Consider the following 144,179-nt stretch of genomic DNA (forward strand, 5'->3'; position numbering starts at 1 on the left):
TCCTAGTGTGAAAAATTAGGCATGGTTGAGGCTCACCAAGCAATGTTGACTTAAGTGTGCAAAACAGTTTGTGACAACGCTTGATTGTACATGGTAAAACGGGATGCACGTTGAAATTCCTCCTGGGTGCTTTAACTCATGCATTATATGTGCAGTATTTTCAATTAGCTACAGAAAAAAATACCTTCGGTGTGGGTCTATTTTTACAGCTGGGAATTGCCCTGAAAACACAACTGACTATTTCATACATGTGAGATTTATTTAAATGACTCATGGGGCATTTGCAGTTTAACCAATAATTGAAAATATTATTGCAGTGTGGCAGGTAAAAGTAGGAAGTCATTTTGCATTCCTCCAAGCTCAATAGGCTTATGTTAGTCCAAGGGGCGGGCACTGGACAGCGGGTGAGAGCAGTGTTGAGATTCGATCCTTCCCATTTCATTCCCGGGCTATGCTACACCATGGAAAGAAAGAGACTGCCTGGCCTAAGGACGCTGTGAGAGGGTGTTCTCAGCAAGGACACAAAGCACTAAGGTGTTCTCTTGTCTCTCTCTCCTGTTTTCATGTACCAGACACAGATGGAAGGTCCGATCATATGTGAGGAGCCCCATCCTTCCCCTGATTCTTCGCCAACTACCTGTTTCTTCCCTACCATGCTTCTGCCCCCTGTTTCACATCAGCTGTCACCCAGCTCACCAAGGCAGAAAGCTAGCTTGAGACTCTCAGGATAGACCAACCAGCCCCTCCATGGTGGTTCATAAACATTACTAAGGATTTGGAATACGTGTTCCTGCTGAAAGGATGTTGTAAATGGTAGTTAGGTAATGCTGTATTAAAATGCATTCTTGGGCTTCCCTGGTGGCGCAGTGGTTGAGAGTCCGACTGCCGATGCAGGGGACGTGGGTTTGTGCCCCGGTCTGGGAGGATCCCACATGCCGTGGAGCGGCTGGGCCCGTGAGCCGTGGACACTGGGCCTGCACGTCCGGAGCCTGTGCTCTGCAACGGGAGAGGCCACAACAGTGAGAGGCCCGCGTACTGCAAAAAAAAAAAAAAAAAAAAAAAAAATGCATTCTTGCTCCTGTGATTCAATCAAAGTATGGGTTAATTAGGCATTCTGTGGGCAGAATTAAAATCCTAACCACCAATTTTTAATTTTTCCCTGGATCAACAGTTCTTAGCCAGAGGCTATCCCCCTCTCTTCCAGGAACATTTGTCAATGCCTGCAGACATTTGGTTGTCACAACTGGGTGAGCGGTGCTACTGGCATCTAATGGGGAGGCCAGAGATACAGCTAAGCATCTCACAATACACAGGGCAGCCGCTACAACACAGAACTATCCAGTCCCAAATGTCAATAGTGCCAAGCTGTGAAAGCTTGCTCTAGAAAAAAAGAAATAACTTCCCCAAAGACTTTTCAATCCCAAACTGCTTGTAAGATGGTGGCTTCTGCAACCGACATTAGTACGTGAGGTGAATTCAGGTGCTCGCCAAAGGGCTGGCTCCTTCATCGATGCCCTGGTTACATAGAGAGTCCCTTGGTATCCCTTGTACCGCTCTGGACACTGGGGAAGCTTGGTGAACAGGACAGAATATGTCCCGCCACACCCACAGTCAGAAAGAGCAGGATTATGAAGGCTTGAGTTGGGAAAGAACCTGGCAGCTTCTACAGACTGCCAGGGGGAGAGTGTATCTGTCAAAGGAAGCCAAATCCGAGCAGGCTGGCCAGGTCGTAGGCTGTGGGAGGGTAAGAGTTCAGGGAAGCCACTGCAGGTTTGATGCAGGTCTTGGTGCCAAAAGGCAAGGTCAGCCTTCCCTATCAGCAAGGTCACTGGGCAGTGCAGACGGTGAGTTCAGTGTGGGAGACTGATGTCTTCTTCCAGGAATGTCGGTGGCTTGCTTAGCACAAAGAAGGCAGAGAGAGTAAACCATTCAGGAACCGTCTCAGAGGTGGAGAGATAGAGCTTGTTGATGGTTCAGTGGGGTCGGGGAGAGGCTGGAGGACGACTCCCAGACTTTCCGCTTAGATTCTTGAGTGGGTGGGGAGCTGCACTTACTGAGATGTAGATCCTGGAGGAACAGCAAGTTTAGGGAGGAGGAATAATCTTTCCTCCCATTACAGACTTTCTATGAAAACCAATAAGGGCACTTCTCCATATCTTTCTACACAATGTTTCTTTTGAAAAGAAGCATTGGGCTTTAGAGTCAGCTCTGTTAGCTAAAATCTAAGATATTTCTCCTGGATTACCTCTTCTCTCCAGTTCCCATCATAATAGGCTTTCCAATGTAGCTCAGAGTTATTTCTAAATGGCTTCCTTGGGCAATCATCAAGCATTTTCTGTGTGAGATATTCTCTCCACCTAAGCAAATTAAACAGTAATGAGACTCTGCTCAACATCCAGGCTTCTGAGACACAGCTTGTCTGGCTTTGCCACACTAAAACTTTTTAAAAATTGTGATAGTCTTATCCTGCCCTATTTAATTTTCAGCTGGTAGGAAACACTTTTCCTTATTCATGAGCCTGGCAGTCTCGGAAGAAGCAACAGGAAATCATCAGAGCCTGATGCCCGTTTCCTGGGTCCCTCAGTGACCATTGATCCTTTCCTGATGCCAACACCAGGGCCATTCAAGGAGGCTGCATGGGGCCCAGCTGCTGCCTCGGGAGGACAAGGCCACTCAGGTCACCTTCCCTGAGGACTTGTGACCAGAGGTGAAACTCTGAGAAAGTCACATCGTAGACCTTTGAAGCCCACCTGCAGCAGAAACATGAAGGAAATGGCCCACAGTTGAAAAAAGACCACGAGTAAATAGAAAAGGCAGCTTAAAAATTCCCTTTGACTTTCAGAAATTGGAATTTGGGGAAATTTTTCCTCTGAGGAAACTGTTAGGATGGGCTGGCAAGTCCACCTTCAGAGGCTGAGGAGAGAGACCCCAGGACTCCTCGACCCTCTGTGATAACAGCAGTCATGGCAGAGCCAGCTTGGTTGAGCCCTTGGTGTTCGAGAGCTGTCCAAAGAACCTGAGATGTATCACCCATTTTTATTCCTCACATCAGCCCATAAGTCAGGGACTACTGTTTTACCTGTTGTACAGTGGGCACAGTGAAGTGTAGTGCTTGTCAAAAGTCATGCAGTGAATTGGTGGGGGGCCTCGTCTGAACTTGAGTAGTTTGTCTCAGGAGCCTACAGAGGCCAAGATGCCTAAGAATTGGTGTTCTCTCAAAGAGTTATTAAAAGGCACAATTATGCAAAAACATATTTTTGGTATCTTTTTTAGAATATTGACATTTTTAATGTGCCTGCAGTAATTGGGAAAAGAAAGTAAATAATAAAAAGATCTGTCTTAAGGTGTATTTGTTTGCTGACTAAAAGTTTTAACTAAGGGTTTTTATTTTTTACTTTTTATTTGAAGGTAGTTGTAGATCTTTTTTCCACATCTTTATTGGAGTATAAATGCTTTACAGTGTTGTGTTAGTTTCTGCTGCACAACAAAGTGAATCAGCTATATGTATACATAGTGAAATCGCCAAGTCCTAACCACTGGAACGCCAGGGAATTCCCCAGTATGTTACCTTTTGGAACTGACCTTTTTCACTCAGCATAATTCCCTTGAGACCCATCCCAGTCGATACATGTATCAATAGTTCATCTCTTCTTCTTGCTGAGTGTGTTCCATGTATGGATGTGCTACGGTTTATTTAACCAGTCGCTTGTTGAAGGACATCTGGGTTGTTTCCAGTTTGGGGCTATTACAAACAAAGCTGCTACCAACATTGGTGCAGATTTTCGTGTGAAGATGAGTTTCCATTTCTCTGAAGTAAATATCTAAGATTGCTGGATCATATGGTTAAATGCACGTAAGAGACTGCCAAACTGTATCCTGGAGTGGCTGTACCATTTTACATTCCCACCAGCAATGTGTGAGTGATCCAGTTTCTCTGCATCTTCTCCAGCATTTGGTATTATCACTAGTTTTTATTTTAGCCATTCCAGTAGTTGTGTATTGACAGCCAGTTTTGGTTTTAATTTGCATTTCCCTAATGGCTAATGATGTTGGACATCTTTTCATGGGCATATTTGCCTTCTGTATGTTCTCTTCAATGAAATGTCAGTGTCTTTGACCCATTTTCTGATTGACTGGTTTGGTATTTTTTACTTTATGTTGTGAGAATTGTTTGTATATTCTAGATAGTATATTAGCCTTGTGTTAGATATGTGGTTTGCAAATATTTTTTCCTAATCTGTAGCTTGTCTTATCATCTTTGCAGAGTCCTTTGTAGAGCAAATATTTTTTATTTTGATGAGGTTAATTTATCAGTTTTTCCTTTTGGGGGGTCAGACTTTTAGTATCAAGTCTAAGACAAAGTAGGGTTTTGATTCCTGCCTCTTCTAATGTGCAGTGTCTGATCATGAGAAAGAAGGCAGTGGGGCAGGATGGACACTGGAGTGTGAAGGCTTGTTCTTCCAGCCTCTGTCTAGTTTGGACTCTGGTGTGTGTCCTGATGTGTTGTTGCTCAAGGTTATGGCCCCAGGGTAGACCTGGTCCTACAAAGACTGTAAGATGATGGTGTAAAGCAAAACTTTCAAAATCTCAGTTTCCAGAACCATACGTGGTACCTTCTAACACAAGGCCTTTTTGCACGTGAGATCCTCTGTCTGGATCACTCTCCCCTGCCCACAGTCCCCTCTTGCTTTGTCATATAAAGTTCTTCCTGCAAAGCTGGCCTACCAGGCCCTTCCTCAGAGCACCTCATCAACCCCTGCCTGCCCCCATCCCCCCAGGTGTGTCTCGGCTCCCTTTGTTGTAAAATCCACTTGCTGTCATACCACTTGCAAGCAAATGTGTCAAAATGAATGTAAATATCCATTCAGTATTTGTGATGATTTCATTAAAGTCTGTTTCCCTCTAGACCAAGGTTTCTCAACCTCAACGCTATTGACATTTTGGAGGTGACAGGTCCTTGTGCACGGCTGTCCTGAGCCTCGTAGGGTGTTGAGCAGCATCCTTGGCCTCCATCCACTATATGCCAGTAGCACCCTCCCCCTACGCCCAGTTGTGACAACCGAAAACGTCTCCAGGTGTTGCCGGATGTTCCCCGAGGGACAAACTGCCCAGGTGGAGAACCACGGCCCTAGACTCTCAGCTCTGGGAGACTAGGCGCCAAGCCCATTTGTCCGTGTTCTCTCTCCAGCCCTGTGCCTGACACACTAGTGCTTCATTAATATTTGTGAAATAACTGAATGGACGAACAGTACCTGCTATCGAACAGTCCTTTACATGGCAACCTTGGAAAGACCACCTGGTTCTTGCAAAAGAATCAAGTGGGTTTCATTGTGAATCTGAGCCTCAAAATCTAGAGTTCCTCTCTTCATAGTTGAATACAGTTTCCGTGCCCTCTTCCCCTGCTGCCTGAAATAAAGCTGCAGGAGTCTTCGAGTTCCTGCCTGATTAAAGCCCACGTCCTCTGTTAACACTGCCAGGGCACCTCCATCACTCACAGGGCTGGGAGGCCTCCCACGATCTCTGAAAATCCCTGTTGGCAGAATGGGAACCTCCTGCAGGTGGCATTTTGCAGGCAATTTGGCTCTGCTGGAGACGCAGCTCAGCATTCGTCTGCTGAGTCTCCTTCCCTCTCTGGCCTCTGCTCCCTTTTCATGAGGAAAGGGAGGAAAAGAGAGATTTGGGCTCAGTTTTGCTTAGCTAAGCATGTAACTGAATATAATTAGTTCAGAAAGTTCCCAGGGAGTAAGTATAGCAGTCGTTAAGAATAACTTAGGGATATGTGAGCATTTTAGGTTTTCTCTGTACCTGGCAGTTTTGGTCCCTGAATGATAGAGCTGGCTTTGCTTTAGGGGGGGAAAAAGGGGCTGCTGGGCATGGGGGAGCAGGCAGTGGGTGGGGAGGAGAGGCTGATGGGGGTAACGGCTGGGTATGCCAGCCTCGGCTCCCTACCGCTGCTTTATGGGAGGGGTCTCACCGGTGCTCAGAGGTGCCACAGCAGAGGGAGGCCGGGGCTGGTCCTCCCCCCGACCGTGGAGGAACAACTGGGCCTGCTGTAAACGCCTTCCCTGCCGATCCTTGCAGGAGGCTCAGCATGACGCAGGCATCCTCCACTCCAGCCGCAGAGCATCCGCGGGCTGTAGAAGAGCCTGATTTGATAAGATGGGCTGACAGGCCAAAGCTTTAACTACTGGTACCACAGACCTTCCCTTCTGGGACTCACAAAAGGGATGGGCTGGATCCCTTCCTCTGTCGTGGGTCAAAAGTTCCAGGGAGGACCACTGTGACGGTGTCAGCACAGTTGTTGCTTTGACAAGAAATGGTCTGTGACTTCAGACTGAAGCCTCGATTCTAAGTTAAGGAAAGTCAGTTGTGACGCGCTGGGGAAGAGTGGATATGTGTGCTTTTTTGTGATCTAGAAGAGCCTTCCTTATCCTCAGCACAACTAACGTTTGGGGCTGGATAATTCCTTGAGGTGGTGACCGTCTCCTGTACTGTAGGACGTCTGGCAGCATCCCTGGCCTCAACCCATGAGAAGCCAGTAGCACTCTGTCCCAGGTGTGACAACCCAAAACACCTCTGGACGTTGCCAAATGCCTCTTGGAGGGCAGTGCCACTCCCCCTTCCAGTTGGAACCACTGCAGTAGAGTAACAAGCTTTCTGTTCAATTCCTGTGCCCTGTAGAGCTGTGGTCACTTGTTTACTCCAAGTATTTGATGATTTAAGCACAGGACAGAGAGGTAGAAACAAGGCAGTGTTTCTTTACTTTTTCCTTGGTTGACCCTTTAAACTCCCGCAGAAGAGTCAGCATGATATATTGACTAAAAGTGTTGGTTTTCAGACATCTCTTCACCTTGTATGATCTGGGCAGGGCATTTAATTGGGCCTCAGTTTTCATTATCTGTAAAATAAAAGTACTAATGCCTACTTCTTAACTTGAGGATTCAGCTAGACATTGAATATATAAAGCTCCAGGTACAGAGTCTGGCATATAGTAGGCATTCCATAAATGATGGCTAGTATTCGTGTGCACTTAAGAATGTATTTTACAAGTTTTAAACAAATTGGATTTATTTTTTTTGAGTTAGCAATAGCAGTTGCTGCTGCTACCTAAAATAGTAATGGGAACAGTTAATTTCCATAGAATTACAGCTTATTTCATAAACATTATGGAGTTCCAACTATATAGTAGGTACTATGCTATATTCAGGGATTAAAAAAGTTAACTGTAATCCCTGCCATTAAATATCTAATATGTAGATTTAGCCACATAAATGGGTCAAATCATGTTCATCAAAATAAAGCCATCGCTTACTGAAAAATCTCAACATAAAATGGTCCATGGGTTGTAATGGGGTGTAGCATTCATTTTAGTGTAGATAAAAGGGTCCCACCATATTTCTCAACTCTCTCATTTTCCAATAAGTACCATTTTTTATTCAAGTTTTTATGATCCTGTGATTCAACCACTGTGATTTAATTGTGTTCCATAGCCTTCTCTTCTCCCTCTTAGTACACATCTCAGCTGAGCTATCTGGAATATATTACCATATCTTTAAGTTTTCTTCAAGGATAGTTTCCTAGCTTCTGAATGATACTGTGTTGGATAGATGTCATGAACTGTCCTTTATTGTTGGGTGTCGTAAGTTATGCCCTCCCAGATGTAGTCCCTGAGTCAAGGATAAGGTATAATTGATTCATTGAGGAAGTGCTCCCAGATGAAACAGTAAGGGAATGGAAGAAGTGGGCATTAGAAAGGGAAGCAGCCTATTAAGGGGCAATATCAGGTGAAGTCCTACATCAGCCTAATCCCGCGGGGAGCTCTAGAGAGTCTATTGCACCTTCAGGTGGTCTGTGCCACCTTGAGGCAAAGAAGCTGGGCTTTTGTACTCCTGACCAGTAGTCAGTGGCTGGTGACCTCCCGGATGGCAGAATGCTGCATGTAAACTCCCAGCCACTTAGAACCCACTAAGATCGTGGGCTCTAACTCACAATAGCAAGCCTCTGAAAATAGCAGGTGCAAATGATTAGCAACAAAGCACACAGACGCTAGAGGAGAAGTGCACAAAGCTGATAAGAGGTCACCCACAGTGTCCCTTCATTGGAAATTTAGGTTGCAGTGATGATTGTTATTGCGATTTATCTATTGCAAAGAATATTGCAGTGATTTTGCTACTAGAAATAACTCCACAGTGAACATTTTTAGACTCAAATCTTTTTTATTATTATTACCTTAGAATTGAGAGATAGAAGGAGTATTACTTTTCCAATAGGTATATACATTTTAAAGAATATGCATATGAAAAATTGCCTTTCAGAAATATTTTTATCAATTTACACTTCCAACACTTACTGTTCATTTTCTTTTTTAGCAACAATCTAGAGAGCATTGATTTCTCACCTATGAACTGAAGACTTGTAGACAACATCAGAGTTATGCTCAGGGATCAGAAAAGTCATGTTACTGGTCTAGCTTTGAGTAGAGACTGAATAAATGATATCTCAAAATATGATTGTTTTGAAATGTATCAAGATGCTGTTATGTATAGATAAAAAGCATTTGCATTTTATTAGTGCTTATACATTCATGGTAGCATTTTATCATGTATTTTCACCAGTACTAAAAATATAACTAGCCATGAAGCATCTGTAATACTTTTTTTTAGGTCTCAAAAAGGTGCTACCTTGTTTTAAAGATTGAGAACCACGAGTCAATATCACTATGATGTCTTAGGACATGTCTTGACTATTGATTAGGAAATCACCCATATAAACTGTTTTGTCTTAAAGATTTGTCAGTAAGAAAGTCTATACGACTTGGCACCATACATATAAAGCAGATTTAATGACCAAGTCAACAGACTAAAAAGCACATCTCAGAACCATTAAAGGTTTTTTGGAACATACCTACCTACCTCCACCCCCGCCATAATAGAACCCCTTCTTTCTCTTATAGGGGTAAGGGAACACACCAGTATTGTCTTATTCTGTGTTTTAAATAGTCTAAAGAAATTATAAAGACACAGACTGGGCTATATCAAGGTGGAAGTATTGTTTGACCTGTTTTCTTAGCTTGATACTTGAGGCTTTCTAAATAGCTGTTGAAGTAAAAATCAGAGACTGTTTCGGGTCTTGAGCATTGAGGAAGACAAGGGTAACATTTACTGAGCCCCTACTCTGAGCCAGATACTGTGCTAGTTCCTGTCTGCCTTTCTGTTGTGAATATGGAATTCCCATGACCACCCTTGAAATTTGATTTCTAATACAGTAAAGGAGAAAGCTGAGGTTGATAAAGATCGTGACTTGCCTTGGATCTCTTGGTTAGTAGACGGTAAAATTGGGATTTGAACCTTACATGAATTTCCCCTGACACTTAGAGGAAAATAGAATAAATGTCCCATAATCTTGTATTTTAAAAGATGGACAACTCTCAATTTAAAAAAGACCATTAAAAAAAGATGGGCAAGTAACAAAGCCCCAGTTGCCTTCTTCCTCCTAACCTTCCCCTTTCACCTCAAAAGAGATTTCAGGGTTTCCCTGGTGGTGCAGTGGTTGAGAGTCCTCCTGCTGATGCAGGGGACACGGGTTCGTGCCCCGGTCCGGGAAGATCCCACATGCCACAGAGAGGCTGGGCCCGTGAGCCATGGCCGCTGAGCCTGCGCGTCCGGAGCCTGTGCTCCGCAACGGGAGAGGCCACAACAGTGAGAGACCCGCGTACCACACACACACAAAAAAAAGAGATTTCAGAATGAATGGTATGTGGATGAAAGACACTTGGATGTCAGTTAGAGTGTACTTATATCTCTTTGTTGAAGGAACCTTTTAGACATTGTTGCCATATATTTCAGTAGCTGAACATTTCTTTCCTGGGTATTTTTAGGTTCCTTTCCGGCAAAATTAATTAGTGTCATAGATCAAGCATATACTTTGAAGTCTGATAAAAATGTAAGAAAAAATCCAAAGAGGTCTCTAAGTCTCTCTCCAGTAACCTGAAAGAAGACATTTTAGAACCACCAAGCTACTGTCACTTTGATCAGTTGGCATTTCCTGTTTGTTCTCTTAAGTCTTAAGAATGCTAACTCATTCAGATAATACTCTGTACACTTCCCAAGGGTATCAGGAGGCCCTTTAGTTTTGCTTGTTCATCTCATTTTCTGGCTTCAGAGAATGTGGTAGATATTTGGAAATGAGGACAGGTTCTGGTGGATGTAGTTCAGTGATGTTTGTAGAGGCTAGAGGGACTAGAGTCCTCCTCTCTCCATTATAGGACCAGACCTGAGGCTTAACCACAGTTATTTGTTCATTAGCAACTGCAGTCACTTTGCAGATACAGCCTTCACTTCCATAGGTCAACTCCTGAAGGTCCCCAGAATGCCTATTTCTAAACACCCTTAACAGTTAGGCCTTTGCCTGTTGGCAGAGTGTTGGTGAGAAGCACTTGGCCTGCCTTCTGGGCAGCACAGTCCTACTTAAGGCCACTTAGAAGTCTCAGTTTGGCAGCCTTTCCTTCACATTTACTTCTTTGGGAAGCTCTGTCAAAAAAGCTGTTGGGAGAGGTCATGATTCTAATATAATCTGATGTGCTATTTTTTCTCCTCCTCCTGTAGCCCCCCATCCCCAGAAGAACTGGTTAATCCAGAGGTAGATTAATAAAGGATCTTAGTTTCCAAGAACCAGGATCCTAGGAACACAGAGACCAGAAGGATATCAACAGTTTCCCAGTGCCTGAGAACATATCAGCTTTCATTGATGGGAGGGAACTGGTTGTCACACCTTGCCCCCCACCAAGATAAACTGGGGGTCTGTCCTTGTCATGCTGTGGGCCAGTTCATTCCAGGAGCTTGCATTGTTAGGACCTCACTCAGGATGGGGTTGATCCAGGAGACTCAGTGCCTTCACATGTGGGTGATTCATTTTGATTATCCTAGCCCAACTTTTAATGCCCAGCTCACTCCCCCATTTTTTCATTATCTAGTGTGCCTCCCCTGTGCTATACAGCCCTGGGAGGCAAACCAATTCACAGGGTAGCAGTCTATCTTCCATAACTTGAATTTCGGTATTCGGCTATAGTCCAGAGAGGGATGTAAGTGGATTTTGGATTTTTCTACATGTCTGTTGCCCAGTATCCCCACAGTTAACTTAGGGTTTATTTGGTCAAGATACTCAGATTGTGGTCTCTAAATACTGTCTCCCACTGAAAGGAACCAGAGTTCCCTAGAGAAGTGTCTGATTCCAACTGGGTATGCAAAATGAGCCTGGAACATCTTGCCAAACCAGAAACAAGGAAGCTATTGAGACTACAGGGTCACATAAAAGGTTCAGGAGCCAACCTGAAGAGGCTCGTTCTGAGCATCAATAGAAGTAGTAACATATTAGTAGATCAAAATCCTTAAAATATGTTGAAAAACATGAGTTCATAATTATACTAAGCAAACAAACAAAGAAACCCCCTCTGGTCAACACTAAGAATTCTGGGTAACCAAGTCATTATTTGGAGAATGATACAGGGAATGGATCTTACCTTTGCTATACAAACTGAACCTCAAGACAACCAAATCATTGGTTATGGGAAATTTCTTTTTATAGAAGTATTCCAACCAATAAATGGAGAAAGAAAGAATTTCAAAAGCACCATTTGGCAAGCCATAATAAAACAATACACTTAGGCAATGATCATGAGTAACTGCTAACATCACAAAAAAGAGACAGACAGCCACTGTTTCCTGATTCCAGACCCCTGGGCAGTACCTCGGTGAAATACTCTTGCAAAAAAGAAATTTGAATCTGATCAGCCTCTAGAGCAGAAGTTGGCAAACTTCCTGCGAAGGGCCAGGTAGTAAATGTTTCCTGGCTTTGCAGTCCAACTGGGCAGCTGTCTGTTCAACTCGCTGTAGGAGCCTGAATGCAGCCAGAGACAAAACAAAAAGTGTGGCCAGATCTGGCCCAGGAGTTTGCAGACTGCTGTTCTAGGTCTAACTACCAGTTTACAGGAAGTAAGGAAGACAGATGAGCTTGTTAATCAGCATCTCATGAGAGCAATTAGCAAAATCTAGACTGGGAAACTCTATAGGACAAATAAACTGGTTTCTTCAGTAAAAACGTTCCAAGGAAAAAGTTAAAAATAAAGCAACTAGGGGAAGATTTTTTAAAAGACAAGAGACATATCAACCAGTTGCAATGTTTGGAGCTTATTTAGATCCTGATTCAAATAAACTGTAAAATAGAAGGCAATCAGGAAAATTTGGACACTGACTAGATATTTAACATAATAAAGAGTTATTAATTTTTGAATGGGATAATGATATTATGTGTGTGTGTATTCCTTAGGTTTAGAGTATATACTGAAAATATTTTGAATTATATGCTATCTAGAATTTGCTTCAAAATAATCTTTGATTCTGAAAGAAAGAAAATACGGCACAAGTTGATAATTATTTTTTCTGGATGTTGGGTATTGAGGGTTTATCTTGCATATATTTGAAAACATTTATGACATAAAAAATTTTAAATATATACATTTTACAAAATATATCACTTTAAACATTTTTTAGAGAAGAAGAAGGGATGGAGTCTTTTCTGTTAGGCACTCCTGGGTCCTCCTAAAACTGGTGGGAATTATCTGGCTAAGAGTTGGCGCCAGAAGAGTCTTTCCACTGTTTTTTTCCCCAAAACTGTTTTCATACATCTTATTTGTTATTCTAAATAGACTCGACAGATATCATATTATTTATCATTTGAGCTGACAGATATCATATTATTTATCATTTGCTCATGTGTTATATGTAACAGACATTTTGTTTTGTAAAAAAAGAATTTATAAGGTTGAAAATAATCTTCATCTTTTGTGACCAACTATACTAGGCTCCAATTGTTTAATTGATGAGTGTTTGTTCAGTGCAGGAGTCTGGCCACAAGTGCTTTTCACAGCCTGGGGAGGTAATGTGAGTGATGGCAACTGGTGGGGAGCAGAGGGGACATGTAGGAAAGCAAGCGCTCAGCTCCTGGGGCAGTTGCTATACAGGATGTCTGCCGTGGGAATGAGGGCCCTGTGTTACCAGAACACCCATTCATTTTCCTTTTTCCTGAGAAGAACTCTAAATCTAGATTGTATGTGACATTGTCTAACTTTTAGTTGCTTAAAATATTTCTACAATGCCTTGTCTTCCAAACCAAACACTTGCACAGCTGGATTAGACCTCTGATTTAGGGTCTGCCCAGTGGCTGGGCCCTAAATGAGAGCCTGTGGACACCAGGATTCTAAAGTGCCCTGGCCCTGCTTTCTATGAGCTTCCAGTCTAGTTGGGAGGAAAAAAAAAAGACATACTTGAAAAATAAAATGAGAGGTGTAGATAGGAAATGCTATGGGAATTCAGAGAAGGGGGTGGCTAACCCCATCTGGAGAAATTAGGGAAAGCTTCCCACAGGCCACAGAAGGAGTTGGGGGAAGCCCTGGTGTTCTAGGTGGAGAGCCAGGGAGAGAAGCAATGTCATGGACATGGGCAAGAGCAAGGCCCAGCAACAGGAAACCAACCCTTTAGGAGGAGAGTCAGTGGCCCTCTATAGCCCACCCATGAAGGATGTTTCAAGACAAGATTGTGTTCTGTACAATCAGGTGAAAATAGGCAGCAAACAGTGGAAAGCATGGCACTGAAACTCAGCTGAGGATCTGAGCAGCAGATCAGAGTATCATCTGTCTAGGAGTGATGGTTGAAGTCATGGGGCCTGTAGAGAGTGTGTTTCTTTAATGCCTGCCATTGGCAGGTGGTACATTTATATAGGTGGTAGGGATGCTCTCTGAGTCTGGCATTTCAAAACTACCAACTCATTGTTTATAACACTAAATCTTACTTAAAGCTCAAAGCAGCACCCAAATACTTCAAAAACATTCCCCACACTGGAAAGGAAAGATTTGGAGTAAGAGAAACTAGAAGTCCGTGGGGAAAGAGAAGCCCACATATGGAAGGATATGCCTGTGGTAATGGTTTTATTTATAGGTATATGATCTCCCTCCAAGGATGGCCTAAAGTAGAGACTTTTTCACTGTTAAGAAAAGATTATTCAAGAAATTGAAATATTATATAAATTATGATTGTCCATATTAATGCTATGTAATACATTTGAGCAAGGTCTTTATTCCTTCCCTTATTTGAAAGTTTAAAGTGTAATTTCTCTTAAAAAATAAAACAGGATGTTATTATGTTCTTCCCATAATGAGAATCTCTTCATTCTAGAGAATAAGCATTTCAAAGCCTGATAACTCCAACACTTATTTCATGTAAAAGACTATCTATTTGGACATGAATATGTGTTAATATTAGGAATGTTATCAGCCTATAATAATGTATGGATTAATGCCCACTTTCCTGGCTACTGAACTTTGGAGAGAAGTGAAAGCTTAGTCTTGGACATGTACACAAGCCAGGTGAGTTTAGACCACTGAACATTTAGCCTAGGAGACTGAGACCAAGAAGAAGTTATGCCCAGAACATAAATCAAAAATAGCTCTGATGGGGCTTCCCTGGTGACGCAGTGGTTAAGAGTCCGCCTGCTGATGCAGGGGACGCGGGTTCATGCCCCAGTCCGGGAAGATCCCACATGCCGTGGAGTGGCTGGGCCCATAAGCCATGGCCGCTGAGCCTGCGCTCCACAATGGGAGAGGCCACAACATTGAGAGGCCCGCATACTGCAAAAAAAAAAAAAAAAAAAAAAACCTCTGATGATTCATTCAGAGATTGGTTCAAGATGGTGGAGTGTAAGGACGTGCACTCACTCCCTCTTGCAAGAGCACCAGAATCACAACTAACTTCTGAATGATCATGGACAGGAAGACACTGGAACTCAGCAAAAAAGATACCCCACATCCAAAAACAAAGGAGAGGCTGCAATGAGGCGGTAGGAGGGGCGCAAGCACAATAAAATCAAATCCCATAACTTCTGGGTGGGTGACTCACAAACTGGAGAACAATTATACCACAGAAGTCCACCCACTGGAGTGAAGGTTCTGAGCCCCTCCTGGGGGTCCGGCAACAGGAGGAGGAATTCCCAGAGAATCAGACTTGAAGGCTAGCGGGATTTGATTGCAGGACTTTGATAGGACTGGGGGAAACAGAGACATTCCTGGAGGGCACACTAAAAGTAGTGTGCACATCAGGACCCAGGGGAAGGAGCAGTGACCCCATAGGAGACTGAACCAGACCTACCTACCAGTGTTGGAGGGTCTCCTGCAGAGGTGGGGGGCAGCTGTGGCTCACTGCAGGGACAAGGACATGGGCAGCAGAAGTGCTGGGAAGTACTCCTTGGCATGAGCCCTCCCAGAGTCCACCATTAGCCCCACCAAAGAGCCTGTAGCCTCCAATGTTAGGTTGCCTCAAGCCAAACAACCAACAGGGAGGGAACTCAGCCCCACCCATCAGCAGACAAGCAGATTAAAATTTTACTGAGCTCTGCCCACCAGAGCAATACCCAGCTCTACCCACCACCATTCCCTCCCATCAGGAAGCCTGCACAAGGTAGCCTCATCCACCAGAGGGCAGACAGCAGAAGCAAGAAGAAATACAATCCTGCAGGCTGTGGAATGAAAACCACATTTACAGAAAGATAGACAAAATAAAAAGGCAGAGGACTATGTACCAAATAAAGGAACAAGATAAAACCCCAGAAAAACAACTAAATGAAGTGGAGATAGGCAACCTTCCAGAAAAAGAATTCATAATAATGATAGTGAAGATGATCCAGGACCTCAGGAAAAAAAATGGAGGCAAAGATCGAGAAGATGCAAGAAATGTTTAACAAAGACCTAGAAGAATTAAAGAACAAACACCTAGAAGAATAAAAGAACAAAGAAACAGAGATGAACCATACAATAACTGAAATGAAAAATAAACGAGAAGGAATCAATAGCAGAGTAACTGAGGCAGAAGAACAGATAAGTGACCTGGAAGACAGAATGGTGGAATTCCCTGCCACGGAACAGAATAAAGAAAAAAGAATGAAAAGAAAAGAAGACAGCCTAAGAGATGTCTGGGACAACATTAAATGCACCACCATTTGCATTATAGGGGTCCCAGAAGAAGAGAGAGAAAGGACCCGAGAAAATATTTGAAGAGATTATAGTTGAAAACTTCCTTAACATCAGAAAGGAAGTAGCCACCCAAGTCCAGGAAGCACAGTCCCAGGCAGGATAAACCCAAGGAGAAACATGCTGAGATACATAGTAATCAAATGGACAAAAATTAAAGACAAAGAAAAATTATTGAAAGCAGTAAAGGAAAAATGACAAATAACATACAAGGGAACTCCTGTAAGGTTAACACCTGATTTTTCAGCAGAAGGGAGTGGCATGATATACTTAGAGTGATGAAAGGAAAGAACCTGCAACCAAGATTACTCTACCCAGCAAGGATCTCATTCAGATTTGACATAGAAATAAAAAGCTTTATAGACAAGCAGAATCTAAGAGAATTCAGTACCACCAAACCAGCTCCACAACAAATGCTAAAGGAACTACTCTAAGTGGGAAACACAAGAGAAGAAAAGGACCTACAGAAAAAAACCCAAAACAATTAAGAAAATGGTAATAGGAACATACATATCGATAATTACGTTGAATGTGAATGGATTAAATGCTCCAACCAAAAGACACAGGCTCGCTGAATGGATACAAAAACAAGACCTATATATATGCTGTCTACAAGAGACCCACTTCAGACCAAGGGACAAATACAGACTGAAAGTGAGGGGATGGAAAAAGATATTCCATGCAAACAGAAATCAAAAGAAAGCTGGAGTAGCAATACTCATATCAATAAAATAGACTTTAAAATAAAGAACATTACAACAGAAGGAAGGACACTACATAATGATCAAGGGAACAATCCAAGAAGAAGATATAACAATTATAAATGTATATGTATATATGCACCCAACATAGGAGCACCTCAATACATAAGGCAAATGCTAACAGCTATAAAAGAGGAAATCAACAGTAAGACAGTAATACTGGGGGACTGTAACACCTCACTTACACTAATGGACAGATCATTCAGACAGAAAATTAATAAGGAAACACTAGCTTTAAATGACACAATAGACCAGATAGATTTAATTGATATTTATAGGACATTCCATCTGAAAACAGCAGATTACACTTTCTTCTCAAGTGCACATGGAATATTCTCCAGGATAGACCACATCTTGGGTCACAAATCAAGCCTTGGTAAATTTAAGAAAATTGAAATCATATCAAGCATCTTTTCAGACCACAACACTATGAGATTAGAAATAAGTTACAGGGAAAAAAATGTAAAAAACACAAATACATGGAGACTAAACAATACATTACTAAATAACCAAAAGATCACTGAAGAAATCAAACAGGAAATCAAAAAATACCTGAAGACGAATGACAACGAAAACATGACAATCCAAAACCTATGGGATGCAGCAAAAGCAGTTCTAAGAGGCAAGTTTATAGCAATACAATCCTACCTCAAGAAACAAGAAAAATCTCAAATAAACAATCTAACCTTACACCTAAAGGAACTAGAGAAAGAACAAACAAAACACAAAGTTAGTAGAAGGAAAGAAATCATAAATATCGGAGCAGAAATAAATGAAATAGAAACAAAGAAAACAATAAAAGGTCAACATAACTAAAAGCTGGTTCTTTGAGAAGATAAACAAAATTGATAAACCTTTAACCAGACTCATCACAAAAAAGAGGGAGAGGACTCAAATCAGTAAAATGATAAATGAAAAGGGAGAAGTTACAACAGACACTGCAGAAATACAAAGCATCCTAAGAGACCTACAGCAAGCAACTCTATGCCAATAAAATGGACAACCTGAAAGAAATGGACAAATTATTAGAAAGGTATAACCTTCCAAGACTGAACCAGGAAGAAACAGAAAACATGAACAGACCAATCACAAGTAATGAAATTGAAACTGTGATTAAAAATCTTCCTACAAACAAAAGTCCAGGACCAGATGGCTTCACAGGTGAATACTATCAAACTTTTAGAGAAAAGCTAACACCCATCCTTCTCAAACTCTTCCAAAAAATTGCAGAGGAAGGAACACTCCCAAACACATTCTACGAGGCCACCATCACCCTGATCCCAAAACCAGAAAAAGACACTGCCAAAAAAGAAAATTATAGACCATTATCAATGATGAATATAGTTGCAAAATTCCTCAACAAAATACTAGCAAACAGAATCCAACAACATATTAAAAGGATATACACCATGATCAAGTGGGATTTATCCCAGGGATGTGAGGATTCTTCAATATATGCAAATCAATCAATGTGATGCACCATATGAACAAACTGAAGAATAAAAACCATATGATCGTCTCAATAGACACAGAAAAAGCTTTGGACAAAATTCAACACCCATTTATGATAAAAACTCTCCAGAAAGTGGGCATAGAGGGAACCTACCTTAACATAATAAAGGTTATATATGACAAACAAAGGAAACTATAAACAAGATGAAAAGACAACCCTCAGAAAATATTTGCAAACAAATCAAGGACAAAGGATTAATCTCCAAAATATATAAACAGCTCATGCAGCTCAGTGTTAAAAAAAAAAGAAACCCAATCAAAAAATGGGCAGAAGACCTAAATAGATATTTCTCCCAAGAAAACATACAGATGGCCAAGAGGCACATGAAAAGCTGCTCAACATCACTAATTATTAGAGAAATGCAAATCAAAACTATGAGCTATCACCTCACACCGATTAGAATGGGCATCATCAGAAAATGTACAAACAATAAATGCTGGAGAGGCTGTGGAGAAAAGGAAACCCTCTTGTACTGTTGGTGGGAATGTAAATTGATACTGTCCCTATGGAGAACAGTATGGAGGTTCCTTAAAAAACTAAAAATAGAATTACCAGACTTCCCTGGTGATGCAGTGGTTAAGAATCTGCCTGCCAATGCAGGGGACACGGGTTTGAGCCCTGGTCCGGGAAGATCCCATATGCCGCGGAGCAATCATGCCCGTGTGCCAGAACTACTGAGCCTACACTCTAGAGCCCACGAGCCACAACTACTGAGCCCACGTGCCACAACTACTGAAGCCCATGTGCCTAGAGCCCTTGCTCTGCAACAAGAGAAGCTACTGCAATAAGAAGCCCATGCACCGCAACGAGGAGTAGCCCCTGCTCACCACAACTAGAGAAAGCCCATGTGCAGCAATGAAGACCCAATGGAGCCAAAAATTAAATAAATAAATAAATAATTTTTAAAAGTAAATAAGATAAAAATAGAATTACCATATGACCCAGCAATCCCACTACTGGGCATATACCCAGAGAAAGCCATAATTCAAAAAGACACATGCACCCCAATGTTCATTGCAGCACTATTTACAATAGCCAGGTCATGGAAGCAACGTAAATGCCCATCGATAGATGAATGGATAAAGAAGATGTGGTACATATATACGATGGAATATTACTCAGTCATAAAGAGAACAAAATTAGGTCATTTGCAGAGACGTGGATGGACCTAGAGACTGTTATACAGAGTGACGTAATTCAGAAAGAGAAAAACAAATATCATATATTAACACATATATGGGGAGTTTAGAAAAATGGTACAGATGAACCATTTTGCAGGGCAGAAGTTGAGACACAGATGTAGAGAACAAATGTATGGACACCAAGGGGGGAAAGCCACGGGGGTGGGGGTGGGGGTGGGGATGAACTGGGAGATTGGGATTGACATGTATACACTAATATGTATAAAATAGACAATTAATAAGAACTGCTGTATAAATAAATAAATAAATAAATAAAATTCAAAAAAATTTAAAGAAAGAAAAACTGCTCTGATTTCGAGTTCTGCACAGCCCGTGACACTGTCCCAATGCACTGTTATGAAACTACACACAGACATCTCACAAAAACTTCCCAAATCCAAGGAGCTAAGCAAAAACACCCCTGGCAGCCTTCCCCCACTTTATAATGAAACTGTTCTTTTAGCAAAAAATTTCACAACCGAGAAAAATTCTGCTAAATAAGGTGTGTATTTATTTGGGAGACTGTCTTTGCTGATTCCAAGACCTTGGAACTTAGCTTTCTCTCATTACTGTTGTTTTCTACCCGTTTTACAATCTCTACATAAGTCTATAGTATGTGGGTGAATCAACTTTAAGCTATTAGAGGCAAAAGCAATGAATATGGAGATTCAAACATTTATTGAGTATGCAGATTGAAACATTTATTCAAATATTTGCTGATCCAGGAGGATTTCTTTGGGAAGCTTGGGGAGAATAGCTTATGGCATACTGAAGGCAGATTCCAGAAGCCATGGTAATGCAAGGGTCAACAGTTCAGATTGAAGAAGTTGGTGCCAGTCACCGAATTTGGCCATTTGTGACAAAGAAGGTACAAATTGTTTTACACATATGATGGTTTTGTGGTATATTAAATGTTAAAGAGGAAGTTTATTTCCAGAAAGAAAGAAGCAGGGGAGTGGACACAATGTCTAATTTTTAGACCAAATGAGTAGAACTTCCATTCAGGATTTGGAAGCGCTCCATTATCCAACAGGCTGAAAGTAACTCAGGGGATTGTCGTGATATTAGAGACAGTCCAAGGTGCCAAAGTCAAAACAGGCCACTCTGGCCATAGGAAAGCCCCAAGTGGGAGTGTATGTAGGTCACTTACATGTTTTGCATTTAGACAGGCTGCGTTTATACAATCATTTTACAATTAAGCACTGGATAAGTTCTGAATGTTCTAACTTTTTTGTAATGTGCTTTTTTCCCAACATATAAGAAAATTGCACCATCACCTTGAACGATGGCCTTAATGGTTCACCTTGGGGCCCTGAGTGTTTGGTAGGGCGCCGGCGGGGAGCTCTGCCTCTGCTGACAGGCCTCTTCCCACCCCAGTGAATGTCACTCTGCTTGAGAAGTGTTTGGAGCTAAGAGTGAGGGAGGCTCAGGACTAAATTAGTCACGCTCAGTAAACATTATTTTGATGCAATGAAAAAGAATGAACAAAAATAGAAAGTGTATCAGCCATCAGGTTTAATCCCACACATATTTACTGAACATCTACTTGGGTGGGAAGAGGACAAGTACGTAGAGAGGAAGGCAAGGGAACACACGAGCCGTTTTGCCCGATGCTATCCTGGTGCCCTTTCTTTCCCTGGAGCACATGGACGTTGTTTCCCCTCGCTCCAGGCCTCCTCTCTAAAAGGTTCCCCTCTTTCTTGTTCTCTGCAGACACCCCCAACTTCCCCCATGTAAATGCACATAACAGGAGGACAAATTGTTTCCCGGGGAAACTTGTGCCGATCAGAAGCTCGGGTCTACAAGGGAGGAACCAAATTAGCCACATCTCAAATTCTGCTTTTGTTTTACCAGCTGCTGCTTCTAAGTTCTTATTTAATGAAAGTATTTGCTTTTCCATAAACACATGTAAATTTCCTACCTCTTGCTTGTCACAGCCAAAGAAAGCTCAGTAAGTGGTAATCAAGGAAGAAAGCCTATTTCAAAAAAAAATCACTGTAATTGAGAATATCAGTGTAAACAATGCCATCTTCACAGTTGACAAATTTGCCAATTGTTCTGCCCTCTTGTAGATTTAAGGGTGTCACTTAAGTTTATTTTCATTAACAATTCATTAATTAAGAAAGTTATATATATGGTAAAAAAAAGAAAGCGTGTAGTTATAAGATAATCACAGCAACCCAAGGGATTCACTCCCTTATTTCTAACTCTCCAGTGCCTTCTTTCTTTTTTTTTTTCTTAATTTATTTGTTCGCACTGGGTCTTAGTTGCAGCTCACCAGCTCCTCAGTTGCAGCACATGGACTCCTTAGTTTTGATTCGTGGGCTCCTTAGTTGTGGCTCACCAGCTCCTTAGTTGTGGCACGCAGCCTCCTGAGTTGTGGCATGCGAACTCTTAGTTGGGGCATGCATCTGGGATCTAGTTCCCTGACCAGGGATCTAACCCGGGCCCCCTGCATCGGGAGCGTGAAGTCTTAACCACTGCACCGGCGGGGAGCTCCCTCCAGTGGTTTCTCATGACCCCTAGAATGAAATGCAACAGCCATACCTGGTGTGACAGGCCCTTCAGGATCTGGCCCCTTTTTCTTCTTCACCTCCTCCCCAACCTCTCCCCTTCACGTCCCTTACATCGCTGGCACACCAACCTCCAACAATCCACCTTGGTTCCCACCTCAGGGGCTCCGCCCTGCCGTCCTTCTGCCTGGCACATCCTTCCCCCCGTTCTCGTCACTCAGCTCTCGGCACGCGTGTCCCTCTGCAGAGGTGGCCTCCCTGCCTGTCCTGTCCCATGCTCTCCCACTCCATTCACTCACATCACCGTGTCTTATTGTTGTGGCCTGATCCCTCTCTGAAATGACTTTATTGCCTCCTGGTTTATTTTCTGTCTCCCCTCTAGAATATAAACTCCAGGAGGGCAGGGGTCTTGGCCATCTTACTTACATTTCTATGCTCAGCACTTAGACAAGTGCCTGGCACACAGTAGGCTCTCAGTAAATATTGGTGCGATTGGATGAAGGGTAGTAACAAAGATGAAATAATGATTAGAATTGTGTCTGGCACAGAGTTGGGACCAGCAAGTGGAAGCTTCCTTCCTCTCGCTCCCGATCCCCCTAACAAAATATATATAAAGGAAAACAATCTAATCTACACTGTTGTGTCTTGCATATATTAAAGACATTCAGTTACACTGCGTAGAGTAAATCATATCTAGCTGAGTACAAAGTAGCCTCCAAAAAAAGTATTCATTAAACGTAGAATGTAAATATTTTCTTGATTTCATTTTTCAGGTTGTCCTTGCCAGAAGGAACCATGAATTGGCATTTTCCCTTTTTCCTCGTGGCCACTGTGACATTGCCCTCTGTGTGCTCCCAGTTCAACCCCCTGTCTCTGGAGGAACTAGGTTCAGACACAGGAATCCAGGTGTTCAATCAGATTGTCAAGTCCCGGCCTCATGACAACATCATCGTTTCCCCCCACGGGATTGCGTCCGTCCTGGGGATGCTTCAGCTGGGAGCCGACGGCAGGACCAAGAAGCAGCTCACCACGGTGATGAGATACGGCGTGAATGGTGCGTGTGCCTGGGCCTGGCTGGCGGGCCTTGCAGGAGTCCCAATCTGGAGGGCCCCAGGCTTGGTCTTTGCTTACCACACTGAGGAACAGAGCAGCTGGGAGGGGTCTTGCTGGTGCCCCCTGGGCTTGAGGGCCAGTCTCCTCTAAGGCACAGTGGCAATGCTAGGAGTTAGGAGAGCTGGGTTCTGGTCTCCGTTCGGCAGCTGTGGGGCTTTGGACAGTCACTTGACCCCTTGAATGCCCCTGTTTTCTCATCTCTAACAAGAAAACTTCCCATCTGCCCCCCCTCTACGTTGTACAGGGCTCAGAATGCATCATGGCTATGAACGTACTTTTAAATCCGTAATCTGGGGAGGTGGGTGGGTGTGACCATGGAGGGGAGGTGGGTGGGTGTGACCATGGAGGGCAGCCCGGGGCAGCCTTATGCTGATGGAACCGCTCTGCGTCTCAGTTGAGGTGGCGGACACTCGGATCTCCATGGGGGGTAAAATTGCATAGAGACACACACACACACACACGCACACGCACACGCATACATATGTAAAACAAGTGAATGAGCTCTGGGGACTGCACCAGTGGCAGTTTTCTCGTTGTGAATCTGTACTACCATCATGCAAGGTACTACCATTGGGGAAACTGGGTGAAAAGTGGAAATATACGGGACCACCTTGTATATTGTTTTGCAACTTCCCGTGATTCTATCATTATTTCAAAATAAAAAGCTATAAAGGAAGTTTGTTTAAAAGTAAGGCCCAGGGCTTCCCTGGTGGCACAGTGGTTGAGAGTCTGCCTGCCAATGCAGGGGACACGGGATCGTGCCCCGGTCTGGGAAGATCCCACATGCTGCAGAGCGGCTGGGCCCGTGAGCCATGGCCACCGAGCGTGCGCATCTGGAGCCTGTGCTCCGCAATGGGAGAGGCCACAACAGTGAGAGGCCCGCATACCACACACACACACACACTCAAAAAAGTAAGGCCCAGGGCTTCCCTGGTGGCTCAGTGGTTAAGAATCCTCCTGCCAATGCAGGGGACATGGGTTCCAGCCCTGGTCCGGGAAGATCTCACATGCTGCAGAGCAACTAAGCCCGTGCTCCACAACTACTGAGCCTGCGCTCTAGAGCCCGTGAGCCACAACTACTGAGCCCATGTGCCACAAGTACTGAAGCCCACGCGCCTGGAGCCCGCGCTCTGCAACAGGAGAAGACCCCGCTTGCCGCAAGTAAGAAAACCCGCATGCAGCAAGGAAGCCCCGACACAGCCAAAAATAATAAATAAATTAAATAAATAAATTTTTTTTAAAAAGTAAGGTCCAATAGGAATGGTTTCGTTTTCTTGAAAGAAAGCCCCGTTTTAATTACCTGTTTAAGCTTAAGAGCTTACATCTCCTAGTGCTGTCACTCAGCTTTAGCGCAGGTTTCTCACCCGAGTCCCCTTCCACAGTGCTGGGCATGGGCCAGCGCTAGCCTTGGAGCCCTTCGTTGGCACCAGCCTGCGCCGTGACCTTGACAAGTCACATCTGACGTCCAGGTTTGAGTTGCTTTATTGGGAGGGAGGACGTTTTCCCACCCACATTCCTCCATTCCCACTGGCCATAAAGTTCTAGGAATCTTGACCACGTTGACTCCTTTGCTGGGAGAGGAGGAGAGACGGGGGTTTGCATACTTCAGGGCTCCCCTCGGCACCCCAGTTCGATCCTTCTCAGTGTAGCCCCCGGGGGCTGCCAGCATAAGATGCCCACCCGCCCCGCTTTGTTTACAGGCCATTAAACTTTTGCATGAGTTTGCAGTTTGTTCACCTGTTGGAAGCACTAGGGGACTAAATATTTGGAACACACCATTATGCCCTTGCTTGGAAGCCCACAGAACCTTGGTGATTTATAACTTCATAGTGAATCACCCACGGGGCTCCTGGCCTCTCCCAGCGCCATCCAGGCCCTGTAGGCCAGCACCATTCCAAAAGAGCAATTGGATTGTCGTTGTGTGTCTTCCCGCTGAGCCACATTCATTTTCACTAGTGTTTCTAAAGTTTTAACAATATTGGTCTGTTGGCAACTCCCCCCAACCCCCACCTCTTCTTCCTCCAAAATCACTAGCAGTCGAGTTGTGGAATGACTTCAGTTCACATGACAGACTCATCGAGGGAGCCCGGGTGGGTTTTCAGGCCCTGGTTTGTGCTCAGCCTCTGAGGACTCAAGACAGCGGCACTCTGGTTGAGGGCAGAGGCAGGACAGTCTGGGGCACAGGAGGAGGGTCTTCCCTGATCTTTTCTGGGCAGGAGACTGGGGACCGTGGAGGAGCTGAAAGGGACAAGTGCCGGGATTGGGCTCTGAAGTCTGCTGGTCCCTTCGTTGTACAGCGTGCCTGCCCCCTCCTACTGGGCCTGCCTCCACAGAACCCGTGAGGGGTGTAGTCTCCAGAGGCCTCACAAAGGGCCAAACCTTGGGGCTCTTACTTGCCATTATTTAAGAACGACAGAAATAAAGACACAGACCTACTAGAGAATGGACTTGAGGATGCGGGGAGGGGGAAGGGTAAGCTGGGACAAAGTGAGAGAGAGGCATGGACATATATACACTACCAAATGTAAAATAGATGGCTAGTGGGAAGCAGCCGCATAGCACAGGGAGATCAGCTCGGTGCTTTGTGACCACCTAGAGGGGTGGGATAGGGAGGGTGGGAGGGAGGGAGACACAAGAGGGAGGAGATATGGGAACATATGTATATGTATAACTGATTCACTTTGTTATAAAGCAGAAACTAACACACCATCATTATAAAGCAATTATACTCCAATAAAGATGGAAAAAAAAAAAGAATGACAGGTCAGCTCTCCAAGGGACCGTCAAGGTGACTCTGCCGGTTGTTTTAGGACAGTGTGATTTTGAAAGGACCCCAAGCGAGTAAGACAGATCTGTAATTCGAGCTCTCTGTAGGAACACATTTCATCCTTTACAACTTATTTCCCTCCTTTCCATGCTCTGAAACTAAATGGAGCATGTATGAATAGCCTGTGTAAAATAAAGCTTACATTGCCATAAAACGAATTCCCTTACTTTGTGAGCTTCGTATCAAGTAAAAATCACCTTGTTCTTGGATGGTGGCACATGGCCATTTTTTATAGTCTTTCGGATGCTCAACTTTATACCTTTTTTTCCCCAAAATAGAGAAAAATCGTGTTGTGGAATCTTTGGCAAGAAAGGAAATAGCACTGAAGATTGTTAAGAAAGAGAGACGCATTAGGAAAAGTCCTTTGGTTTATTTCCCCGTGGCTACGTAACTGAAGAGCTTTCTGGTCTCCCTATTGACCTGGTGCCAGGAAAGCCTTCCAGGAGAGCCAGGTCTACTTGGGGAAGTTGTGGAGAAGGCCTGGAAGTTGCCTGCTTTGAGGCTGGAAGTGCAATTGATCTTTAGGGGCTATTAATAGTTATACTTCATTCTACGCCCTCCCTTTTCTTAACAGAAGGCCCCTGAGAAAGCAGATGATTTCGTCTCTTGCTACTCGTACTAGTTTTGTTTATACTGTTCCTATTTGTCATAATATAGAAGATATTTAAAAAAATAATAACCTTCCTACATTCTTATGGAAATATTGCTGCATTTTCTCCTTTCTCCTTCAGGAGTCGGTAAAGTGTTAAAGAAGATCAACAAGGCCATCGTCTCCAAGAAGAATAAAGATATTGTGACGGTGGCCAATGCCGTGTTTGTGAAGAATGGCTTTAAGATGGAAGTGCCTTTCGTCACGAGGAACAAAGACGTGTTTCAGTGTGAAGTCCGGAACGCGAACTTCGAAGACCCCGCCTCCGCCTGTGACTCCATCAACGTGTGGGTTAGGAACGAGACTAGGGGTGAGTGGCCACGGTTCCCGGGAATGAGCGGGCGTCATTTTCCACTTTGTGAATGAAAGCTGAGTTTGGCTCTGAGACCCTCACCGGGGCCTGCATGCCCAGTGGCCCTTGTGTTGTGAAAAGCCTGGACCCACTGACTGTTCTGCCCTTTCTCTCTCAGAGCCCCAGGGCTCAGTCCGCCTTCCTACCCTTTTCCTGCCGCCATCACCTGTGCCCCCTGGGGACTTGTCTCCCTGTGGCTCTCGGGCAGCAGGGCAGAATACCGCTCTGCAGACTCTCTTCTTTCTTCGCAGCATCTCATCTCCGGAGTCCCTGCCCACAGGCCCTTGTTTGTTTCAAAGGTTTTAGTGCTCATTCCTTCCTACTCTGAATCCACATTCCCTTTGCCCAGAATGTGCTTCTCAGCCTTTAAGATTTGGGATTGAGCTCTCCCCACACCTTCCTTGCCACTTTCTTTTTACATTGAAGTATAATTTATGTACAATATTATGTAAGGTACAGGTGTACAATGCAGTGATTCACAATTTTTAAAGGTTATACTCCATTTATAGTTATTAGAGAATACTGGCTATATTCCCTGTGTTATACAATACATTCTTTTTTTTTTTTTTTTTTTTGGCGGTATGTGGGCCTCTCACTGTTGTGGCCTCTCCGCTCCGGACGCGCAGGCTCAGCGGCCATGGCTCACAGGTCCAGCCGCTCCGCGGCATGTGGGATCTTCCCAGACCAGGGCACAAACCCGTGTCCCCTGCATCGGCAGGCGGACTCTCAACCACTGCACCACCAGGGAAGCCCTACAATACATTCTTGTAGCTTGTTTTTTTTCTTTTTTTTTTGCGGTACGCGGGCCTCTCACTGTTGTGGCCTCTCCTATTGCGGAGCACAGGCTCCGGATGTGCAGGCTTAGTGACCATGGCTCACGGGCCCAGCCGTTCTGCAGCATGTGGGATCTTCCCAGACCGGGGCACGAACCCGTGTCCCCTGCATCAGCAGGCAGACTCTCAACCACTGCGCCACCAGGGAAGCCCTTGTAGCATGTTTTATATATAATAGTTTGTTCCTCTTAACCCCCTGCCCCTATGATGCCCTTCCCCCTTCCCTCTCCCCTCCCCTTCCTCGCTTCTTGCTTCTGTCGTCCCAGGAAGTAGGTGCCCCCTCCGGTTATGATGTACATATGCTTATCCATACTGCACCCTTCGTTAGAGCACATCCACACTGTGTGATTACTTGTGTACGTGCATCTCTCCCTCCACGAAACTGAAGAAATGTCTAACATCAGTGTTTTTAGCCTGTTGATTTGTAAACTTCAGGTTCAGGTGGAAACATTCAGAGGGAGAGGTAGGTCCAGAACATCTGAGGAAATTTAAGGCTAGAAATAGAGATTTGGGATCCATTTTTCACCGAAGGGGAGAGTTAAAGTCACAAGAGTGGAAACAAAAGGGACTCAATAAGGAGAGTAAGCCCAAAGACAAAACTTGGGGAAACTCTGGCTTTTTGGGTCATGTCTCTCAAACGTGGTTCCTGGGAGGGGTGTGTGTTTAGAATGCAGATCTCTGGGGAATTCCTTGGTTGTCCAGTGGTTAGGTCTAAGCACTTTCACTGCTGAGGGCCCGCGTTCAATCCCTGGTCAGGGAACTAAGATCCCAAGCAAAAAAAAAAAAAAAAAAGAATGCAGATCTCTGGACCCCAATCTACTGAGGCAAAATCTCTGAGGCAGGGACCTAGCATTCTGCACTGAAGCAAGTCCTCCCCCAGTCTCCCTCCAGACTTGTAGATGTGAATATTTGCAAACCATGTGAGGGGCTAGAGAAGAGCCGGATGGAGAATGCTCTGGAAGGCGGAGGAGAGCCAGCATGTGGTTTTGGTAAACCTGTGACATCCCTTTTCAACAGGATCCTGCACGGTGCAACCTGGGCTCCCTTCCTGAAACCACGAAATGATCAGGTGGACTGAGCCGTGGGGCTCTGAGAGAGAAAGGGCGGAGCAATCAGTGGGTCCAGGCCTTTCACAACAGAAATGCAGGAGACCAGCAAATGGGAGGGGGTCAGTGTGTTTTTCTGAGCCTGTAGGGCTAAGAACAGAGGTAGGAAGCTGATGGCCCTCAGATGCTGGTAGCTGCATGATGTGACGTGTCAGCGCCCACCCAGCCTTCTTCTTTGCTGTGTCCTGGGAGTAGTAAGTCCCTCAGGATGCCACCCGACCGTTTCAAACCACTTGAACACACACTGACTCAATGCATTTCTCACAGCAACCGGGGAAGGGAAAACGATGAGGCTAGAAAAGTGATTTTCAACCCTGCAGACCTAACTCCCGCTGTTAAACAAAGATTTTCACTCTGTTTACTCTCTTGAAATGAAATTCATAGCTCATATAACCTATGCACATGTACACAAATTTTTAAAAAATTAATATAATGCCAAACTGTAATACCAGGAAAAACAAAAGTTATTTATAGATGTAGTTCAGTAGGTAAACCCTTGGGTACAGCCACTCCTGAATACGCAACAGTCAAATTCTTAGAATAAGAATTGACATTCACATTGACTGTGAATTGACAGCCACAAAAGCAGACCGAGACAAGCACACTGCACAGGCGACACAAAAACCACGGGCTGTGTTACCATCGTTGAGGCAGTTTTTTCTAAAACGCTGCAAAACTCTTGGTAAATTTCCGAGCAAAACAAGTACAGGCTCCACTTGGTTTGCGTGGTAGTCACATTCCTGACAAATTCAGCATACATTAAAAGTATGCAAAATAAAAGATACTTTGTGTTTACACCGGAAAAGGAATAAGGTTCTGGGCTCAGATGACAAGCAGCAGGTTTCTCACGGACGTGACTATGCAGCAGGGCGTTTGAAAGCAGGACAGTTCCTTGTTTGGGCTGTTTTGAACACTGCAGGACGTGTAGCATCTCTGGCCACTGTCTTTGCAACGAGAAACACTCCCACAAATTTCCAAACTGCCCGCTCAGAGGCGCTTGTGTATATGCGAGGTGTCAGAAGGACCCTGTTGATCAAACTGTCCACGTGTGGAAGACTGCTGCGTGATGACAGATCCTGCCCGGCGGAGAGTGGGGGAGCCTTTCCAGTGTGCTAGGGATGTGGTGATGGCCTGGCTGGGGCTGCCCTGCCACCTCTCTGCGGTCTCAGCCCCCACCATGCGGGCTTCCTCCCAGCTCTCATACTCACCATCCTCTCTCCAGTCACAGAACCACCCCCCGCCCCCTCCCCCGCCCCGGTGCATCCTGCTATCTGGAATGCTTTCCTTCCCCGTCGCCCTTTGCCTATTCATTTCACACTATCTCATGAATGGCGTAATAGTTACAAGCAGGAGTGCCCAGTTTGAACCTCAGTTCTGCCACCTGCTGGCTGTGTACCATTAGGCAGGTTACTTAACCTCCCTGTGCGTCAGCATCCTCCTCTGTAAAATGGAGATATAGTAGTGGTACCTACTAGAATTGTTAGAATAACATTAAGGTTGTTATGGGACTATAAATAATAAGCATAAGTCATTTAGCAAGGTGGTTGGCACTTTGCAAATGTTCAACGAATGTGAGCTATTTTTATAGCCTTTGGCTCAAGTAATACTTCCTCAAGGAATCCATCCATCCCTGACCTCATCCACCAGACCAGATCCCCCTCTTATTTGCCCTCACATCCTTAAGTACTTTCACTTGAAGATATTTATTACAATTGCATTTCCAAGTCACTTATATCAGCCTCCACTTCCCTCTAATCTATAGCTTTTGGAAGGGCGGGTTTTATTTTTATTTTGTTTTGTTTTCTCAGGTAGACATCAAAGACTGGATACATGGATGGATGGATGAGTAGGTGTGTGGATGGATGGGTGGATGGGTGATGGATGCATGTTTATGGCAGTTATTGATGGCAGGTCCCCCATGTGCCTCCTTGCCTCTAAACCATGCATTTCTTACACTTCTCTTTTATCCTTTCTGTTTATTTCTTTGTGCCCCCTTATTATATCTTAGTTCTACCAGTGGCGACAAGAGGCTTTATTTACCTTAGGAAAAAAGGGCAGAAGAGATTCCTTCAGACTCTCGGTGTGCAACAACAGAATAGTGAACCTAGAATCTTGGTGTGATTTTTAAAAGATGAACGACAAGGTTCTTGCTCTTGTGCAGCTCACAGCTTAGTTGAGGGAGACAGATGCTACATTTGGCTAGAATAAAATACCGCAGTGTAACGGTGGTGCTGAGCATTGGGCTTTATGGAAACTCTAGGAGATAGGGAGGAGTGACAGAGAAGAGATATAAGAAGAGGGGACCACTGAGCTATGTCTCAAAGGCAAGTAGGAATTGGACTGGGTAATGGTCCCAGGAAAGGCAAAACACAGCCTTCGCTATTGGGAAACCAACTCTCAAGAGCTTGCTATCACTGGAGCACAGAGTTCTCACTTCCTTCCCACAGGACAGAGTCTGTTCACAGAAGTCGCTTTGCTTTGAGCGATGGCTATTTATATCGTATGTATTTTCCTTCCAGATCCTGATGTAAGGTGGCGTTGGTGCCCCCTTGTGTAAGTAATGAGCAATGATGACACTGACTTGCTGGGCGCCCTGTGGGTCAGGGAATCCTCCAAGTGTGCTTCTTTACCATGACTGATGTAAACATCTGTTTATTGTACCTCCAAATCTTCTTGAGCTTCATTTCAAAGAACTTAAAGCTCTCTCTGCTGAATCAGATATTCTTGCTTCTTCAGAAGCTGTTGGTTTTATTCTCATCATTTAATGTATTGTAACTTGCATTTATATTATGAACATTTTTAAAAAGTTGGACTAAAAGCTACACTGAACTAATTTTTAATAGCTTTAATGTTAGTGATCTCTCTTAAACCCATACGCACACGCACACACACACGCACACACACAAACACAAACACACAGTTGAATCTTCAAAAACCAAGCAAAAGGAACCTAAATGAAAATTCAAAGCTTCAAGCACAGGTAGCACTTTAGAAGGATCTTTGTGACTTCACAAGAACATCCTGAAATTGCAACAGTTGTGTGTGCCTAATTCCTGCACAAACAAGCTGGACCATACTGATATCTTGTGAAGAGCATCTTCCTTAACAATTAATTATTCTAGGAGAGACCCCATTTCTTTTTATCTCTATAATATGAGCCTAAATGGATCCCTGACCCATAAATATAGATACCAATTTTAGTCTCAACTCTTCTTTAAGTAGCTGTATAATAATCAGGGATTCCAAACTAATGCTCAACATTCCTAAAATCTTAAGAGAAATTAAGCATTTGCCTTTGATAACATTACACAGGCTGAAGTGTTTCTTTATTTTTAACTGGGATTAAATCAACCCAGTGGTTACAACAAAGCAACACGACAACTGTTTATCTTGTGCCGACCAAAAGCCCTCACTGGCAGTCATACATGTCAGTTATTATCAAAAACAGAGAAATTAATTATGAATTAAGTATAGCTTATGCGGATGAGCAAAATGTTCTTAAAATATGGGGTTTATGGGAAATTAGTTATAAAAGAATTTCTTTTTTTTTTTTTTGCGGTACGCGGGCCTCTCACTGTTGTGGCCTCTCCCGTTGCGGAGCACAGGCTCTGGATGCGCAGGCTCAGCGGCCATGGCTCACGGGCCCAGCCGCTCCGCGGCATATGGGATCCTCCCAGACCGGGGCACGAACCCGTATCCCCTGCATCAGCAGGCGGACTCTCAACCACTGCGCCACCAGGGAGGCCCATAAAAGAATTTCTTGATGAAAAGTTTGGTAACCCTAAATAGAGGGTCTCTGAAGTCTTTTCTGGTTCTTTGATTTTTAACTTGTTTTCAGCTTTTAATTTTTAGTGAGGAAAAAAAGTAGAAGGGACAAGAGGATATTGTAAACGTTCTTTTAAAAATCTTTGAAATTTTAAATTTTAAAAATCTTTGAAGTTTTAAATTTTACAAATCTTTGAATCTTAAAATGTCTCAGATTTTTCATTCCCCCCCGATCCTGCAGCTGCCTTTTGCCCCCAAACGGACTGCCAGTCCTGAGTGTCCTCTGTGTCTGTTCTCTGCACAGGTATGATCGACAATCTGCTGTCCCCGGATCTTCTCGACGGTGTCCTCACCAGACTGGTCCTGGTCAATGCAGTGTATTTTAAGGGTTTATGGAAATCACGGTTTCAGCCTGAGAACACAAAGAAGCGCACGTTTGTGGCAGCTGATGGGAAATCCTACCAAGTGCCGATGCTGGCCCAACTCTCCGTGTTCCGGTGCGGTAAGTTCACACTCAGTGAGGCTCTGTCCTAGAATGTGCCAGCCGCAGAAAGGCCCTCGGGTGCTGTCACTTAGTTCAAGAGCAAATCTGCCTTGTTATATTTTATAAAGGGCAGGGGAGGAGAGGGCAGGATTTTTTAAAAGCTCATGGTAGGTCTTTGCATTATTTACAAAGGTTATGTATTAATGTATAACACATGTAACGCTTTTAGGTTGAAATTTAAAGATGACAAGACAGTTCACAAAATGAGAAGTATAAATGGACATGAAACATATTGCATGCATTATCAAGTCATCATTAGCAATCTTACATTACCAAATCAAAAATAAAAGTAAAAATTAGATTTCTTTTCCACTGATCAGATTAGCAAAAATTACGAAGATTGACAAAGCCCAGTCATGGCTCTGGTATGGGGGGCACGTGGCACCCTTGGGTGCTGGTGGTGGTGGGAAGCCATGGTCTGGAGGACTTTCTAGAAGCCCCGCCTCAGCAGTCTCACACCAAGGAATTTATAATATGAAGATAATCATACACTAGCAAATAAATAGAAGCCATATATGTACATGTAGTGGAACACACATGATAATTAGATTTATATAAGTAGAAAGTTATATAATATGTGGTTGATTTCAGAAAACAAGTTACAGAACAGCAGATGCTGTTTCATCTCATTTATGTAAAATACTTTCTATATATTCATACAGACATGTCTTGGAGGATGTTCAATAAAATAAGTGGTAGTATTTCAAATGATTATTTTTCTTTGTTTGAGTTTGAAATTTTTTTTAAGGAACATGTGTTGGGGGAAAAAGAAAATGACCCATCTCTGTAGTCATTACCACACATAGGTAACTAAGGCTGGTGACTGTTTTTTAAACCTACTTTCGTTGAAGTATCAGTGGTCCAGTTTAAGTTAAACTTCTTTTTCTTCTGTAAGTTAGCCTTTATGTCTCCAATCTATATGTGGACGTGTGGGTCCCAAGTATTCCCTTTGCATATACAGTACATGTTAGATCAAGCATTACTCAACATTTCTCCAGCTGCCTAATTCTTTAAAATAAGAAATGACTCATACTAGGGACACAATAAAGTCATTTTCCTTCTCCCATGTCTTTCATCAAACTTCCAGGTAGAACTTTGTCATTCACTTAATAAATTTTTTCAAGATAATATGTATTTAAAAGCCCTGCAGAGGGACTTCCCTGACAGTCCAGTGGTTAAGACTCTGTGCTCCCAATGCAGGGGGCCCCGGTTTTATCCCTGGTCAGGGAACTAGATCCTGCATGCCGCAACTAAGACCTGGTGCAGCCAAATAAATAAATAAATATTAAAAAAAAAAAAAATCCTGTAGAAAGGTAGCATGCTAAGCAACTGAGACCAATGAAAGGCTATTTTTGTCCAGAACTCATTCTCAGATTACGTTGCCCAGGAAGACGTCATGGAATGCTATCATGGCCACCAGCTCCTATCCGAAGCACAGTTATTTTATTTTAGGTCAATCTTTGTACACATTCTAATAAAACAAAACACGAGAAGGCCTCATTTACTGTATGTTTCTGTTGCTGAAAAATAATGAATAAGTCAGTAAAGAATAAATCAGCAGGGCTTCCCTGGTGGCGCAGTGGTTGAGAGTCCACCTGCCGATGCAGGGGACATGGGTTCGTGCCCCGGTCTGGGAAGATCCCACATGCCGCGGAGCGGCTGGGCCCGTGAGCCATGGCCTCTGAGCCTCCGCGTCCGGAGCCTGTGCTCCGCAATGGGAGAGGCCACAACAGTGAGAGGCCCACGTACCGCAAAAAAAAAAAAAAAAAAAAAAAAAAAAAAAAAAAAAAGAATAAATCAGCAAGGCTTCTATAGGTATTCCCATGAAAGATTAAAATGTTTGTATTTGTAGGAATGGAAGATGCTTTTCTTGAGTATATAGGATGTTCCCAGAGAGGGAGTTACATATCCAGGTGGCTTTTCAATTAAGAACTGATTTGTCTAAGAATTTGTGGCGTGCCTTATGGAAAGTAAGACACAAATACATTCTTATGGTCCAAGATTCAAACTCCACAGCTGCACAGTGTGGGAGATCTCTTCCCCCGCCTTCCTTGATTCATGCCCTCCCTTCTCCACCCTCTTCCGCACCCCCAGGAGACTGCATCAGTGGGCTCCCTTTTCCCAGGCTTCCTGTTGGTTGGCTAGTGGGGTGAACCAGCAGGTGATGGGGTAAGGGAGGAGAGCGGGCTTGGACATTGGCTTCCCAGCCCTCTCCTTGCATCGCCAGGGCCGCAGCATCCCTCCACCAAGGTCTCCTGCCATCAGGACCTGCCCAAGGGCCCTTTTTCTCTGGGCCACCAGCCCCTACCCTTGGCCCGCCCAGGCTAAGGCTGGTAATGGTGCCCCACTGTTTGTAGCCCAGGGTACCATCCTTAATGGCTCCTCTGTACCCTATCCTTGCCTTATAAGTGGTCCCTTCATTAAACTCTGCTGAATTGACCCAGTTTGGTGTCCTGTCTGTTAGCTGTCAGACCTTGATTGATCTGCACTGAATTCAGAACAGAACGTGAAAGTCCCCTTGCTCTCATTCCCTGCCAAGTAAACACTGTAAGTGGTCTGGGACCATCCTTCCTGCCCACCCCTTTCTACGGTGTCATGGGTTTTTACTGAGTAACTTGGGACTGGAACCCAGCTCCTTTGTGGCCCAGGAGACAGAGTCCAGTGGGGTCATCTGCTCCCAGGTTTCCCTCTTTGGCCGGCAGAGCAGTTTGTCATGGAAAGACGAGGCAGGTTTGTTTTGTGGAGAAAGCTCAGCAGTCTGTGGTGGCCCCAAGAAGTCATTTGTTTTCATGACCATAGACCACACAGCTGGTCACCCATTTTCGTCCTGTCTCATCTCAGTCTGGCCCACTCGACCAGCCAGGGATGGGAGGCAGGTGGTCCTGATAGCTGAGCCAGGCCAGGCTGCCTGAACTCACTCACTCAGCCTCTGGTGCCACCTGCCCAGCGCCTCGTGAGACCTCAGCCAAGCCTCGCCATCTTTGGTCACTTTGCTGAAACAATGTCCTTCCATTTACCTATTTTTCAGCCTTCCTGACTTTTCCTTCAAGATATCATCAAGGTCTCTGAGAGGATTTCCTTAATAACATTAAGGGAGAGGGTAGAAAATAGGAGGGGAAAACTCTTCTGACTTAAGCCCCATAAAGTGTAAGCACTTTGAGGGCAGAGACATTTCCATTAAAAAAAAAAGCCTTAAAAATTAGTAGAAATGTATTTCATATTCATTGCAAAGTCCTCAAATACAACAGTATATAAGGCAGAAAGTAAATGTTACTCTATATTCCCATTTCCCAGCATAAAAACCCCTATTAAGTGCTAGGCTTTTTGAGGCTTTTTCTATGGATATAATTTGAGGCTTTTTCTATGGATATGTAAAATCTGTCTGTCCAACTTTTTGGATACATAGGATTACACTATAATTTTTTTTTTTTTTTTTTTTTGCGGTACGCGGGCCTCTCACTGTTGTGGCGTCTCCCGTTGCGGAGCACAGGCTCCAGATGCACAGGCTCAGCGGCCATGGCTCACGGGCCCAGCTGCTCCGTGGCATGTGGGATCCTCCCGGACCGGGGCATGAACCCGTGTCCCCTGCATCGGCAGGTGGACTCTCAACCATTGAGTCACCAGGGAAGCCCTACACTATAATTTCTATTCTGTAATCTGTTTATTCATCAGACAGTCTATCTTGGAAAACCTTTTATTGTCAATTCTCGTGGAACTACTTGATCCTTTTATCAGCTGCATAACATTCCATAATGTTATAAACGTATCATAATACCTTAGGGACGGCCATTTACTTTTTTTCCTATAACAACACTACAGTGAGCATTCTTGTGCATAAATCTTTAGATATTTGTGTCAGAACTTCTAAAGGTAATGTCCTTGGATAGGAATTGATGAATCAAAGTTGTTACAAATTTTCTGTTTTTATGGTTATGGATTTAGATTTAAGAGACTTTTCTGCTTTGAAAAAGACCACAAAGAATTCCAAACATACATATGTATGTGTATATACATGTGTGTCTATGAATATACAGTATGTTTCTAGCTTCCGCTCTCCTCTGATCTTCCAACTCATACCTACATATCCATATTATGTCTCTAATTAGTTGTCTATTAAGTTCTGGTTCCACAGAAAAATATACTCTTGCCCTTGGCATCTACTTCTCCCCGCAGTGTTCCTTCACCCAGCAAATGGCACCCACACTCACCCAGTTGCTTAAATCACTCCTCCTTCCCCATCAACTCTCCCCAAACTCCCTTTCCACTGAAGCCTGAATATAGACTACTATATACAGTGGGTCTACTTGTTGTGGTTCTTTTTTTCAATGTATATTTCAATTTCTACTTAAGTATAGCCTGAACAGTTCCTTAAGACTTGGAAATCCAGAAAGCTGCTTGTAGTAGAAGGTAATTAAAGGGACTTTCATCTGTAAGGCTTTCCTGATACTGAATATTTAAAATATTGTCTCTGATTTTACAGGCTGAGAAGAGTTCTTTGCACTTCAGCAAGCCTAGCTGTCAATACATCCTCCCTTGTAGGACTTAAAATAGGAATCAGAGTACTTTAGGGGGCTTTCCAGAAAAACTGGACCATCCCCCAAACACCACCTACAGAAAGTTTTAAATCTTCTCCATATTTTCAATACTTGATTCTTTGCCTGTTATGTCTCATTAAAGGTTTTTGTTGATCATGATTCATCGAAGAGAAAAGACCAATTTTCCTCTTTCACCTCTTCCCTTCTTTTTAGAATGAATGGGTCTGCTCCATTCACATCTCTATGTATTCCAGGAATTATTTTCATTAAAGAACACTCAGTCTGCTTCCCAGATGTTAAAGGATGGAGGGCCTGGGGCTGGAAGAGGTCTGGGGTGATGACAGGCTTCCTGCTCTGACACAGGGTTCCCAAATACCCCTTCCCTGCCTGGTTCATTCCTCCCAGGAGCTGTGCCCCAATGCAGCGGGTGTGGTTTCTCTTGGTGGATCGATTCTGACACTCAAGAAGCAAAGTATCTTACAAAGCTGCTCACGCCCATAGATGAAGCTTTTTTGCTGTGTGCAGCCACTGGGCTGAGCTCTGGGAGTGTATTTTCTCATTTAATTTTCACAACAGCTCTGTAAGGTAGGTATTAACATCCCATTTTACAGATAGAGAAACTAAGACTTGGAGTTCAGGAACTTGCCGAAGTCCCAGAGCTAGCGTGTTTCTGAGTCAGGATTTGAATCCAGGTCCTGTAACTCCAGATCTTGTGTCTTTAACCTTTGTCCTCTAAAATCATGCTATGAAAGCAGCACCTCTGTGATTGGGTGGACAGAGAGGAAAGGGGTTGTTTTGTAAAGATAAGCATGGAAGGGGCGTGTGTATGGAGTCAGCTGAGCCAGCATTTGTCATCAGCTCCCATGATCAGATGGAGACCTGGAGCCAGGGAGAAATGGACTGTCAGGCAGATGTGAATGACAAGATGCAAAATGGTTAGCAGTTATTCACCTTACTGATCCGTTAATGATGGGTCCTGTCGAGGCTGGATTCCCTGGTAGAAGGAGCAGCTCTCGCCCCACCTCGCACACACCCCAGCTTCTAACTTTTCATTTTTCATGATCCTGACCTTTCAGAACAGTAAACATTTCTAGAAGTGGCTAATGAATGCTTCCAGGTCCTTATTTCATGCCCCGGAGCAGTCATTTATTAACAACTTCCCACATTTCGCAGTTTCTTTTGTTTTTTTTTTCTTTTTTTTTTAATTAACTAATTTATTTTGGCTGCATTGGGTCTTTGTTGCGGTGCACGGGCTTCTCATTGCGGTGGCTTCTCTTGTTGCGGAACGCGGGCTCTAGAGCGCAGACTCAGTGGTTGTGGCGCACGGGCTTAGCTGCTCCGTGGCATGTGGGATCTTCCCGGACCAGGGCTCGAACCTGCGTGCCCTGCATTGGCAGGTGGATTCTTAATTAATTTATTTATTTTTGCTGTGTTGGGTCTTCGTTTCTGTGCGAGGGTTTTCTCTAGTTGCGGCAAGTGGGGGCCACTCTTCATCGCGGTGCGCCTCTCACTATCGCGGCCTCTCTTGTTGCGGAGCACAGGCTCCAGACACGCAGGCTCAGTAGTTATGGCTCACGGGCCTAGTTGCTCTGCGGCATGTGGGATCCTCCCAGACCAGGGCTCAAATCCGCGTCCCCTGCATTAGCAGGCAGATTCTCAACCACTGCGCCACCAGGGAAGCCCAGCAGGTGGATTCTTAACCATTGTGCCACCAAGGAAGTCCCTTTTTCACAGTTTCTAAAAATGAGCTCTACCAGTGTAGGAACCTAATGTTTTCTTTGAGGATTAAAGGGCTTATTAGGAAGTGGGGTTTTTTCTCACTTTCCCATCAATTTTTCAGTTTCTGCTGAGACCATTTTATCATGCAGGGTAAAAGTAAAGGTGAAGACTCCCATCTTGGACTCTCAGGCATCCCCAAGATGGGACCCGGGCGAGAAGGAGAGTCCACGTGTGTCTGGAGCTGAGGCCAGGCACTCTGGGTACCTGAACAGCCCTGCAGGCGAGGATGGCACATGGGGACCTGAGACACCAAGCACCCCCATGAATTGCCCGCATATTTCTTCCTCAAGGAGAAGCTGTCGTGTCATCCTGTAGTGTCATGTATTCTAAGAGCTTCACCATTCTTATCATATTTTACAGCTAAAAGTGTTTGTTACATAATGAAGACACAGTACGCTGTCTCTCTCTCTCTCCACCAGTGCCTCCCTCCCAACCCCTGTCTATGGACAACTGGCTTACTGAAGTTCCTTGTCTCAGTTGCAGTGATTAGCAAAGTCATCCCCAAAGAAAAGACAAGTGACAATCATGAGAGAAACTCACTTTCTCTTTTCTCTCGTTCTTAATTATGTTGCCCTTCTGGGTCATTCAGAGGAGGAGGGAGAGGGAGCCAGTGTTCACTGGGCACCCACAGTGGGCCAGGCCCTGCTGAGTACCTTATACGCATATGTCTTCTAATCTCATCATCACAACAATCCTGTGAGCTACACACTTCAATATCCCTGGTCTCTCCATTCTCCAAACCAGGAGGCACACAGAGGTTAAGTAACCTCAGCAAGATCACCGAGGTCTTCTTCAAAAGTTGGAAGTGTTTCAGAAAACACTTCAGACATCCACCGTCATCTAGAAATGCTGGTTTTCCATTCACCTGGTTAATTCTTACAACTCTCCCTTCGCATGTCTAATGTAAAGGTTCCGTGGGCTCCTAAGGCATGCTCTGTGGAAGGCTTTTTCTCCCAGGAGTTCATGGCCCCTCTGGGCCCCATGCTCATGCCCTGGGCTTCTCTCCAGCGCCTATCGTGTCTGCACTTGCGTCCACTCGGATGGTCAGTGCTCAGCTGTGCTGCTCAGTTGCTAAATGTTTTGAACATTTTACGTGGGGATAAAAGGGTTCTAAGATCAAATTAGTTTTGGAAACCTGAGAATAACTAGAGTTAAACAGTTTTCTTCGGGATATCTCAGAGCCTTTCTAGCATTGGTGTATATTATGAATCTGCAGGAAGAATCGAGTGTCTGGTGCTTCCTCAACTTCCTGGGATGTGGAATCTGTTTTGTCTACCGGACATCTTGCAGGATGTGTGTTCTCTAGATGACATTCTGAGAAATGCTGGTTTAAATCCTTCTTGTGTTTTCATCAGTAAGCACAAGTACCGTAAAGTATCAAAAAGCCATAATGGTAGTTACTGGAATGAATGAAGAGTGAGTAGGAAGTCAGGCAGTGAAGGAGGATCATCTTTGGCATTAGACGTACTGAGTCCGTACTGAGTCCTGGTCCACATTTTAGCCATGTGTCCCTTGGTAAGTTACTTAACTTCTCTAATTGTAACCTCCCCAACTGTAAAATAGGACTGCATATACCTACCTCGTGGGGCGCTGTAGAGGCTAATTGCATTGGGGTGGTTGGTGTGGGCCTGGAACAGAGTGGACCCTAAACAGTGGAAGCTGTTTACCCCCACCCTTCCTCCCTCCTCTTCACATGCCTTTGGAGACGCCACCCAAAGAATCATTCTTAGGCAGCTCAGATTCATTCCTTCATCCATATGATAAGGGTCAACTTGCAAAGCACTGTATTCTAAGTGCCTTGTGATCTAGTTAAATTCTACTCAACAGAATTAGTATGACTTTAGTGACCACCAAAGACATTCTGTTAAGACATGTCTAGACTAAAGAATTCTTTACCAGGGAAGGAAGAAATAATTGCCCTTATTTTTGACTTTGTAAGCAAGCTATTTTTATTTTTATTTATTTTCTTTGAATTTTGTTTTATTTATTTTTTTATACAGCAGGTTCTTATTAGTCACCCATTTTATACACATCAGTGTATACATGTCAATCCCAATCGCCCAATTCATCACACCACCACCCCCACCCCCCACTGCTTTCCCCCCTTACTGTCCATACGTTTGTTCTCTACATCTATGTCTCTATTTCTGCCCTGCAAACCAGTTCATCTGTACCATTTTTCTAGGTTCCACATATATGCGTTAATATATGATATTTGTTTTTCTCTTTCTGACTTACTTCACTCTGTATGACAGTCTCTAGATTCATCCACGTCTCTATAAATGACCCAATTTCGTTCCTTTTTATGGCTAAGTAATATTCCATTGTATATGTGTACCACATCTTCTTTATCCATTCATCTGTCGATGGGCATTTAGGTTGCTTCCATGAAGTGGCTATTGTAAATAGTGCTGCAATGAACATTGAGGTGCATGTGTCTTTTTGAATTATGGTTTTCTCTGGATATATGCCCAGTGATGGGATTGCTGGGTCGTATGGTAATTCTATTTTTAGTTTTTTAAGGAACCTCCATACTGTTCTCCATAGTGGCTGTATCAACTTACATTCCCACCAACAGTGCAAGAGGGTTCCCTTTTCTACACACCCTCTCCAGCATTTGTTTGTACATTTTCTGATGATGCGCATTCTAACTGGTGTGAGGTGATATCTCATTGTAGTTTTGATTTGTATTTCTCTAATAATTAATGATGTTGAGCAGATTTTCATGTACTTCTTGGCCCTCTGTATGTCTAATTTGGAGAAATGTCTATTTAGGTCTTCTGCCCATTTTTGGATCCAGTTGTTTGTTTTTTTAATATTGAGGTGCATGAGCTGTTTATATATTTTGGAGATTAATCCTTTGTCCGTTGATTCATTTGCAGATATTTTCTCCCATTCTGAGGGTTGTCTTTTTTGTCTTGTTTGTAGTTTCCTTTGCTGTGCAAAAGCTTTTAAGTTTCATTAGGTCCCATTTGTTTATTTTTGTTTTCATTTCCATTACTCTAGGAGGTGGATCAAAAAAGATCTTGCTGTGATTTATGTCAAAGAGTGTTTGTTCTTCCTATGTTTTCCTCTAAGAGTTTTATAGTGTCCAGTCTTACATTAGGTCTTTAATCCATTTTGAGTTTGTTTTTGTGTATGGTGTTAGGGAGTACTCTAATTTCATTCTTTTACATGTAGCTGTCCATTTTTCCCACCACCACTTATTGAAGAGACTGTCTTTTCTCCATTGTATATCCTTGCCTCCTTTGTCATAGACTAGTTGACCATAGGTGTGTGGGTTTATCTCTGGGCTTTCTATCCTGTTCCGTTGATCTATATTTCTGTTTTTGTGCCAGTACCATATTGTCTTGACTACTGTAGCTTTGTAGTATAGTCTGAAGTCAGGGAGTCTGATTCCTCCAGCTCCATTTTTTTCCCTCAAGATTGTGTTGGCTACTTGGGGTCTTTTGTGTCTCCATACAAATTTTAAGATTTTTTGTTCTAGTTCTGTAAAAAATGCCATTGGTAATTTGATAGAGATTGCATTGAATCTGTAGATTGCTTTGGATAGCATTTTCACAGTATTGATTCTTCCAATCCAAGAACATGGTGTATCTCTCCATCTGTTTGTATCATCTTTAATTTCTTTCATCAGTGTCTTATAGTGTTCTGCATACAGGTCTTTTCTCTCCCTAAGTAGGTTTATTCCTAGGTATTTTGTTCCTTTTGTTGCAATGCTAAATGGGAGTGTTTCCTTAATTTCTCTTTCTGATCTTTCATTGTTACTGTATAGGAATGCAAGAGATTTCTGTGCATTAATTTTGTATCCTGCAACTTTACCAGATTCACTGATTAGCTCTCGTAGTTTTCTGGTGGCATCTTTAGGATTCTCTATGTATAGTATCATATCATCTGCAAACAGTGACAGTTTTACTTCTTCTTTTCCTATTTGGATTCCTTTTATTTCTTTTTCTTCTCTGACTGCCTTGGCTAGGACTTCCAAAACTATGTCAAATAATAGTGGTGAAAGTGGACATCCTTGTCTTTTTCCGGATCTTAGAGGAAATGCTTTCAGTTTTTCACCATTAAGAACAATGCTTGCTGTGAGTTTGTCATATATGGCCTTTATTATGTTGAGGTAATTTCCCTCTATGCCCACTTTCTGGAGAGTTTTTATCATAAACGGGTGTTGAATTTTGTCAAAAGCTTTTTCTGCATCTATTGAGATGATCCTATGGTTTTTATTCTTCAGTTTGTTAGTGTGGTTTATCACATTGATTGATTTGTATATATTGAAGAATCCTTGCATCCCTGGGATAAATCCCACTTGATCATGGTGTATGATCCTTTTAATGTGTTGTTGGATCCTGTTTGCTAGTATTTTGTTGAGGATTTTTTAAGCAAGCTATTTTTAGAATAGGGAAATTCTCAACCTGAATTGCTCTCTTCCCTCTGAAGCTACCCTGGAGATCAGCAACCATTCATGCCCCTTCTGGAGGTCACCAAGGATGCACTGAACCTGCCTCTGATTTCTTTAGGGTCTACAAGCACCCCCAGTGACCTATGGTACAACTTTATCGAGCTGCCCTACCACGGGGAAAGCATCAGCATGCTGATCGCACTGCCAACAGAGAGCTCCACCCCACTCTCGGCCATCATCCCGCACATCAGCACCAAGACTATAGACAGCTGGATGAGCACCATGGTGCCCAAGAGGGTGCAGGTCATCCTGCCCAAGTAAGTAGCCCCTTTCCCTAAAAGAGAAAACAACAGGACTACTCGATCCCTGGGAGTGATTGTGTCAGATACTGGACAACTGAATGCTGAAATAGACATATCATGAAACCTGCCTTATTTTGCAGAAATAGGATGGTGGGACTACAAGGCTGTGCTTTTGTAAAAGTTGGTTTTCAATCCCTGTGCCTCTTATAGGGCAGGGTAGTGACGATGGGGAAGGAAAGAAGGCAGCCTGGTCTCTAAGCCTCCCCAAGACTACAGCTCTTGTGCCACTACAAGGGCTTTTAATATAGGTCACTGTTCAAAAGACTGAGAAGCAGATGCATATCATCATCTGATAGTATGCTGAAAATACAGTAAAGTTTAGTAGTGCTCTGTGAGTTTTGATAAGGAGTTTCATCTTAGGTACTTAAGTTTTAGCTGGAAGTTGCTAAAGGTCAAGGTCCAAAAGGTAGGTAATAAGGAAATATTCTGAAGCCACCCAGGCAGAGTTCTTACATTAGTATCTAGGGCAGTTTTTCTATTATACCCTAAAAGTATAATATAAGTGAAACCTGAACTGTTAGGACTTGAAACCAAGGGGAAAGGAATCCCAAATTCTGTCTGATTCCTAAATTTCTAACAGGTCAGAGGATACTTTGCCCAGATCTGTGAAGCAGGCAGTGAATGTCCCCTTTTTATAAACTTTTCAACATTACTGTTTTGTCAGTACCCAGGGCTTTAAACCACCCAGGCCTCAGTGGTGGTGGCAACACCTTCCAGTTCTAATAGCTTTTAATTCCCTAGCCACTGAGTTAAGTAATCAGAAGAGTACATTCATAATAATTATTAGTAATTCTTATTAGTATTAGTAATTCTCCCAAGAGTGTTTCTTTTTTTTTTTTTTAATTTATTTATTTATTTATTTTTGGCTGTGTTGGGTCTTCGTTTCTGTGTGAGGGCTTTCTCTAGTGGTGGCAAGCCGAGACCACCCTTCATTGCGGTACGCGGGCCTCTCACTATCGTGGCCTCTCTTGTTGCGGAGCACAGGCTCCAGATGTGCAGGCTCAGTAGTTGTGGCTCACGGGCTTAGTTGCTCCACGGCATGTGGGATCTTCCCAGACCAGGGCTCGAACCCGTGTCCCCTGCATTAGCAGGCAAATTCTCAATCACTGCGCCACCAGGGAAGCCCGAGTATTTCTTTTTGTTGTAAAATAAGCCTTCACATAGGCAGTGCTTGCCATAAATGAAGAAGCTGGTGATGTACATAAATTATAGTTATAATGGTAAATTACCATATAAATTACCATAATAGCCCATCTGTGATGAGAATCTGCTCACTTAGCCTTGCTGCTTTCCCACAGGATGTGATAAAATCTGGTAAAACATCCTCTGATGATAGATTTAATAACTGACATTTACATATCTATAGCTGTAATGCCAGATAGTCCACAAATATCCAAGAAATCCATATCAAACCCAAGTGAATACCATTCCTAATGTTTTCCCTTGTTATAATGGTAAAATGCTTCCAGAATCCCAACACAAACTAGCAGGAATGTATTTCCTCTCTTTTGACCATCCCTGATCCCAGTAAGTATGGTGGCTCTTATAGCAGCCAAGATCATGGCTCTGTGGTTGAGTATGGGGAAGAACTGTAGATATTCCAGAATACCAGACACTCATCAACACCCTGTTACCGAGTCCAAGCTTGTATTTCTCGCTGCATGACAGACCAGTAAATCAAGAAATATCAAGGAATAGCAACTTTATTCAGAAAACCAGCAGACTGAGAAGATGGTGGACTGGTGTCCCAAAGAACCATCCTGCCTGAGTTAGAGTTCAGGCTTCTTTTATACTAAAAGGGGAGGGAGTAAAGTCAAACATTTCCTGGTTCCCATCAGCCTCCAGAGAGGATGTGTTCACTTCTTCCTTCCTGCAGTCATTCACAGGTGGGCCTGGTCAGGATAGTTACTGTGAGCTAAACAAAAGTATTTTAGCTTAATGCTCATTACCTGGGAGGCAGGGTTCCCAGAGATGGGCCATTTATGTGTAATTTAAGCTTATAGGCAACATCCCTTTAATGATTAACTTGTAATAGCACACAAAGGTTCTTCCCTATTGCAACCCTGCATCTCCCCATCAGCATAAGAGAAAGTGCTTCTGTAGATCTTCCTAGGACTGGAATGGGGAGGCTGTTGCCCATGAGGGTAAGGACACCCCTACTTGCTGATACCATGCTATTTTGCCAGGTATGTGTTTGAGAGATGAGTTGTTCTCTACTTACCTGGTACTTAAATCTTGGGATTAAATTTAAAGATATAGGTGTTCAGAGTGTACTTTAAAAAGGATCTGTTTGTAAACCTTTTTTCCACTGGCACTGATTATATCATTTTATATCATTTGTAGTGTATTGATTTTCCCCCTATTTTCTGCTTTCGTGCTAGGTTCACAGCTGTAGCACAAACAGATTTGAAGGAACCGCTGAAGGTCCTTGGCATCACCGATATGTTTGATCCATCAAAGGCAAATTTTGCAAAAATAACAAGTATGTTCAGTTTAAAACTTGCTCTTAAACTTGTGGAATATGTTACAAATTGAGTCTCTGATTTGTTCAGAAAGAAAAGGTCAAAATTAGGAATATGCTGCCATAAAACTCTCCAAGGTTTAATCTGATATATCACCAAATGATGCTGTTGAGCCTTCATCACTTAAATCAGCATAAGTCATCCATCCCTGCATTTCACATGTACATTTCATGTGAAGTGCACGCGATCCCACACATTTAAAGAAGCATTTCATGTGTTGTCTCTGTTACCTAAAAATTTGGCTCTTCATTAGATATGTCTCTCATTTTCCAAATGCAAACGTTTCCCCTGTATTTTCAAATTTTCAAAATCAAGATTTTTGAGCTCTCAAATGCTTACTTCCCCCAAACAACAGCAGGTACCACTATATTCAGATAGGTATTTTGGCATCTCATCACCCGTTAATCTGAAATAATATAAATTCAAAGGAGTCTGATTAGAGCTTTCCTTTGCCAAACCATCTAGGACACAGCTGGTATAATATCCCTTCAGTTGCCAGTACATGTAATTTTTTCCTAGAGTCATATTTGAATGGTTGGTCCTTTGTCTTTTTAAGTTAGAGCATAGCTACCTCCTGCCAAAGGCATGGCTGAAACATGATTTGTGCTCCATGTTGTGTTTTTCTCCTGAGTGATAAGAAAACAGTTCATTACCAACCTCAGCTGCCTACTAGTGAACACCTGAGTACCTGTCCTGGGGATTAAGGCGACTTCCCTGGTGAAACTGAAGCTCCATGGATGTTCTGATACTCTCATCCCTTTTGAACCAAACTCTCTTCCCCCATCCAGTGGCATTAGCATCACCTTGTTTGAAATTCACAATTTTGGGTCTGACCCAGACCTACTGAATCAGCGTCTTCGCTTTAACAAGATTCCTCATCCCAATGAAGTTTGAGAAGCACTGTTTTGGGTTTTTTTTTTTTATAAATTTATTTATTTATTTATGGCTGCATTCGGTCTTCACTGCTACGTGTGGACTTTCTCTAGGTGTGGCGAGCGGGGGCTACTCTTCCTTGCAGTGCACCAGCTTCTCTTGTTGCGGAGCACAGGCTCGAGGCTCACGGGCTTCAGTAGTTGTGGCACTCGGGCTCAGTAGTTGTGGCTCACGGGCTCTAGAGCGCAGGCTCAGTGGTTGTGGCGCACGGACTCAGTTGCTCCGCGGCATGTGGGATCTTCCCAGACCAGGGCTCGAGCCCGTGTCCCCTGCACTGGCAGGCGGATTCCTCACCACTGCACCACCAGGGAAGCCCTGAGAAGCACTGTTTTAACCTGCCCTTTCCCCTTCAGGATTAGCTTTGTAGCTTAAATACTAGATAGCAGTCGCAGGGCGTTCACAGGTGTTCAGAGGGAGGACGAGGTGCTGGAAATTCTCCTGAGAGGTTCTGTTTCACCGTGCAGGTGACGTAGTCCCTGCAAACGTGCCTCTCATTCATAATTGGTCACATTAGAGCCGAGCATCAGTACAGATGACCCAAAAAGCACTTTCTCCATTTGCATCAGACCTGTGTCCCATCAAGGTCACCATTAACTTCTGTTTGCATTCTCCTTGAATGCTAACCCCAGTGGGCATTGCTGGAATGGTAAGATTTGCTGAGAAGGAAAGTGAATTCACTAGAAGGTCCCAGAGGCACAGCTGCATTTCTGAGCCTGGCCCTCCGGCGCACCTAAACTCTGCTCCTACTCTTTTTTTTTTTTTCTTTTGCGGTACGCGGGCCTCTCACTGTTGTGGCCTCTCCCGTTGTGGAGCACAGGCTCCCAACGCGCAGGCTCAGCGGCCATGGCTCACGGACCCAGCTGCTCTGCGGCATGTGGGGTCTTCCCGGACCGGGGCACGAACCCGTGTCCCCTGCATCGGCCGGCGGACTCTCAACCACTGCGCCACCAGGGAAGCCTTCTGCTCCTACTCTTCACTAATATGCCCGTAAGATGAGTGACTTTTGTTATGAAAAGACAGCACTTACCACGCCACTAATTAGCCATGTGACTGGGGGACAGATTTCTTAACACTCTGGGTCTCGCTTTCCCCATCTGTAAGTGCCATATTTTTTCTGGATCTGACATTCTGTAATTGAAAAATAATATTGTTGGCTTGGTTTCTTCTGGAAAACTAGGCTACCTTTTTAAAGCCCTGCTCTTTTCATTTTTTAATAAAATTCTTAGTGATCAGAGTTGAATTGATAGAGTCACTAACACATTTGGGGTCCGGGACTCCCTCCTCTGAAGTGATGTCACAGTTCACTTAGCAGAGACTGAAATTAACCGTGGGTGACCCTCCCCCTACACGCAGCCTTCAATCACCAGGACTGTAAGAGGTCACTTCCTCTGACACCTTTTAAGAGTTGGAGGGCCTCCCTGGTGGCGCAGTGGTTGAGAGTCCGCCTGCCGATGCAGGGGATACGGGTTCGTGCCCCGGTCTGGGAGGATCCCATATGCCGCGGAGCGGCTGGGCCCGTGAGCCATGGCCGCTGAGCCTGCGCATCCGGAGCCTGTGCTCCGCAACGGGAGAGGCCACAACAGTGAGAGGCCCGCATACCACAAAAAAAAAAAAAAAAAAAAAAAAAAAAAAAAAAAAAAAAAAAAAGAGTTGGAGCTTGCCATGGCTTTGAGGTTACTTCCCCCACTAACCCGATGGCCTGCATATCAAATAAATGCTGTTTTTGTTTTATTTTCTGGAAACAGGGTCCGAAAACCTTCATGTTTCTCACATCTTGCAAAAAGCAAAAATTGAAGTCAGTGAAGATGGAACCAAAGCTTCAGCAGCAACAAGTAAGTAAGCCCTGGGTCAGGAAGTAAGTAAGCCCTGGGTCAGGAAGTAAGTAAGCCCTGGGCAGGACTGGTCCTGGTGAAGGGAGCAAGTGTATGCTGGTCCACTCATCAACTTAACTAATGTGTCCTGAGCCCTATTTCTAACCAGGCACTGTGGATTGACCCTCGGGAGACAGTGGTGAGTTTAGGAGGATCTGCATTCACGAAGCTCAGAGTCTGTTACATTAAGGAAAGCACTTCAGTAGAAATTCCTCTAGGACAGGAGTTGGCAAACTTTTTCTATAAAGAGCTAGATAGTATATAGTTTCTGCTTTGTGAGCTATACAGGGTCGCTCACAACTTCTCAGCTCTACCCTTGCAGTGTGAAAGCAGCATAGACTATACAGGCAAATGGGCATGGCTGTGTTCCAATAAATCTTTCTTCATAAAAGCAGGGCCCCTCAGACTTGGCCTAAGGATGGTAGTTTACTGACCCCGCTCTCAGAAGGATGAAACATATTGTGGATTCTTATCGACAGAAAAGACCCATCTTCACATTAAAACATAAAATAATAGCAACTACTAATAGGAAAATAGCCAATGGGGTCTGGACGAAGGATGAAGTGAAGAATTAACAAGCAACTATTGAATTACAGCAAGATTGCTATGCAGCCTTCCTCGATAATTAGAACATCCACATTTGCTTTCTCCTCAATAGCTTATATAATTAAGCTAGAGAAAATAGAACAATTTTAGGTTGGTTTTTGTACCCCCTAATTATCCACATGAGATTGGATGAGTAGATCTGGCCAAACTCTGTGAATTCATAAAGTGAATATCTTAGCTATATCTGTAACTAGGTCAAATATTTCTGGTCATTAAAAGGTATCATTTATACTCAAAATAGACATTTTATTGCCTTTCTAGAATAAACATTTAATTTTTATTCCTTTAAAATAGGGTTTAAAACAAAGACCTAGAAAGTGACATCTAAATTTTGCCAAAGTTATTGAGCACTTTTGCCAATTGGTATAACTATCGGAACTGACTACTTAAGATGCAGGGCCCTATGCAACATGAAAATATGGAGCCCTTTGTTCAAAACTTATTAAGAATTTCAAGACAGCAATAGCAGAGCACTAAACCAAGTGCAGGGCCATTGTGAGTGTGGGGCTTTTGTGACTGCCCAGGTCACATGCGCTTGAGGCCAGCCCTGCTGTATTAGTCTGCTAGGGCTGCCATAGCAAGGTATCACAGACTAGAAGGCTTAAGCAACAGAAATTTATTTCTCACAGTTCTGGAGAATAGAAGTCCAAGATCAAGGTGTTGGCAGGGTTCCTTTCTCCTGAGGCCTCTCTCCTTGGCTTGCAGACGGCCACCTTCTCTCTGTGTCCTCACATGGCCTTCTCTCTGTGTGCTCACATCCCTGGCATCTCCCTCTCTTCTTATAAGGACACCAGTCCTATTGGATTAGGGCCCTACCTTCATGGCCTCATTTAAGCTTAAAGACTTCCTTAAAGGCCCTGTCTCAAAATACAGTCACATTTGGGGTTAGGGATTCAGTATACAGGTTTTTTTTTTTTTTTTTTTTGTCAGTACGCGGACCTCTCACTGTTGTGGCCTCTCCCGTTGCGGAGCACAGGCTCCAGATGTGCAGGCTCAGCGGCCATGGCTCACGGGCCCAGCCGCTCCACGGCATGTGGGATCTTCCCGGACTGGGGCACAAACCCGTGTCCCCTGCATCGGCAGGCGGACTCTCAACCACTGCGCCACCAGGGAAGCCCTGTATACAGGTTTTGAGGGGGTACAATTCAGTCCATAACACTTGCTAACTGTTGATTTAATTTTAATAACCCTGGGTTGAGCGGTTTACCCAAGCATAGCTGCAGATGTTTCCCTTATAACATCAAGTCCAAGTCGTTAATGCTTCCCAGGGGATTGAGGAAGAAGACTGGGTCACTGCAGCAAGCGTGGGACAGTTATGCCAGGCATCTACCCTCCTGCAAGGCCTTATCACTGGCTTATACATCAAACCTACCATTGGTAAACAGCAGAGTAAATATGTGTAAGATCATAAGCCTAAATAAGTTTGCTTTCTAAGTCCAATGTCTACACCAGGTGAGTTGAACAGCAGTATAAGGTAGTAGGTCCCAGATGAGTAGTCTACATTGCCAGTGAGAGGACAATCTAAATGATGTGCTCCAAGAAGGCACAGACAAAATGGATGAGAAGTGAGTGGGTCCTTGATACAGGATTTGGATAAGCTAAAAGGCCCAGGGACCAGGCATCAGCTAGGAAGATGGTATGAATGAAAAACAGCTCATAATAACGGTGAATATGCATTGGGTGTTTATTAAGTGGCAAACACCGTTCTAAGAGCTGTAATATGTTTCATTTAATCCTAATAAAAACCCTACAAGGAGTACGTATGTTTATTAAAGGAGATGGGGCTTGTGTGGACTAAAGGAGGAAGGATGGAAAGGTCCTGGCCCGTGGCAGGTGTGCAGTCAGTGGTGACCACTGGGCCTGTTAGTATGTGGCTAGCCTGTGGGACAGGAATCATGTCCTGCCCTGAATTACGTGCTGCCTTGCTGGTCTCATGCTGGGCGTACAATGCATTTTCCTTTTCCTCCCACAGCTGCGATTCTGATTGCAAGGTCATCGCCTCCCTGGTTTATAGTAGACAGACCTTTTCTATTTTTCATCCGACATAATCCTACAGGTAAGTGATTCTCCTCCTCCGTTTTTCGCTAGCTGTTAGTTAACTCCAGCAGTGCTGCTTTTCATCCTTGTCCCATGTGTCAACAAGTGCCAATGCTTCCAGTAATGTACCCACGCCCCTCGCAGAGAGAGGAAAATCAGGCTGTTTTTACAGAGTGTGATGGCATTTTTCAAACACAGGATTTTAGGTTTTGTTTTGTTTTGTTAACATCTCGAGAGCTCTGCAGCCCTTTGGGGCATTTTGATGTCTCCTGATTTTTTTTATAAATGCAGTAGGTAAATTTTGCAGGAAGCTACCTGTCTTCAACCTTTGTAAGGGCACCCTGCTGTTATGACCTGAGAATTGTTAATTCAGTCTATCTTAGCTCCACGAGTCATGGGTTCAAAGTTGGCTCTGTCCTTTAGCTTCATCTTTAAAATTAGAATAACAATAATTCCTACCTCTTAATACAGCTATGAAGAATAATTAAGACTGTCTTTGTGGAGACGTTGTCGTCATGTTGGTACAGAGTAGAAACTAACATAGTCTAGCTTTTACTCTGCTTTTAATCAATAACATAAGCTAGTTCCTTATCCTTTTATCTCATTGCATCTTCATTGTTATAATTAGTGTGCTCCCGAGCCAAACAGTCCAATATGGGAGTCTCTAGCCACATGTGGATACTTAGCTTTTTAACTTTAATTAGTTAAAATGAAATGTAATTAAAAATTCAGTGTCTTAATCACACTAGCCACATTTCAAGGGCTCAATAGGCACATGTGACCAATGGCTACCATATTGGACAATGAAGATACACACATTCCCATCATTGCAGAAAGTTCTATTGGACAGCACCACTTAAGAGCAGTGGGTTAAACACAGCCCAGAAACCTCCCCTTAAATATACCTTCCATCTTATTTTAAGGATTGTTTTTTATAGAATTATGTGTTGTTTCCTTTTAATTCTCTAGGTGCTGTTTTATTCATGGGGCAGATAAACAAACCTTGAAGAGTATATAAAAGGAACCATGCAAAGCAAAGACTACTTTGCTATGAAGAAAAGACTCCTTTCCTACATCTTTCATAGTTCTGTTAAATATTTTTGTACATTACTTTCTTTTTCAAAACTAGTTCTTAGGAACAGAGACTCAATGATGCAGCATTTCTGTTCTGGGAGGCGTTAAGGGAAAAAAGGGCAAGATGGCTGGAACACTGTACTGAGAAGTGAATAGAAGGCTTCAAAATGTCTAAAAGATTCTTTAAACTACTGAGTGGTTACCTAGGTCAACAACCCTCTTGAGTATTTACTGTCCAGTTCAGGATCTTTGTTTTGTTTTGTTTATATGTGTGGCTTTTCAGAAAAAAAAATTAATCAGTGTGATGGGAGGGAAAAAAGGACATTTTATGGTAGCTCTTACTTTTATATGAAAAAAATATTATTGGCCTTTTAAATTTTTTTTTTTGTCTCATCCAAAGTCTTGATAGTAAGAATTACTTTGGGGATAGAAATAGCGAAATCTCTAGGCTCTTTGTGTGTTTTTGTTGTTGTTGTTGTTTTATATAATGCATGTATTCACTAAAATAAAGTTTAAAAAACTAATGTCTTGCTAGACAAGGTTTGCTGTTGTGCAGTGTGCCTGTCACTACTGTTCTGTACTCTTTGGATTTGCATTTTTGTATTTTGTACAAAGTAAAAATAAAGTGTTATGAGTAGTAGAAGAAAAAAAAAAGCCATTTCTCTGCTATTTGAAAATACAACAAAAGAAATAGCCTTTTAAAAATACCTCAGCCTCTTCTAGTAAACCTTTGCACTTAGGCAAACAGCAAGAAACCCCTGGCCTTCCCTTCCCTTCCCTCTAAACCTAGCAATCAGACACTGTTCCCTGCCCCAGCACTTGCCAGTTTACAGATCACTCAGGAGAGCCACTGTCACAGTAAATCCATCTCTGATGTCAGCTGTGGCTCCTCAGGTGAGGGCTGAGGCTTCTCAGCAAAGGTAGGGATTTTGTAGCAAGAGCAGAAAGAAGTTACCTAGTGAACAGTGACTGTTTCATTTTTGATGATAGGCCGGAGCTTTTGTTTTTTGAAATGACAAGCTTTTGGTCTTTTGTGTTTTTGGAGAACTCATCACAATTCTAATGTTACCATTTTTTATTTGCCTGTTTCTGTTTTTTTTGGTTTTTACTAATTTCCTAAAGATTTGGGTAGTCTTATCTAAATCAGAATACTTTTAAAAATATTTCTTATCAAAACTTTGAACTTTTTTTTTTAACCTTTGAGCTCTGTTTGTCTCTCTTTATACATTTAAACCTCACGTTCCACTCTCCACCAGTTTGCCATTTGTAATTTTTATTCGTCAAGTGGACTGAGTTTTGCTGTTTGCAACTATTTAAGTGTGGATACGTTGGTTAACCAAGAGAGAATGGAGAAAGAGGACAATTGTTTTCCTGATTTAAGAGTAAATGCCAAAAAATTATTTTGAAGGGTTACCTGAGGCCACTTGCATTCTAGCAAACATGCTAGTATAGTTATTAATGCCTCTAAAGTAGTTTTACTGGTTTTCCAGTTTTCTGATCCCATTCAGTTATATTATTTTGAATAGTTTAAAAAAGGAGTAGTGTTAGCAGTAATTCGAGAATTATACACTTCATTCATTCATTTGTTTATATACCTATGGGGTACCAAGTACCAGGCGGTACAAAGACAAATATGTCCTTTCCTAAAGTGACTTGATTTTGGAAGGGAAAGAGAGAATCCTAGCCCAGCAAAGTATCTAACTATTGCAAGTGTATTTACAAGATGTGGAAGTAGGATCAAGTGGTCATTAGTCCAGGAGAGATGATATAAAAGTGGCTGCAGGGTCAAGACTAGATCCCTGGGCTCTTGACTCCAGCACTGCTCATTCCAGAAAGGACTGGAAGAGTTTGCCTTTCAATATAGTGGCCCTGTTACATGATACAGGTAGTCTGTTCCCCAGTAAAATAATTAGTCACATTTTACTGGGCACATTAAATTTTGAAGTATCTGGTCCCATTTCTGAACGCCTCTTCAATAGATTATAGCATTTCAAATTTATGATATACAAAACTTGGAAACATCTCATGGAAAATTCATAATATCAAGGTTCTCAGACTATATATATATATATATCTCCTATTTTTCATTTGATCCTCCCAACCTACTCATCTTTAGCCTTTCCTCATGTTGACCTAAAACATGTAGAATGCCAGGTGTTTCTCCAGCAAAGATGGGTTTATTTGAGATCAGCAGAGAATTACAATTCGGGGTCTGCAACTTTCGGGAGCCTCATACAGTCCACCCCCATGGCAAGAGAAGAAATGCTTTTAGAGAGGAGAAAAGAAAGTTGAGCGGCTGTGATAAACAAAGGGTTCATGGCTTCCCATTGGCTGAGTCCTTGCGGGGAAAGAAGAGGGGTCTGTCTTTGCCCTGTTGGACTCAACTGTCTTCACAGGGCGTGAGAGCTCTCCCTTCTGGTCTCCAGACTCTATTGCAGTTTCTGTTTATTAACTTTTTACACTTACCAGTCAACACCCAGATTCTGACCCTGGCTGACTCTTAGACCCTGTTTATAATCTCTGGACTTAGGGAAAAACTTCCTCTCAAATTATTATTTTTCTAAAATTCAACTTTTATCTTTTGATATACTTAGTGGGTCTGTCGGCCTTGTCTTCAAAATGATAAAGTTTATGAAAACTCCTTTACTTGAGGGAAACGAATAAATTTAAAATATGGAGACTGCCACAGAAATGACATAACTGGGGTAAAAGATCATGTTTGCTGTGCTGCTGCGATTTATAATAAGAAATATATATTTGGTCTTCATCCCCATTTCTGGCACAGAACTCCCAAAACCTTTGGAATTTCTTAAGCGAGGAACACAAAAAAGGGGTCTTTTGTTATGTTAATGAGGTAACTTTTCCTGCTCCCAAGGATGGGGGTTGGTCGCCAGGAGACCCAACCACGTGATTGGAGTGGGTGGAACTTTTAGTCCCACCCCCACTGACCTCCTGGGACAGGGGGAGGGGCTAGGGGTTCACACCGACGGCCAATGATCTAATCAGTCGTATTTATGAAATGAAGCCTCTGAGAAAATCCAAAATGACAGTTTGCAGAGCTTCTGGGTTGGTGAACTGAACACATGGAGATACAGGGAAAGCGGCATGCTCATTGCCCTTGACCTTCCCCCAGACCTTGCCCTATTTGTCTCTTCCATTTGGCTGTTCCTGAGTTATATCCTTTTGTAAGAAACCAGTAATCTAGTAAATAAGATGTTCCTCTGCATTGTATGAGCTGCTCTAGCCAATTCATCGAACCCAAGGAGGGGGTCATGGAAACCTCTGATTTATAGCCAGCGGGTCAGAAGCACAGGTAACCACCTGGGCTTGCAATTGGCATCCGAGGTGGGAGGCAGTCCTACCGGTCTGAGCCCTTAACCTATGGAATCTGATGATACTCTCTCCGGGTAGATAGTGTCGGAATTGAGTTGAATTGTAGGACACCCAGCTGGTGTAGGGAAAACACACACACACTGGAATTGGGTGTCAGAATCTTTATTTGCTATGTAGATATTTGAGCAAACAATCTACACATGGATTAGATGTCATACTGAGTTCGGACAGGAGACAGGCTGCAATTTCCCTGAAGTAACAATATGGTAGACTTCTGGAAAAGCTGAGGACAACAGCCAGTAAACTCACTCCTTTGACACTTAATGAGATGGGGACTTTCAATTCTTTTTTTAAAATTTATTTTTATTTATTTACTTATTTTGGCTGCACCAGGTCTTAGTTGTGGCACACAGGCTTCTTAAGTTGCAGCATGTGAACTTTTAGTTGCGGCATGCATTCGGGATCTAGTTTCCCGACCAGGGATCGAACCCGGGCCCCCTGCATCGGGAGTGCAGAGTCTTACCCACTGGACCACCAGGGAAGTGCTGGGCCTTTCAATTCTGCCTGAGACACAATGAAAACAAAGAGTAGGCAGTGACCCAAATAAGTTGAAAGCGCTATGTCTTGTTGGCCTTCGAGTCTTTGTTTTAAAAAGGAAATGATGACAGGTGACCTGAAAAAAATGCCAATCATAAGAGAACTTTACGGAAAGACACAAGGGAGTGGCTTCTGTACCCGCAGCTCTTTGTTTTCCTGAAAATAAAAAACTGAAGGACACATGTGCTCCACATTAAGGGACCTAAGAAACTGAAGGCCGAAGGGCAGGGATTTGCTCAGAGCCGGCAGAGTAACGGGTCGGCGGTGACTGCCCGGTAGAGGTGAGGTTTGGGTGAGCTGCTGGACGACCTCTGTGTCCTTGACCTCCCGTGAATGCTGAAAGACACTGTGTCCTACCAAGAGTCCACTTCGGGCGGCCAAAGAGTGGACAACACCACTGGCTCCAAAGCCCTGTTTCTTTCAAGATTCCCCAAACTGCCCCTTTGACCCTCTTCCGAACCTTGAAGAAAAAAGGATGCAGATGTTGTGATTTAAAGGAGAAATTTGCTAAATGAGAAACCACTGCTCTACACGATATCAGGTATGTTGTTCGCAGATTAAATTGTTGTATATGAGGTAGTAAAATGGAAAGGAGTTTTTTAATCCCTTAATGTTATACCTCCTTTTTCTGCAGTTTAAAATCCCAGCTACCAAAGGTAAAGAGAAGGGTGGCAGACTTTTGTGCTTGTCCTTTCTAGACAAAAAACAATCCCAGGACCAAAACCTGAGTCCTAGGGGCAGGTTGTCTGGGGCCTAACTAATGGTTACCAAGTTCATCTGGAACAAGTTACCAAGTTCATCTGTGGATGGTCAGCTAATTTTTGACTGTATGTGTCTTTTTTTTTTTTACAACTTTATTGGAGTATAATTGCTTCACAATGGTGTATTAGTTTCTGCTTTATAACAAAGTGAATCAGTCATACATATACATCTGTTCCCTTATCCCTTCCCTCTTGCGTCTCCCTCCCTCCCACCCTCCCTATCCCACCCCTCCAGTCGGTCACAAAGCACGGAGCTGATCTCCCTTTGGTATGCGGCTGCTTCCCACTATCTATCTACCTTACGTTTGGTAGTGTATATATGTCCATGCCTCTCTCTCGCTTTGTCACAGCTTACCCTTCCCCCTCCCCATATCCTCAAGTCCATTCTCAAGTAGGTCGGTGTCTTTTTTCCTGTTTTACCCCTAGGTTCTTCATGACATTTTTTTTTCTTAAATTCCATATATATGTGTTAGCATACGGTATTTGTCTTTCTCTTTCTGACTTACCTCACTCTGTATGACAGACTCTAGGTCTATCCACCTCATTACAAATAGCTCAATTTCATTTCTTTTTATGGCTGAGTAATATTCCATTGTATATATGTGCCACATCTTCTTTATCCATTCATCGGATGATGGACGCTTAGGTTGTTTCCATCTCCGGGCTATTGTAAATAGAGCTGCAATGAACATTTTGGTACATGACTCTTTTTGAATTATGGTTTTCTCAGGGTATATGCCCAGCAGTGGGATTGCTGGGTCATATGGTAGTTCTATTTGTAGTTTTTTAAGGAAACTCCATACTGTTCTCCATAGTGGCTCTATCAATTTACATTCCCACCAACAGTACAAGAGTGTTCCCTTTTCTCCACACCCTCTCCAGCATTCACTGTTTCTAGATTTTTTGATGATGGCCATTCTGACTGGTGTGAGATGATATCTCATTGTAGCTTTGATTTGCATTTCTCTAATGATTAACTGTATGTGTCTTGTTAACTGTAACATCTGCTGGTAAGTATCTCCTGGCCCTTGATGACATGTTTTCTTGCTGTGGAGGCACTGATATCAATAATTTATGTAGAGGAAGTGTTATCAGAAAGTCAGGTAAACCCTTCCTCCTCTGACTAGAAATGTCCTTCTCTAGCTGACAATGACCTCATTACTCATCTCTCCTGCAAAACTCATTAAAACAAACTCACTAGTTCACTGTGCAATTTTAATGTACAACAGATATGGTAAAACGGTGTTCTGTGAATAATCAAATTAATGGGGTTCTTCCTCAGTTGAAGGGGTAATAAGCTAATGTATTTAATTTTCTCAATCATTTTTCTCTCAGAAAATTTTCTTAAAACCCTTAGTCTTCTGTTATCGGTGAGCACTAACAGGCAGCCGGATAACTGAACAGGAGCAAATGAGCGTTGAGTGGAAAGCAGACACTACTGATGCCGAGACAGCTTTCTTTTTTCGGGAGCGTGTGTGCTTGTGATTATGACTTGTGACTGCATGAATTTTCTCCTGGAAAAATTGTTCTCTGTTTGCAAGATGCGATTCAATCTAGCCATATCCTACAGAGAGAACTGTAGCTTTCAAGTGCTCTGATAGTCACCCAAAGTTGCGAACCACAGCTCTAGGGACTAGCAACAATGGTGGAGGGCTTTAGCAACTGAGAGAAGACTCGGGGGTCTGCTGAGGGGAAGAGAAAAAGTGGGCTTAAGGATGCAGACGTGGGCAGCATGGGGCCACCCTCAGCTGGGGAAAGTTGTGAGCTGGACCCCCCCCCATGAGAAGAATATCCACATCTGGTTTTATGAAGTGTCAAGATGGACAGCGAGATTCCCTTGCCTCTGCAGTGCATTTTCTGCCATCATAAAGAGAAGAGGAAAAAAAAGTCTTTTCAAAGTTTTATCCACGGCAGCCCTGCAATTCTCCCTCTTTCCAGTAAAGATAAAAGAGCTCAAACATCCATACCTTGGCATCAGAAATGAATTGTTCATACATGAAACTCTTAACTTTACGTCCTGAGGGAAGAGGTAAACTAGCTTCTGCAGAAAGTCATAAAATATTATAGCTGTAAGGGGCCTAGAAAAGTCATATTTCACTGTAATCAAATGTAATCAATCTTTCCTGTATAGGGAGAAAATGGTGTTCCCCATAATAGCATTTTATATATTACCTCACTGCAAGTAGGGTTAGGGCACCACCTTGTGGCCAAAATCTAACACATGCCGAACACAAAAAGCCGCATTTGTTCCATTCTTACTTGGGATAATAGTTTACTAGTTTCTAGTAATACTTTCTCATGACCATATAAAACACTTTTGAGAATAATATGGCCTATTTTACATATGCATATAATAAAAACATAATATGAACTAAAAAGAATAAGCCTTGTGTAATTGAGTCTGTAGATATCAATCTTAACATTTTTGGCTAAGGAATCTTTTTGGAGCAATTGTATTTTGGGCTTAGGAAACTGGAGGGTGGGAAAGAGTGTCAGAATTTCAAAGCAAATGACTTTAAATGTCTTTCTCTGCTGCCAAGGTTAAGTATCAGTGCTTTTATATCCCACCAACTTCCTATGGTCATAACGACTGTCTTCTCAACCTGGATTAGACTTTAGTCAAACAGGAGTTCCCCGAATGGTCACTGAATGCTCTTGGGTACAAACCCCCTTTGGCAACACCCTCAGACCCACATGTTCCTGTTGACCACACATCAAACGTATGCAATATTTATTCTCATACAGCAAATTAAGTAGTTGTCCAGGTTGGTTCCAAGTTTCAAACTATTTCACACAGAAGTGCAAAAGCATATTATTTGTTTTCTGTGTTCTAGTTCATCATGTTTTAATGGGTGCTTTTAAAAGGTATAACTTAATTTAGGTTCTAAGACTTTACAATTGTGTTGAAATCATTCTTTTTCAAGGGATTTGGATCTCTTGCAAAGCAGTTTTCATGAACTAGAGCTAGATTTGTTCCACAAGTTAATCTAAAAGCATTCAAGTTTAGAAGCTTGAAAACCTGAGGATACTTCCCCTCCAACCTTGTAGATTAAGGTCCTACAAACTGCCCTGAACAGGAGAAATATCAGCACAAATTTATGGGGGAAAAAAAAGGATTACTGAGTTTGCAACTGAGTTCTCCAGACTTTTCAAAAAAATATTCAACTAAAATAAAATTAGAACACTGCTCTAGCTAGAATCTGACATTCTGCACATGCTGGATGAGTAAGTGGTTGGAGGACATGTACCATCTTTTGCGTCCCAGAAACTTTCTATAATCTCTTTCCTCCTATGGTGTCAAAGAGATGCTTATCAAGTCAGGTTTACTTGTCATGGATGATATGCATAAGAGTAGCATTTTACTACTGGATTTGGTCCTCTATCCCTGTGTTGAATTATTAGGAGTTGCAGTTACTCTCAAAAGAAAGGTGACATAGTTTACATTTAGCCTACTAATTCTGCCAACTAGGTCATTCTCAAACTTCCCCCCAAAAGCAGTCTCTGTGTTAGCTGTCATAGCTGTGAGCCCTCTTACATATAACATTAAGTCCACTTTCCTAACCAGTCTCAGGAAAGGAGTTTCAAAGATCCTTCATCTTCCCTTATAAAAAAGATTTCATGGCAAAAGTGCGGTCAGTTTAAACATTTTACCACTTTTCTATTCTCAACTCCCAAGTCCCACTTTTCTTGTTAACCTCTGGGAGTGACTACTGGCAAAATGAAACTAAAAGTTATTACTGTTGCCAAAAAGTTGAAAAGAAATAAATCAAAGGGAATTCGCAGAAGGATTACTGAATTGAACACAAAGGATTAAAGAACCAGGACACACTCTTAAGATTTGTCCTCTACTGAATTAAACGTGTTATAATAAAATACTTAGAAGAGTGCTTGGTACATGGTAGGTATGATGATGATTATGGAATACTAATTGATAAATACATACCTTACTTTTCCATTAGCTTCAACATTTTAAGCTGCTTTTGATTTTATTTTAAAAGCATAAAATGTACGTTCCCTGCTGTTCATTTGTTTTATAGATATTGAATAACTATGAAATTAATTAGTATACAGAATTTTAAACCTAGACAGAATCTAGAGTTCATGTAAATGCCTAATTATTATAATCAGCCCCTTACATTTCTAAAGGTTAAGAGTTATAACATTACTTTTTAGCTAAATCCATACTAGGGAAGCAAAGTTCACTAACCTGGGTATAGCAAATTAAGCTACAATGAAACACTTAAAGAGTAACTTTTTATTGGCATTACAGCAAACTTCACATAAAACATATATTCAAATTATGATACTTCAAAGCTAGAAGGGAATAAAATACACCTAACTGTACAAGTTAAATATTTACAATAATAAAATCAAGAACTTTAGTTAAAATTTATCAGAAAAATAACAAAAAAGACTTCTGACAAAACAAAAATGATTAAAAAGAAAAAAAAAGTGACCTGATAAATATCAATACTTGTTAATTTTAGGAACTCAGTATGAGGAATAAGATATATTTCTTTACAATTTAAAAAATGTCCAGCTTTGGACGTCTTTTGACATTTGTCTCGCTGTTTTGCTTACAAATTTCAGGCTGCCACATCTCTGGCTGGCCAGCTGGCAGTGATGGTCTTTTCTGCTCTCACATGTTCTTTGGGCTTGGAATAGTCCCAGGGCCGGCGATTCTCAGTGAACCCGTAGAGTTTCCTAAGTGCCACTCGAGCAGCTTCTTCTTCTGCAACCATCACTGTCTCCCCAGGTCCTTCTGCAATCAACTTTTTATCACTAGGAAAAAAACCCAACAGTAGCCTAAAATTACATGGTGCATCATAAAATAAAGTGCACAAATCAGTTTTGCCTGATCTAATTTTGGCAACAATATTCACCAAAAGTAACAGAAATATTGCGCTTTTTTTTCTTTCTACCAGCAGTGTATGAACTGCTGATAAAGGATGTGTTTAAAGCTTGTCAATCTGATAAGCAAGAGTATCTCATTTTGCTTTGCACTTCAATTAAAACTAAAGAAGAAACTTCTTAAAACATTATCAATTTTCTCCTTTGTGATGTCTTCCATTGCTTTCATACCTATAAAGTCCTACATCACATAAAGATCAGAAAAATATTTACCTAAATTTTGGTTAGTTACCTTAGATATTCACAGTTTACATTTAATACTTCAATCCACCTGAAATCAATTTGAGGCAGGTCAACTGTTACTAAGAAACCAAAAATGTTCTCAGCATGGGTGAATTATACATTTTTGGTGGACAACGTTTAGTTTCTTTTCTTTCCCAGTTCTAGGCTCAATTGAAGCTGTTACAAGTGTGGATTGGGGTTAAATCTGTAATACTTATGAGTCAAAATTTTTTTACAGAAATATTTAGATTAGCAGATACTCCATGAAATTCTACAGTGAATAGTTGGTTAACAAAAGCTACTATTCTAAGGATGACCAGCAGGAAAGGAAGTAGTGACTAGATAACCATGGGAATGAGATTTTTATAAAATCTTTTAATGCAATTAGAGGTTATACTAAGAAATTGTGAAAAGTCAGTTTTTAAGGCTTCCGATCAATATTATGAAGTTAAGATTAAAATTTTACTAACCAGTATAAGCCAACAAAATACACAGGCAAAGCTGTGGTGCTTCCAGACTGCCTAGTAAGTCTAGATTCGGGAGCTGAGATATTCCTTTTCTTCAATTCTTCTACCAGTAGCCCCATGGGATTTATTATCTTCCAAATCTCAAAGAGTTCTTTGCCAGTCATTTGAGTAATTAAGAAGTCCTGCATATAAAAAATACAATTACAATTGATACATTTAAATTAGTATAAAGAAAATAAGGGCCATAATTCAAATTATATTTTTTATAGAAATTTAAAAATTTAACAGGATTAAGAGGTAAGAACTACTATGTATAAAATAAATAAACCACAAGGATATACTGTATGGCACAGGAAATATAGTCAATAATTTATAATAACTTTAAGTGGAGTATAATCTATAAAAATATTGAATCACTATATTGCACACCTGAAATTCATACTGTAAATCAAAATAAACAAGTAAATGCACATTTGATCATGAAGATCTCCTACCTAGAGCTTCTCCAGCTGTCTCCACATCAGCCTTTACTAGACCATCAAATACAGACTCCTCAGCATGGCTAAAAATAGTGCTGTTCAAATTCTGGGGTGCTTAAGGATCAGCTGGAGATCTAGTTAAAACAGATTCCTAGGCCATACTCCCAGGGATTCTCATTAGCAGTCTGAGGTGGTGCCTGAGAGTCTGCATTTCTAGCACGTTCTCAGTGATGGTAATACTGACGCACAGTTTCAAAAGATCTTCCCCACACTGGCTCTAAAAGGTCCAGACCCATCTCCCATCATTTCCCCAGATACAAAATGATCTGCCAACACAAAATTACTTGTAGTTCCTAGAGCAGAAGCTCATCCTCAAGGTTTCTTCCTGGAATGACCTTCTTGGGGCAGGTGTCACTTCCGTAAAGCTGCCCCAGCCCTGCTAGAGTTAGTTGTTGCCTCCTGGGCTCCCTCTCCTCCTTACAATAACTGGGAGCACCGCCCATATTCCACTCTACCTGTCTAATGAGCTGTGAGTAGGACCATGAAGGCAAGGATCGAATGCTACTAAGCTCGGGCTTCAGTGCTCAGCACAGTGCCCGGCACACAGCAGACAATAAATATTAGGTGGACAAATGAATGAAATAAGACAATTCAAACCTGTCAGTTCTACTATGGAAGGCAGCTACACTCACCACTACACCACCAATGCAGTCAGTTTTACTATGGGAGATATCAAAGCTCTTGACTTAGGAATGGTTATCTGAATTATCTGACTCTACTAGGATCTACAATTGGAATTGTCAACAGAGGCACTAAAATATGATAAACAAGTATTTCCAAAATGGTCTCATGACTACCCTGTGAAATTTCAAAAAGGTGACCCAAAACTAGGCAGTTCTAGCCTCTACATAAACTATAGTGATAGCGAGAGAATGGAAATCAAGGGAAGATTTTGTCAGAATTTCTTTAGAAAAAGCTATTTAATTGCAGGGGGAGGAAGGGGCAGGAGAGGCTTCCCTTTTCACCTTAAGCCTAGAGGGCTTCACAGGGTCCACTGGCTTCTGAATCTGAGGCAAGTGATGATCAGTCAACTGGCAGCCAACACACACGCCTGCTCAGCAGGCTGGCAGCAGCTGCCCGCAGTGGTGGGGTGGAAGTCTGCACCTGATCTCACAGGTATACAAATCCTTAAGACCCGACGTGGAACTCACAGAAGGGATGTCCTTTTGAAAGGAATCCCACCCAGGACGCTAGAAGCTGACAGCCAACACCCATGTAAAGGAACCTGGTTACAAGGTTCCATCAGGGAACAAAATGCTCACTAGAGTCTGTTTTAAACACTGATCAGGCTCAGAAAGCACTAAACCAGTTTACAGACATCAAGTAAATATCTTCTGCTTTCCTTTTTTCCCTCAGCTCCCACTCCAGAGGGGTCACTTAACATACCTGCTTCCCAAAGGCAAACAGGTAGTCTACCTATTATAAGCCCTGGTTGGGGAAGGAGGAAGACAGGTCTCATCTATGAACGAAGTCTGAGTGTTGGTCAATACAGGTATCCTTCTTGATCAAAATGATCAAACTCAGTGTCAAAACTAAATAAACAGATTCCAACAGTAAGGGATGCTGGTTTAAAACACCTGACGTTCAAAGGTCTGAATCAAGACTGTTTTTGTGACTTGAAGTGATTGCCTGGACTATCCATTATGTAAGAAAGACCAAAAACTCTTGTTTTCATCCAAAAGCAAAGGATGAAACTTCTCCCAGTTAACAATTCTAAAAGGACACTGGAGTTAAGTCATACCAATTATTTATTAAGTATTTTAATTAGCCAAGCTACTGGCTAACAAGGAGTTAGGTATACATCATAGGGACTCAGAAATCTAAGACTTTATCACTTTAGAAGAACAGAACAGCAGCTAGTACTTAAGCATGGCGCTGCCTAACCATACTAGCCCCTCCAATAGTGGTCTTTGGACTCATTCACTCACTAAACATCTACTGGGCATCCACCATGTAGGCACTACCCTTGTACCTGAGGATGTAAAGCTAAAGGCAGGGCTTGCAGTGCTTACGAACTCACAACCCAGAATTTAGTATTCACCTCTGATGCTGCCCTCAGTAAGAGACAACTGGAATAATTAAGACACTACCATAAAAAAGCTTTAGGTCTTTCTCAGTTTGGGCAGGGAGAAAAACTCACACGTAACCTGCCAAGGTCACAGAGCAAGGACATTAAGTACAAAAATAAATTTCTCTTTCTGTCTACCTCAAGCATGTCCCAGTGTGTGCAATTAACGATCACCTACCCTGATGAAAAGTGCCGTCCTCTCAGGTCCACTGCTCTGTAACAGGACTCCAATCACTGCAAAGAAAGTCTGCCTTAACACAGCTGGGGGGACTGGGAACTCTGCACTCAACGTTAACTGCTCCACTGCCAAGTTTCTAGCTACGTGACACACAACTTCCTCACTGGTGAGAAAGTCAACTAGACTTTTAACGCCTTCAGTGGGCAAGTCTGAGAATGCGTCCTCAAAAAACTGTGTGAGGCAGGTTTGTGAAAAAGATGTCCCTTGTTCAGATAGTTCTTGATTGTCTTTAAGGTTCAGAAGAACAGCTTCTTTCTCTATTCCAAGTTTTTGGCGTCTGGCCTCCTCACTTTTAATATAGCAGCTATTAACAAATGCAGTTTTGAGAAGATCTAAGGAAAAGGCTTCCTGTAACCGATGGCCAAATGCTTGCACTTCAGCATGGTAATCCCAGTTGGGCTTCTCTGAACTGAAAATGTAAAACAGAAGATAGATGGGAAAGAGAACAAGATGTTACTATGATGCAAACATTTTTCATTGTGATGCAATTTTATTAATTATATAAAGGAGATTTTAAAATACTGAGTTTCATTTAAATTCCAGACTCTGATTTTCTGAAAATTAAAACTTATGTCTCATGATTACTTGTGGTTCTTTGCCAGATTAATTTTCCCTTTGAGTCAAATGCCACATCAAAGTGGTTCTTCAACATCAGAGACTAAGCCATTATCCTAACTTTTAGGTGCTTTACTTCTGCTCTAAATGGGACTACACTTCATACTTAGATATGAAATACAAATTATAATTTCATAGGGTCAACCCATAAACAGTAAGTATATTATATTTATCTTGTATTTTATTATTTTAAGTTTTGAAAGCAACCATTTAAATTAGCAATTAAATAATCTAGTATCAATATTACAAATAGGTTAAAAGTTCATCATCATTCTCAAGAATGATTAATAGGTCTTTTTAAAAATAAAGACAATAGGTCTTCCCTGGTGGCACAGTGGTTGAGAGTCCGCCTGCCGATGCAGGGGACACGGGTTCGTATCCCGGTTCGGGAAGATCCCACATGCCGTGGAGCGGCTGGGCCCGTGAGCCATGGCCGCTGAGCCTCTGCGTCTGGAGCCTGTGCTCCGCAACGGGAGAGGCCACAACCGTGAGAGGCCCGCGTACCGCAAACATAAATAAATAAATAAAATAAAGACAATAAATCGAAAATAAAACTCTAAAAAAGTAAAAAAGTGCAGCAAAGTATAAAGATATGGGTTGTAAGTCATACGATGTATATAATCTATACAATCCATAAAGTTTCTTCCAACTATAAAAGCCTAAAGTGACTAACCTCACAATAATCAAATGTGAATTAAGAAGAAACATTATTTTATTTTTCTCTTTAGAAAGAACTTAATATTCTGTGTTGAAAGTATATAGGACTATGAACACGTATACACCTCCTAGTAGGTGTATAAACCGGATCGACCTTTTTTTTTGGAGGGCAACATTAAAGTACCTATCAAATTTTCATACTAAATTTCCAAAACAGTAATAACTTCAAAGCTGTTACATCAATGTAACTAACAGATGTACACTGTTTCATCGGTTGTAATAGCAACAGTATGGAACTCAAACAACCATAAATGGAGTCATAAAAGAGTGAGGTGCACCAACCTGTATAGCCACAACTACATGTCAAAGACACATTATTAAAGAAAAAAAGGTGCAAAACCTCATGCATAGTAAGGTCTTTTTTGAAGCTATAAAGATCTGCGTCTACTCCTACCAGATTTTCTACTACTGGAACAAGATTAATTTCGGCAGAAATCTAAAGCCAAACCGTTTTCCTTTTTCTCTGGACAGTGGACTTGTGATTGTGTAATTTTTTTCTGGCCCTAAATCGCAATACTGTAGAGTGCTTTCTTCCCTCTTGTCCGTACCCAAAGAGCTCGCAGGCATCATCACAAAGCAGGGGCGACAACACCCAAGCCCAGATAAAGATTACCCTCCAGCCGGCCTCATTTCTCACAACTTTCCCACAACTTTTGGATTCTAAATGGGAGTTCCGAAAGCGTCGGGGGCAGCCACGCGCCCAACCCCTTAGCAGAAATCCATCATTCCCTTTGCCTCGGCCACGCGTCCACGTCCCGCGGGTGTCCCTATCGCACAACTAGGGTCAAGCCAGGGGCGCACTAGCAATGAGCAATCCTTCCCGCCGCCGGGCCGAAGCTGCGGGGAGGGGAGGCCAGGGTCCCCAACCGCCACCCCAACACCGTCCCGAGGTGGCTCCTACCGGCGCACGGGCGGTGGCGGGCACCGAAGCAGGCGCCACCGCTCTAACTCCTTCTGGAAGCGGAAGGCGGCGCGGAATGCCTTCTTCACTCCCCGAATCGGCGGGGCGACAGCGGGTACGGCCGGTGCCAGGAGGCAGCGAGGCCTCCACAACAGTAACCTCACCAACCCGGATGCCATCGCGCAGAAGAAAGCAATGGACGGCGGAAGGAAGAAAGTCGGCCCAGCGTCACGGTAACACAGTTCCCCCGGAACCGGGGTAGGAGAGCGAGGCCGGGGCGGAGCCAGCGAGCGGCGGGTGGGACGACCGGGCTGTTTTAGTGCGCATGCGCAAACGTTGGTGTTTTTGCGCGCCTGGGAATTTCTCTTGGGGGAACAGGGCCTGCTGGGTATTTGGGTGCAGGAATTTCTGGAAAAGTTTCTTCATCCTGTCAGTTGCTCTCGTTCCTTCCGTTCTAATTAAAGTAAAACAAAAACGTTGTTTCACGTTTAGTTTAAAGAAAACACTTAAATTCTCAAAAAAAGAAAACACTTCTTATCAACATGTCTTAGAGCTCCAGACCATCAATCCAGCCGCTATTTATGAGCAAATATTTACCTGGCATGTCTCCAGAAGCCTTCGTTTTAGGACACCTATGCTAAAACATATTGATTTATCCAAAATAAACATTTTTATTTAAAAACTAAGTACGAACTTTTTTACAGAAAAAAAAAAAGGGAAAGAATGGAAAAAAACACATCAAGATGGGAACAGTGGACTTATGTCTTTTTTTAATCTTTCACTTTTTAGCAATATCATTATATTGCTTTCTTACCAAACTGTAAATATATTTTTTAAATTTAATATTAAATCACAAGGGAAATCTTGTCTGAATTCTCAATTTTTTTTTTTTTTTTTTTTTTTTTTTGCGGTAAGTGGGCCTCTCACTGTTGTGGCCTCTCCCGTTGTGGAGCACAGGCTCTGGACGCTCAGGCTCAGCAGCCATGGCTCACGGGCCCAGCCGCTCCGCAGCATGTGGGATCTTCCCGGACCGGGGCACGAACCCGTGTCCCCCGCATCGGCAGGTGGACTCTCAACCACTGCGCCACCAGGGAAGCCCTGAATTCTCAATTTTGAGTTGGGTGCAGAACATCTAGATGTTGAAAGGGGGCACCTCTTTCTGTGGTCTCTCTACTTGTTAATGGCGTTAAAATCCCTCCTCACCCAGATTGGGCTCCTATGTCTTCAGTTGTTCCTTTTTCCACAAACACCCTCTTTTGTCTAGTTGCCAAGTCTTTTTCAGTTCAGACTGAAAGCAGCTACCTGATGGCTTAGGCTACCTCTCTCCGAGGTTAGTGTAATCAGCCTTCATTGTAATCAATCTTATACCGTCCTCTCTTCCCTCGCACATCTCACCTACATTCATCTCCCTGAAACACAGACCCAAACATGTTACTACTTAGCTCAAGCATCTCTGATGTTAGGATCTGGCAAAGATTCTCCCTTGACCAAAGTTCAGTCAGGCTGCCGTAAGCCCTCTCCTCAACAAGGCTTTGATCTTAGGTTCCAGTGTCCCCCACTTGACAGGCCTGCATCACCCAGTTTCAGCAAGAATCCTGTTAAGTCAGTTTATAGAGGCTCCCCCATCCTCATTATCTCATCACCCTTGATATCTAATCAAACTTATAAGCCTCTCTATCCTCCAGTGATGTCTGATCACCCTGGCCTGCCTTCTGCAAGAGTTCTGTCAACTTGGTTTAGCCAGACTCCTCCTTTACCCCTTATGTTTCCTCTTAGTACTTTTCCACCCACTGACCACCCACCCTGCTCCTTGGCCTCAAATCCCCACTTGTCCCTGCTATATTGGGACTTGATCCCAGTTGTATGCTGGGGTCCCTTTTCCCTCATTGCAACAGTTCCTAAATAAAATCTGTTATTAACTACTGTCTAGCTGTTATTTTTCTTTGACAAGTCATACAACAGTTTAGTTCTCTTAGCTTAAATTTCAAGAGGAGGAATCTGAACTGTTCATTCCAGCTTGTAAAAAGGTTCCCTATAGGGAGGGAGAGAAGAAAAGAGGGATTTGGTACATATCACAAAACAAGCTGATGAATTTCTGGATGAAGCAAGTTCTCTAAGAAAAGGTGAGAGGGGATTGTGATTGGTCTTTGTATTACACTGCAATGTGAAGTATTGAAAATTCATGGACTATCAATTGAATAAATGGAATGGAAGAAAGCACAGGGAACTGTATTTTTGCAATATCCCATTACTTGAGAGAAATAATCTAATAAATGATCTAATAATCTAGTTGGAGCACAATAATGTTAAATGAAGTGTCTCTGTATTGAAAGTTTCTCATTGAGCAGTACTAAAGAAAAGGGGGGGATTGAAACCAAGCAGGACAAAAAAGCCCTTCCATGTCCCCAATTTCTTGTTGGTAGAAAAAGGCTTTAGTCACTAGGTCTTCCCTGAGTTCCAAAGAGCAGACTCAGTTACTAATTAGGGGAGTGAAGGAACATAGAAACAAAGGAATAGCAGTCAAGCAAGGCAAGTAATGATAGCTTAAACAATAGTTTTGCCATAAAACATAGTCCTTGTTCCTTCTCAAGGAAGAGACATAGCAGTCTGATGCATATCTCTGAGGTATTCTGCAGAAACTAAGACCTCCCCTCCATCCAGGTGGAGGATGGTGACTACAGGCTGACCAAAAGCACGTAGACTCCAGACCAGTTGGAACCAGAGGTTGATGTTTAAGATTCTGAAACATAACCCGTTACCTCACCACCAACCAACCAGAGGAAAGTCCACAAACTGCAACCCGCACCCCAAATGTTGCCTTTAAAAACCCTTCCCTGAAAGCCATCAGTGAGTTGGGTCTTTTGAGCACGAGCTGCCTGTTCTCCTTGCTTGGTGCCCTGCAAATGAATGCTGTACTTTCCTTCACCACAACCTGGTGTCAGTAGGTTGGCTTTGCTGCGCTGCAGCCTAATGGACCCAAGTTCGGTTCAGTGACATTTATGTTCCACAGGAACCAGCTGTGAGCACCCAGAAGCTCTTAGCAACACCCAAGTCTGACTGACAGTACCAGGCCAGCTCCTAGAGGTCTCATAGCTTTGTGACGTTAAGCAAGTGATTTAACTTCTCCATGGTTCGGTTTTCTCATCTCCAAAATGAGATTAAAAGAGCACTTATCTCTCCACCTCTTATGGTTGTTATCAGTATTGAGATAACCCATGTGAAGACTTTGGGATAGTGCTTGGTATATAGTCACCCCTCAATGAGTACCTTTCAAAGATTCTAAATTGCACTCATTTTTTCACACTTTATCATGTCTGAAATGCAGCTGTGGTCCAAACAAAGGCTTCTTAGAATGGATACAATGTAGTATTATTATTTTCCCAAGGCTCTGGTTTGGGGGACGATTCCTCTTCGCCGCCATCTGCTCAATCCACTCCTGGGTGAATGACTTTACTTTTCAACCTTTGTGAGTTTCACCACTGCTCTGGCAAAACCCTAAGGGCCTCTCTCTCCGCCAAGTAATTTTAGTTGCGCGTCTTCCCCAGCCAATACGATCGTTGGCGGCAGCACTCGGGAGCTTACGGCGGCGCGGCACCCTCACCGCCAAGGAGCCGAAGCGAAACCTGCAGGTCCCCGCCCGGCCATCAGCTGATGGGCCGCCCGCCGCGAAGACCGCCACCGCCGCCGCCGCCGCCGCCGCTGCTGTGCGAACATGGCGGCCGAGATCCACTCCAGGCCGCAGAGCAGCCGCCCGGTGCTGCTGAGCAAGATCGAGGGACACCAGGACGCCGTCACGGCCGCGCTGCTCATCCACAAGGAGGACGGCGTGATCACAGCCAGCGAGGACAGGTAGGGACGGCGGGTCGAGCGCGGGGCCGAGGCGCGACGGGGGCGGCCCGGACTCCCGCCGGCGACCGGGTGTAGGGACCGTGGGGTCGGCGGCCTCGTCCCTTTTCTCGTGGGGACGTCCACGGCCCCCAGGTCCCGCGGCCTGTCGCCCCGCCACCCTTTCTGGCCTCTGGGCCCCACCCCCGTCCAGGGTTCCCGCTTTTGGGTTCTCCAGTCTCGACCCCCGCCGCTCCCCTCCCGCCCGGGACGCCGTACCCGCTTCGCACCTTCAGTCCGGGACACCTGTCCCACCCGCGTCCACTGCGCTCTGCCAGCCCGAGACCCGCATCTCCGCCACGTCCCTCCAGTCTGGGACTCCCACCCCCCCTCGCCCTCTCCTTTGTGGGATTTCGCCCAGAGCTGGATGCGCCCCCTCCTCGGTCAGTTCCGAGCCGCTTTCTCTGGGAGCCGGGACTGGCGACCGGTTACACTGGCGGGACCCGGTGCCAGTGATTCCCTTCTTGCAACAAACCTTCCGGGGCTTCAAAGGTCTTCCTTCTGCTTTACGCTGGAGTTTACACCTCTGTTTGTGTCGCGCACACCAGGTCCCTAGATCAGTTATTTTATCACAGCAGCTCGGACCACCTGAATTGTTATTTACAAAATAGTTTTTTTTTTTCTAAAAGTGACTCACTTAAGAAAAAACTTAATAAGAATAGTGAAAGATACTTTTATTTTTCAGATAATTTGATATTTCCACTATTAATGGAAAACCGGTTATCACTTGCCATAAAAAATTAAACTAATAGCTAAAACATGTTCATCTGTGTCACCTAAAGTCAACTCTATCTTGTAACAAGACATCTTGCCCACCGTATTTTGGGAAACACTGATCTGATGCGATTTTCTCATTCTATCTAAAAGGAAACTGAGGCCCATGGAGAGGCACAGAAATACTGGTGACGCCACAAATGCACCCCAGGATTCCCCAGTCCAGCTCTCTGGTCTTCCCAGGGCTGTGTGATTGGATCGGAGAGAGGTTATTTGTTTTAAAACTTTGGCATTTTTTTAAACCCTGAAAGTTTAAAAGGTTAGTGGCTTTACTGTGGGAATTTGGAGGAAATGACTGATGTTGAGAGAAACTGTGTTTCCTTGCTTCAATGAGTGGTCTTAAAGGGTGATATTGCAAAAGTGGAAAGGCTTTCTGGAAGAAGGAAGGTACTGCTGTTCTCTTAAAGCTGGAGGCTTTTTGTAATCTATCTTTTGAAGTAAGTACCTTTGAGGGCCTGTCCCAAATGGAAAGAGGAAACCTGAAGCCCTCAGTGCCCCTTTGACCTTTGTATTTTGCTTTTGAGTGAGTTTATTGTGCGCAGGCAATTTACATGTAGCTGAACTTGGTGGGACCTGGGTGTGGGTGCGTCACCAGGATGGGAATGGGAGAGAGAGGGATACATGAGCCACAGGGAGAAGAGGGGAATGTAAAAAAAGGCAAAGGACAGAATAATGATATTTGCATGATATGAACATAGATGCAGACAACACTTTATACAAGTTAGCTGTCTTTATTCAGTAAAATATTTTATTCATGACTCATGTGTTGGGTCAATCGCTGAATATTTGAGATTATTGGCCAGGAGCAGTGCTGATAAATGTTTTATGGAAAGTGATTACTTAGCTGCCCTGGGACTGAAGTGTTCTGGGGGAGCCTTAGATCAGCTCATTTTGTCACTGGGGCACAGCAGGATCCTGGCAGATGACTGGACCAGGCGAGGGTTGGGGCCTCGGGTTTCTAATTGGTGTTTCAGGCCCATGGACCGTCCTGGAAGGTAGGACACTCTTTTCAGCAGGTGCTACACTTTATGAGATTTACGAAAGCACACGGCTATGGGGTTTTTGTTGTTGTTGGATATGGTGGTTGGTTTTTACATTGTCATAAATATGTGTCGTATTCTTCAATCATTTATTTATTCACTCATTTCTATATTTAGCAATACTGTACTTACTGAGTGCCAGGCCCTAGAGATAGAACAAGGATCAAAAGTCATAGCACCTGCCCTTATATAACTTTGGAATCATTGATTTTATGGCCTCTGACTGATAGAACCAGCCTGTTGAGGAAATAGAACACTGACCACCCTAATTCATCAAACAAGCATTTATTGGACACTTACTGTGTGCCGGGCCCATGCTAGACCAGTGGGTAGAAAAAGCTGACGCTGAAATTGTTTTTTCCAAAGGGCTGGATGGTGTGGTGAAGAGATGGCCATGTGCTCTCAGCTTCCTGGGTGCTGGGGAGACACAGAGGAAGGAGTATCCTTGGGTGAGGGCTGGGTTTCAAGGAAAGCCTCCCAGAGGAGAAATCACTGGAGAGAGGAGTGGTCCGTGTGACCCTGGTCCAGGCAATGGGAAAGGACAGGAGAATTTGGACTTTAGTTTGCAAGCAGTGGGGGACCATCAAAGAGTTCAAAGCAAGCAAATGACATGATCAGAATTTGTACTTGAGAAGTAACAATAGTTAACCTTTTAAAAGCCCCTTTCTTCTCTCAGTACAGAAGTGGACCCATGTACGTGACTGCATCCAATCCTCACATCTCCCTGTGAGGTGAGTTCAGTCACCTAGTCTTATCAGCAGTTCCAAAATTCAAAGTATTTAAAAAGTCAGATGTGCTTTTTGTTTGTTTTGTGTGAGTTAGGCCTGAAAACTCATTGCTGCTAAAACTTGACCTATAGAGTTGAGACTATTTGTAATCTTTATTTGTCCCATGTGGTGTGAATATTCATTTGTTTCACTGCAGAAAGAGCAATGCATTTAATTGCAGGCGCTGCCCCAGGCCCCGCTGGGAGGTTTATGGAACATTTGGTGTAGGCATCTTATTGTAACGGGCATTTGACCATTTGGAAAACTGGGGCACAAAGGACCTTGAGTAAGTACCCAAGGTCATGTAGCCAGTAAACGATAGGACTGCGATTTGAACCCAGGTCTGACTCTGAGGCCCCCAGTTCTTTCTGCCACGGCCCTAGTTCCACACATTTGGAAAACCTGAGTCCAGGCAGTGTCAGTGACTGTCTACTCCGGCAGCAAGTGTAAAATGCTAGGATTCTGCCTTCCACCCCTCCCCCCTCCCCCCGGGGACATTGGGTAATATCTGCAGGCATTTTGGTCGTCATAACTCGGGGAGGGCACTCCTGGCATCTAGTGAGTAGAGGATGCTCAACATCCTTTAATGCCCAGGACAGACCCTCATGAAAAGGATTATGCAGCCCCAAATGTCAATAATGCCCAGGTTGAGAAACCCTGGTCTAGGCTTAATGTACATGTTTATCTGGTCTCTCTAGACAGTGGTTCTCAAACTTGAGTGTTCATCAGAGTCGCATGGAGATAAATCTTGTTAAAACACAGAGATTCTAGTTTAGTAAGTCTGGGGCGGGGCCTGAGAGTTTGTCGAGAGTTTACTTGTCATGATACTTGTCTGTGGAAACCCACTGGGAGAGAATACTGTTTATACGTTGTCCTCTTTTTTGTCAGCTTCTGGGATGTATTTGCCTGGAGTCCTTTAGATATACCCACCTATTTCCCAGTAAAACCAAACTATATATATGATAGAGCTACATACAGAGAATCCCCCCAGGGAGTAATAAACCATTGTGGAGTATTCAGCTTAATTCCATCGGACCTGGTGTCACTGGTAATGGTTTGGGCAGTGAGCTTAGGGGGTCTAATCAGAAACCTTCAGGGGTTACTGTGCCATGAAGGGTTAACAGAGAATGGCGCTACTCTCACATGCATTCATTTCTATTTTGTTGAAGTAATAAGTACCCCACGCTCTTTTGCTTAAACTTCATTCTTCATGAAACCTTAATTAGTATTTTTAAATTTTAGTTTTCAGTTGCTTGCACTTTGGAACTAGAATATTTGAGCATGCAAAGTAGAATGATACATTTGTAAAGTGAAAAAAATATTCTTGAGTCAACGGAGTATGACTGTCTTTCTAGTCAGGAGACTGTGAAAATAAAAGTAATAACCTCAGTATTACGTTTCAGAATTTGAACCGCAGCAGTCATTTTCCTGGTAAGGGAAACAGAAAATGAGACTCTGCTTTCAGGACAGAACTGAAATGTGGTGAGGCAGCAGGAATTGATTCCCTAGACACGTTTGCTTTTTGAACTTCTTTGCTGTGAACTGCACCAAAAAATTAGACAGTCAGTTGGTTGAAAAGGATAGATAGCATTTTTTAAAGATAAAAACTTTATTAAAAGCCTTATCAATAAGTTAAGGCTGTGGGCCCGCTGTCTTCATTTTTTGAAAAATAGAGTTTGGAGAAAAGCGTGCTAATACTATTGCTTCAGGGGCCTGTGGGCCAAGGTTGATTTCTGCAAGAAACTCAATTTTGTCTGGCCCAAGTCAAACAAAGAGATATCTCATATATTTTAAGATATTTTAGGATGTTTCTCTTAGGCTGGTAAATAATAGAGATTATAGAAAATCAACTTTTAAAATATTTTTGGTGGCATCTTCCTTTTTTTTGTTGTTACACCAGCTATTTAATTTTTTTGTTTTCTTTTAGACATTTCTAAGCATATTAAGACGGTTTGAAGGAAAAATTATGTATTTAGTAGCTGTTCACATGGAAACAATCTTAAATAAACAACTTGATTTTTAAGTGTTATGCTTAGGAGGAAACCTGGAGTAGCTGGAAGTTTTTAGTTTATACAGAAAACCAGAGTGTTAACCACTGTATTTTTGTTGTCATGCAGTGCCTAAAAATAGACTCTTTCGTTTGTGTTACAAAATAAAGTGAAGAAGTGAGAAATGGGAAGCCTGGGTGGGAGAGCATTTATTCCTCTGTCGTTAGAGTAGTTTTTCATTGTTATGATCATTTTCTTTTTATAGCATAGTTTAGAACAGATTCTGGATCCAGAATGCCAGAGTTTGAATCCCAGCCATGTGACCCTGGGCAGGTTACTTATTCTCTCTGTATCATAGTTTTCTCATCTGCAAAATGGAGATAATAAAGGCACCTACCTCATGGGGTTTTGTGGGAATTAGATGAATTCATATGCAAAGCATTTTGAACTGTGCCTGGCACAGATAAAGTGCTTTTTGTGTGTTGGCTATTACTGCTTTCATTCCCATTTATTTTCCATTTAATTGCTTTAGTCTCATCAGAAGCTAAAGTTCTCTCTGCTTATTCTGTCTGTGGGTATGTATGTGTGTGTGTGTACATAAAATGAAATTTCTCCTGTCTGAATAGGATAATACTGTTTTGGGGGTCACTTACACACCTAAGTTCTTATAACTGTCTTCGAGTTATGCCTTTTCATCATTTCCATATTTGGTCACTTACAAGTCACGTCAGCCATAAGTTTTCCCTTATAAAAATCTTTGCCCTGCTGTGTTAGGGGGCGCGAAGGCCACCGCCAATTTCCTTGATTCACTAGGACTGTCATTATACAGTCATGCTCACGGCCATGATTTATTACAGTGGGACAACCCAAAACAAAATCCATGAAGGGAAAGGCGTGGGGTGAAGTCTAGAGGAAAGCAGGCATGAGCTTGCAAGAGTCCTGGCCCTGTGGAGGCACTCAGGAGGTGCTCCGTTCCGCCAGCAGAGTTACATCACATGTGTGAAATACCTTCTACCAGCAAAAAGGTGGCTGGAGACTCAGTACCCAAGGCTTTCACTAGGGGTTGGTCATGAAGTCAGCCTCTGCCTCACACGTGCTGAAATTCCAGACTCCCAGAAGGAAAGCATGTGGTCAGCGGTCTCTCAAATGTTAGTTTGAGTGAATCAGTGAACAAATAAACCTGGTAGGTATGAAGAAGCATGGACCAGAATTGAAAAACAGGCTTCTTCCTTATGGCCTCCAACGGTGCTTCTTTTAGGTTAGTATAACCTTGCATTTCAAGACTTCTGGGCTGTGAACAGAGTTTGAAACTTTTTATTTTTAATTCAATCATCAGTGTTGCGTGGACCCTACATTGATTGACTCCATCCTGTCCTCCTGCCCCTGCTCCTCAAAGGTTGTGATAGCTTTTACCCTCCTGGGTGGCACAGAGGTCACAGTGAAAAGATAACAGCAGGAGTGGTTCCCCAAATAAAAAAGAAAACATCTGCAGGTAGAAAACCCAGCCATCAGGCTTCTGGAGCAGCATTATTCATTTAGGGGCTGGTGCAAGTACCACACAAGTGCAAGTGGCCTTCCCTCCAGGATAAAAGTCTGCCTGTGACACGATCTGCAGTGTGAGAGTCACCATTGTCATGGACCCTTGAAGCTGCCCCGGATTCCTTCCCTGGACTGTAGAAGGGGGTGGAAATTTTAATTTTTTTAAACCAGTCTGATTCTCCTCTGTAGAAAGAGGCTGGTTTCCCTGCCTTTCAGTTTAGATAATCAATTCAATAAAAATCTAGTGTTTCCCCCCTTTGTTATCAAAGGAGAAAGGCTGCTTTCTGCCGCGGTAATGAAGAGGGCAGAGTTCAGGAGACTTGGCTGGAAGGAAACTGCTGTTTATTTGATAAAAGCAGATTGTACCATATCCTTTCCTCTCCCTCTTAGGCTAACATTTTAATGTTATAGAAACCAGCCAGGCTACCAGAATTACACATTTTTGTAGGTAACCCTGGAGGTCCTGCAGACTAGGAAAAAATATCCTTTGTAGTAGGTAACACAAATGTTTGGTGATTTACCAAGATATAAAATAGCATCAGCAATCCTAAGAGTGACTGGAAAATCAGATTTCCCCAAACTTACTATTTGTTCAGAGTTTAAAAGAAATCAGGCCTGAGGCTTAATTAATTTGTAGCATATGCTATACTCTGTACTCTTTTAAATCATTTTGTTGAATAACCCCTGTATATCAGTTTACAACTTAAAGATGGTTAAATTGCTTTAATTTAGCTATTTTGGGATGATTAGGGTGTTTTTTTGAGAACTTTTTTTTTTTAAGTTTTAAAAAATAATTATTTATTTAGGCTGTGCCGGGTCTTAGTTGCAGCACATGGGATCTTTAGTTGCGGCATGCATGTGGGACCTAGTTCCCCGAACAGGGATCGCGAACCTGGGCCCCCTGCACTGGGAGTGTGGAGTCTTACCCACTGGACCACCAGGGAAGTCCCCTGAGAACTTTTTTAAAAGAGCTGGTTTTAATCATCAAAAAATCTACAAACCATAAATGCTGGAGAGGGTGTGGAGAAAAGGGAACCCTCTTGCACTGTTGGTGGGAATGTAAATTGATACAGCCACTATGGAGAACAGTATGTAGGTTCCTTAAAAAACTAAAAATAGAACTACCATACGACCCAGCAATCCCACTACTGGGCATATACCCTGAGAAAACCATAATTCAAAAAGAGTCATGTACCACAATGTTCATTGCAGTACTATTTACAATAGCCAGGACATGGAAGCAACCTAAGTGTCCATCGACAGATGAATGAATAAAAAAGATGTGACACATATATACAATGGAATATTACTCAGCCATAAAAAGAAACGAAATTGAGTTATTTGTAGTGAGGTGGATGGACCTAGAGTCTGTCATACAGAGTGAAGTAAGTCAGAAAGAGAAAAACAAATACCGTATGCTAACACATATATATGAAACCTAAAAAAAAAATGGTTCTGAAGAACCTAGGGCCAGGACAGGAATAGACACAGACATAGAGAATGGACTTGAGGACACGGGGAGGGGGAAGGGTAAGCTGGGACGAAGTGAGAGAGTGGCATTGACATATATACACTACCAAACGTAAAATAGATAGTGGGAAGCAGCTGCATAGCACAGGGAGATCAGCTCGGTGCTTTGTGAGCACCTAGAGGGGCGGGGTAGGGAGGGTGGGAGGGAGAGGCAAGAGGGAGGAGATATGGGGATATATGTGTATGTATAGCTGATTCGCTTTGTTATGAAGCAGAAAGTAACACACCATTGTAAAGCAATTATACTCCAATAAAGATGCTAAAAACTAAAAGTTATACTCACCAAAAAAAAAAAAAAAAAAAAAAGAGCTGGTTTTAGAAATGCTGATGTGTCGGGCGAGGTGGAACTTGGCCTTGTGATTTTACAGAAACACTTGTGTGCTATTTGAATCTGTTTATCAAAGTGTGGGCATGATTTTCAAGGTAATCATACCAGAAAATAACATGTATTGAACCAAATGTATGTTCTCATGGAGTTACAGGTTTGAAAATGGTGTTAATCATGACTTACATGAGATGCCTCCTGTTTTGAGAGCCAGCGCTTTTTAGAAGAAAAATCATGCTTTGAGTCTGTCTTTGCTCTAGTATGTTGTAGCTTAAGCAGATGAGGCTTTATAGACTTGGTGATTTCCTAAAGTATATTTTTAACTTGCTTTCAATCAGCTCTCTTGAAAGAGTCAAACAAAGGGACTAGAAGAAATAAAAGGGGCCTCTCTGCTCCTCATCAGGAATGTCTTTGAGCAGATCACAGATTAATCTCCCAGGAATAAGTACTTCTTTCTTAATCAAACCTTTGGTTTTTAGTCTGCTTTTTATGTATCTACTGTAGTAAGGTAAAAGAACATACGGAATTATTATCCTTGATAGACAGGATGAAAATATTGAATAATATTTAATTAAGAGTAATGACTTCATTTATGCTTTTACAGTAATGTCTTCAGTTTCTTGGGAATCAAATTAGCATCTGAGCAAAGTGAGGATCCTAGAGCTCAGTTAAAAGTTAAAGTGGACTTATGTGTTTACTAAGTACTTTGAAATTCTTGACACTTGGTCAATGCCAAATGCTGTTTTTATTTCCAGTTTTAAGGTCAGATTCCTAACTATTCTTAAAGATATACTGCTTGGGACAGATAGCATTGTATCAGTTAGCTATTGCTATGTCACAAACCAACCGAAAATTCAGTGGCTTAAAACAACAAGTGTTATCATTGATCATGAGCCTATAGGTCACCTAGACAGTCCATCTGGTCACAGCCAGGCTCACTTATACACGTGTTGGCCCTGCTCATCTTAGTCCGTCTCTTTCACGTGGCTTGCTAGCCGCAGCCCTGTGGAGGATGGCTTCACCTGGCACAGTGGGGCTCTCTTCTGTGCGATCTCTCATCCTCCAGCAGGCTAGCCCCTCTTGTTCATGTAACCATGGTAGGCTTCCAAAAGAGGGTCTCTTTACTCAGAGCTGGCACTGCATTGCTACAACCATGTTCTTCTGGCCAAAGCAAGTGACAAGGCAGCCCATTTTCAAGATCAGAGAAGTAGCTTCCACCTCTTGATGGGAAGAGCTACAGAGTCACATTGTAAAGGGCATGGATGCAGGGAGGGGTAAAGCATTGGGCCCATTTTTGCAACTTGCTACCTCAAGCACTTACATATTGAATTGTATACTGTAGTTGGATCTTGAGGTAGTGAGAGATTTTGTTAGAATGATTGTACATATTGAGCACAGAAGTCAGGATTTTTTTGAGCTAAGTGAGAATTTTGGAATTAGACCTGGACTTTTCCACCTTCTGCATTTATTTGGAGAAAAAGGGAATTTAATGCTTCATGTTTGCTTATTGTTTAGGAGTTACTGCTTTGGGGGATAAAATGTAGAGTTTTCTGAATGCCCTTTAAAAATTGTTCTATATATTAATTAATTACCATATAAAGCTTCTTTGCTTTGAATTATTTACTTTGGTATTGTTTTGAAATGTGAATTTTCATCACCTTCTGGCAGAATAAGTAGACAGAGTTTGAAAATCTGATCCAGGGCTGCTGTTGGTTTGTTTTGTTTTAGGACTTTCTCCCTCCTGACTTCTGCCTCCCTAAGTATAAAATGGAGGTCTTGGGCTTCCCTGGTGGCGCAGTGGTTGGGAGTCCGCCTGCCGATGCAGGGGACACGGGTTCGTGCCCCGGTCTGGGAGGATCCCACATGCCGTGGAGCGGCTGGGCCCGTGAGCCATGGCCGCTGAGCCTGCGCGTCCGGAGCCTGTGCTCCGCGACGGGAGAGGCCACAGCAGTGAGAGGCCCGCGTACCGCAAAAAAAAAACAAACAAAAAAAAACCAAAGGAGGTCTTGGCTGTCATCTTTGCCTTGAGGGTGTGGCATCATGTTCTCGACAGACCACAGCTTTTCTAGATTCCCAGTGCATATGTAGAAGGCAGGAGGTAGCGTCTGTGCCACTGGAGCTCTTCTCTGGGAACTTTGAGAAGTTAAGCGGGGACACGTTTGTGAAGAGGTGCGGTTTCTTGCCTTGTATCTTTCAGGCCATCGAGTCCTGTGCCTTTTGGTGTCTTCTCTTTCCTGCCTTTCTGCACTGGACTTCTTTGCCCAGCTCTGCCCATTCTGCCCCAGCTCACTGCTCCCGGGGCGTAACTGATGCTCTCAAGGCCCCGTCCACCCGGCACCTGTAGCCCTCGTGTCCAGGCCCTCCTCACTCCTCTGCGCTGACCTCCATGGGTGCAGCGGATCCCCTGAAAGACTCCATGGGGGCACAGGGCCTCCTAGACTCTGCCGCACTGAAAAAAGGAAAGTGGTCGAGCCCTATTTGAAACTGCCTCTGATTCTAGTGCCTGCAGCCTCGCCAGAGCTTCAGTCTGACCCCTGCTTTACTACTCAGCCTCACTTGCTCTCAGTGGTAATGATTTAACGGGCTCACTCCCAGGGAGTGGACGGTTTTTACATTTAGAATTTGAGAGAGGTACCCTTGAAAATCAGGCAAGATAAGTCCTTATGTGCCTCAGGGCTTATGAGGAGGTGTTTAATTGTTGGTGGCCCTGCTGTTTCCCTGCTTCTCAGCTGTTCCACATCTTTTCTCTGGGAACGCCCCTCCCCCCCCAGGAACCAGAGTCCTTGTCTGCCCCGGGGCGTGTTCCCTCCTCTCCTTCTTTCTCCCCTTCATCAGCCGCCTTATCCTCCCTGCCCAGCCTGACTCAGCCTAGTCATGGAATTTACTTCTATCATCTTATATTAAGCTTAAAAAAAAAAAAACCTTAATATATTATAAACATTTTTTCATGGTTCTATGGTCTTCATAACTAATTTTAATGACTATATAGGCAATTAAATTCATGTGTCATTAATCCATTTCATTATTTAACATGTTCCCCTAACTTTATTCCTTTGAATAATGTTCATATGAACTTTTTAAAATATGTAGTTCCTTTTTTTATCTATTAAAAAATTTCTTCAGGATCAGTTGCCGAGCCTGGAATTCCTAAATCAGTTTATTGTTGTCGTCATCATCATCATCATTGTTATTATTGTTATCTTTATGATTAGGCAGGAAACGTGCTTCTCACTCTACGGAGCAAAATTCTTTTTTTTTTTTTTTTTTTGCGGTACACGGGCCTCTCACTGTTGTGGCCTCTCCCGTTGTGCAGCACAGGCTCCGGACGCGCAGGCTCAGCGGCCATGGCTCACGGGCCCAGCCGCTCCGCGGCACGTGGGATCTTCCCGGACCTGGGCACAAACCCGTGTCCCCCGCACCGGCAGGCGGGCTCTCAACCACTGCGCCACCAGGGAAGCCCTGGAGCACAATTCTTGCCAAAGGATTAGCTCTAGTGTGCAGTGAGTGCTGACAGAAAATCATGAGAGCCCTAGAAACGGCGTGTTATTATTGTTTTCAGCTGTTCCTTTGCTTAGCCCTGCCCGGCAATACATTTTAAACACATTTCAGTCTGAAATATTTAAAATAAAGAAATACAATCCAACTTTGGCATTTCATTTATTTAGAAAATGAATAGATGATGATCCACCGTGCTGAACAACGAGGCAAATAAGATGATGGTTTGATGCGCATACAGTGGGGCTATAGTCTTACAGAGAGACTTCCTCTCATGTCTCCATGGAAAACGCTGCAGCCCTACATGAGTTCATGCTTCTCAAACTAGGAGGGCAAAGAAGACTGATGGTGCAGCCCTCCACAGGGACAGCAGGAGCATGGGGAAGATTGAGAAGCACTTATAGTAGTGTAGGCTCTGAAAGAAATGACACATTTCCTTTCTAAGTACCTTTTGGAAAAATATCAGACTATTGTTTTTAAAAGAACTTAAAAATAGATCTTGGCAAAGATGAACATGTTTCTAAGGTTCTGGTTTTAAGGAAAGACTTTTTTTCCAGATTGACGCAGTCTTGGAACATCAAACAAGACCCCTCTACTAGAAAAATGGGTAGAATAAGCAGCAGGCAAAAGATAAAATGAGTTTAGGTGAGTGGGTGTAGGTTGTCAAAATAGTGAAGGAAAAGTTAAGCTGTTTTACTTCAGTCAGAGAGGGACTTAGACCTTCATCTAGGCAGACAAGATTGTGGTTTTTGGAAAAATAAAGCCATCTGATCCTGACACTTTGGTGATTATATCGTTCATTAATATCATCCTAGAGTTTTTAATAGTTTGCTCCTGTAAAATGTTACTAAACTCTTTGTGACTAGTAGATTTTGTTTCCAGTTTTCTGCATAGTAAATTTTTTTAGTCTGTGGAATTTGTTGATTTTTTTAAATAAGCAGCCCAACTTAAGCCCGTTTTTATAACCATTTTTTTAAACCAATGAGGCATGTTCTGACTACAGTACAGAACAAATTTCTATATTACTTAGTAGAAATTATACACCTTTGTTTAATATCATAGTTTCTTGAGAGTGCCGGAGTACTAGGAGTTAAATTTAATATCGTTTTGATTTTTATCTCAGAAGTGGGAGATTTTAATGTGTCCCCTAAGTAAGGGAAAGAGTTTGGCTTGAAAAGAGAAGGAAGGGAATTCCAGATAGAAAGTGTAAGTACAGAGGTAAAGCCAACTATCAAGGTCAGCTGCTTGATTTGGAACCTGATTCCCAAGCAAGGATGGTCTTCTCTCAGCCTGGATGTGATAAATAATTTCCAAATGAAACACCCCAAGAGATCATTTGTCTTGCCAGTTTCCCAGTGTGTCAGCTGGGTGCAGACCAAATGGTAGTAACTTATGTTTGTCCTCCAAAGGAAATAATACTGTGTTTCAAAGATGCTGGGGTCTAGGTAGGTCCCATTTTGACCTTGGACTAAGCTGCATGAAGTTAAAATTTGACTTTTCCAGGTTAGATGATTGGATGGAAGAGACAACCTTTAAGGTTTCCAGCTCACAGTGACTTCTGTGCTGTCTGAAATCACTCTTCTTTCAAGAGGACACAGGGAAAAGCATGTGCCACTGAGGCCTCCATTGAGCTACCAGTGCATTCATGACCCACAACTTTTGGGGTTGATCTGGGGGCTTTTAGACTACATCAGCATTCTGGTCTTTAGACCCTTAAAAAAACAGACATCCCTTTGAGTGAATGAAGGCGCTGTACGGTGCTCTCATCTTCAAGTGCCTTGGCCTTTGCTGTCCTGTCTTTGCAAGTGGAGTAGAATCCTTGAACAGATTTAATGCTTAGAGGTGAGTTGGCCTTTAACTTCTTATAACTCCTGTTTCATCCCCTATGTTGAACATAAGTAATGAAATATATCCATAAACATTCTGTACTAAGTAACATAAGTAACATAAAATATAGTCAACAGAATGTAATATTGTGTTAGTAGTTCAGGCCTAAGGATCATCATTATAAGCTTCTATTGATTAATTTAAGTGAGGGAGATCGTGCTGAAATGGTACCCATCCTGCGGGTGCTGCCCAGATGAACTACTGCCTAGAGAGAAAAGTCCTTGGTGGAGTGGTGAGGGAGGAGGGATTAGGACATAACCTGAGCTCAGCATATTTGAGGCCTCTGAGGTTGACAGCTTGCTGGGATGTAGGGTCTGGGTCTGGGAATCATAATTATGTCAGTTGAACCCCTGATTTGAGACAACAGTTGGTTGGCTCTGAACACAGGGGCAGTGGGATGCATGGTTCCTTGGGAGATGTAGCCAGTAGCCGACATGCCCGAGGTGGACCAGAGGGATGAGCCCACCACGTAACCTGAGAGGAGGCTGCACTGAGGCATGAGTGATGAGGGCTGGACGGTGGGGGGCATGCTGAGAACAGAGAAAAGGGCCAGTGTTGCAGGTAGGCATTACTGCTTACTTCTTAAAAAAACAAGCAAAAACCTGCAACACCATTATCATACCTAAAGAAATAAGCAGTATTTGTTTTTAAATAAATTTATTTATTTATTTATGGCTGCATTGGATCTTCGTTGTTGGGTCTTAGTTGCTGCACGCAGGCTTTCTCTAGTTGCGGCGAACGGGGGCTACTGTTCGTTGCGGTGCACAGGCTTCTCATTGCAGTGGCTTCTCTTGTTGTGGAGCATGGGCTCTAGGCGTGCAGGCTTCAGTAGTTGCGGCACATGGGCTCAGTAGTTGTGGCTTACGGGCTTAGTTGCTCCGCGGCATGTGGGATCTTCCTGGGCCAGGGCTTGCACCTGTGTCACCTGCATTAGCAGGCGGAGTCTTAACCAGTGTGCCACCAGGGAAATCCCCATTAAGTATTTTTCATAGCTTCATTTAAATGGTTTCAAACTAGAAAGATCTGTTCCATGAAAAAGTCTTAACCTCTGAGGTTTGTGAAAAAAGAAAACTAAATAATCATGAACAGTAACCAAGAACCCACAAATAATAACAGTGGTTTAAAATGTTACCTCAAAGAGTGTCAAATTTTGGTTTAAGATGTCGAACTACAAACAGTAAAAAGTATAAGTCTGTTCACAGATGCTTTAGTCTGATCTTTCTCTCTCTTTCCCTTTTAATTTTGGATGTGAACTTGAGCTTTCTAGAACTTCCTATCACAATATAGGTACTCCTGAAGGAGTCTGCCTGATTGCCTTGCCTTGTGAACTTTGTCACGTAGGATCTTGTTTAATGGTGCTTGAACGAAGAGACAGTGTCTGAGAGTCTTCATGGTGTCCCAGGCAGACACAGTGTATGAGTACCTGTTTGATTGCAAATAGCAAAGATTACTCAGATTCGCTTAAGCCGCTGAGGGTGTTTATGGTGATGATGCTGGGACATCTGCCTCACGGAACCCAAGTCTAGGGAAATAGCGGCCTCAGGAGCAGCTGGCATGGGGGACTCTCCACCTGGACTGTCTCCAGCTTGCTACTGCTTCTCCTCTTCGGCCGGCTTCATTCTTTCCCTTTTATTAACGTACAAAATTCTCCAGTCCAAATTGCGAAATGTGTGACCAGAAACAGTCATTTCAATGACTGGAGACATACTGATCTATTTCTGTCTCTCCTGGTTTCTGATTTCCCAGGGAAGGAACTGACTGATCCCATTTCTGGTCTGGCCAGTTGTGATCAGAGGTGGGATGTAGAGAAACATTCTGAGGGATTCAACTTGGCCAAAGGTTCCATCGTGACCAGTTAGCAGTGGCTGGAAGATGGGTCATGTTTTACAAATGGCTGTTCCTACACTACGGCCTATATGGCCAGTTCACATTTAAAATAGCATGATTCCCACTGTGCTGCTGGGTCATCTTATTTATTTGGATGAATGAAAGTTAACATCTAGTCTTTATTTTCTTTTATTTAGCTCTAATCACTTACAGTAATCTGTAAGATCTTAAGTACAGTTGGACAGGTTCTGAAAGATGCGTACACCCACGTCACCTACTCCCCAGAGCCTTACCATGGCCCTAGAAGGTTCCCTCACATCCCTTCACTGCATTCTGTCCTCATCCCCAGAAGCAACCACCATTCTGCTTTTTATCCTCATAGACCTGTCTTACTTGTCTTGAACTTCAAGCAGAATGGAAACATAGTGTCAACATTTAGCCTTACTGTATTTTAGTTCAAGGTTGCAACCATTAATTCCGTGCTGGCTGTGGGCCAGAATCTGTGTTGCTGTTAGAGTGTGACAGAGCTGACAATAAGGGACACTGAGACAGGAGTCATGGCGAAGGCAGAGCACAGCTGTGCCGGAAAAGGCAGTGAGTGTCCTCCTCTGAAGAGGAAGAGGCCCAGAGCTTCCTGGAGGTTCCATGAGTGCTGGAGAAATATTCCATAGTGTTCTTCTGAGGTGCTAAGCCAAAATATTAAACCTTGGCTGTTTTGGTCATGTGTCATTTTCCTGCCTGTGTCCAGGATTTCCTCATCTCTCAGTGTGCGTTCTGGTGAAAGGAGAGGCTCAGAGACGGGTGTGGAAGGATTTCCTCCCGGGGCCGAGACGACTGGGAATTATCTGTGAACGAGCGGTGGCGTGGGCTCTTCTTTGTACTCACGTCTCTCCCAGTTCTCCAGAAACATTTTCTTTCCATTTACGTCTACGACTCTCATTTGGCTGAGACAGCCAGGCGACCAAGTTTGCAGTTTGTTGCCAAGAAAAGTAGTTAATAGTTCTCAGCTTTCTTTGTATATCATTATATGATGAATATTTTCCATATTATTAAAGTTATTTAGAATCCTGACTCCTAGTTACTGCATAACTCACCATGTATGGACATACTGTAGGTAACTCTATAATATGTGTGTGTGTATATACACACATATATACTAGTATAAAGTATACCATAATACTCTGTGTGTGTATTTGTCTAATTTTTCCAGTTATTAATGTTATAAGGTCAATGGGAAACAATATTGAAAATAAAATAAAAAGTTTGCCTGGAGCGGAAAAGAAGGTAAAATTACTAAAGACTACTCGTTTTTTTCTTTGCTTTTCTCCACAGAACTATCCGAGTATGGCTGAAAAGAGACAGCGGTCAGTACTGGCCCAGCATTTACCACACAATGGCCTGTGAGTAGCTGTCTTTGAGGATTTAAATTTCAAAATTCCTGATTAAAAAAATGCCGCTAGATTTCGAAATGAGCTTCTTAGTTGCCTGATACCTCTGATAGGCTGTGTTAAACCACAGGAAGACTCCCTTTCTCTTGCGAATGAAGCTGGGTCTACCGGCTTAACTGAAGTGGACTTGAACAGAACTGGAGAAAATAAAAGGAAGAGGAAAGCCTCCCACCTCCTCCATTTTCCTTTGTCTTCCTTTTGCCAACTTGTATTAGTAGTAACTTTCTTCTTAGTAATAGCTGATATTGACACTAAAACAGGGCTCTGAACACTCTGCCTTCTTAACTGGCCTTTTGCCCAACTTTTTCATAAACTCTGGGTACTGTTGAGAGATTTGATCCAAGGCACAATGCATTCTACATGGAGATTTTTCTCAGTAGTCAAATATGTTCTAAAAATAAACCTTGATGATAAAGCTTTTGCATTGAGATTTTAGAACAGCCCTGAGATGTAGTGACATAAAATTACATTTAAATTCAGCCCTTCCTGCAGATCTAAGCAGCTTTGTATCCTTCTTTCCCACTTCTCCATCCTTTCTTGAAAAAAGCGCCTGGATACCACCCAGGTCCAAGCTGGGGTTGAGTCCTGCCACCCCCAGTGGCCACACGGAAGGCATCCATAGCTGCTTATTTCCTGGTGGTTTTGGTCCTTAATGAGGGCTTTTCCTCAGTTAAGGTTTCAATAATCAGAGGATCCCCTAGGAAAAGACAAAAGGCTCTGGAGCAGGCTTGACGGTTTGCTAGTGACGACTGTTACGAAGTTCTCCAAAGAAGAGTGTTTGCTAGTTCCAGACTCTGTGGACACTGTTCATAGCTCCCTTAAGAGTTATTCCAGGGGCTGTGGAGTTTCTTACAAACACGGAGCTGCCAGTTATTCAGCAAATTCCTTATATCAGCTTGAGTCATCCTCCCAAGCACCTCCGTTCTTGGCTAGCACTTTCTCATTTGCACATTTATCGCAGGGTACATGCAGGGTTTAGATCCTATAAGCATTTCCACAAATTAGTAGTTTATCAGGATTTTCATTTGTTCTGCCTTCTACTGACAGCTTGGGCAGGCTGGTTATCTTTTCTATCTTGATAACCATTCAATGAAAATGAAGTGGGCTTTTTGGAATACTGGTATAAAGCTAACTATTATAAAAGGAACCATAAAACTTTACCATATGCAGTGTGTTAAGACTACCTGAAACCCTAATCATGATTTACTGTGCCAGGCAGTAGTACCTCCCGTCCTGTGTCCGTGTGTGTCTGTGGATTTGTCACCTTGGTTACTCAGTGTGAAATAGGAAGCGGCTGATGTCTTGTGAATGTGCTTATGGAGGCCGTTTGATACATTTACTTTGGGATTTTGAGGGAGCAGGGTAGAGGTAGGCGGGGTACTCTGGGCCTCTGAGCCTATCCTTTACCCAATTGAAAAATAAAAGGCTTCTCTTAGACAGATAACTCCTTACTTCCAGTGACCCAGTGATAGATCCAACAGCCTGGGGACCTGCTACCTGTGCTGGGGGGTGTTTTGCCGTCTTTGTGGACAGTCCTGCTAATGCTCTTGCTGTTATCCCTCCCTCCTCTCCATTACCCCGCACTTCATAATCTGGCCACAGCTCAATCTCCTGAGATCTCAACCTTGGAGTTCATGCTCTTAAGAACAGAGAGAGACTGAGATAGATTTTTGTCCAGTGTTTAGTTCAGTGACTCCTTGGCTTGTATTTCCCCCAGATATTTAGTTCACTTTGTAATTGATTTCTCCCCCAGGGCACCAGAACCTAGCAGTAGCAGTGAACACTCTTCCTTGGCTTTTGGGTCTTGGGCACGTGGCTTTGCTTTCTCTGTTGCCATCCCTTGCTATCTTGGCCTAACTGTACCCTCCAGAAGTAGCTTCCAGCGCTGTGGCTGGAAAGACTAGTAAAAACACATCTCTGCTGTGGGTGACTGACACCTTCATGTTTGTATCTACACGTATGCAGCCTGTTGCTTCCAGATGCCTCTTTATCACCTCCATCTGGAACAATGTCTACTGATGAAATTTCAAGAACACTGCCAGAAGAAAACAGAATGAATGAATTTTGAGAAATAACTGCTTGTCTGTTTTATTTTAAAATTAAATTTGAAGTATGAGAAGAAAAGTGCCATGTTGGTTTTAAAAACTGTCTGCAGATTACCCAGTTGAGGACATTTTAGTGGTCATCCACCAGTTTGTTTCCTGTGACCTAACAGAGGTGATCAGTAAGCAAACCTTAGAATGTTGCTGTACGTGGACCAATTATGATTCAGAACATTACCTCACATAACAAAAATAACTTTCAGAATCTGCTTTAGCTGAAGAAAGATGTAACTCTTAGTTTCTGTATCTACTATGTGCCTCATGCATTTTTGTTTTTTGGTGCTATTTTATGAAATCATCACAACAGCTATATAAGGTAGATGATATTTTCACCATTTAGTAGACAAGGAAACTGAGGCCAGAGGTTGGAATTGCAGTTCATGCCCATCTGACTCCAAAACTGTGCTGCTCACCGCGATATGGGGTAGGTCCACAAACTTTTTCTGCAAGGGGCCATAAATACTACGCTTTATGGGCTAAACAGTCTCTGTGGCAACTTCTCAACTCTGCCATGGTCATGTGAAAGCAGCCATAGGAATACATAAATGAAAGAGCCTGACTATATTCCAGAAAACCCTTTGTTTACAAAACTAAAGTTTTAAGCATATGATTTTGGACTGCAATGGTGCCTTTTTAAAAGGTCACTGATTTGAAAGATGATTTGTGTTTTGCTTGTTTATAAAACTATGTGAACATTCACATTAAAAAAAAAAAAGTATAGTTTATCTCAGTAGAAGCTTCCCTTCTAGGAAAAAAGCCAGGACATTTTTAGATACAAAGCAAACTAGCGAGGCTTTTTTTTTAAATATGTTAGAATTCTCTAGTCTTATAAAATTACTCAGCACATTGTAATTTTTACGCAAAAGATTTTAACATGTCTATGTACAGTTAGTTATAGGATTGGGCATAAAAAGAATTGAAAAGAAGCTTAAAACTAAAGCATTAAGATTTAGTACCAACTGAAAAGCAAGCAAAAATGATGACAGTGAATCTTTAAAATCATCAAAGAGATTTGATTTCTCAAAGATAATTTTATGTGTGTTTATTAAAAAGCACTTTGTATGAAGATACATATATCTTTGTGGTTATAATTCTTAAACATGATCGTTCTTTGTAGTTTCAAACATCAATATGGTGGATAAGGGTGTACAAACTTGTAGTCAGTTCTAACTGTTTTGTGTGTAGACAGTTTTGGTCTCTACATTTCAACAAGATAGTTTTTTGAATGCAACTGAAATAGTCTGATCATACAGCTAACTATGTTTCTGCCTTTGAGTACAATTCAGTATTGTAGTTTATTTTCTTCCTTTGGTGGAGAATATCAGCCATTGTAGTTAGAGAACTTTAAACTGCTTTCAAATCGTAACTTCATTTATAAGATTTTTCTCTTTTACTTTTTTTAAGAAGTTTTATTTCAAAATAAACTCAAGTTTGTTTATTTCCTAGCATGCATTTCATTCCACAGTCAATTAAAATTCTTAAGGCTGAAGTGAACCCAAACATTTCTTTTTCCAAATGTTCCATTTTCTAAATCACTTTAATTCTGATTTTTAGCAGAGGAGATGATTTAGAGTTTCTCCCTTGTGAAACTCATTCTCTGGCCCATGCTTTCTGGAAGAAGACTATGTAGAAGCTGGAAGAGGGGTGCATACATGGGAAGAGTCGGGGCTGTCCTAGTCACATGACATGCTATGGACAAAGAAACATATCTACCCCTCACAACTCGTTACCACAAACGGGTTGTATGAGTCATCGCAAAACGGAACATTTTTCTCATCATTGGGAAAAAAAAACCAAGTAATCCCAAAGTGGCTTTCCCAGCTTGCTCACATGCCACGGAAAGGGAATTGTGGTGCTGGGAACTGTTCTTTCCACAGATGCCAGGTGCTGTTTCACCTGTGATGGGGAAGTGGGAGGGGCAGGATGACCTGTGGAATTTGGGTAGCAGATCACCTGCTCTAAGCACTGGACCCCAGACCTTGCCAGAAACAGGTAGGAGTTTCAATCAGATGAAACTTCATGGAGCTCGCTTCACCCAAAGTGATAAAAGTAACTTGGAAGATTGTTAAAGTTAAAATTTTACACTAAGACAACAGAATTTTAGTAATTTTTTTTTATAAAGTGTTTTTGCCCTCTTTCTTTTAACCTAAGTTTTATAGCTCTTTTTAATAATGTACCTTGAACAATGACTTAACATGCTTAGCTTTGCACGTAACGTGATCTTTGTCTTTCTGGCAGCTCCTTGCTCTGCTATGGCTTACCATCATGATAGCAGACGGATATTTGTGGGCCAGGATAACGGAGCCGTGATGGTAGGTAGCTTCCAGAATGTATTCATTATATTGACCTCCTGTGTTCACTCCTGTTGGACAGTGTAAATAAAGCTAACAATGAATGCCTGCTTGTTTGGCATTAGAAAATGTGTCATTCAGTACAGATGTTAGGCCTAAAAATGGATTAATTTTAGTTTGTGCTTAATTGTAAACTACAGGTCTTCCTCAACTTATGATGGGGTTATATCCTGATAAACCCATCGTAAGTTGAAAATACATTTGGGACTTCCCTTGTGGAGCCATGGTGAGGAATCCTCCTGCCAATTCAGGGGACACGGGTTCGATCCCTGGTCTGGGAAGATCCCACATGCCGCAGAGGAGCTAAGCCCGTGTGCCACAACTACTGAGCCTGTGCTCTAGAACCCACAAGCCACAACTACTGAAGCCCGCGCGCCTAGAGCCTGTGCTTCGCAACAAGAGAACCCACAGTAATGAGAAGCCTGTGCACTGCAATGAAGAGTAGCCCCTGCTTGCCACAACTAGAGAAAGCCCACACACAGCGACGAAGACCCAACGCAGCCAAAACTTAAAAAAAAAATTAATTAGTAAAAAAAAGAAAATATATTTAATACACTTAATCTACTGAATATCATAGCTTAGCCTAGCCTACCTTAAACGTGCTCAGAACACTTAACATTAGCCTACAGTTGGGCAAAATCACCTAACACAAAGCCTATTTTATAATAAAGTATTGAATATCTCATGTTAATTATTGAATACCATACTGAAAGTGAAAAACAGAATGATTGTGTGAGTCCAGAATGATGGTAAGTGTGTTGGTTGTTAACCTTCATGATCACATGGCTGAGCGGGGCTGCAGCTGCCCCTCCCCAGCATCATGAGGGAGGATCGTATGGGAAAAGATCAACATTAATCGAAGCGTGGTTTCTACTGAAGGCGTATTGCTTTAGCACCATCGTAAAATTGAAAAATCATAAGTTGAAGCATCATAAGTCAGGGACCATCTGTAGTTCCATGGAGCTCTGAATGCTGTCATGATTGATGGTTTGGTTGAGCTCAGTCTAGCCCACAAAGCACAGCCTTCGTACAGGGGACGTGAGTCCTGTAGCAGCCCTGACCCCTGAACCTATGAAGGAGGAGTCTGGGGCAAGGAAAGTGTGGGAGAGAGCGCACGCACGTGTGTGTGTGTGTGTGTGTGTGTAGGATGAGGAGGAAGGAAAACAAGACTAGGGACTAGTCATTCAGCCAACAGCTCATATAACTCTTTGAGGCTCTACATCTCAAACCATCTTTGGTGAAGGACCAGATATTTAAATTTTCAGTTTATTATAGATTGGTATTTTTGTGGGTCTAACTGTGTGTGTGAGTGTGCATATATTTAATGGAGATGTAATTCATACACCATAAAATTCACCAGTTTAAAGTGTGCAGTTCATTGGTCTTATAGTATAGTTACAAGATCATGCAACCGTTAATACTCTAATTCTACAACATTTTTATCAGCTCCTCCAACCCCCGAAAAAAGAAATCCCACACCTATTAGCAGTCACACTACAGTCCCCTTTCCTTCAGCTCCTGGCAGTAGCTAATCTACTTTCTGAATTCAGAGATTTGCTTATTCTAAACATTTTACATAAATAGAATCATATAAGGTATATATCCTTTTTTGTATGGCTTCTTTCACTTAGCATAATATTTTCAAGGTTCATCTATGTTGTGGCTTGAGTTAATACTTCATTCCTTTTTGTGGTGGGATAATATTCCGTTACATAGATATACCACACTTTGTTTATCCATTCATTAGTTGATGGATAGTTGGGTTGTTTCTACTTTTTGGCTATTATGAATAATATTACTATGAATAGTCGCATAACAGTTTGCATGTGAACCTAAGTTTTCAATGTTATTGGGTATATACACCTAGGAAAGGAATTGCTGGGTCATATGGTACCTCTGTACTTAACTTTTTACAGAACTGCCAAACTGTTTTCCAAAGTTTCTATACCATTTTACATTCCCAACAGCAATATATAAAGGTTCTAAGTTTTTTACGTATTTACCAACACTTGTTATTTTCTGGGTTTGTTTTTGTTTTATTATGGACATCCTAATCGGTGTGAAGCGGTATCTCATTATGGTTTTGATTTGCATTGCCCTAATAGCTAGTGATCTTGAGCATCTTCTCATATGCTTGTTAGTCATTTGTATATCTTCTTTGGAGAAATATCTATTCAAGTCCTTTGCCTTTTTTTTTTTTTTTTTTTTTTTTTAATTGTTGAGTTGTAAAATACTTGGACCTTCAGCTTGGAAGAGTTTCACCAGTGAAACCACCTGGTCCTGGGCTTTTCGTCCTGGGAAGTTTTTTGAGTGCTAATTTAATCTGTTTACTTGTTATGGGTTTTCTGTTTCTTCTTCAGCCGGTGTTTGTTGTTTATGTCTTTTTAGGAGTTTGTCCATTTTATCTAGCTTATCTAATTTGTTGGCATGTAATTGTTCATAGCAGCCTTTACAGTCCTTTTTCTTTCTGTAAGGTTTATAGTAACGCTCCCCCTTTCATTCCTGAATTTAGTAGTTTAAGTCGTCTCTCTCTCTTTCTTCACCACTCTGACTAAATGTGTGTCAATTTTGTTGATTTTTTCAAAGAACCAGTTTTGATTTAATTGATTCTCTATTGTTTTTTTCTATTCTCTGATAATGTATTTCAACTCTTTTATTTTTCCTTCGGTTTGCTTTGAGTTTAGTTTGCTGGATTGATATTTTGGGTATTACATTGTTGATTGAGAAAATTTGCTGGTTTTGTCTGCTTGGATGTCATAATAATATTAAATTGCTGTAAAGGTTTCTGAACACACATTCCCTATTTCTCTTCTTCTTTCATCAGGACCAGTGGTCCGCAGACCGCACTTTGAGTATCATTGCTTTATAGAACTGCACACAGAGCAGTGAGAGCACAGACCGGTGCCTGCACCTGGTCGGAGAGCGGCAAGGCCAGCCTGTTACTGTGCTGAGTCATAGAGGATGGCTAGGAGTTAACCAGGAAAGAGGGAGGAGGAGGACTTCCAGATGCAGAAGACAGCATGAGCAAAGACAGAGGGGCTTTTAAAGTCAGAGTGTGCGCAGGGAACAAGAATGAAGCAGCTTGGCAGCATGAAGCACGTAAGACTGAAGAGATGGCTGGAGTGGGTCATAGAGAGCCTTGCATTCAGCACTAGGTGTCATGCAGAGTGCTAATTAAGAAGAAGGTAGACATGGTCCCTGCTCTCAGAAGTCTTATGGCCTCGTGGGAGGGACAGGTAATATACAAGTAAACATCAAATTGCAGGTTGTGGTAGGTGCCGTGAAGAAGTGAACAGGTGCAGTGAAAGAGGGAATCCAGAGAGATGTGTGGCCCCACTCCTAGCAAACAGGATCGTCAGGAAGGAAGACTGCTCCAAGGGTGTGACGTTCAGCTGAGGCCTGAAGGGTAGGTAGGAGACAGCCAGGCAGAGCCAGAGTAAGTTTTCCAGAAGTGAAGGTCCAAGTAAAGACTCGAGGCAGGAAGATCTCTGTGTCTGAGGACTTGAAGGGGGTCATCTTGGCTGGATGGTGCTGAGCGACGGGGCAGGACAAGGGGCGATGCGACAAGTGGGCTGAGGCCAGGTCATGCAGGGCCTTGTAGGTCTGGGTGAAGTTTTAAGTTTTGTAAATCTGTGGGAAGCTCTTACAGGGTTTTCAGCAGATGAATGGCGTGATTTAATTTACATTTTTAAAAGATCACTCTGGCTGCTCAGTGGAGAGTGGATCGAGGGGCCGCAAGAGTGGAGGCGGGAACGTCAGGTGTTGTCGCCTTCTGGGTGAGAGGTCAGTGGCAGTGATGATGGACAGAAGCAGATGACGGACATACATCTGTGGCAGGTTGGGTGTGGGGAGGGGAGGAAGGGGAGCAACTCAGGTGACAGCCAGGTTTCCGGCTTGAGTAACCGCTAGACAGAGGTATCATTTATTGAGAAGAGAAAGGCTTAGGGGCATGTGGGGAGAGGGGGCATTTAGAGGGAAAGAAGACAGTGAGGAACCAGCTGTACAGTTGAGATACCAGTGAGACACCCAATGGCGACGCAGAATTGGCATTGGATTTGCAGGCTTGGAGCCCAGTGGGAGCCCGGGCTAGGGAGTCATCTGCACATAGGGCGTCTTTCAAGCCATAAGAATAGCTGTGATCGGGCTTCCCTGGTGGCGCAGTGGTGGAGAGTCCGCCTGCCGATGCAGCAGACGCGGGTTCGTGCCCCAGTCCGGGAAGATCCCACCTGCCGTGGAGCGGCTGGGCCCGTGAGCCATGGTCGCTGAGCCTGCACGTCCGGAGCCTGTGCTCCACAACCGGAGAGGCCACAACAGTGAGAGGCCCGCGTACCGCCAAAAAAAAAAAAAAAGAGTGACCGGGGTGAGCAGCTAGAGACCCTGAACGTGGTGAGTGTGGACTCATCTGTAGAGAAGGTTTTGGCTGGGGAGGGGATGAAGAAAGTTTTAGTATCGTTAAGAGAATTTTGTTGTTTTTTGTTTGCTTGTTTTGCTTTTTAAAGTAAAGGAGAAGAAGCCTTGAGCGTGTTTAAGGGCCAAGAAAGAAAGAGCCAAGAGAAAAGACAGACTCTCTGCTTAAGCAGTTCACGCAACAGTGGGCCGCTGGTGAGGGCTGGGGAGCTGCGGGCTTGAGGGTCAGTGCCCACCTGCTTGGGGCTGCTGTGTATACGTCGTGTAGTAATGAATGCTGGTGGTCTTGTTTTTCTCCCTCTGAAGATTTTATAGGAATATCGTGGCGATGTGTGCACACATATATAACGAGAAGCCACGAGTGCAAGCCTCAAATGCCTTCTCCAGTGGTGGTAGTGGTCATGCATTTATTTCTCTAGGGACCATTCTTGTGGCTCATGGTTCAAGGGTACTCTCTGCGGGTATAGGGTGGCATATAAAAACTCATAGCTCCTCAGTGGAAAGGGGCAATGTAAATTCAATTTATTATTAGTTAGTATTAATCTATTGATTTCCCCCGAGTAGAAATTAGTATGTATAAAATGCTGATACATTTTTGTACTATGTAAAAAACCAAGATGGAGGAAAAGGAATCAGTATTCCTTTGTGGGCTGGTTTTTTTTTTTTCATCCTGACCAATCAGCAATTCATAATGTCCATGTTATCGAGACCCTTAAGGACTTATCAGTTTAGCACTGATCAGTAGAATTTTTAATTAGTGCTTTTTCTTTAGAGTTTTATCTTCTCAGTTTTATGCTGAGGCTCATTTTCTCATTAAGAAATATGTACTTTTAATTTTTTCCTAGTTATAAAGTATTATGTAGTCTATATAAATTTTAGAAGATACAGGAGTATTAAAAAAAACAAAACACCCACAGTGTCTAAATTTCCTTTTTTTTTTTCTTGCGTTACGCGGGCCTCTCACTGCTGTGGCCTCTCTCGTTGCGGAGCACAGGCTCCGGACGCGTAGGCTCAGCGGCCATGGCTCACGGGCCCAGCCGCTCTGCGGCATGTGGGATCCTCCCGGACCGGTGCACGAGCCCGCGTCCCCTGCATCAGCAGGCGGACTCTCAACCACTGCGCCACCAGGGAAGCCCTAAATTTCCTTTTTAGTGTGTGTTTATATATTAAATATACGTAATTTTCCTCCTCTATTGCCTCATATACCCAATGCCTTATTTTCACTAGTGCTGAGAATTCTGTTAGTAATGGGTCTTTGTAGTTTTACTTTGTATGTGTCATCTTGAAATTCTAGTGAAGCCAAGAGAGCAAAATTAACAAGATGCCTCCTTTGCAATTAGAGGGAGAGGAAATACAGAGAACTGATTTGTAGAGGAAGAACTGGACAAAAATGCTGTGATGGTCCACAGCACTTTCTTTACTTGTCTGGTTCCAAAAGAAACGGTAACCCAAGGACAGGACCAAGAAGCAATTCCCTGTTGTTCTTAGGTAGCTAATCTTGAGTCCCAAGGCTGGTGATGGCCATTTTTGGATTTTACTTCCTTTTGAAAGTTAAGGTCCTGTTGTTTTTAAAACCATAACTGTTTTCTTATTGCATGTGTTTACTTTTAGGAATTTCACGTTTCTGAAGATTTTAATAAAATGAACTTTATCAAGACCTACCCAGGTAATTGTAATACACACACACACACAACTAGAATACCATGTCCTATGATCAAAATCAGGTTTTCACATTAACTTTTTAAAAGTTTTGTTACCCCAGTTATGTGGGAGGTTATTAGCTCTTCAGAGTTATTTACCATCCTTTTCCTGCTTATTAACATTTGAAATTTTGTATACTATTCCATTGGGTGCATGTGTCAGATTTAATTTAACCATTCCTCTGTTTTTGAAAATGTATACTGCTTCCATTTTTTTATAACACATACTAACATATATGATGGTGTGTATACATATCTGTGTGTGTATTTCATATATATGTATATACACATATGTGTGTGTGTGTGTGTGTGTGTGTGTCCTTGATGGTTACTCTTACTCTAATTCTGTAACTCTGATTATTTCTATTTAAGACAGATTACTAAAAGTAGAAAAACTGGGTCAAACTTTAAAACTTTTTTTAGTACTCTGGATTTATTTTGCAAAACTCTTTCCAGCAATAGTGTAAACTTTTAATGAGTGGTGATTGAGAGTGCCTGTTCATTAAGTCTGTATTGATCTTTATAAATGTTTATTGCCAGTTTGATAGTCAAAAATAGTTCTCAGTTTTAAAATTATTTAAGCTTTATTTAATGTTGACCATTTGTCATGTTTTATGAATATCTGTTCATGATTTAGCCCATATTTCCTGGGAGTTGTAGTATTTTCTGATTTTTCTGATTAATTTATCAGAGCCCCTCCGTTTTTCTGAAGCAGGCTACACAGCTGAGAGCAAGGTCAGAGGTGTCTCTGTCTAGCCTCTGACTTCATTCATCAAACTGGGCATTTATTAAACACCAGCTGCATGCAAGATCCTGTTCCAGATAAAGCAGACAGGTCATTGCCCTGGTGTGGCTTGCAACTGACCTGGAAATAGAAATATTCTAGAAGTTAGGTAATAGAACACCTTCCTCATTCTCAGCTATTGCTTTGGAATGAAGAACTTTACAAATGCTTCATCTTAAAAATAAAAAGTTAATTTCAGAAAATTTCAGTTGCCATTTTTTACAATGCCAGTGTTTTCTAAAGAGTCAAAACACTAAAGGTATAGACAATAAAAAACAAACAAACCTATTCTTTGGAGATAAGACTGCTGTTTTCCATATGGAACTCATTGAGAGTTGTATGTGTGTTTTTTAATCAGTTCTCTAATATATTATTTGAATCCCTCTTGAGCATTACTCTGTAATGATTTGTAGCTTCTGATGGTCTTCCATGTAGGGAGGCAGAGGGCAGGGCCACGGAGAGCCTGCGATAGATCTTGGGTTGGGGCGGGCAGATGCTCTGCAGCCTGTTTGGAGTGCGGGCATCTCCGGGATAGGACTGCTGAGTCTGTGAGTCTGCAGACCGACCAAGTGGAGAAGGGGAGCCTCAGTTCACACCCACGGAAACTGGATTCCAAAGATCACATTTCTTCCTGAAGGGCGCAGACTTTCCCTCTCTGTCCCCACAGCTCATCAGAACCGGGTGACTGCGATTATCTTCAGCCTGGCCACAGAGTGGGTGATCAGCACCGGCCACGACAAGTGTGTCAGCTGGATGTGCACCCGCAGCGGGAACATGCTCGGGAGGCACTTCTCCACTTCCTGGGCTTCGTGTCTGCAGTATCCTTCCCCGCCCAGCGCCTCCCAGTCTCAGTAGTTAGTTTTGAATGTGCTTGGAAATTGCTGATTGAGATCCAAAGACTGAACGATTCCTACATATTTCACATAAAATCTAAGAATTTCTGTCTCTGCTTTTTTGGTATAAAGTTGGTTTATTAAAGATAATAACTAACTGAATTGCTGTTCTCTGCTGGGATGTGCTCTAGGTGTTTTAATACAAAATCTGGGAAAATCTAAACTTCATTAACGCAGACCCCTCCACTCCTTTGCTTTTCAAAGTGAAAGAAAAGACTTTCTGTTGTAGAAAGAAAGGAACGACTCTTCTGGTGATGGTTTCTTTGCAGACCCCACAGGAGAATATAAGAAGAGTCTGTGACCCTGGAGTTCATAAATGGGCTACAGCGTGTTTGGAGAGGGTTCATAATCCTTATAATACTCTCAAAGATGCCTCAGGATACCCCAAATGTTACAAAATTGCCGCTCTCAAATTTTTCTACTACTCTATGGGATTTGTTTCACGTAGAGCTCACTCTTGGTTAAGGCTGCCTGTGGTAGCTGTGTATCTTAATGTTGGCAAGGTCAAGGCTGCCAGCAACAGGCAAATGCCCCGCAGTAATTTCTCTTTGAGAGTTGGACGTCTGGTGTAGTAAAATTCTTTTCTTCCATTGAAAGCCTTTATAAAAAAACGTGTGCTACAAATGAATGCACCGCATGAGATATTTAAAATAGTACCATATGCTTTAGAATCAAGCAAGGGAAGGCTACTCAGATGTATCATGTGCTAAATAAGTTTTTCTGTTATGTGTTTGGCTTTCGTATGGATTGATAGAAAATGGCACCGAATCACATAATCATGGCCCAGCCTGTGGTCGTCCTTTTGATCTATGTTTTGGAATTAAAATAGTAGTTATCCTATTGTGTGTAAACTACTGATTTGCCACAAATGTCTATGGCCATAAAGCGACCAAGAAAGTAATGAGTTGTTGCCAATAGTTAATATATTTTTAAATTTAAAGTTTACTACTACGCCAAATGACTGCCTTTTGGATGATTAAAATTAAACTCTTCACAGCAATTTAAACCATCCTCTTCACTTAACGCTAAATCATCTAGGCCCCCCAAAAAGATGGGGTCATGTCCATATTTGCTGTCAGTTTTACACCATTTCCAGAGATTTTTCATGAAAAGCAGTTTTCTTCCAGTTCTTTTTGGCTGTTTTCATTATTGAGCGTTTTACTTTTTAACACTTTGTTATAATTTGCTTATAATCACTTGTTTTTATGTCTGTCTTCTCTATCAGCTCTTAACTTTTTTGTTGCCAATTCCTAGGATACTGGTTGGAATAGTAACAGCTACTCAGTGAATTCTTGTTGAATGAATGAATATTAATTTTCCTGATAATTCTAGCTTAAAACATTCTTTTTCTTCAATATTTACATGTTGTATGGTTTTCAGTTGGGTATTTCTTTTCTCATAGTTTTAGGTGTGTGCTTACTCTCTTTAGAATGTACATTTTCTTCTTTATAACTTTGAGATGGATTGTGTTATACGTCCTTGACTGCTTCTCCACAGATATGACTTTGATACTCAGTATGCTTTTGTCGGCGACTGTTCTGGACAGATAAGCCTGCTGAAGCTTGAACAGAGCTCCTGTTCTGTTATTACCACCCTTAAAGGACATGAAGGTAGGCTGTATACTCACCGCCGTTTTTCACCTAATTTGGGCATCCAAATTTAGTTCTCAGCTCTGTGGTTTCACGAATGATCACCTCCTTATGATCTGTCAGATTTCAATTCGATTGGCCAGATAGGGGAATTAAATCTCAAAAGATCTCAAAGAGTGAAAACTAAGTGAAGGCAGGGTGTTGGGTAGGGTTTTGTGTTGTCCAAATCCCTTCTAGATTGCTTGTGTGGATAATACTTTCTATTTTGTTTACCTTTTAAATTAAATTATTTTTGAAGACCCTTTAAAATGTCTTATAAATGGTGAGACCTTTGGAAGAATGTTGTTATTACTGTCTTAAATTTGTCACTTTCTAGGACACCAAGCAAGCTGTAGTAGGTGAGTACAATTAGAAGAAATGTATGAGCTGGTTCTGTCTCTACTTGGGAAACATCCCCAGGGGAGGGACCGAGGGAAAAGAATGACTGGGTGGAATTTTATTATTTCTGTAGGGTGGTGAGTTGGCCAGGCTTTGTGGAAAGGCTTTAAAACTCAATCGGCTATATTGAGTAACAAATTAGAAGCTCTGAGGCCATCTGGTTCACATCGAAGAATTGGGGGTTTGTTGAAGGAATTAATGATGGACTTATTTATGAAAATAGTGTTTTTAAGTTAAATGTCCTCCATAGCTAATCTATTTATATAAAACCGAGTGTATCAGATCAGGGACCTTGAAGGGGAAAAGGGAGAGAGAAGGACAGTAAGTTTGAATAGATTTAGGCAGGAAAGCACAGGCCCTGCAGAAACCACTTTCTGTTATGACTAATGGTCTCATGATCCCCATGCTGTTAAGTATTCTCTAGGTTGCTAAGGACAGAGTGGGTTCTGATAACTACTTAGCAGTGTTCATGTAGAAAGACCTTGCTTGTCTGCTATTAGGCCTCTAGCTGAAGTGCATGGGGCATAGGATCAGACAGGGTCAGGATTTCTGCAAAGTTGATCCCTGAAGCCAGTTTTGCACAATACTTCTTTTTTCACTTTCGTTAAGCTTCTGTGAGAAACTAGTCTCTGTTGGTTGCTTTTGAATGTGGCTTTATCAGTTTTCTGTATACCCAACCAAAAATATTATTAGCTTGTGTGACTGGTTCAATTTTATTAGGTTTATTAATAGTTTTTTTCTAGGCAAGCAGCAGTCAATGGAACAATGAAAAGATCTGTTGAAAGAGAAATCTGTAGAAAGAAAGATTTTCCCAAGAATATCGAATTTAATAAGTTTAGACAATATAGAGTGTGAAATGTAGGGTTTGGATTTTTTTACCTAAGTTCTCTGGCATAATTGTATGGTATGCCTGCATCTCTTTTTTTTTTTTTCCTCTGAGATACTTAATTCAGTTTTCTTAAACGCAGGCATCCTGCGGTAAGACACCTGCAAGGTCCCAGAGCCCTAGAATAATCTAGATTTTAATCTTATATAAGATAACCACAGAAAACTTCACTGCCTTTTCTTATTAGACATTGGTAGCTATTTTTTTGTTTTTCTTCAAAAGCTTTTTCTGAACTAACCCTCATATACAGCTATTCTATAATTTTTTGGTATAGACAGGGAAAATCTTCTTTAAACACATTTGTGTTCAAAGCAGTTTGATATGCAACTGAAAATCCTAATCTTGTAGCTCGGGACAGCGGATGTGCTGTGCCTTCTCTGTGACTCGCGATAAAGTGTTGAACGCCCTTTTGTACAACGAAAATACATTTTTACTTAAAGACTCAGCTGGTCCTCGTTCGGTCTTCTGCCTCAGATGTGTATGCCCTGATGTAGAGTTACATTTAGCCTCCCTCTCTCACGCCTAGGTAGCGTCGCCTGCCTCTGGTGGGACCCTATTCAACGGTTACTCTTCTCAGGAGCCTCTGACAACAGCATCATCATGTGGGACATCGGAGGAAGGAAAGGCCGCACGCTCTTGCTCCAGGGCCACCAGTGCGTGACTGTTTGTGAGGGTGGGGAAGGAATCTGAGTTGGGGCAGGTCGGGGGAGGCGTTAGTATTCTGAGACTACTTTCTCCAAACCCCGTCTTTTAGCAGACAGGGAGCCCTGTTTGATAGGGCTCACTCAGTCTGCTTCGAACTGCTTTTCCGTGAGTCCTGAGTGTCTGGTGTTCTGTAGCAAAAATAGAGGCCAGGATTTTCTTCTTCCTTAGTCCATTGGTAGTAACTACCGTGCCGTTGGTAGTTTGATAGGGAATTGCACTGAATCTGTAGATTGCTTTGAGTAGTATAGTCATTTTCACAATGTTGATTCTTCCAATCCAAGAACATGGTATATCTCTCCATCTGTTTATGTCATCTTTGATTTCTTTCATCAGTGTTTTATAGTTTTCTGAGTACAAGTCTTTCGCCTCCTTAGGCAAGTTTATTCCTGGGTATTTTATTCGTTTTGTTGCAATGGTAAATCGGAATGTTTCCTTAATTTCTCTTTCTGATTTTTTGTTGTTGGTGGATAGGAATGCAAGAGACTTCTGTGCATTAATTTTGTATCCTGCAAACTTACCAAATTCACTGATTAGTTCTAGTAGTTTTCTGGTGGCATCTTTAGGGTTTTCTATGTATAGTATCATGTCATCTGCAAACAGTGACAGTTTTACTTCTTCTTTTCCAATTTGTATTTCTTTTATGTCTTTTTCTTCTCTGATTGCTGTGTCTAGGACTTCCAAAACTATGTTGAATAAGAGGGGTGAGGGTGGACATCCTTGTCTTGTTCCTGATCTTAGTGGAAATCCTTTCAGTTTTTCACCATTGAGAATGATGCTTGCTGTGGGTTTATCATATATGGCCTTTATTATGTTGAGGTAGGTTCCCTCTCTGCCCATTTTCTGGAGAGTTTTTATCATAAATGGGTGTTGAATTTTGTCAGAAGCTTTTTCTGCATCTATTGAGATGATCATACGGTTTTTCTTCTTCAATTTGTTTATATGGTGTATCACATTGATTGATTTCTATATACTGAAGAATCCTTGCATCCCTGGGATAAATCCCATTTAATCATGGTGTATGATCCTTTTAATGTGCTGTTGGATTCTGTTTGCTAGTATTTTGTTGAGGATTTTTGCATCTCTGTTCATCAGTGATATTGGTCTATAATTTTCTTTTTTTGTGATACCTTTTTCTGGTTTTGATATCAGGGTGATGGTGGCTTTGTAGAATGAATTTGGGAGTGTTTCTCCCTCTGCAATTTTTTGGAAGAGTTTGAGAAGGATTGGTGTTAGCTTTTCTCTAAATGTTTGATAGAATTCGCCTGTGAAGCTATCTGGTCCTGGACTTTTGTTTGTTGGAAGATTTTTAATTATGGTTTCAATGTCATTACTTGTGATAGGTCTGTTTATATTTTCTAATTCTTCCTGGTTCAGTCTTGGAAAATTGTACCTTTCCAAGAATTTGTCCATTTCTTCGTGGTTGTCCGTTTTATTGGCATATAGTTGTTTATAGTAGTCTCTTATAATCCTTTTGCATTTCTGCAGTGTCTTTTGTTTTTTTTGTTTGTTTGTTTTTTTTGTTTGTTTGTTTTTGTTTTTTTTTGCGGTATGCGGGCCTCTCACTGTTGTGCCCTCTCCCGTTGCGGAGCACAGGCTCCAGATGCGCAGGCTCAGCGGCCATGGCTCACGGGCCCAGCCGCTCCGTGGCATGTGGGATCTTCCCGGACCGGGGCACGAACCCGCATCCCCTGCATCGGCAGGCGGACTCTCAACCACTGCGCCACCAGGGAAGCCCTCTGCAGTGTCAGTTGTGATTTCTCCTTTTTCATTTCTAATTTTACTGCTTTCATCCTCTCCCTTTTTTTCTTGATGAGTCTGGCTAAGGGTTTATCAGTTTTGCTTATCTTCTCAAAGAACCAGCTTTTAGTTTTATTGATCTTTGCTATTGCTTTCTTCCTTTCTATTTCATTTATTTCTGCTCTGATCTTTATGATTTCTTTCCTTCTACTGACTTTGGGTTTTCTTTGTTCTTCTTTGTCTAGTTGTTTTAAGTGTAGGGTTAGATTGTTTATTTGAGAGTTTTCTTGTTTCTTGAGGTGAGATTGTATTGCTATAAACAAGATGGCAGTGTGGGAAGACGTGGAGTTAGCATCTCCCCACAAATAGGGCGCCTGCCAGCCGCTGGTGGGGGACTCTGACCTGCAGTTCTTAATGACTGATTAGTAGTGTTTATTTCATAGAAACTATTATTCTGTATAATAAGTTATTGAATGCCAATTAAAGTTTATACTGGGATCCAGATCACCAATGATAAAATGTCAGTTGCTGATTCCAACGAGGGGAGAGATTTGAGCCTGCATGAAGACGATGTCTGTGTTTTCCACATCAAGACATGTAACTGCTGTGTGTGTTGTTTGCAGTGACAGGGTGCAGTCGCTGTGTTACCTTCAGCTCACGAGGCAGCTGGTCTCCTGTTCCTCAGACGGCGGAATCGCAGTGTGGAACATGGACGTTAGCAGAGAGGAGGTAAGAGAGGGCAAGGCAGGGCTGACCAGGAGAGCTCCCACAGCCTGCCTCTTGGTTTTCTACCCGGTGACCGGAGATGCCAGCCAAGGTGCAGACAGTCCCAGCTCTTACTGGTTATCAGCTGACAGGGTCCTGCATGTCACTTTGCACTGCATCCACTACTCATTGGAGAGTTTCCACAGGGACAAGCGATATACACAGCCAGGGCATTTAGGCTGATTTTCACAGAGAAGGACAAGGAGAGGACACGGGAGACGGTCTGGCACGCCCAGGGGAGTGACTGTGGGGAAGCGCTCCGAGGCTGCACACCTGCCCTGGGGTCCCCGAGACGCGCACCAGGGGCATAGCTCCTCTGGGAAAATATATCTCTGTTCTCTGATTTTATTTTCCACTGACTTCTGTTCCACTGAGTCCATGTCAACATAGTGTTCTTTTCAGGAGACCCGAGTTCTAAGTGCCTTAATTTCCCTGAGTCTCCGTTCCTTCTTCCATAAAGTGAAATAGTTGAATGAGATGACTTCTAAGGTCTCTTCCAATTCTTTAGACAGACACTCTATCTAAGCAATCTTTCTGTCTTTTTTTTCTATTTTAAATATTGCTGCAGTGAACATTTTTGACCTTGTCATTGTGTGATTGTTCAATTATTTATTTCAGACAAATTTCTGAAAATAGACCCTTTGGGTCAAGGATATGTGCATTCTGAATGCTTTTTATAGATGTTGTCAGATGATTTCCAGGCAGGATTTCCATTCTCATCTCTGCCAGCACAGGTACTTATCTGTCTTTTCCAAGTGGCGTTTAAAACCTGTGATGTAGATAGCGGAGTTGATTCCAGAGAAGATTTTAGTGTGAGGGGTGTTAAAGACTTATGGTTTAACTTCAGAAACATTTATTGAGCATCTAAAGGGTGACCCTAAAGTCTGGAAACTTAGGTGCATATGCATCATAAATGATACTGCATTGCAGTACGTACTGTATTGCATGATGTCACATGATGTGTTCTGGGTGCTGTCCTTTACGCAGCGTGTAGGTCAGTATGCTGCATACCTCTGTGGTGGACGCCAGGCGTGAATGACCACAACGAAGAGTAGACCCCACTCGCCACAACTAGAGAAAGCCTGCACAAAGCAACGAAGACCCAACAGAGCCAAAAATAATAAATAAATAAAAATAAATTTATTAAAAAAATAAAAGAAATAGCAATATTACTCACTTCCAGACTTTATGATTACCATGCTTTATACACAAAGATTCATACCTGCAAGAAGTTTGTAATCTAGTGAAGGAAACAGACTACCGTATAAATGATAAAATGCAGTCCGTCATCTGGAGAAGTACCGATTGCTAGTTTTTTAGTGACCTTGTAAGACAAGTCACATAGAGGAAATCTTGATTGCGTGTCTGCTGGTTAATTTCCCTTTTTGAATTTTCTAAAGATCTTTTGGTAAGGCTTAGAGTAACTTGTTATTAAACATATGTAACATTGGCTCGATATTACAGAATGTGTAATACTTTCTTTTCAAAGATTTATTTGAACTGCATTTTATATTTATCATCTGCTCGTTACATGCAACAGTGGCAGCTAGTATACTGTTCTATTTCCTAGACTCGGCCTGTTGTTTTTCAGTCTTATTCTGTGTTTCCTGGATCATGAGGGAGGAGACCATTGGGGCCTGATGCTACTAGTGGCTCTTGTAAGGGTTTAACCACTTGGATTTCAATCCACTATTCTCATCCTTGGTAAGTTCTTTTAGATATAGAAAAGTAGAAGCAGAGTTCTTACCTTCAAGGTTATGTGAGTGTGGAGTTTATTTGTGCCTCTAGGGAAAGAAAAGACAGTCCTGTCATTCCTGTGGGGGTCACTCTTTTCCTTATAGTCACTTATGGAAGAGTACCCCAAATCATGAGCACACAGCTGGTAATACGTTTTGCTCTATGAGCTGTTCTGTCTCAAAGGTTGGCAGTATTGGTGGGAAAGAAAATTATGTCAGAAAGATGCAGCATTTTTAGTAGGTTTTTTTGTTTTTTTGTTGTTGTTTTGTTTTGTTTCTACCAGCTGAGTAAATATTAGTGCAAAAGTAAGCAACCTCCAATCTATTAATTCTGAACTTGAGTTAGGGTTTTGGACAATTTGTAGGACTTCTTTAGGCACAGGCCTAGAGGATTAATCCCAGATTCTCTAGCCCCACAGTGTTTGCTGGAATTTCTTTCTGAGTCACCTGGAAACACTCACTGTGGAGTGTCCCCAGCCTACAATGGCTGTCGGCCACCACACTGGCTGGTTGGAAGCAGATCTACCTCCCTGCCAGATTGTAATCAAAGGGACTCCTTTCTGGAAGTAGGCATGAAACATAAATGAGCAAGTAACAATAATTAGAATGAATCCTCTTGAAATGAGAACTTTATTTGGAGCTAGTCGATCACGGAATGGATACTGTTTTATACATTAATTCACAGTAGATGAGCGCACCAGATAGCAGCAGCAGTGCATTGGGGTTATTCTTGTTACATCATCTTTGTCCAGATTAGGCAGATGGAACAAGATGTAGAAAAGAGAGTGAAACAGAAAACTTGATTAATGTTCTCTTTAGCTCTTCTCAGCATAAAAGAAAACTTTGTCTCCTTAGAGAATAAGCATTTAATAGGATGGTTCATGATAGCTTACACCGTAACACTTAATTCTATTAAAAGAAACAAAGTTATGGGTATTTCTTATATCAAAATATGTTCCAAAAAGTCTGTTGATTTCTGAGTTCATTTTTTCATTTGTTATCTCAAATTATTTTAAGCATATTTTTTCTTCCCTCATGCCCCTCTGCCTTCCAGGTCAGCAAAGTAATATTCTTTCCTAACCCTTAGGCAGAAGCATGCTTCCTGAGGGCAGGAACTCAGTCCCCATTGGTTGTCATACTCCAGAAACATGTTTGGAAACCCTGACATGTTGAGGTGAAAAGGACCATGTCCAGAGGCTGTGTAGAGCACAGTGGACGAGTGCAGGGCTGTGGGCTGGACTCTTGGGTCTACTGGGAGCTCCACCCACTAACCAACCATGGACAGTCGATTCAATCTCTGAGCCACAGTTTCTTTGCCTGTAAAATGGGGAGAATGTTGCTCTGTATCTCCTAGGGTTGTGTTGAAAATTAAGCAAAATATGGCATATAAAACCCTTGGCACACACTGCTGGACTTACAAGGCCCTTTGTATATACCAGGCATTATGCAGAACACTTCGCCAATGTTGCCTCATGTAATCCTCACAGCCTTATGCAGTGTATACTTCTATTTGAATATCACTGCCGTGAATACGTTTTTGCGTTCATCTTGTTCCACGGGACTGTTCCTCACATGGGTGGTATTGCAGGAGTTAACACTGGCGTGTGTCACAAACATAAGACTAGACAGTGGCCCCTGCTTTCCTTCCCCCTGTGATTTAATGTCCCCACGTTGTTGGCAGCAGGGCCCGTAGTGTCGTTGTAATCACCGTTTCTCCTTCAGGAGCATTGTTCACAGGCAGTGTTTTCAAACCACCTTCTCTCTTCCCTGGTCACAGAAACAAGTAATTCTACATCAAGTGGTAATCTTCCTCACGGAGGTGCGCATCTCTTTATCACTCTTCTTGTCCTCCCTTCCCATTTCCAACATTAGCGCAGTTATTTAAAGAAACCTCTCCTCTGGGCTTCCCTGGTGGCACAGTGGTTGAGAGTCTGCCTGCTGATGCAGGGGACGCAGGTTCGTGCCCCGGTCCGGGAAGATCCCACATGCCGTGGAGCGGCTGGGCCCGTGAGCCATGGCTGCTGAGCCTGCGCGTCCGGAGCCTGTGCTTCACAACGGGAGAGGCCACAACAGTGAGAGGCCCACGTACCACACACACACACAAAAAGAAACCTCTCCTCTGTCTCAGCCCACTTCATTCTGTTTGTGAGTACCTTACCCCCCGACCCCCGAAAGAAAGACCTTTGTAATGGCTGTCCTATCTAAAATAAGGAATAAGAAAGCCAAAAGTTTTGATGAAATAGGAAACAAAAAAAGAAATTGGGAAACTCATTCTTTAAACCACCAAAAGTCCCCTTTCGAATCTCTGTAAAGCTGACCATCTTCACTGCATATTTTATAAGGATCAGTGTAGGTCAGTTCCTGTGGTTGTCCCATCGTCTCCTCTTATCAGATACATTTTTCTTGAGTGTTAACTTTCAAGATCAAGAACAGATTATTTCTTACTTCATGACCTTTGGTTTAATTTTATGGAAATAGTATTTTCCATTTTTATTGCACGTATATGACGGTACATGATTGAGGTTAAGTAGGCTTTTAGCAGGTTCATCTTGTAATCGAATACAACTTGTAATGTTTTGTTTAGAGAAGTATTTTCTAAGTTCTGAGTGAAGTAATTTTGAGGCCTAATTGCCCCGTTTCAACAAAAATTCATTGAGTGCCTACCCTGTGACAGGCTGAACGTATTTAAAGATGAAAAGACCAGTGAATAATTCATAGATTAGTCGAAGGGGCTGGGGGGAGGAAATGTGCATAAAGAATTGCAGTGCAGGGCTTCCCTGGTGGTGCACTGTTCGAGAGTCCACCTGACGATGCAGGGGACACAGGTTCGTGCCCCGGTCCGGGAAGATCCCACGTGCCGTGGAGCAGCTGGGCCCGTGAGCCATGGCCGCTGAGCCTGCACGTCCAGAGCCTGTGCTCCGCAACCGGAGAGGCCACAACAGTGAGAGGCCCGCGTACCACAAAAAAAAAAAAAAAAAGAATTGCAGTGCAGAGAGATCACTGCTCGAATGGGGGTCCGCAGGCTGGCTGTGCGGGCACAGGGAGGGAAGGGCACCACTCCGGGAGCTGGGAATGGGGGCGGGGCAGCTCATCTGTCTGACACGATGCCCCGCCCCGAAGATCTCCTGTTGGTCACCTTGTGACCCCACAAGCCTTCCCAAGTGGTAGTTCGTCAGGTTCTGCAGGAAAGGTTTTTGCTCAACTGGATATAGTTACCAAACAACTTTAAAAACTTTGGGCATAAAAAAGAAGTGTATGAAGACAGCTCTTAAGAGTTCATATTGCAAAATGAACTACTCCCTCCTGTCAATAGATTAAAAGTGAACAATCCTGAAAACATGGCAAAAATGATAAAGATGATTCAAAACACAAACATAATATTGAATATGGCAACAGCTATAATATATTGAAGAGTTTGAAAAAAGGATAACCCCACCAAGGTCTGGAACTGTTGTATTAATTTCTGGCAACTCAGTGTAAACAGGCAGACTCTCACATGTTGGGTTTCACTTTCTCGTCCCCCAGGCTCCTCAGTGGTTAGAAAGTGACTCTTGTCAGAAATGTGAGCAGCCCTTTTTCTGGAATATAAAGCAGATGTGGGACACGAAGACACTGGGGTTGAGACAGGTGAGTAGCCAACATCGAGTCATCACTGGGTTATGTATTTTGTTATTTATATGATTAATCTGTCATTTTGTTTGGGATCGCACTTTTCCCTGTAAATGCTGTTGATTCCTACCTTTGTGGTGTTACCATCATCGTGTGACTGACCATGAGCAGGGCCTTTCCCAGGTAATAGTGAGACTGTTAGCAAACTATGCCACTGCTTGTCCTGCAGTGGAAAAGCCAGGACGCACAGAAAACCCTGGGAGCCCATTCGTCAACAGATGAAAAAGTTTTGAGTTTAGGACTATTACCTGTTAAAGTCAGTGTTTATACTAGCCCAGCACAAAATCAGAATGAACTAAGGCGTCTAAGCCTAAAGCTTGCACAAACAGACAACAAGTAACAGATTAGCCCTCACTGGAATACTCTGACACCAAGAATTTTAGATTATTCATACATTGTTCCACGTAAGTGTACCTGGAGCATTTCTATTAAGCACGTTTCAAGTATGTACTGTTTTTTATTTTTTTTAATTTGTTGAAGATACATGTCCCAAATAGCCTACAGATTTCAAGGAAGCGCTTAGAACTGGTTAGTCACGTAACACTAAAGTTCTACAAAAAACATAGTTCTTCAGTAGCCTTGAAGGTAGCCACTCATTCAGATTGAATATGAATTTGTGCAGATAAGTAAAAAATAATGCAATTTTATTCCTTTTATTACTGGTTGCACCTCTCTAAGGGACTGACAGAAAGTTTGTGTGTGTTAATAAACTTTCTTTGACTTTACTTATGAAGCTACTCTACAGCAAGGTCAGGTATGAGACTGGCAGGCAGTGCAGGAATTGTTTTAGCATTCATAACATTCTAATGCTTGGAAATAGCACCCACATTGCACCCTTGGCCTAGTTTTCGCAATGCATGTCTGGTGGTAACTGATGTGTGAAGTAGTCTCTACTTCAAAGGAAACATGAAGAATTAATTTTAATCTTATGAGTTAACAACTAGTGATAGAGAGAGGAAAAGTGTGGGTCACAAGGCTTTTAGTGGTTTAAAAATTATATATGTTAACATTAGTAATAATAACTGGGCTATTTTGGAATGTTCTTGGTGCTTATTTCCAGAATCACAATTTGAAAGATTAAAAGAAATAGCACAACATGATTATAGGTATCTGTTTCTTAATGAGGGCAAATTACGTTTAAAACTTTATATCAAAACTTTTCTCTGTAATAGGAATAATTTTTCCCTCCTGAAGTCTCTAGCCATTTGGGTTCCTGAAAGAGCTTGAACTTGGTCTTAACAATGTTGTTTATGGTCGCCTAGGCAGATAATATGAGTGAATAAAAACTAGTATTTGACCAATAACAAAGCAAAGATATTTGGAAATCCTCAACGAGTGCTGATATTGTCTGCCTTTGGCGTGTTTACTGATACATTGAATTGGGGGTGATTATAATTCGAGGCACATTGTCCCAATTCCATTTCCCCTACTCTGAAGTGAGGCCACGGGCATTAAAACAAAAGGTAAACTCCTCCTTTTCCTCCTTCTGGTCCCCGAAGCACCACTGCAGGAAGTGTGGGCAGGCTGTCTGTGGGAAGTGCAGCAGCAAGCGCTCCAGCTACCCTGTCATGGGCTTTGAGTTCCAGGTCCGCGTCTGCGATTCCTGCTATGACTCCATCAAGGACGAGGAGTGAGTGTTTGCTTATCTTTATCTTTTTGTGTGTCCATCTGCAGTGGGAGAGCCTGAGAAATGATACAGATACATGGTTGACCCTTGAACAACGTGAGGGTCAGAGGTGCAGCCCTCCGCGTAGTGGGTAACTTGGGTATAAAAAGAGTTGGCCCCTCCTATCCTCGGTTCTGCGGATCACGTAGTGCTGTGGTATTTACCGTTGAAAAAACTCCGGGTATCAGCGGACCTACGCCGTTGGAAGCGTGTTGTTCAGGATCCCCTGTATTTCTGCTCACTCGTTTATCCCTTTCATAAACAGTTTCTAAAGAGAGGATTCTGCCCTAGCTTTATGACTTAAGACAAGTTTCTCCCAAACACTGTGAGAAATGATGCTGCTAAGACCAGTCTGGCCAGGAGCCCCCACACCACTCGGGATGCTGTGAGGCTCAAGGCCGTGTGCACACTGATGGGTGGCTGAACTGGCGCCCTACAAAAGCACCCCGGTTTCCACCTGTGTGCACACACGCATGGAAATTTTATTTGTGGGAAAACTCCGGAGACCCCTGTTCTCTCTTCCACAACAATCCGACCCAGCAATCTGTTCTTAAATAACTATTTGTGTGTAAGACAAGTCTGTCTGTCCTCCATTCTCTGCTGACGCAGGCAGATCCATTTGGACAGAACCAGCATTTTATTTTACTCCTTTCTTTTATTTTTATTAATTTTTGGCCGCATTGGGTCTTTGTTGGTGCACGCAGGCTTTCACTAGTTGCGGCGAGCAGGGGCTACTGTTCGTTGTGGTGCACACGCTCCTCATTGCAGTGGCTTCTCTTGTTGCGGAGCACAGGCTCTAGGTGCGCGGGCTTCAGTAGTTGTAGCACGCAACTCAGTAGTTGTGACGCACGGGCTTAGTTGCTCCGTGGCATGTGGGATCTTCCCGGACCAGGGCTCGAACCCGTGTCCCCTGTATTGGCAAGCGGATTCTTAACCACTGCGTCACCGGGGAAGCCCTCTTTTGCTCCTTTCTGAATCATCTTTGAAAGTAGCAGACGGACATACCTTGGTGGAGGCCCAAGTAGGAAAGCTAGTGCGGCACCACTGGTGTCAGTCAGGGAGCTGGAGATGGGGCCTGTGTTGCTGCGGGCTTTGGAGCAGAGTGAGGGTCAGCGTGCGCAGGAGTGCTGCTTCTCACACCAGGGTTCTGAGGGAGCCTGCGGCCTGGGATCTCATGCAGTGTAGTCTTGTCCTTATGTCTAGGAAGGTACCAGCCTTTCCACTAAAAAAAAAAAAAGAAAAAAATATTTTGGTTATTTTGGGAGTTTTAGAAAATCTTTTATAAAACAGTCTTGCAACTTATCATGCTTTCTATCATCCTTTAATTATAGTTTTCAAAACTGTAGCCACACTTTTAGGAGCGAATTTTGACACTGTTATCGTATTTCCTCTTTGTCGCTAAGAAAATTCACCCCTTGGCTCTAGAAACAGCGGGGTGAGTTTAAATGGTCTCTTTTCTCTCTGTTAGTCGGACTTCTCTAGCAACCTTTCACGAAGGAAAACATAACATCTCCCACATGTCCATGGATGTTGCTAGGGGCCTGATGGTGACCTGTGGGACCGATCGCGTGGTGAAGGTAACCTGCCAATTAGCACCTCAGTGTAGACTGCTCCACCATCACGCTATGAATGTGCATAAGGCATTTCTGATTGGCAAGCTCGCCTTGCCTTTTGATGAACAGCCTATAGCCACGTGGAAACCTGGAAACCAACTGCATGTTTGTGAGTTTCCACGCACTCGGTGGTGTCTCGCTTGGCCACGTCGGTCTCTCCAGGTGAGCCAGTGAGGGCCTGGCTCACCTCTGTCACTGGCTGCACTGAGCCAGCCCCAGGGTCCTCCCTCCCACTGCCTGGCCTTAGCTGACCCCTTTCTCTGATCACTCTTTCCATGGCTATTGATCCTTTCATCCTGGGCAGAAGGCTTCCCACGTATAAGAAATAACCACACGCTTTTTTATTAAATCCCTGGGTGGCTAATGCAGAAACTGAAAGTAAGTGTTTTATCCTAGTACCACTCTTGAGTTGTAAAACTATGACATAGTTTATTTCATCATAAAAAGAAAATGGGCTTTTCCCCAGTGGGCTTTTTATTAAAAATAAAAGTAAATTTATAGTAAAAGATCATTATGATGTAATTTGCAGGTGTCTAGAGAGATACTGCTTATAAGCTTTTTTCATATTGTAGCTGACCACATTGTTTCGCCGCTATGTAAATCTCGACAAGGTTTTGTAGGGAAAGAAGGGAATGAGTTATGTTGGCCCCTTTGAGAGTGTAACAGCTGTCTGTGCTCATTGCCAGCAGCGCCTCCTGGGGGGCCATGTGACCGGTGCTGCGTCTCCAGGCCTCCCCCTTCTCTTGCAGATTTGGGACATGACGCCCGTGGTGGGCTGCAGCCTGGCGACTGGGTTTTCTCCACATTGATCCGGGAGCCGGGCGGGGTCTGTGCCTTCCCAGCAGCAGCCTTCACCAAACACGATGCTTCCCTGTAGCTCCACAGTCACTGTCACGTGGATGGACAGCAGCCACTAAAAAACCAAATCAACGTTTTTAAAAAGAAAAAAATGTAAAGGTGTGTTTTGGGGCTTTTGTGGAAGTACCTGCGGGATGTAGCGGGTCCCCGAGGAGTGGAGTTAACCCCAGCGAGACGTCCTCGGGAGTGGTGAGCTGACGCGTGCTGAGGCAGTAATTGAGCACGTGAGAGTTCCGGAGGAAAAATTCTGAACGGAAGAGTTAAAGCCTAGAACTTTCTTCAAGCAATTCCAACTACAAACACACTTCCCCCCAGACCTGCTGGGCCCGCAGGGGCTCCCATGCTTCTCTGCAGGCAGAGCAGGGGTCAGGGGAGGAGGACTTTTTCTCTCCCTTGGGGGCGGCAGTGGGACTTAGGAGCCCAGAGATCCTCCTCATCTGCTGGCAGTCTGTGAATATGCTCTACCCCTAGTCACTGAGAAACCTCTTAACAATATCTGTCCTCTCCAGGTAGTGCCATGTCTGCTGTTAGTGTGTGGCCCACTTCAGTTGTTTCTCGTCCCAGCCAGCATGCCGTGGGCGAGCTCTCAGATTGTCACTAAGTGAGCTGTACAGTTTCTATACTAACCAAGGCAGTCCACACTCTTCCCTCTCCCCCAGATGTGCTCTGAGGACAAGACGTTTCTATGGTGCTGTTAACACGGGACTCACACAAGCCGCCTGACTTTTTCTGATTGCAGTCAGTGATGACTAATGGAAAACCCAGCTACCAGCATGACTGTGATGGGAAATGATCAGTCCATTCCATGGAACAGCCCAGTCCTCCTAAAAGACACAATCTATTTGCAGTTTCAAGATGAGTCCCTGTGATACTGTGGCAATTTAATAGACACCTCAGAAAAGAACTCCAAAGCTTTTTAAACTAGGTTGACTTTTAGTTATAACTTATTTCACAGAAGGAAATCGGTAATCCAGAGCAGTAACTGTTAACCAGGTCCTGCACAGTAATTCCTAACTTGTAAATTACTTTCATAACAATTAGCAAAATCTGTTGTATCAAACGGCATTTTAAAAGTTTTTGGCGACTTAGTACCAGGATGGGGCGGAGGTAGGGAATGGGGAGCCTGTCTTTTAATATTCAAATATCTATTTGTTTTTAACAGCAAAACATGTACCTGTTACTTTAGGGCTATGGAAGTGAGTGGAGAGACGTCGACTTTTATTAAGGACAGATTTTAAAATAGATAGCAAAATTATTTTTGTTAGTCTTACTAATGGATATTGAAAAAAACTACTGCATCGCTTTTGGGGGATCATATCAAGACAACATCATTCTGTATGATATAACTAAGGGACTAAATATTTTAAAATAACAGCTGTTAATTAAAATGGTTTTTTTAACATCTTTATTGGAGTATAATTGCTTTACAATGGTGTGTTAGTTTCTGCTGTATAATAAAGTGAATCAGCTGTACATATACATATATCCCCTCCCTCTTGCGTCTCCTTCCCACCCTCCTTATCCCATCCCTCTAGGTGGTCACAAAGCGCCGAGCTGATCTCCCTGTGCTATGAGGCTGCTCCCACTAGCTATCTGTTTTACATTTGGGAGTGTATATATGTCAGTGCGACTCTCTCACTTCGTCCCAGCTTACCCTTCCCCCTCCCCGTGTCCTCAAGTCCATTCTCTACATCTGCGTCTTTATTCCTGTCCTGCCCCTAGGTTCATCAGAACCTTTTTTTTGTTTTTAGATTCCTCCTTATATATGTGTTAGCATATGGTATTTGTTTTTCTCTTTCTGACTTACTTCACTCTGTATGAGTTTTTTTTTTAATAATAGTTTAAGACAGGCAGTTAAACTAAGATGTCTTAATGGCCAAGTGGCACAAATAAGGAAAGGAGGTCAGGCACATCATGTTCTAGAAGGATCTGCAGTAGAAGTCGACTTTGTTGCTCCTTGTAATTTTTGTGTTATATCACCTGAAAAAGATGTTTTCTTTAAAAATTTTTACTAGGCCCTTTGCATAATGTCTGTTACCGACATAATCCAGAAGAAAACTTGAGTGATGGTAACTTGAATGGCAGTGTTGAATGTTAGCTTAGTTTAGTCAATGGTTCAGCTCATACAAAGGTGCTATCCTGGGGATTTTATGAAGTCCTGCAAAGAAAATAGAACATGATCTATCCCTTGCCATGTTGAAGAGTGCCGAACTGTGGTTTTGCTTTCCTTTAACCTCTGTAAAATGTGATTTTATGATGTCTGTGGTAGACTGAGCAGAGTTTCGCAGCTGCTGAGAATATGCCATAGCTTTGAGACTTTTTTTATTTTAAAAAATCCTTAATGAAAAACTCAGTGTTTCATAGAGAATATAAGGCTGATATAGCGCTTCCTAAGGGGTTAACCTAAGTCAAGGAGGAAAGGTCTGTGTGAGGAAGAATTGGAACAGGGTATCCAGAAAAGGAAAGGAGAATGTTTCAATGCATTTTTTCTCCACCAGAGCTTATTACCAGTTTTTTTTTTTTTTTTTTTTGAAATGCACATGGCAGGCTTGCCTTGTCTCTATCACACACTAGGTAGCAAATGGGGTAATATTTTTTATAAAGGTGGGTAAAAATTATTTTCACAGTTTTAGGGACTGGGCACATAGAGTACAGCTAGACTTCTAGTTATTGCCTTATTTTGACTGCGTTACTCTTTAAACGGGTCACTTAAGTATTTACCGAGTAAGGGTTTACCGGTTTTTCCATTCCTGAATACTCACGCTGAGTTGCAATTAGGGATCACAAAGCACAGAATGTTAGAGAATATCCTTCTGTTTAGATCTAGTATGTTTGTGATCAGGACTTGGCCAATTCTTCATTCTAAACATGTTCTAAAATTGCTCTTTATTAGTGCAGGTGATAGGAATATACCCTTATAGCATGAGATGGAAACATTATTCATTACATTGTAAATCTCTGTTTACTATGTCTTAGTTCTATCCTGCAGCCTAGAGGATATAAACAAAACATACTGCTCTAGAAGATGGTGTCACTTTGTTCTCCCCCTGAAGCATTCAGTCTGTTAATACCTACATTTTTAAACTGTTGAAACAGGCCTAAGTATGGAATAAATACCATAGTGGCTCAGACCCAAGGAGATATTTTCTAAAATCAGTTTTCATTACATTACGTCCTATTCCGTTACTGGATCTGGTATCTCCTTAAATGTAAGAAACCCGTTACTATTAATGATAAACCACCTCCTCATTATAAATGTGAAGTTTAACAAGTAAGTAATACATACTATATTTATTCAAGTGTCTATTGCTTAATTGTTAATTGTGAGCAGATTATTGAATGCCTACTCTATTTTCTGCTATTTACTATACAGTAACTCTTTGAGTAAGTTGAAGTTTAATTGTGCAACAAATTTATATTAGAATACAATTTGAAGTGTTTTTCTCTAGAGACTTTTTTGACTGGGGAAGCAAAGGGCAATGTTGATTAGTACATTTTGTCTTGTGGTAGCTATGTTTCTGTAAGATAGGGTGCCCTGCGTGTCCCAGACAGCTAGAAAACTTGGCTCTTTGCTTCTATTTGCGGGTTCTGTTTTTTGTGGGTTTTTTGAGAATGTGCGTACAATAAAGTGTTCCTTGCTTGTTACTCTGTTGCTTAATTTGGCTTTTGTTATGTCTGATCTGGACATGGGGCAGCAGTGGTAGCTACCGTGGTTTAGCACTGTCTGCGTGCTGGGTGCCTGCGGACTTTGCATTATTCAGTCCCGGCGACACTTCTGCAAGGCATTGTTTTCCCCGTCTTACAAATGAGAAAACCAAGTAGATACTGTCTGTCTGACTTGAAAGCACGTGCCTTCTTCATACCGCCTGCCTTAATGTGGTAGCATGGAATGAGGGTTTTATATAAAGGAAGTAGGTATGATCTGTTTTGAAGTCTGTGAAGCCCTGGAGTCGGATCACACAGGATATACAGGCCCCCTGAGTGCCCTGAGCCACATGGAAACACCATGATCCCTGTGCTAGGTCCCCTTGCCAACAGCTCAGTCTTATGAAGAAACACAGGGTGGTTCAGACCCAGGAGAACTGAGTCCTCAGCTTAACTGATAAGGGGTTGGTTTAGAGATCAGAATGGCAGTTTGTTGATTTTTTTTTTAAGCACTAAAGCTTTATTTTCTCTCATCATCAAGATAATATGTTTCTTGGGAATTCCCTGGCGGTCCCGTGGTTAAGACTCGATGCTCTCACTGCCAGGGGCCCAGGTCCGATTCCTAGTTGGGGAACTAAGATCCCAAAAGGTGCATAGCGCAGCCAAAGAAAAAAATATAATAATAATATGTTTATTATAATAAAAAGAAAAGGGAAATAAAAAGATAATACCAAAAAGTATTTAAAAGATTTCTTAAAAACCCCTTAGTCCAACCACCCAGAGAAACCACTGTTAAACTTATTCTGTGTATCTTTCCAGGGTTGTTTTTTTTTTTTTTTTTTGGCGGTACACAGGCCTCTCCCGTTGCGGAGCACAGGCTCCGGACGTGCAGGCTCAGCGGCCATGGCTCACAGGCCCAGCCGCTCTGCGGCATGTGGGATCTTTCCAGGCTGGGGCACGAACCCATGTCCCCTGCATCAGCAGGCGGACTCTGAACCACTGCGCCACCAGGGAAGCCCCAGGGGTTTTTTAAAATGCACATGTACATATAGAACACACACTTATAGATATAGTGTAATGGGTGACTACCTTTTTTCCCCACCTGATGTAGTACGGATAGTTGGCCTATGTCAAAAAATTGTGCACCCTGTTAGCATTATTAGTTGCTGCAAAGTTGTAGTGGACACTAGCTCTGTGCTCTCCGAACGTGTACTGGGACTGCCTGTCTCCAGCTCTGTGAGGTTAGGTAAGCCCACGTGACTTACTTCAGCCAATGAAGTACAGGCAGAAGCATTTAATTGCAGGCGAGAGAGGCTCAACCACCAGTTTCTTCCTGAGCGGTCACGGAAGTACATGTTGATAGAGGAGTATGATGCTGAACCATCCCATGGAACCCAACTTGCCCTGGACTTGGAGTGGATGTTACATGAGGGGAAAATAAATCTTTGTTGTTTTAGTCCACTGAGGTAGGGTATGTGTGTGTGTGGGTTTTAACTGAAGCATAATTTAGCCTGGACAGCGGTATTTCATTGTTCCGTTATGTGGCTGAACCATCATTTATTTCACCAACCCCATGTTGAAATTAGATTATACATCTTTTGAATATTTGAATTTTTAATTAAAACTCTAAATATTTTAAAATACTAAACTCAGCATGCTTATATATTCATCTTTTCCCATTTTTCCAATTATTAGGATAAATTCTTAGAAGTAGGAATTGCTAGGTCAAAGAATATGCCTATTGTGTTTATTCTTATTGCTAATATCCTCATACCATTGCCAACACTTGAATTTGTTCCTTTGAATAGGCAATAAGCAGGCATAGCTTAGTGTCTTAATCTATGGAATTCCAGTTTGTTGATTTACGGGTTTCTGTAAGACAATCTAGATAGAACCCAGGTCACCTCTGGCAGACTGTGCAGTGGACAAGGATGCGGGTGATAAAAGGTTGGCTGGATGACCTCAATGCTGTTACGACAGCCTGATGTGCTTGTTGCCAAGGGTGCTGGAGAGTCAGCTGGTCACTTTTCACTTGGAAAGTGGAAACAGACCAGCAAGTTGTTTCTTGCCTTCCCTTTTTAGGTTTCACCTGGCTCACTTATAAAAACATTCTCGGGAGGCTAATGCTGATACTTGAGTTATAGCTTCCTTTCCCATCTATCACTCTTTAGTCCCTAAGTTTCCTTGACTATAGTTAGATCTCTTTCTAAATCTCTTCACTGCACACACAAACCATCCCTTAGGGAGTTTATTACATATTGATACATATAGTTTCCCACAAAGGTTGAGTAACACACTATGAGACCACCTTCTTGACTCTAGCCTTGTCATCTGTGGTATAGAAATGGAGCCTGTGAGATAGCTTCCCAGGTCAAACCCAAGTGGAAAACTGAAGATGCAAGCTCTGGTCTGTCTGACCTCAAAACTCATGCTTCTTTTTCTAGTGCCCCATCTGGGTCTTTCATATTTGAAGAAATTTTAGATCCTGGAGAATTATAAAGTAATAGAAATTTCGTTACACCATTAGCAAGGGATGTGTGGTATGTTTTCCCGCACCCTAGAGTTTAAGGTCAAGAGGGGCATTAGAATTCTATCTGTCACCCCCTCACCTGTACCCCAGACTCATGAATCAGTGGTGTCACTGATAGGTGGCTTCTGTGGTGACATTTATAATGCCAAGTTTCTTACAAACCAATCATTTCCCGTGTACTCCAAAGAGCAGTGATTCTTAATCTGTGTTTTATGATATTTATGATCCTCTACTATTTATACATCATTTTGAAACTGTTAAAAAAATTCCTTCCAGAAAGTAAATTGTATTTTTATCTGAAATAGATTAACATTAATGCACAGCAAAGAATGTAGCAGTGTCTCCAGATCAAGCTAATAAATTTGAAAGAACTTGGGAATCACTCTTCTCAAGTATGGCTGTTAAGCCTGTGACACTGGTAAGAGACCTTTACTTAAATCTGCTCTCGTAACGGGGATTTTCATCTATTCCTGCAACATTTAAGAATAGCCAATAGCCCCGTAGACTCCACCAAAATCAAACCCAACTAATAAAGTCACAAAACAGTTACATGATTTTACTATTTCTGAATTCAAAGTATCATTCCCTTATTAAATAAATATGATATTCTTTTGATAAGATAATGGTAACCAGATATTTCAATAGGTGTAGATTTTTCCAGTTAATGCTGTGATATCAAACTTTGCATGATTGCGCTATTTGTTGAATTCAAGATACCTGAAATCACAGAAAGGAAAATTATCTTCGAACAATTGCAGGCTTATTTAAACTCTTCTTCTGGACCCGCTACATGCTTTAACTCATGACAGGAGACTTGATACATACATGGTGATGGCCTGCTAACATGTGCTCTGGTTCTTGCCTGAGAGCCTCTGAAAGGCAGGGACCAGCCTTTCTATCTGTATCCTCAATGCCCATCATACACTTGTTTCTTCTCATCCTTTGAAAATGCCACATTAGGCTGAATACGTTGAAGGTTTTATGTGCTCTTCCTTGAGCTGTTACCTGTAGTTAGAGGAACTAATTGGAGAGCAACTTCTAAAATTAAGTAGGAACATCTGGTTGAATTAACCCAGTGTAGTGTCAAAAAGAGGAAGGGAGAGGAAAAAGCATATGGTCAAACAAATTTGTTTTATTTCTGGATTTACTTGTGTAAAAATAATTCTTTGCTCAAGTGACTTGGGACTTTATTTCTGTGTTATTATTGTACTTTCCTATTTCTTGTATTTTATTGACATGGCATCAAATGTCTTCTGCTGCAGGAGTCATGTCAGCTGTAATCTATCAGATGAATCCCAAGTTGCAAATGTGTGCTGAAAATACAGGCAAGCTTGCAGACACAAACCTCAGTACAAGCCTATTGGCTCTACCTTCAAAATGTATCCCAGTACAGCCACTTTTCACCATTCAGCTGCTATTACCGTGATCCAGTCATCTGGATTGTTCCAGAGGCCTCCTAACCAGTCTCCCACCTCCTGCACCTAACAGCCTGTTCTCAACACACCTGTTAAAACACAGCTCGGATCATGCCATTCCCGTACACAAAACCCTGACGACTCCACCCCACTCACAGTAGAAGCCCAAATTCTAAACTGTCCTGTCATTATCTCCCTGACTTCTGTGTTCTCCTTGCTTGCTCCTGTCTAACCGTGCAGTTCTTGTTTTCCTCTTTCTAACTTCTACGGGACAGAGAATTTGTGCAAACACAGCATGGAGCTGAGGATCAGGCACATCATAGACACTTAAATGATGATGCCTGTATGTGTACAGTTTGGGTGCTGTGTGCATAAATGCCAAGGAACTTAGGTGAATTTTCTTAGGGAGTGAGTCCGTAGTGTGAAATTCCTGTTCCTCCACCACCGTCATTCCTGCCCACCCTATCTCACCTTCCAAGCTACTCTTACAGTTTCCAGAGGCTGGAAGGAGCAGTTAGAGAAAAGTGTAGAGAGGTTATAGAAGGTAAGTACACGGGGGACATGAGATGTTTCTAAAACATCAAGCTCTAGTTCTGGGAGTCTGATCAACATTAAGACCTAATCAGACGACAACACTCTGCAGCTTCATGTTTGACGGGTCTGATGGCTTAAAAATATTTCTGCAAATGCTTAGACCCTCCTCCTATTGAGTGGTGGGATTTAGGTACCCTCCCCTTGGATCTGGGCCAACCTTAGTGACTCACCAATAGAATATGGCAGAAGTGACACCGTGCAGTGTCTGAGGCTAGATAAGAAAATGCCACACAGCTTCCACCTGGTTCTCTGCGGGAAACCAGCCACCTGAGACCACCAGATGTTGTGGTTGGCGGCAGAGCTGAGCTCCATCTGACAGCCAGCATTAACTGCCAGCCATGTGGGTGCGCCATCTTGGAGGCAGCCTATCTGAGCTTTCAGATGTCTGCAGATCCAGCTGACAACTGCCACGCAGGAGAGGAGCCACTGAGGGCTGCCGAGGTGAGCCCTTCCCCAGTTCGTGACCCACCAAACTGTGAACAAAATAAAATGCTTGTTTTATGCTGTTAAGTTGTGGAGTGATTTGTTACACAGCAGTAGTAACCTGAACAACAAGCCATTAATTCCTCATCTGGGAGCCATAGGACAGAGCACTGTCCTACCCACCCGCCAACCCAAGCAAGAGAAGTGGACCCAAGGCAACACAGTACCAACGAGCTTCTTCAGAAACAATTGGGGTTTTTTTTCGTAAGAGTACTCTAGGGACCTATAGCTAATGGGTCATGATCCTCATTGTCTTTCTTCAGATTTCCTTCGCATTCCTACCCACCAAGCCCATCGCCCTACCTCCACTCCAAATTTTTCTTTGAGATTTCCCTTTTGGCCACATTAAACTTGTTTTTTCTTTTTAACTTTTTGTTTAATGTTGGAGTCTAGCCAATTAACAATGTTGTAATAGGGCTTCCCTGCTGGTTCAGTGGTTAAGAGTCCGCCTGCCAATGCAGGGGACACGGGTTTGAGCCCCGGTCCGGGAAGATCCCACACACTGCAGAGCAACTAAGCCCATTTGCCACAACTACTGAGCCTGCATGCCACAACTACTGAAGCCCGTGCACCTAGAGCCCATGCTCCGCAACAGGAGAAGGCACCGCAATGAGAAGCCTGCGCACCGCAATGAAGAGAAGCCCCCGCTCGCTGCAACTAGAGAAAGCCCGCACGCAGCAACAAAGACCCAACGCAGCCAAAAATAAATAAAATAAATTAAAACGAACAAACAAAAAACAATGTTGTGATAATTTCAGGTGCACAGCATGTATCCATTCTCCCCCAAACTCCCCTCCCATCCAGGCTGCCACATGAATTTGGTTTTGAATTAACCCAGTCTGTACTAAGCATATTCAGATTTTATATTGGCCATATTTAAGGGTGCTCTAATTTTCTCAATGTTTTTTGCCCATTATGTAAATGCAAGTCATGTATCATGATTAGGGCATGGAGAGTTCTGAATTATGTAATTCCCAGTTTTCTAAGCACTGAAACATTACTATATGTGATGTGTATTACATCATATATATTGTGTTTTTATTGACACAACACCATTCACTGAAAAAATACTGAGTTTCTACCATGTATAGGTACTATTCTAGATCCTTGAGAAAAAAAAGAAAATGAACAAAACAAAGATCCTGCCCTTGTAGAGTTTACATTCCTACAGGGGGAGACAGACAATACACAGTAAGCCTAATAGATAAGTTATACAGTATACTAGAAGGTAATAGTGCTATGGAGAAAAGGCAAAGAACAGGTTGTCACAAATGGAGCATGCAGGTGGTGGGTAGGGGTAGTTTGCCAAATAGAGTGATCAGGGTGATACATGTTCAAAGGATTTGAAGGAGGTGAGGAAGATAGCTAAGAGGAAATCAAGGAAGGAGTTCCCAGGGAAGATAGCTGGATCAGAGGTTCCAAGACAGGGGCGAGCTTGATGTGTCAGGGGAAGAGCAAGGAGACCAGAGTGGCTGCAGCGGAACGAGTGAAGGGGAGAGTTTTAGCAGAGAAAGTGAGAGCTCAGTGGGGGCTGAATCACAGAGGCCACTGCAAGGATGCTGGCTTTTACGGAGTGAGGTAGGAGCCACCTGAAGGCTTTGAGTACAGGAGTGACGTGAGCTGACTCGCATATTAGGAGGGTCACTGGCTGCTCTGCTGCCCATACCCTGTAGCGATGCGGGCAGGCAGGTAGCTGAAGAGGCTGGGAAGTAATCCAGGAGAGAAATGATGGCGGCTCAGTCAGAAAACGCTCCAAGTTTTCCCCTGAGCATTGGGAAGGGTGGGGCTGCCATACAGCTCAGAATTATGATCAGTTGTCAAGCTGAAAAGTAGATAGATGCTGGGGAACCCTGATCCGAACTCGTACCACAAAAAGAACCCAGCATATTCAGAACTGACCAGATGCCAAGCCAATATTCCTTGTGCGTTTTTTTCTTTATCTCACACAACATCCATGAATGAGAACGAATCCCCATTTCACAGAGAAGGGAACTAAAGTTCTGAAAGGTTCAGAGACATTAAAGTTCAGTGACCTTGCCCAGCCTACTAAGTGGAGGGGCTGGGATTCAATTCCATTTTGACTCTACAGACTGTAGATTCTGCTGCAGCCCTCAGGGGGACACTTCCTCACAGGACCTCAGCAGCTGGCATTTCCACTTTGTTTTTCATAATATGTTACTCAACTGTCCAGTTATGTAAGACAAAATTAATTATTGATTAAAAAACGTCACTGCCGGGGCTTCCCTGGTGGCGCAGTGGTTGAGAGACCACCTGCCGATGCAGGGGACACGGGTTCGTGCCCCGGTCCAGGAAGATCCCCCACATGCCACGGAGCGGCTGGGCCCGTGAGCCGTGGCCGCTGAGCCTGCGCGTCTGGAGCCTGTGCCCCGCAACGGGAGGGGCCAGAACGGTGAGAGGCCCGCGTACCGCGAAAAAAAAAAAAAAAAAAAAACGTCACTGCCTCCTAAATCTCCCCTCTCCTGAAACAATAGATCCTCCAGTATCTTTATACCTACAAATCCACTTGATTTACCCATTCCTTCAACTTGAATGGCTTCTGTCCTTACTGTTTATTGTCTCATATCGCTTGAACACATTGCTGCCAAAGACTGTTGAAGCCAGGTTGCTTTGGGTCCTACCTATAGTTTTCTCATAATAAATACATAATTCCTAATCATAGGTATCTAAGTATATAAGGTTTCTAAGAGAAGGTATATGAGTTACCTGTAGTTTCTGTATCTTTGCTATGCTGACTTTGGCACCATTTTATTTATTTATTTATTTATTTTTTATTTTATTTTATTTTATTTTTTTCCAGTTCGCGGGCCTCTCACTGTTGTGGCCTCTCCTGTTGCGGAGCACAGGCTCTGGACGTGCAGGCTCAGCGGCCATGGCTCATGGGCCTAGCAGCTCTGCAGCATGTGGGATCTTCCCAGACCGGGGCACGAACCCGTGTCCCCTGAATCGGCAGGCGGACTCTCAACCACTGCGCCACCAGGGAAGCCCCCCCATTTTATTTTTGACATCTGGATTCACTATGGTGCCAGATGATCTGTGAATTAGGAATGCCTGATAAACTACATTTTTACGTCTTTCTAGACTTCTGTTATTTGGAGATGGTTTTTTGTTTGGTCTGGGTATTTTTGGGCCAGGCGGCATGTGGGATCTCGGTTCCCGGAGCAGGGATGGAACCCGTGCGCCCTGCAGTGGAAGCACAGAGTCCTAACCACTGGACCGCTGGGGAATTCCTTGGAGATGTTTAATAGGAGGGAACTGATGAACAGTGGCAATGCTTGCAGGGGAATTACTGTTGCATAAATGCCATGCCTGCCGGACTGTTCAGCTCCTCGGGAGGTGTGGGTGTGGGGAACTAGTCCAGGATACTTTGTTAGATGCCTAGCTTGTCCATTTGAGAAGGGGGTCTGCAGACATTTTATTATGCCAGCTTGGAATAGTTATTGCAGTTATACCATTTTATTTGTTTTCTTTTCCATTGTAGTTAATTATTTTATATATATCCTTTTAAAAGGGTGAAGAAGTGTCCACTGATACCTTTATCATTGATAGATGGTGGCACGCAATCTGGTATGCAGGGTGCCTGCAAAACTACAACCGCTCCAGACTGCCTCAGGGCTTTTCAATCTTGGTTTCTTACTTTTAATTATAAGTGAAATTCAATGGAAGCTTGTTCACCTTCATTCGCTTTCTGGTTCCATTAAATGGTGCATAATCACCCTCACCCTCAGGGTCCTACAAGCTCAGGATTAATAACCTGTGTGGCTTTGACTCCTTAAATGTTATGCCCCAGGAGCCTCACATGCTGCACCCTAGTCCTGACCTGAGTCATTACCCTCATCTTCTTAGGAATTATCATCATCTGAAGCTGTCCTCTTCATTCATTTACTAATGTGAATAATGTGACTAATATTCCTCTCTCTCCTTAGACTATAAGCTCAATGAAAATATAAACTCTTTGTCACAAACAGCCCGCTTGTCCAGTAGGTTTAGGAAGCCTCATGCCTACAGGCTCACAAAAGCTGTTTTATTTTAATTCCTTCTCAAATCAGAAGAAAACATGAAGATAAGAAGAATGAATATATAATAACGAGTCTAGCCTGGATTATATTTGTCTTTATACCAAGGTAGTCATAAAATATACTATTTAAGATATTTTTATAGGGACAGGGGGCCATGATGGCAAGAGTGGCCTGGGGCCCACAGAAGTTATAATGCAGCCCTGGTCACAGCACCTGGGACTGTGCCTGGCCCATGGCAGGTGCTCAGGAAATCTCTGTCATGAGAATGAGTTAGTGAAGGGAACATTCAACCAAAATAGAGATTTGGAGTCGAGTCAGGAGATACTGAACAAAGAATTTTGTCCCTGGAGTCTTTCATTTCTAAGAACTATTGCTTCTCATTTCAAGTTTTAATCTAGATTGAAACAAATACCCAAGGACTCTCTAATCCATACGGGTTCCCATATGGACTCTACAAAACCACCTGTCTGTGTGATTTACAAAGAATGTGAGGACATTCTTAACAGCCCAGGCCAGCATTCTTCAGCATTCTTGCTGAAATGGAAGGTTTTTTGTTTTTTGTTTTTTTGCTTTTGGTGAAAATATATGGTTATTGTTCTCCCTTCGCTGGCCTTTCATTTATCTAAAAAGTTGCCTAGTGGCTTCTCTTCATTAATTCAAATTCCCCAAGTTTTCACTTAAACACTTTATTTATACATGTCAGGAAACATTGGTGAATCTCAGTGAACTCTAGGGCACCATGCCCAAGGGTTAAGTGGATCACAGTGTTTCATATTTCAAGTCCCAGTAGTAGAAAATTCACATAGTTTATTTCAAAGAATATACAGCATAACCTCTTTGGGACCGATGATAAATATAGTTGATAAATTCAAAAAATTTAGTTTTTGTTGTTAATGGTGATAGCCCTTTCTTTTAAAAGCATCTAACTTTGTTTGGGAAGGGGAGGCAGTGTGGGATAATGGTTAGGAGTGCATCCCCTGGTGACTTCATGCCTGGGCTTGAATCCCAACTATCACTTACTGGCTGTGTGATCTTGGGTGAGTTACTTAGCCTCTCTGTGCCTTAGTTTCCTTATCTCTAAAGAGAAGGTTGTGATGGTGCCTACATCATTGGGAGTTTGTTATGGCCAAATCAATTAATCCATGTAAAAGTGTTTAGAATGGTTCCTGGCACATAGGACGTGTGCTCAGGATATGTTATGCAGATTCAAAATTCAGCTTATTAAGCCTTATTAAATTAAAATAAACACCTCTCTGTCTATAAACAGACAGGATTTATATTACTCAGGGTGGCAAATTTTAGATTAATACCAACACTCTTGCAAGTTCTCATAAAATATAAATGTTGTCATACTCAAATTCCTTCTGTTTCTTTGTTATATTCCCCCAAATGAGTCAAGGTTAAAGTTTCTATCAGACTCTACAAGAGACCCAGTTAAAACAGGATCAATTTTCATTAGAATTAAATTTTGAAAAGAAGATTTTGAATTATTATTTCTACAGAGTATATTTGATGCATTTTTCCATTTTTAATTTCTATTTTGATTTTGACATTAATTCACATTGCTTAATAGTCATAATTATGAGTGATATATATGTTGATTTTAATTAGGTTTCCAGTTTAGCTCCAAGACTGAAAGCTATTATGACATCATTTTACTCATAATGTAATTTTAATCTAAAATGTTTAAAGCTTCCATTTTAATTTCATGAATTAAAAGCTAAAGCATAACCACCACCTCTCTCAAGATATGAAAGCTTCCTTCCTTCCTTCCCACTGACCACCACCCCCTGCCCCCCAAAACACCCAGCTTTCTTTACTTCGACACAGTATTGCTAATTGATGACTAGAGAAAAGAGAAACGTAATTCTAGTTTTCAATGATTTCACAGTGACTTTCACCCCAGGTAAAAAAGGTTTCAATGGCCTTTTGTCTGTACAATAATCATCTTTTTAGAAAATAGAAAATATATTACAGAAATAAGTCCTTCAAAACCAATGGCCAACAACAACCTACTGTATAGCACAGGGAACCATACAGTTGCTCCTAGTTCCAAGTTCAATATCTTGTAATAACCTATAATGGAAAAGAGTCTAAAAGAGATTCACTTTGCCGTACTCCTGAAACTAACACAACATTGCAAATCAACTATATTTCAATAAAAAAATTTTTAAAAGACAAATTGTCTTGATGTATTTGTCAGCATTTAAACATTATTTTTAAAAATTTCAATCATCTGGGACATGCATAAGACTGTTGAATTTATATTGGTCCTCAATTATCAATAATTGAGAATGCTGTCAACTGCTTTTTTCTTAACTTTTTATTTTGACACAACTTCAAACTTACAAAAAGTTGCAAGAATTCCCATGGACCCTCCCAAATTCTCCAAATGTTAATATTTTACTACATGTGAAACTGAAGGCAGTCATCGGTTAGATCCCTTAAACTATAATTCACTTAATAAATAATATCCTGTAAACTGCCTTCACTGACTAAGCTCGCTTTAATTATTTTTGCAAGTTGTATACCCTCCAAGCTTCACACAGTCTTGGTAATATATCACAAGACTCCCTAACTCCCCCCCCGCAACCCATAGATAATACCTCTGACCTATGGGTTGCTATCGTAACAGTTGGAGCTGGCTAAGACTGGTTGGGACCACCGACACTCAAACTGGGCCCATGCAGCTGTCCAGTCTGACCTTTTGACGTCAGAGGGTCAAAATCTCCACCTTCAGAGCAAGCTAAAGCCACCATTTTCTGAACATGCATCCCATGAAGAGCATGTAACTCAGATATGTCTGTGCAGAGCAGCAACTGCCTCACCTTTTTCCTGCCTCAAATCACCTTCCCCTGCACCTCCGACCACCTTATACTCTTTACCCATAAATATCCCAAGCCCCTCGCCTTCAGGGAGGCCGATTTGAGAATTGTTCTCCTATCTCCTCACTTGGCTGCCTTGTGAAGAAACCCTTCTCTGCTACAACCCTCAGCATCTCAGTGTTTGGCTTGGGGCACTCTGGGCAAACCAACCTGGTTCAGTAACACATGTAATGAATACTTTGAGACTCTATGAACACCCTATTACTCTTCAAATTTTCACCCACTAGTTTTAGCATCCATTGGTGATTCTTGCTTGATGATTTTCTTGGTACTCACCAAGACTGCTTGATGATTTTTTAATTCCAGCATTTATTCTACATTTATTAGTTGCTTTCTAGTAAGAAAAGCTTTGCCTTGACCCAGCAATCCCACTACTGGGCATCTACCCAGAGAAAACCATAGTTCAAAAAGACACATATACCCCAATGTTCATTGCAGCACTGTTTACAATAGCCAGGTCATGGAAGCAACCTAAATGCCCATCGACAGACTAATGGATAAAGAAGATGTGGTACATCTATACAATGGAGTATTACTCAGCCATAAAAAGGAATGAAATTGGGTCATTTGTAGAGATGTGGATGGACCTAGAGACTGTCATACAGAGTGAAGTAAGTCAGAAAGAAAAAAAACAAATATCATATATTAACGCATATATGTGGAATCTAGAAAAACAGTACAGATGAACCAGTTTGCAAGGCAGAAATAGAGACACAGATGTAGAGAACAAACATATGGACACCAAGGGGGGAAAGTGGCAGGGGTGGTGGTGGTGGTGGTGGGATGAATTGGGAGATTGGGATTGACATGTATACAGTAATATGCATAAAATAGATGACTAATAAGAACCTGCTGTATAAAAAATAAATCAATCAAATTAAATTTAAAAAAAAAAGCTTTGCCTTTCCCTTCATCTGTTTGCTAGTTTGTTTATAAATCAATCAATCCATGTAGACTAGTGAATTCTTATTTTATCCAATAGGTTATAATCCTTTACTATTATTATTTTATTGCTTGAATTCATTTAGATTTTTCTCATGGGAGTCCTTTCAAGCTGGCTCTTGTGTCCTCTTAACATGTCACTATCATTCTTTGCTTACTTTCTGGCACAACAAGACATTCCAGGCTTTTCTTACACTTTCCCTGTGTCAGCCCTGATGCCTGTCATTTCTTCAAAGTTTGTTTTATTTCATGGTATATAGAAGCAAGATCTGAGTTTTAGGTGGGCTCATTGCTTCTGGGGTACTACCGATTTTAGGCCTCTTCAAAGGAGTGAGTTTAGGAAGTAGATATATGTCTCCACACACACATACATATACATATACATATACATATACATATACATATACATATACATATACATATACACCTACACACACCTATATCTATTCTATACCTCTATCGTGCATTCTTTTTTTTTCTTTTCTTTTCTTTTTTTTTTTTGGCCGTGCCACGCAGCATGCGGTATCTGAGGTCCCCAATCAGGGATCGAAACTGTGCTCCCTGCAGTAGAAGGATGGAGTCCTAATCACTGGTCCACCAGGGAATTCCCTATCATGCATTCTTAATGATAATTCCAACTTCAAGCCAACACTACAGGGTTCATTCTACCGCCCACTCTTTCTGCATTTATGACTCCCTTCTACAACAGTGAGAAACCTGTCTCCCATGACCCATAATATATTTACTTACTTGTTGAATCCTAGAACATACAGGAAATAGTTTTAGAATTCCTAGTCTATATCTCCAAAGAAGAAGGGAAAGGAGGAGGAGGACTTGGGGGGAGGAGAGAGAAGAGGAAGAATTTGTTTACTAAATTCTGGTCCAGTATTTAACAGTTCTTTATTTTTAACCAGAGAGGATTTGGTCCAAAAACTGTACCCTGCAGGTTTTGGACTTGTCAGCCTCCATAACTGCATATGCCAATTTATTAAAATAAATGTCTCTCTCTATATAGATCTCCCTCAATTCTTAATGGTGTTACAATCCAATCAACCCATCTTAAGTTAAGAATATCTTAAGTCAAAAACGTGTTTGATACACCTAACCTACCAAACATCATAGCTTAGCCTAGCCTACCTTAAACGTGCTCAGATCACTTACATTAGCCTACAGTTGGGCAAAATCATCTAACACAAAGCCTATTTTATAATAAAGTGTTGAATATCTCCTGTAATTTATTGAATACTGTACTGACAGTGAAAAACAAAATGGTTGTTGGATTCAGAATGGTTCTAAATATATGAGTTGTTCACTCTCATGATCGCCTGACTGGGAGTTGCATCTCACTGCCACTGTCCAGCATCACAAGAGAATATGGAACTGAGTATCGCTAGCCCAGGAAAAGAGTGAAATTCAAAATTCGAAGTATGGTTTCTACTGAATGCGTATCACTTTCACAGCGTGGTAAGGTTGAAAAGTCATAAGTCAAACCATCATAGGTTGGGGGCCATCTATATATACACATCCTATTGGTTCTGTTTCTCTAGGAACCCCTGACTAATACATATGTGAAACATTTACCTGGATCCAAATGTTAGAACTGTGCCCAGAGCTATACGTAGAGAAGTGACATTCCCCTAGCCCCTTCCTAGCTTCTCCATTTCCATCCCACTCACTATCTCTGGGTAAATAATCGGACAGTGCCTGGTTTAGGCTCCTTTTGCACAAGAGGCAGATGCACGTGTGTTTTGTTTGCTCTTTTTTGTTGTATGAAGGTAGCGTACTATACATACTCTTGCACTTTGCTTTCTTCATTTAACAATATATCCTGGGAACCACCCACATCAGTTCATGGAAGTTCTTCTCATTCATTTGTGCTGCTGCAGAGTATAGCTGTGCCATAGTTTATTTAGATGCCTCCTATGCACGGATTACATGTGGTTTCCAATATTTTGCAGTTACCAATAATGTCACAGAGATTTATTTTGTACACTGTATTTTTATATTGTTGGAGGTGTATCTTCATGTGAGTTCTTAGAAATGGAATTGCTGGATCAAAAGGTAAACACATATATAGTTTTGTTAGATGTTGACAAGTTACCCTGCATAAGGGTTGTGCCGGTTTGCATTCCCACAGCAATGGATGAGAGAGCCTGTTCCCCACAGCCTGCCAACAGAGTTTGTTGTCATACTGTTTAATGATCGATCCTTAACCAAAAACTTGAGGAATCTCTGGTTTTAATTTGCATTTCTCAAGTTGAACATCTTTACATATGTTTAATGGTCATTTAAAACATTGTGTGATGTCAATTATACCTCAATAAAAAACAAAAAGCAAACAAAACCAACTTGTGCGTGTGTGTGCACATGTGTGTGTGTGTGTGTGTGTGTGTGTGTCTATGTGAGAGAGAGAGAGAGAGAGACAGAGACAGAGACAGAGACAGAGAGAGAGAGATTTTTCAGTCAGGTATTTTGATCATTTTGTTCTCAATTCTGAGAAGTTCTTTCTATGTTAGGGAAGTAGCCCTTTATCTGTGGCTATGTTGCAAGAAATGTTTCCCCAGTTTTTCTTTTTTTCTTTTTTTGTCTTGTTTGGCCCTGCACGTGGCATGCTGGATCTTAGTTCCCCAACTAGGGATCGAACCTGTGGCCCCTGCAGTGGAAGTATGGAGTCTTATCCCAGTCACTGGACCCCCAGGGAAGTCCCTCCACAGTTTTTCATGTGTCTTTTGACTTATGGTGTTTTTTTCCTGCCATAAAATTTTTTTAAATTTTTCATGTAGCCAAAGTTATCAATCTTTTATTGATTTTGTCTCTTGTTAGAAAAACTCTTCCATATACACAGGTTAAAGAGGAATTTATGTATTTTCTTTAGTCCTGTGTGATTTCCTTTCTCTTTCATTCTTCCTTTATCTCTTGCTCTCTCTCTTACCCTTCCTTCCTCCCTCCCTCCCTCCTCCCTCTTTCTCTCTCTCTATCTCTTTCTCCCTTTCTTTCTTTTTTACAGTTAGATTCCTGATTCCTGTGGAGTTTACTCTCATGTGGCGTGACATATGGACCTGACTTTATTTTTTTCCAAATGGTAAATCAGTGTACCAGTACCATTTATTTAAAAATCCATCTTTGTATCAGTGGTTCGAGATAAGCTTTGTCATAAAGTTCCGAATAGACTTGGGTCTGTCTCTCGACTTTATAAGCCATTCCACTGGTCTATTTGCTCCTGTCACAAAGTGCTGTACTGCTTTAGTTCTAAAGGCTTCATAGTATGTGTTAGTGTCTAGTAGAGCTAGTCTATTTTGTAGCTCCTTTAAAATGTTTCCTGATTGTTCTTGAATGTTTATTTTTCCATATAAACTTTATTTCTACTTGTCTAGCTCTGTAAACAATGCCTTGGTACTTTTATTGGGATACGTTATTTATGAATTAAGTTAGGGAGAACTGACATCTTTATAATGTTGAGTCATCTTGTGCAAAGAGAATGTGTTCCTTGTGTTCAAATCTACTTTGTGTCTTTCAGGAAAATTTTGGTCTCCTCTAAGGTTTTGCACATATTTTGTGTTAAATTTATTCCCAAGTGTTTTTTTTTTTCTTTCATTTTTGTTGATAGGGTAAATGCAGGTTTCTCAGCTATTATATCCTCTAACTGGTAATTGTGTATAAGAAGGTTATTGATTTGTTTTTGTCTTTTGAAATTATATCCTGCTTCTTTCTTTTTTTAACATCTTTATTGGAGTAAAATTGCTTTACAATGTTGTGTTAGTTTCTGCTATATAACAAAATGAATCAGCTATATGTATACATATATCCCCATATCCCCTCCCTCTTGCATCTCCCTCCCACTCTCCCTATCCCACCCCTCTAGGTGGTCACAAAGCACCTAGCTGATCTCCCTGTGCTATGTGGCTGCTTCCCACTAGCTGTCTATTTTACATTTGGTAGTATATATAAGTCCATGCCACTCTCTCCCTTTATCCCAGCTTACCCTTCCCCCTCCCCGTGTCCTCAAGTCCATTCTCTACATCTGCGTCTTTATTCCTGTCCTGCCCCTAGGTTCTTCGGAAACTTTTTTTTATATATATATATCCTGCTTCTTGAATTAATTATTTTATTGGTTGAATGCTGAGGGTTTTTAAACAATTTTGTGTTTCCCTCTCCCCGCACCAAAAAAAACCTGTTAGTCTTCATAAAACCTGGACATCAGTGATATAGTTATAATGAATTACTTGAAGATTTTTTTCTGCCACATTTCAACCACAACTTGTAAAAGTAGAAAAATGAAAATTAAGAAATGTACATTTTAATATAGTGTTATCTCAAACCTTCATATTTAATTATGGTAAAAAATGTCAAAGTCCTAATTATACAACAGAGTTAAATTTGTAGCTGGTGTCTGGGAATGTGATATATATTTCTTTCACATGGCTCCTTAGAAATTCGTTTTATTTTTATTTATTTATTTTTGAATATTATATGAATTTTATTTTTCAAAACAGACAACTTTTTATTAAAGTATAGTTGATTTACAATGTTGTGTTAGTTTCTGGTGTACAGCAAAGTGATTTGGTTTTATCTATCTATATATATGTATATGTATATATATATACATATATATTTACATATTCTTTTTCAGAGTCTTTTCCATTATAGGTTATTACAAGATATTGAATATGGCTCCCTGTGCCATATAGTAGGTCCTTGTTGTTGTTCATCTATTTTATTCCTTACAAATTCTTTAGAAAAACTTTAAGCCTTGTTTACAAATATTAAGCAGGTTATACTTATGTGAATTTGAACCTTCAAAACTTATTGGGTAAAGGGTAGGGAGAAACCTCCAAATAGTTTTCAGATTTCAGATTTCCAGAAGGCAGTAGACAAGGGTAGTTTTTGCTTTTCGATCTAATGGCTTATGTGTTAAAATGTATTAATTAAGGATAGTACACAATTAAGTACCTAATGGTGTTGAAAATGCAATTGCACATTTAGGAAAATTCTCCCTAGTAGCAAAGTTGCTTCTGTACTCCTATAATCACTTCAATTGCTCAGTGAAAGCTTCTAATTAAATGCAGAGTGCTGGATTTATTTCCATCTATTACCTAAGTCTCAAAACCAAGTCACAGCAGGATCCTGAGGGGCATTTACAGCTCAGAAAATAAAATACCATTACAGAATTTGCCTCAGTGTTTGCACTTAGTGTCTAGAAAGCAAATATTCAAAGGGACATAAAAGGAAGTGTGTGGCGGAGATCACCTTCCTCCTCACGGATACACCAGAAATACAGCTACACGTGGAACAACTCCTACAGAACACCTACTGAACGCTGGCAGAAGACCCCAGACCTCCCAAAAGGCAAGAAACTCCCCACATACCTGGGTAGGGCAAAGCGGAGAGATTCCCGCACAGAGGATCGGTGCCGAGCGGCACTCACCAGCCCGAGAGGCTTGTCTGCTCGCCCGCCGGGGCGGGCGGCGCTGGAAGCTGAGGCTTGGGCTTCGGTCAGAGCGCAGGGAGAGGACTGGGGCTGGCGGTGAGAACTCAGCCTGAAGGGGGCTAATGTGCCACAGCTAGCCGGGAGGGAGTCCGGGAAAACTCTGGAGCTGCCGAAGAGGCAAGAGACTTGTTCTTCCCTCTTGGTTTCCTGCTGCGCGAGGAGAGGGGATTAAGAGCGCTGCTTAAAGGGGCTCCACAGACGGGCGCGAGTCGCGACTGAAAGCGCGGAGCCCAGTGACGGGCGTGGGACGCTGGGGCTGCTGCGGCCGCCGCCAAGAAGCCCGTGTGCGAGCGCAGGTCACTGTCCACACCGCCCTTCCGGGAGCCTGAGCAGCCCGCCACTGCCGGGGTCCCGGGATCCAGGGGCGGCTTCCCTGGGAGAACGCACGGCGCGCCTCGGGCTGGTGCAACGTCACGCCGACCTCTGCCGCTGCAGGCTCGCCCCGCACTCCGTGCCCCTCCCTCCCGCCCGGCCTGAGTGAGCCAGAGTTCCCGAAGAGGCTGCTCCTTTAACCCTTTCCTGTCTGAGGGAAGAACAGACGCCCTCCGGCGACCTACACGCAGAGGCGGGGCCAAATCCAAAGCTGAGACCCGGGAGCTGTGAGAACAAAGAAGAGAAAGGGAAACCTCTCCCAGCAGCCTCAGAAGCAGCGGATTAAAGCTCCACAATCAACTTGATGTACCCTGCATCTGTGGAATACATGAATAGACAACAAATCATCCCAAATTGAGGAGCCAGGAGTCAGTACTGTGCCTCTGAGGTGGGAGAGCCAACTTCAGGACACTGGTCCACAAGAGACCTCCCAGCTCCACATAATATCAAACGGCGAAAATCTTCCAGAGATCTCCATCTCAACACCAGCACCCAGCTTCACTCAACGACCAGCAAGCTACAGTGCTGGACACCCTATGCCAAACAACTAGCAAGACAGGAACACAACGCCACCCATTAGCAGAGAGGTGGCCTAAAATCATAAAAAGTCTGCAGACACCCCAAAACACACCACCAGACGTGGACCTGCCCACCAGAAAGACAAGATCCAGCCTCATCCACCAGAACACAGGCACTAGTCCCCTCGACCAGGAAACCTACACAACCCACTAAACCAACCTTAGCCACTGGGGACAGACACCAAAAACAACAGGAACTACGAACCTGCAGCCGGCAAAAAGGAGACCCCAAACACAGTAACATAAGCAAAATGAGAAGACAGAAAAACACACAGCAGGAGAAGGAGCAAGATAAAAACCCACCAGACCTAACAAATGAAGAGGTAATAGGCAGTCTATCTGAAAAAGAATTCAGAATAATGATAGTAAAGATGATCCAAAATCTTGGAAATAGAATAGACAAAATGCAAGAAACAGTTAACAAGGACCTAGTAGAACTAAAGATGAATCAAGCATCGATTAAAAACACAATAAATGAAATGAAAAATACTCTAGATGGGATCAATAGCAGAATAACTGAGGCAGAAGAACGGATAAGTGAGGTGGAAGATAAAATAGTGGAAATAACTAATGCAGAGCAAAATAAAGAGAAAAGAATGAAAAGAACAGAGGACAGTCTCAGAGACCTCTGGGACAACATTAAACGCACCAACATTCGAATTATAGGGGTTCCAGAAGAAGAAGAGAAAAAGAAAGGGACTGAGAAAATATTTGAAGAGATTATAGTTGAAAACTTCCCTAATATGGGAAAGGAAATAGTTAATCAAGTCCAAGAAGCACAGAGAGTCCCATACAGAATAAATCCAAGGAGAAATACGCCAAGACACATATTAATCAAACTGTCAAAAATTAAACACAAAGAAATCATATTAAAAGCAGCAAGGCAAAAACAACAAATAACACACAAGGGAATCCCCATCAGGATAACAGCTGATCTCTCAGCAGAAACTCTACAAGCCAGAAGGGAGTGGCAGGACATAATTAAAGTGATGAAGGAGAGAAACCTGCAACCAAGATTACTCTACCCAGCAAGGATCTCATTCAGATTTGATGGAGAAATTAAAACCTTTACAGACAAGCAAAAGCTGAGAGAGTTCAGCACCACCAAACCAGCTTTACAACAAATGCTAAAGGAACTTCTCTAGGCAAGAAACACAACAGAAGGAAAAGACCTACAATAACGAACCCAAAACAATTAAGAAAATGGGAATAGGAACATACATATCGATAATTACCTTAAATGTAAATGGACTAAACGCTCCCACCAAAAGACACAGATTGGCTGAATGGATACAAAAACAAGACCCATATATATGCTGTCTACAAGAGACCCACTTCAGACCTAGAGACACATACAGACTGAAAGTAAGGGGATGGAAAAAGATATTCCATGCAAATGGAAACCAAAAGAAAGCTGGAGTAGCAATTCTCATATCAGACAAAATAGACTTTAAAATAAAGACTACTAGAAGAGACAAAGAAGGACACTACATAATGATCAAGGGATCGATCCAAGAAGAAGATATAACAATTGTAAATATTTATGCACCCAACATAGGAGCACCTCAATACATAAGGCAAACACTAACAGCCATAAAAGGAGAAATCGACAGTAACACAATCATAGTAGGGGACTTTAACACCCCACTTTCACCAATGGACAGATCATCCAAAATGAAAATAAATAAGGAAACACAAGCTTTAAATGATACATTAAACAAGATGGACTTAATTGATATTTATAGGACATTCCATCCAAAAACAACAGAATACACATTTTTCTCAAGTGCTCATGGAACATTCTCCAGGATAGATCATATCTTGGGTCACAAATCAAGCCTTGGTAAATTTAAGAAAATTGAAATTGTATCAAGTATCTTTTCCGACCACAATGCTATGAGACTAGATATCAATTACAGGAAAAGAGCTATAAAAAATACAAACACATGGAGGCTAAACAATACATTACTTAATAACGAAGTGATCACTGAAGAAATCAAAGAGGAAATAAAAAAATACCTAGAAACAAATGACAATGGAGACACGACGACCCAAAACCTATGGGATGCAGCAAAAGCAGTTCTAAGAGGGAAGTTTATAGCAATACAATCCCACCTTAAGAAACAGGAAATATCTCGACTAAACAACCTAACCTTGCACCTAAAGCAATTAGAGAAAGAAGAACAAAAACATCCCAAAGTTAGCAGAAGGAAAGAAATCATAAAAATCAGATCAGAAATAAATGAAAAAGAAATGAAGGAAACAATAGCAAAGATCAATAAAACTAAAAGCTGGTTCTTTGAGAAGATAAACAAAATTGATAAACCATTAGCCAGACTCATCAAGAAAAAAAGGGAGAAGACTCAAATCAATAGAATTAGAAATGAAAAAGGAGAAGTAACAACTGACACTGCAGAAATACAAAAGATCGTGAGAGATTACTATAAGCAACTCTATGCCAATAAAATGGACAACCTGGAAGAAATGGACAAATTCTTAGAAATGCACAACCTGCCAAGACTGAATCAGGAAGAAATAGAACATATGAACAGACCAATCACAAGCACTGAAATTGAAACTGTGATAAAAAATCTTCCAACAAACAAAAGCCCAGGACCAGATGGCTTCACAGGCGAATTCTATCAAGCATTTAGAGAAGAGCTAACGCCTATCCTTCTCAAACTCTTCCAAAATATAGCAGAGGGAGGAACACTCCCAAACTCATTCTACGAGGCCACCATCACCTTGATACCAAAACCAGACAAGGATGTCACAAAGAAAGAAAACTACAGGCCAATATCACTGATGAACATAGATGCAAAAATCCTCAACAAAATACTAGCAAACAGAATCCAACAGCACATTAAAAGGATCATACACCATGATCAAGTGGGGTTTATCCCAGGAATGCAAGGATTCTTCAATATACGCAAATCAATCAACGTGATACACCATATTAACAAATTGAAGGAGAAAAACCATATGATCATCTCAATAGATGCAGAGAAAGCTTTCGACAAAATTCAACACCCATTCATGATAAAAACCCTGCAGAAAGTAGGCATAGAGGGAACTTTCCTCAACATAATAAAGGCCATATATGACAAACCCACAGCCAGCATCGTCCTCAATGGTGAAAAACTGAAACCATTTCCACTAAGATCAGGAACAAGACAAGGTTGCCCACTCTCACCACTCTTATTCAACATAGTTTTGGAAGTTTTAGCCACAGCAATCAGAGAAGAAAAGCAAATAAAAGGAATCCAAATTGGAAAAGAAGAAGTAAAGCTGTCACTGTTTGCAGATGACATGATACTATACATAGAGAATCCTAAAGATGCTACCAGAAAACTACTAGAGCTAATCAATGAATTTGGTAAAGTTGCAGGATACAAAATTAATGCACAGAAATCTCTGGCATTCCTATATACTAATGATGAAAAATCTGAAAGTGAAATCAAGGAAACACTCCCATTTACCATTGCAACAAAAAGAATAAAATATCTAGGAATAAACCTACCTAAGGAGACAAAAGACCTGTATGCAGAAAATTATAAGACACTGATGAAAGAAATTAAAGATGATACAAATAGATGGAGAGATGTACCATGTTCTTGGATTGGAAGAATCAACATTGTGAAAATGACTCTACTACCCAAAGCAATCTACAGATTCAATGCAATCCCTATCAAAATACCACTGGCATTTTTCACAGAACTAGAACAAAAAATTTCACAATTTGTATGGAAACACAAAAGACCCCGAATAGCCAAAGCAATCTTGAGAACGAAAAATGGAGCTGGAGGAATCAGGCTCCCTGACTTCAGACTATACTACAAAGCTGCAGTAATCAAGACAGTATGGTACTGGCACAGAAACAGAAAGATAGATCAATGGAACAGGATAGAAAGCCCAGAGATAAACCCACGGACATATGGTCACCTTATCTTTGATAAAGGAGGCAGGAATGTACAGTGGAGAAAGGACAGTCTCTTCAATAAGTGGTGTTGGGAAAACTGGACAGGGACATGTAAAAGTATGAGATTCGATCACTCCCTAACACCATACACAAAAATAAGCTCAA

The 144,179-nt window shown here is 42.3% G+C and overlaps 3 protein-coding genes across 3 annotated transcripts; 2 read left to right on the top strand and 1 right to left on the bottom strand.

Moving 5' to 3' along the window:
* The first annotated feature begins 22,823 nt into the window (after nucleotides 1-22,823).
* On the top strand, nucleotides 22,824-53,999 carry SERPINE2 (serpin family E member 2). Its single transcript, XM_079710118.1, has 8 exons — nucleotides 22,824-23,097; nucleotides 26,715-26,942; nucleotides 32,993-33,190; nucleotides 44,067-44,265; nucleotides 46,692-46,792; nucleotides 49,511-49,597; nucleotides 52,215-52,298; nucleotides 53,249-53,999. Exons 1-8 carry the CDS (start codon nucleotides 22,839-22,841, stop codon nucleotides 53,284-53,286), a joined length of 1,194 nt encoding a protein of 397 aa, XP_079566244.1. The 5' UTR covers nucleotides 22,824-22,838; the 3' UTR covers nucleotides 53,287-53,999.
* An 8,511-nt stretch (nucleotides 54,000-62,510) lies between these two features.
* On the bottom strand, nucleotides 62,511-68,901 carry MRPL44 (mitochondrial ribosomal protein L44; the record flags this gene model as incomplete). The annotated part of the gene is made up of 4 exons (XM_079710285.1): nucleotides 62,511-62,826; nucleotides 63,648-63,826; nucleotides 66,430-66,898; nucleotides 68,723-68,901. 4 exons carry the CDS (start codon nucleotides 68,899-68,901, stop codon nucleotides 62,631-62,633), a joined length of 1,023 nt encoding a protein of 340 aa, XP_079566411.1. The 3' UTR covers nucleotides 62,511-62,630.
* A 3,518-nt stretch (nucleotides 68,902-72,419) lies between these two features.
* Nucleotides 72,420-117,128, top strand: WDFY1 (WD repeat and FYVE domain containing 1). Its single transcript, XM_079710060.1, has 12 exons — nucleotides 72,420-72,571; nucleotides 89,112-89,179; nucleotides 93,568-93,641; nucleotides 99,699-99,753; nucleotides 101,239-101,389; nucleotides 102,962-103,074; nucleotides 104,904-105,030; nucleotides 107,443-107,548; nucleotides 112,846-112,947; nucleotides 114,489-114,619; nucleotides 116,124-116,232; nucleotides 117,018-117,128. The coding sequence occupies exons 1-12, from the start codon at nucleotides 72,435-72,437 to the stop codon at nucleotides 117,075-117,077; spliced, it is 1,233 nt and encodes a 410-aa protein (XP_079566186.1). The 5' UTR covers nucleotides 72,420-72,434; the 3' UTR covers nucleotides 117,078-117,128.
* The last annotated feature ends 27,051 nt before the right edge of the window (nucleotides 117,129-144,179 follow it).

The sequence above is a fragment of the Hyperoodon ampullatus genome, assembly GCF_949752795.1.
Source record: "Hyperoodon ampullatus genome assembly, chromosome: 8".
NCBI classification, from domain to species: domain Eukaryota; kingdom Metazoa; phylum Chordata; class Mammalia; order Artiodactyla; family Ziphiidae; genus Hyperoodon; species Hyperoodon ampullatus.

Bases quoted from the DNA above. Each gene is read 5' to 3' on its own strand.
- SERPINE2 (XM_079710118.1), top strand. From the start codon at position 22,839: ATGAATTGGCATTTTCCCTTTTTCCTCGTGGCCACTGTGACATTGCCC. The intron at 23,098-26,714 runs GTGCGTGTGCCT...TTTCTCCTTCAG, and splicing joins GATGAGATACGGCGTGAATG to GAGTCGGTAAAGTGTTAAAG. The intron at 44,266-46,691 runs GTAAGTAGCCCC...CTTTCGTGCTAG, and splicing joins GTGCAGGTCATCCTGCCCAA to GTTCACAGCTGTAGCACAAA.
- WDFY1 (XM_079710060.1), top strand. From the start codon at position 72,435: ATGGCGGCCGAGATCCACTCCAGGCCGCAGAGCAGCCGCCCGGTGCTG. The intron at 89,180-93,567 runs GTGAGTAGCTGT...TCTTTCTGGCAG, and splicing joins CATTTACCACACAATGGCCT to CTCCTTGCTCTGCTATGGCT. The intron at 105,031-107,442 runs GTGCGTGACTGT...TGTTGTTTGCAG, and splicing joins CTCTTGCTCCAGGGCCACCA to TGACAGGGTGCAGTCGCTGT.